Below are 143,606 nucleotides of genomic sequence, written 5' to 3' on the forward strand. Positions count from 1 at the left end.
CCTTCCCTTCCCTTCCCTTCCCTTCCCTTCCCTTCCCTTCCCTTCCCTTCCCTTCCCTTCCCTTCCCTTCCCTTCCCTTCCCTTCCCGAGTCAATTTGCTGTCAGTGCCGGAGATTTTAGCTAAATTGTGAGGTGGGTGCGAGGAGCCGTTTTTAGATGCAAATTTTCAAGGCTGTCGAGCAGAAAAGGATACATTTAGTTATCATCTGCATGAAAATGAAAGCGCTCTCAAACGAATTTCTAGGGAAGAAACACGTTGGCTAAAATAAGAGTGGTCTGGGGGCCATCGCTCCATCCCTCTAGGAGAGGCGAATTTCACAGCGTTTCCAAACGCGGGGGTGAAGTTATTTCAAATCCCCGGCTCCCGGCGATCGCCCACGGAAGAAACTCTCCATATTTCTTTCCCTCCGTGGTCCTTAAGCCTATTCGTAGCGTACCAACTCCTGCGGCAAATATATATACACATATATTTTCCTTAAGAGTTTAATTACTTTTCATACCTTCAGTGTAAACCTGTGCTTATCTCTGAGGGAGCTAATTAATCAGAGACGAGAGACAGTCGCAAGCTGCGAGATGAGTTGGACGGGAAAAATAAAATTAGGAATCCGTGAGGGACAAAATTATTTTTCTATCCTTATATCGGGCACACTGGTTTTGGTTTTTGTTTTGGTGTTGTTTTTTTTTTTAATATTCAGGCGACATAAAACGTGTAACTGTCGCATACTGGAGCGGCACACAGGGTAAGACTAACAAAGTAGTCGCAGGCATGAAAATTGAAGTTGTGTGCCACAAAGGCAGACCCTTTCATGGGGGAAGGGCTGAATGTGGCAAAATCATGTAAAATCTCCGTTCTCAGTAACATCTCGTTATTAGGAATGATGACTAAACCTCCAGGATTATTCTGGACTGTAAGTTATCAAGAGCCCACTAATTTCACATTAAAACCCATTGACTGCAACAGCGTGATTGAAGGGTTTTTAACAATTAACATAATCAGAAAATGAGCGGAGATAATTTTTATTCAACTCATTACTTTTTAATCATGTATTTCTTTTAATTAATATCTGCTCCGTGAAAATAACAAAAAGCCGAGCCCCAGCGCGGCCCTGGGCAGGGGAGGCGACCCCGGGCGGCGGCGGGGCGGGTCGGGCCGGGCCGGGGGCGGCGGGGCTGGGGGGCCGGGGGGCTCGGGGGGGCCGAGGCGGGAGGCCAGCGTCGCTCCCAAAGCCGCGGCCGCTCCTGAAAACAACCCCTCCCCATGAAAAAAAAAAAACCCAAATCAAACCAAAACAACACCCCCCCCGGCTAACCCCGCCCCCCCGGGGCTGGCCCGATGGGACACGGCTTGTCCCCGGCTCTCAGACCCTCGGCCCCCCGCCAGCCCCGTTCCCCAAGGGGCGCAGGACAGGCTGCGTGCAGCCAGGGCCCCCTGCACGGCACCTCCCCAGCCCCTGCCTCCAGTGCGGTGCCCAGGAGAAAGGGGTGGGGGTGTTTTGGGGGTGGGGGCTAGGCAGCCGCCCCCAGCCCCGGAAAGGCTGCCTGTGCAGCAGCCGGTGCCAACAGGTTGCTGCCGCCTTTAATTTCTGGCTCCCCCCGGTGCCAACCTCACCCGTGGCTTCGGCTCCGTCTGCCGGCCGCCCCGAGCTCCCCACCAGTGTGAGTGGGGGTGGGTGGGGTGTACCCGTGTGTGTGTACTGGCTTTCATCGGCTCTTGTCCCTTCCTCTTCTGAGCTGTTTAAGCCTCCCTCTGTGGCACGTTCAAAGCTTCTGGTGGCCGGGGGAACACCTGGCTTGGAACCCTCCCCCCCAAATGCCCCAAATTTGGTCCCCAGGTTTCTGTGCTCCCAGGGAAAAAAAACTCACGGCAGGTCTCCCCAGCACAGTCCTCGTCCAGAGATGCGAGGGAGGGGAAGGGTGCACCTGGTCTGTCTATGCATCTGTCTGTCTGTCTGGGTACTCATCTATCCCCCCCAATCTTGATGCCCCCAGGTGAGCGGGAGGGCTGCAGGTGCGAGCCCCTGTGCTCCCACGGGTGGGGACCTCCACACGTGACCCTGGCGCCCGGCACCTCGCAAATGGGCACTGGGGAGGGAGGTTGGAGGTTGCTTACGATTCGTGTCCGGCTGTCAGATGGAGCACATGGAAAGTGGGGGCTGGCTCCAGTCGGTTCTGGGGACTCACCAGTCCCGTGTGCCCCCCCCCCACTTTCACTGAGAGTGAAGTTGTTGGAAACCCTGTGGGAAATTCCCGGGATCACTCATTCCTTAATTTTTTTTATAATTTGTAGACAAAGGTACACAGGCTCTGAAGATCTGGAAGACGGTGGGACATCAGTTCACGTCAGACAGTCCGAGACATTCACAAACCAGATATGTTGCTGCTGAGAGAGGCTTGCCCAAAGTGCTAAAGAATTTACAGGTCCGTGTTGAGTAACTTCTCTCTTTCAAATACTTCAATTAATACAGTCTGAGAAAAATAGGAAAATCAATTTTTTTTCTTTTCTAGACTCCCACAGCCTGATGTCTCCTCTGCCACTGAAACTTCCCTTCTTGATAAGGTGATTTGCCTCGGGTTGTCCCTCACCCCTGGAAGGAGCCCGTGCGACTGACTGTCCCCTTGAGCATGGAATGGGGCTAAATCCTGCCAGCCAGCGCTTTCAGGGGCATGCTGTGGCCAGGAGGGCCAGGTTGCCTGCGCTGGCTCTGCAGGTAGGCTTGTACAGTTCTTCCCAGCAGAGAAAGATCAAGTACACAGTATTAGATCAGTTTTAAGACCAGGAATGGGTTGTGGGGTTCTTTTTCTGTTGTTGGTTGGGTCTTTTTTGAGGGTGGGTGGAACTAATGTGTTTGGTTTTTTTTAATGAAAACACTCTAAATGGAAAAAAGAATTTAAAAAAGAAGCTATTAAAAATAAGACATCCGTAAATATCACCCCAGCAGTATAAGATGCATTTACTACATGTGATAATTACATCTGAGAGAGTTTGGTTTTTTGTTTTTTTATTAATTCCATGTGAATCCTTGGAAGAGGGGAAGTGACTTTCAGGTCACAGCAGTGGGCCATGGACCGAAACACAGCAATGAACACTGCGAGGTGTGATGGCAACTCTTTACAAAGTTTCATCAAGTCTCCAACTGCCTGTAGCCTTGCCCTGGTTTTGGCTGGGATAGAGTTAATTTTCTTCCAAGAAAGAAGGTACTAGCTGCTATAGTGCTGTGTTTTGGATTTAGGATGAGAATAATGTTGATAACTTACTGATGGTTTCGGTGTTGCCGAGCAGTGCTTTCATGAAGTCAAAGGCTTTTCAGCTTCTCACACTGCTCCACCAGCGAGCAGGCTGGGGGTGCACAAGAAGCTGGGAAGGGACACGGCTGGGACAGCTGACCCCAACTAACGAAAGGGATATCCCACACCATGTGATGTCATGCTCACTATATAAAGCTGGGGGAAGAAGAAGGAAGGGGGGAACCTTTGGATGGATGGTGTTTTTCTTACCAAGTAACTGTTACGCGTGATGGAGCCCTGCTTTCCTGGAGATGGTTGAACACCTGGCTGCCCATGGGAAGGAGTGAATGAATGCCTTGTTTTGCTTTGCTTGCATGTGCAGCTTTTACTTTTCCTATTAAACTCTCTTTATCTCAACCCACGAGTTTCCTCACTTTTACTCTTCCAACTCTCTCCCCCATCTCACCAGGGAGGTGTGAGTGAGTGGCTGTGTGGGGGCTTAGTTGCTGGCTGGGCTTAAACCACAACAAGCCTTTTGGGAGTGCCTGCTTGCTCCTGCTAGCATAAGGAAAGCCATCTGGTATTCAATATTATGTTTATAGCCTCTTGACCAGAGCGTGCTCCCTTTCTTGCATGCACACAACCTCGGTGAACTCCACTGAGCAGACTTGCAAATTTGCAGATGAAAAAGTTTGGCCCTTTGTGAAAACCACAATGGACCAACGCTGAAGACATACCCTGGACAGGAAAAATGCTTGGCTTTTCCCAAGTCCCTCGCAGCTACCAACAGCTCAGAGCCCCCAGCCCATTTTGGGGTGTGGTGGCTGTGTCTGGTCAAGGCTGGGTGGGAAGCAGCTGTGGTGGACTTCACCCACCGTGCCCTGGGCTGCCCCCTCCAACAGTGTGTCTGCCGACTCCTCACCAGCAGGCACGTTGCTGTTATAATAACCTGAAATTGTGCCACAGACTTTTTTTTTCTTCCCCCCCCCCCCCCCGCCCCCGAATCAACATATGTGGGGAGTACTTCAGGTAAGATTGCAACTCTGTAGGATAATCGGTCCTTAAATTTTGACACCTTTACTGAAATAACTGGTCATATTTATGTTATCTTCTGTTATGGCTCATCTTGCTGCGATCCTCTATCCAGAGAGGAAAGGAAAAAAATTTACTAGGGAATTATATTAGTGAATAGATAATTTTCTACTACTAAGGGTAAAAAGGAAGTACCTAGGTACAATGCAAAGAAATATAAAGCAAAGACCTCAACAGGACAGACATCTGAAGTGGAGACATCTGTCAAAATGTTCTCCTTTAGCTCAGGTGATTAGTTCAGATGTTCACATCAGCTCCTGCACTGTCGCTTCAATCCCAGCCACACGTGTGCAGGGGGGAGGGAGTCCTGCTTCTGTGGGACTGCTGGGGGGTGTCCTCCAGTGACCCGTCTGGGGGGGGGCTGCAATACAAGGAGTGAAACCTGATGGGTGCACATGTGGATCCAACATCTGCTGAAGCAAAGCCATTCTCTTCCCTTCTGAGCCATGTTATAGGCCTGTGCTTTGGGAACTTGATGAAATTCAATGGACATATATAAGCAGCAATCTGTGCAAAAAAGAACAGTTCTGGGTTGCTTCCTTCTGAAGAGGAGACTGGGATGATACCACATCGACACTGGGGTAACTAAAAGCAGAATTTGTCTCCCTGGGTATTTCTGAGCACGGACAGTCATCCACACTTCAGTGAGTTATAAAAAGAATATACCTTTCATGCTATTTGTGTTGAACAAGAAGGTATTTGTGGTAATTTCACTATTATGCTGCTTCTAATGTTTCTGCTGTGTTTTAAACATCATTATCTTCAAAAGTCTTTTTCCCTCCCTGCATACATACTTTCATTCTTTTTTTATACATCAGCTATTTCATTGGTATCATCCTGTTTTTGCTGTCATGAAAGATATCCAGTCTAACAACTCTTTTTTTATTTCATAACAAATGGCACAATTAAGACTTAATTAGATGCGTATGAGTAAGGAAATGGCATGCCAGCCAGGACCTTACATGAGATATCATTCAATTGCTCAAGTGCAGCATCCTGAAAAAAAACAAACAAAAAATATATCCCAGAAACTTATTTCAAGCTGGATGTCTGCAGACTGGCATGATTGCCTACTGATAATTAATTGTTTTCTAGTCATGATTCATAAATGATGATGTACTTTTTTTTTCCTTTCCCCAGCAAAAATGCTGACAGGTGCATGGAAGTGACATTTCTCTGCGTATTGGTTTCACAGAGAGTATTATATGCAAACATTTAAGGTCTAAGCAAAGATCATATGGCACTGTCTATGATTTCTCAAGCTATGACACCATTTTACAGAAAATGAAAACCTTCATATGAAGATGGAGGATTTGTTTTCCCTCTTCAGAAGTGTGATGGCGCTAAATAGGGAAGAGGGTTAGCTGATGGATGGCCTGTCTCGGTGTTCTCTGTGTTGGAAATGGAAAAAAATTAATGCTAGCTTTCTGGCTCATCATCTCAGGTCACTTCAGTTCCTTCTGATACTTTAGCCCCAGAGACAAGACAGTGTCCAGGACTCCTCCACCCAGCTTGTTCTGGCTGAGGTGGCCTGAGTACCCATCAGAGGCTACAACAGCCATAGGCATCAGGAGTGGGTGGCTATGAAGAAATGCAGATGAGTCCTGGGCAGGTCTCCATGGACATTGGTCACCAGAAAAGTAACTTCTGATCCCCTGAGGATGTGGGGTGCAGGTTCAGCCTCCCCCCAAGAGAACCAGCTAGCTGTAAGGAGGAGTTGGATGTGCTAGGTGGCATGTGACTGATTAAACCTTACTCTGACATGGGGGAGGTTCATGACTCTCTGAAATGAGAACGTGGTGGTTTGGCTTAGGGTGAGCAAATGGTCTGCCCACAATTGGCCATATAATTGACCAAGACAAATACACTGCAGATCCTGGTCGAGTTGGCTGGTCAGGCTTAGTAAATCTAGTCAACAGCTCTTTGGAAAACTTTTATTTGGTAATTTCAGGGAATAAACCTGGAATTCGCAGAACGTTCCTAAAAAAGCATTCTGTATGAGGCACTGACTCGACACCCATTTTCTGTAAGTCTAAAACTCCTGAAGTTTTAGTTGGTGATAGCAGTTTTTTGTACTCATCCAGAGAATGATGTTCCTGAGTGTGTCTTCACATTTCAAGTGCCTGACCTTCCTTGATTCCCAAGTAGCCAGTGCAGCATTATTGCTCCCAAGTGCTCACGGCTGAAGGACAGGATTTGGCATGCGATTTGCAAAGCCACTGATAAATTTGGGGGTTCTTCTGAATTAAAGACTGAAATGATTGTAAATGAACTGCTTTTTTCCCTGACTTGTTATTTTGCTCATTCTCTGTGGTCTAGTATGGATGTAGCTCTGTCTTCTTGCACTGAGTGAAAAAGCTTTAATATTCTTTGCTATGTGCATAGAAAAATAATGCTCCAATGGGACAATGCTAACAGGCACGGTGGCTCAGGCTGGTCAGAAATAGTACAGCTAGAGAAGTGTTTGTCAATCATTTTTAAACAAAGCTCTCATAATCTTTTTAATATAAAATTGGCTCAGACCATTGTACAGTGTTGCCAGGACGACTTTCACTTGCAACTAACTGAAAATGCTTCAACATGCTGATCGTCTATTTGACATATTTATTTCCTCACAAGTTTATTTTCTCAGGTGTGCTGGGGATGTGTGCATGTCCTTAATTAATTACCTATGTGCAACTCTCTTCTGGGCTGCTTTCTGATGCTCTGTGGGGTCTGCAAAACAGCCATTGTATTGGGTGACCCACTGCTAGGCTTCAGCAACAGCCATGACTAGTGCATGAAGAAGCCAACATTGTCCCTGTGTGAACTAATAGGTACACGCAGGACTGTAATGGACATGGGGAAGAAAAGCTTTCCATAGGCAGGGGATGATTGTGCAAGGAAGACATAATACGCTGATCCTTTGCTCATGTTAAGCTTTGCCATCTTTGCAACGTTAAGATTAAAACAAACAAACAAACAAACAAAAAACAAATAAATAAATAGTTAAGATTAAAAAAAGAAGATTTCCATTTCCACAACCCTGGAGACACATCTCCGTGGACAGCCCTCACACCTTCCTGCTCTTGCTGGCCTGTTTTGGATGATAAGCAGCCTGTCTCCCGGGCAGCAGTTTTGGCTCAGGAGGCACAGTCCCTTCTCCCCTTTCCTCCTGCCTCCCGAGCTGCTGCCTGCCCCAGTCTCCCTTCCTGAGGCCGTCCCACTCCCCAGGCACCCAGCTTCCCAGTCGTCCCTGACTCCTTTCCCTCTGTATACCTTATATTCAGCTATCACTTTAAGACATCACTTAACATTCTGGCACTGCCTTGACATTTATGGTCTGTCCCTCCTTTTCCAGCCCTTTGATTAAAAGGTTTTATCCAAGCCACCATCCTTCTAAGATAACAAGAAAACTTGAAAAAAGGGTTCAGTTCTCAACTCACAGTGGCATAACTCAGGAGAAAGAGCACTGAAGGCAGCAGGGAAACAGAGGGGAGAACCAAGTTCACAGCTTCAAACTGCTCATTTTCCCTGGTTCATACTGCCATCTCCACAGATCCAGCAAGATGGCATAGGAAATCAATATTTATTTGCTGTGTTCTGCTTCTGCACTGTTAAGGTAAGACTATTCCTTCTGCTGAATGATACATACTTTTCCCCGTAGTCAGGACAGCCATTGAAATACTTGGATGTGTTTTCAAGAATAACTGGGACTATATAACCCCACAAGACTTCTTATATTCTTAGAGTTATTTCTGAAATTTCCTGGCCAAGGACAAATCCTGCTTGCTTTAGTTGTGAATATAACCCCTTTGATGAGGTTGAGCAGAAAGGTAACAGCACCACTTGTGTAAGAAAATAACCAAGTTTGCTTCACAGCCGAATTGTTAGTCAGGGTGAATGCCGATTTCTGCCTGGTAACAAATTCACCTACTATCAGAGAAGAGACCCGTGCATTCTCAGGCCCTATTTCTGAACCACAGCTGAAAAAGTTAGTGACTTTCTAATTTCACTTTGTAATGTCATGTTTATCAGTATAAAAATAAGAAGTACATAATGACCAGATGTTTTCCTTACAGGTCTGCAGTAAAGTATTAATTCTAGAAATGTTTATATTCTGGTCATGTCTCAGAGATTTCTTCTGAAGCTCTAAAGAGGTTTTCTTCTTTTTTTCCCCCTCCTTTTTTCCTTTTCCTTTTTTTTTGTCTTTCTTTTGTTTTTTTCTCTGTCCTCTTTTTTCTTTTCCCTTTTTTCTTTTCTTTTTCTTTTCTTTCTTTTTTTCTTTTTTTCCTCTTTCCCCTGAGACCAGTTTTCCACTTGCAGGAAGAACATTCTTTCGAAGGAGAATATTTAACTCCCTCAGGACGTGGGAAAGCGCATCCCTCTTGACCCGCGAAGATGAAGACGCAGCTCTGCGTCCCCCCCGCCGGTCCTCCCCGGTGCCCGTGCCTCCCACGGGAGGGATACCCCCGGTGAGGAGGGCGAGCGGCGGCTCTGGGCCGCCGTCCCACCGCTCCCCGGGGATGAAGATGCTGGCAGGGCGGTGGGGGATACGCCGAGGGCCCTTGGCAGCCCCCCGAGCGCCCCTCGGTGGGGCGATGTGCGGGAGCGCTGCTGCCCTCTCCTGGGGGGATGCGGGCAGGCCGGACTCTGCCCTCCTGCCCTGCCTGCCTGCCTGCCTGCCCTCCCGCCCTGCCTGCCCTATCTGGCCTCCTGCCCTGCCTTCCCACCAGCCCTGCCTGCCTGCCTGCCGGCCCTGCCCACTACCCTGGGCTGCCCGGGGAGGGGCACAGTGCGGGGCCACCCCATCCCCTGCGCTGGGTAAACGACGCTCTACAACCACCGGCTGGGACGAGGGTCACTTGGGGGTGGCAAGCAGCCCCCATCCCCGTCTCAGGGCTGTGGGTACCAGCATGGTGCGGGCAGCACCTCCACTGCAAAGTTTCTCAGGGTTTAGGCTGCACCCATGCTAAGTGAGCTAAAGAAGGGGGGCCATCTTCTCCCCCCGGAGCCACCTGGGCATGGGTGTCTTGCTAAGCATCTCCAGGCTTCCCAGCATGGTGGCCTTGCCAGCTGCGGTCCCCGAACCAGCAGGCGCCGTAGGGGGGGGGAATTGCCTGGCCTCAGCCAGCAACTCGGCGGGGCCTGCAACATTTACTGCAGGACTGGCACAAGTTAGCGCCAGGTGACACTGGCCAAGCTGGGCACTGGTGGGAGCATGGGGAGCCGGTTCAAGCAGCGCCAAACTCCTGGCAGCTGCCACAACCATCACACCACCGTCGTCCAGCGCTGCCTCCCGCCACCGGTGCCGCGTGTATGCTAATTGCATCAGCTGCAAGAAAGGGATGGGGCCATTCCTGCCCCACTCCGTTATTCCCAAAGGCACCATGGTATGGAGTTGCAGGGGTCCGCCCTGCCCCTCCTGTCGCAGAGCACTAGGAAACCCAGGCTCGGTCAAAAGCCTGTTGAGATCCCTGGAAAGGGCTGTTGTCAGATGGGACAGGCGCGGGGTCAATGTCCTGCCAGACAGAGAAGTGAGTAGAGAGCCTGGGGCTACAGCCCCCGTTGAGGGGTTTACCTGCTGCTGTACTCGCTCCCCCCGCTTTGGGATGAGTTTTCCTTTGGTGACTCCAGCTTTATGGAGAAGCAGCCATGGGAAAAGGTTGGGGCCTGGTATCAACAAAGGTGCACGGTCTGAGATAAAACGCAGGAAGCACTTTGACTGCAGAAAGATGTGGTTTATTCCTCTCTCAGCAACTCTTCCTCTGCTCTGGGGACTTGTTTTCCTGACTGTTGCTGTGTTTTCAGCGTACTTTAAGGTTACCTCCCAGACAACAGGTAACTTCTAAATCCCCTTTTCGGGTGAAAAGAGCGTTACCTGGCTGAAAGGTACGGCACGGAGACCGTGCTCCCCGTGCGGCGGGACGCGCTCCCACTCGGGGACACCTCCCACGGACCCGAGGACACCTCCCCATTCGGGAACGCCTCCCCACTCGGGTACATCTCCCACGGACCTGGGACACCCCCCGCCGCCCCCCGGCCCTCCGCTGCCCCGCCCCTTTCCCCGCCCCCTAACCCGCCGCGACCAATGAGCGAGGGCGCCCTGCGGGGGAGGCGGGGCCGTTTGCCGGCTCGGAGGTTCCGCTTCCTTGGTGCGGCCGCCATGGCGCCGCCGTGCTGCCTCGCTCCCCTGCTGCTCGCCGTGGCCCTGGCCCTGGCGGTCCGGGTCCCCGGCCCCGCTGCCGCGGAGGCGCGCCGGGCCCTGGCGCTGGAGGCGCTGGTGGAGGCGGAGGAGCTGGCGGAGGAGCTGTGGGGGGGAGCGGGGCTGCCCGGTGACCTACCCGAGCTGGAGCCGGAGTGCCGCCGCCTCCTCGCCGCCTTCGCGGAGGGCAGCGCGGCGCTGACGGGCTGCCTGGGCCGCCGCGCCCGCCCGGTGCGGCTCTGCCAGGCCTGCCACCGCCACTACCGCCGCCTGCTCGCGCACTACGGAGACATCGCCCGCGCCGTCGGGGTGCGTCCGCCGGGCCGGGGCCGGGCGAGGGGGGGGGCTGCGGGGCTGCCCGGGGCCGCAGGGGGGTTGGGGGTGCGTTGGTTTCTTCACGCCTACCAGTCGGTCAGGTCTGCGTCAGGGCGCAGCGGGCTGCGGCAGGCGGCTGCTTCGCCCTTCCCCGCGGCGGGAGGGCGGCTCGGCCCGCTCCCCCCCCCCCCCCCCCCCCGAGGGCGGGAGGGGGGCGACGGGCCGCGGGCCGGGCCCGGCCGTGGCGGGGGCGTGGGCGGCTCTCCGGCCTCCCGGGATCTGCTCCCACACCTCCGGTCCCCTACGGTGGTTTAATGGAGGCCGGGAGTGTTTGGGAAGCAGCGGCGGCCGCTGGCCGGTGTCGCGGCGCGGTGGGTGCAGCCGGCTCCCGGCATGGTTTGGGGCGAGTAGCTCCACCTGGAGAGAAAAAAAAAAAACCCAACAAAAAAAGGCTTTGCTTCTCCGTGCAAGTGGAAAAACTTGAGTTGTTCTTGCTGATGTAGCGATACCCGAAGCAGGGCTGTGGCTCGCAGGTCGTCGTTGTGCAGCGCTAACCAGGAACGCCGGCAGAGCTCAGTTGCCCGGCACTTCTTGGAAAAGTGGTGGTGTCTGAAGCAGTGGCGAGCGACGTGCGGCGTCTGCGGGGAGCCGTGGCGCGGTGCTCCCGGCTCCAAAGCTGGTGGGAGTGTGTGGCAGCAATCTAGAAGTCCTGAGGGCGGGCTGGGATCTGCAGACCCCACCAGTGGGAAACCTTGATTTGACTAAAGCTGGGTCTTATGTTTACATTCTCCAGACTCTTGATAATTTTTTTTTCCTTTTTCATTTCTTAGTGTTGGAGGTGGTTCATGACTAGTTTTGTGGGTTCTCGTCCCTTTTATCCATTTGTAAAAGTTGGTCCCTGGGATAACGCGAGGATGACAATAGCGGATCAGACCAAAGGACCTTTGCCTGTTCTCTGATGATGGCTAGAAGTGGGTGCCCTGGTAAGAGTACAGGCAGAGAGCAAGTTTATAGCAGTGTGTCCCCTGGATTGTGCTTCCAGTCTTGGGATTTCTGAATCTGCATTTAGAATCGCCACTGACAAGAAAAATCTGTCGCTCTTTAAATCCAGGTAACCCTAGTTACCTGTCATGCGAAGAAGTATCACTTTCTGGTTTTGACGCATTGTATGCCTGCTTCCTCCCACCGACCCACCACTTGTATTGGAAAAGCGCGTGGGCGTTCATTTGATATCGTCCTCTCCAGGGCAAATATCTAGCCAGTGGTCACTTGTTTTGGTTTGCAAACCTGTAGTCTGTTTACTTGTTTCTCATTTGGAAGCTGTTTCATACCAGTGACTAGGTAATGTGAAAGTGAGAAACTGAGCATGTAGTTCCCTTGGGTACTTCCAGCATGATGTTTTGGCTAGGATTAGGTTGCCAAACAAGTCCCAGTACTTACAGTGTATATGAACTCATTGCAGCTGCTGTTCTTGAGTACTGGCAGCCTGAGAGGACTGCTCCACTATGTGGTCTGGAAGGCACATCTGTATTAGAGAGCGTTTGCTGTTTCCTCTGTGCATGGATTAACTAACCAGAAAAATAAAGGAGGTGAGCTCTTGCAACCTCAACCCACGATCACACGTAATCAGATATCTGATGTTTTTATCTTTGCCATCCTACCGCAGTTGTAGTGCAATGTGAAAGAAGCAGACATGTTAAGTTTCAGACATCTCTGAAATGTAAAATCTTCCTTGCTATGCTAATTAAAGAATAAATTAGGCAAGCATGTTTAAGGAATGATATGGCTCTACTTGTTTCAGTTTTGGATTTAAAGTGCTTTTTCCCACTTGTGAGTCCAGCTGGTGAGGAAGTGTCACATTAAAGGCCTTCATGAAGCAACCAGAGAGTTTCCCACATAAACAACTTTGTTGCATATCTGTTTGTAATTTAGTAGAAATGAAAGCGGGTGAACGTGGGAGTTACCAGATGTGGCAATATTCGATTTCAGCAGTTGAGTCTCTAAGGGAAACTTCTTATTTAAAAAATAAACCTGTTTTAACAAAGGAGGAAACTGGATCTCTCATAAAGCTCTTTAAGGAACATGTTTCTTGTTAAAGAGATTATTTTCTCCTATGTCCCACGTCACTTATCAAGGAGGCTTTTGGCAGCTTCAGCAATTTTGAGAAGTGCTTAAGTCAATTTAGCAGCCAGTATCCAGGAGCTAGAGCACAGGAGTCAGCTGACTGGAGACTGTGGTTTCGTACCAGTGATTTGAGGAAGAAAATAAAGCTTTGAAGGAGAAAAACATGGTTCTGAATTCCAGTAGGGATACTTCCTGTTTATTCTGTAACTGCTTTTATAGTCGCTCTGCATTTTTTTTTAAATTAACTTGGTCCAGGGAATAAGTTGCTGGAAGAGTTGTGCCAGTGCCTGCTTTGAGGATGGGGTGCATTGGGTGGCTCGCCAAGACCTGGTGAGCTTGGTACCTATGTCTGGGGAGGATGAGAGCCCAGCCTGGGCATAGGCTTGGGGGAGTGGCTGCAGGCACTGCTTCGTGGAGGTCTGCGTTCCTGCTGTGGCCGCACTAAGCTGGGGGAAGTTTGCTGATATGGTACGTTGGTACAGTGGTTTTGGACGTTTTCTGTTGTTTGAGTTTGTTTTGAAGCCAGTCTGTTGGTTCAGCTCCTTCAACTGTTCCTGCAGTCTAACGTCCTTTTCTCTGGCTGCTCATACCTTGAGCTGGCTCGTGGGGCAGCGGCCCAGAAATGGATGAATATGAGCTACCTGGCAGAGGAGCCCCTGTCTCTCTGCTTTTTTTTTTTCCTCCCCTCTTTTTTGCACTGGTATGTTTTTGACTGACTCGCATATAGTCCTAGTAGGTCTTCAAAGACCATGTGCAGAAAGCTGTGTTGCTCATAGTATAATTTGGAGGATCAAAACATTTTTATTGTGCTGTCAACCTTGCTCTGCCTATTCTAGAAATATCAATATGATGAGATGGTTGTTTAGCTGTGCTTGCCTAAAATACATTTAAAAATTTCCCTTATATTTTTAACACTTGATTGCTTTTTTTATTTCCTTTTTTCTTCTAGAATTCTTCTGAGAGCCACAATTGTGCCAAAAGCATCTTGACCTCAGACAGGCTGCAGATAGTTGTGACCCTTTCGGAGTTCTTTAACGAAACCTGGGAGGCAGCCAACTGTGCAAGTATGTGACTCGTTCTGTAGCTTTCATGCTACTTCTATGACTTAGCTTAACTTTGCCCCTAAAGTTTGCACAGATCAGAATTATAAGTATTTGGTTAATGCAGATAATATATAACGCATGCATCCTAAGCTGGAGCCACTCCAATGAGGGGTACAGGCGCTCTTTATTTTGTAAGATATACTGCCAAAATATGAGGGCACTAGTCTGTTGGAAGAAAATAGTTGTTATATAAATATTTCTTTTAGGCTATTATTTCAACAGGTAGTCATGTTAGTTTTCTTTGTGATCTACAGACCCTGCTGGAGATTTTCCTTAGCTTCATTGCGGTTTCTTCTGTTTTTCCTAGTCTTCCTATTTAAAAAAAACCAAACAACAAAACTGGCATAAGAAACTTTTCCTTGTTTGTTAATAAAGTCGGTAACCTGGAATGCTTACAGGTTGAACAGTGTCTGCCTCCACAGCCGTGCTTTTTGTTTCACTTTATGGGTGGAGGGTGTGAAAGTCTATCCCTGCATCTCACTGTCCTCATGCTGATGGTGCTGTGCTGTGCTAAACTATGGCTTTTTGCCATTCCCCTGGTGTGGGAGGTGGGACCCTATGCGAACTGCTGCACTAGAAAACAGTGGGAGTTGAAAACATCATGGAGTTGAGTGTTAAAGATGCTGGGTTTGCTGCGGAGGCCCTTGAGAGTCCAGAAGAGTTTATTTTCATTTGTGAGTCTGGGCTGTGTGGAGACTGGAAAGGCAGTACAGGAGCAGCTGTGCTGTCTGCGGTGTCCTGCTGTGCTCAGCCTGTGACCAGCCTACCCTACCCAGTGTCCAGCTGAACGCTTGCCCTCAATACTGATGGCGCTTCCTTCTTTCAGTAGAGTTTTCTAGGATGTTGGCTCACTCTCACGGTGCTGCTGTTGAATGTCTGAATTCCCAAACCACTGTTTTTTTTCCAAGGGTCTGTCAGGTTAGAACACCTGAAATGGGGTGGGGTGGATGGAAGCAGTAACATGCTAAGGGTTGAGCCTATGACTGGGAGGAAAGCCCCAGAGTTCCCCTCAAAGCTGGTGAAACAGTCAACTTTTCTTAAACGATAATAACCTGCACTCTGATTTCTACTATTGTGTTCATGGTGTGACTGTTCCCCGGATGCTCTCTGTTTCATCTCCACTGCCGGTGCTTCTGCTTTCATATAATGGCTGTTACTGTTGCTGGGCAAAGCCAGATTTGCGGGCTAGAAAATAAAAGTAATGTCTTGTTTTATCTTAAAGTCCAAAGATAATTCAGACCCCCTCTTCAGAAAGCTCTTGATGATAGTCTTCATCTTTCATTTAATCAAGGCCAATTAATTCTGAAATATGTTCTCGATGAAGAGTTAGGTCAGCAGGTCTGAGACATCAATGGCAGGCAGATAAGGAAACCACAGTGTTGACTAGATCTGTCTTTTATAGTCGAGAGGTCTTTTTGCAGGAGTGGAGTGTCTGGGACTTGTCAGCTATGGAAATGTTAGAATTTAGAATATCCTGATATTTTTCTTTCTCTTTGACAGATTGTTTAAAGAACAACAGTGAGGGGTTATCAAATTCTACCGTAGAATTCCTGGATTTATTCAATAAAACTCTGACATGTTTTGAACATAACCTTCAGGTATTTATGCTGTGTATTTAAGAGAAGCACTAAATGCTCTAATTGGTAGCAAAATCTTATTTATGCTGAATAAACTGTGGATACAGATTAGGCAAATAAACCACTGGTGAGTTTGTGAATTTCAGGCAGATAAAGCAATGATCTGTAAAATGCAGATGTTTACAGATTGAGAGCCTAAAATTAATTCTAATTGATATTCACCTTGACTTCATTTTGAATGTAATTGCAATGCTACTTCACATCGGAATTTCTGAATTCACAATAGTTGATAATTATATAGTAAGAAACAGCACGTCTGCATGCTGTAGGTCTCTCTTTCTATCTCTTTTTGGAATTGTTGTCTTCTGACTTAACAACTCAATCTTTAAATAACCTTTTGATAATATAGACTAGTTCAGAAAGACCAACTACCTTAAATCATTGTAACAATTCTTTTGACGAGTAAAATTATGGGTGAAGTTTGTCCATATTGCAAAGGTGATATAACTTAGTGAAATAGATGTGGCAATCGTCCTCAAAGAAAATGCTCTACATAGCCTAAGAAACTGCGCATATTCCATTTTAGTCAGAAACTGGCCAAGTTCCAGGTTCGTTCAATAGTGAAAATGGGAAATGATGGGCGTGGGACAATCTCTGAGGACACTGTCTGCTTTTTTTATGATTAGTGATTTCTAGGAAATGTGCCTTTTTAGGCCTTGGCCAGAAGCAGTGTGGACTGGCCTATTGATCACTTCAAGAGTCTGAACTAGAACTTAACCCAGTGATTGGTGGGTAGCTGGTACAACCATTACGGGGTTGGAATATCTTCACCCTAGTGAATTAGTTGATCTCTCTTCCTGCTACATTCTCATGTGAGTTGTCTGTCTGAGCTTCTGCTTGATCTGGGATGCTAAAAATCTGGATTTTGGTTCAAACTTGACTCTAGTTTTTAAGTTTTGTTTTGGGTTGGTCTTTTTTTTTATGTAATACCTTCAAACATCATTCAAACAGAGTTTTATAACCCTAGGGGCAAAGCATCTATCTGTCACCAAATAACTACACAGAAGTATGTAAAAACTGCAACAAAACCTACAAAATGTTGAATGACCTGTATAACAACTTGCAAAGGATGAACAGGGAAGGTGGTGAATCAGGGCACTCTGCACACTTGTGTATCGACGTGGAAGATGCAGTAAGTCGTTATTAATACTCAACAGGGAGACCTCGTCATGGAGGTCTTTATTAATCTGAGCCATTTGCCCTTGTCTTGCTAGGGCTTTCCTTTTCCCTTTTGGTGTGGGACAGTACTGGCAGCAGTGCCTTTGTCAGGCTGATGTCCTGTGAGGAAGAGGTTCGCCTGGTGGTGCTGTCTTGCTAGGTCCTGTCCTCGGGTCAGTGCAGCAGGAGCGTGACTGAAGCTCCTGATCACCCAAGTGCATTCCAGTTTAAGTAGCTGCACTTTAATTTCTTGTTACTGTGAAGGGGATGGATTGAAAAAAAAATTGTCTTAATCTTCTGGCTTTTAATGCGAAGCTTTACTGCTATTGTTCTAGCCAGTGCAATAATTGATTCCTTATTACAGCAGCTGTTTCTAGGGGCCCTCAGCACTGGCGACATATGTTTGGAAAAAGCTCTGTTATATTGTGGGGTTTTAAGCAGTTGGGCAGGAGGAGGGCTGTCAAAAGTGTGGGATTAGCCCTGTCCTGGCAGGCTGTCAGTGAGGTCTCTGGGAAACAGGCGTGTGGCAATGCTACAGTGTCTCTGAGTAGAGTCTGGTTTTGAAGATTGCAAAAGTTCTGATGTGAAATTTTGGCTTCATTTACCTCCGTTTCTATGCTTCCTAGGATTGTTTGTTTCCTGGTGGGGTGGGGGGAACCTGTTAAAGTGTTGTTTTCTGACTTCATATTTGAACACTTGAATGTCTTGAGACCTGAGTGTTTGCCGTGCTGCACAGCAAAACTGCACGTGCTCGCTTTCACGGCTTGCTTATGTTCTTCTTTTAGATGAACATCACTCGGAAGCTTTGGAGCAGGGCTTTCAACTGTTCGGTTCCCTGCAGTGATACAGTCCCAGTGATTGCAGTTTCATCCTTTATTCTCTTCCTGCCTATTGTTTTTTATCTCAGTAGCTTCCTTCACTCGAAGCAGAAGAAACGGATACTCATTTTGCGTAAGTGATGGTGCTGGCGTTTCACTATTAGAGTTGGGTGGTGCCAGGGACTCGCTTGGCTCTTGTGGGAGAGGGGGCCCAGCCAGATCTGCCTGCAGCTGTGCTGACGGCGCTAATAGTGACTATTAGTCTGCTGCTGTCCCCTGAAGAAGGGTAGTACAGAGCTTCAGCCATATCTTGTCATTAAAGTTTCTGGACGTGAACAGAAAGCTGTTTGCAAGTCTGTGTCGGATAAATAGAGGGAGTGGAGAGACTAGTTTTGTGGAATTCTTTGTGTTTAATTTTCATATAATTTTTCCCTTTCTAGCCAAGCGCATCCAGTCAAATGCCAGTCTTGTGAACATCCAAGAAAAATACAGCTGAGCTGGAAAACAAAACCTGAGAACTGCTGCTGGTATACAGTGGGTACAATTGTGTTGGAATGAGGCCGGCACAAAAGAGGAGTTAATTATGGTTTAGTGTAATGATACAGAGCAACACAAGTTAAACAAAATGCTGTCTGACTTCTAAGCGAGGATATTAACAAACATGACAAGGCAGGGCTGTGTGATGCTGTATGGACTCTGGTTTTGGAAAATCTGTGCTGGGTTTTTTTTTCAGTCTTGGGCTGAAGCTAGTGTTTTTCTGTTTCTAAGCTTTTGTATTTCTCATCAATAGAATAGTTTCACTTTCCTTGCATGTTTTTTTATCTTTAATTTATCGTGTTTGTTTCACAGAAACCTCAGATTCTGAATCTTTTTGAGGTGATTTTCATAGGCAGGCAAAACTTGAAATAATATTTGATATTTCTACTTGAAACATTATGTTTAATTACACACAACATTCAGTTTTGCCAGACTTGGGATGGACAGGAAGCCTTTAAAAAGTTCCCATCTGTCTGATACCTCTCTCTAAAGTCATGCTGCTGGTCTCTGTTGGAGAAAAGAGAAGAAAAAAAAGGCATGAAATACGCAGAGGAAGTAGTCCGAATGTCCAAATAATGTCCAAAGCCAGCAACAAAAGCAACAGAACTGCCAGTGCTAGACATGAATAATAATCATTGACTACAGTATTCAGCTATCTCTGAAGCAGACAGCATATTTAGTCATTTGCACACTTTAACCACTAAAATAATTGCTTTTCAAATGTTAAATTTTCAGAGGCTTATTTTAGATGTCTACTTGGGTAGCTGAATGCTTCACTGTTTGTCTGTTTATTGTGTTATTTCCTTTCCTTTTTAATTATCAGGGTTTTTGTTGTGTGTTTTTTTTTTTTTTCCTTTGTAAAGAAGTGAGGTAAAGTCAAGTCACTGGAGATGCTGAATTTCCTTGTCTAGAGCTCTCTATGGCTTACCACAGAAGTGTTTACAGGAACTTCGTAGGGAAAAAGTTACCTTTTCTAGATAATATGTATTCTAGTGGTAAATAAACCAGGGGGTTCTCTAACTTAAAAACGGTCCTGAAGGACAGTGAAGATACTGTGTCGGGAGCCGATGACTTCCAAAAAATAGTTTCAGAAATTAGACTTGTAAACAAATTCAAGCTCACAGGATTCCAAAGCTGACGGAGAAATTAGTACAATAACTGTGGGGATGGAGAGTGCTACTGACAGCCTGTGGGTGCAACCCAACGGCTGCAGCAATACCGACGGTTCAGTTTGGTTATGATAGCCCTGATTTGGGAGAGTGGTGGGGTTGAAATTATTTATAGCCATACTTGAGGTTAATGAATGCCAGAGTCTTTGTTCCCATTTTAAAATGTGTTTTCTAACCCTGAGATAAAAGTGAATGGCCGTTAGAGCTAAAAAATTAAATTTCTCTTGGGATCTGCATGTCTGATGTCCATCAATCCCCCTATGAAATAGTCTTACGTCTTTGACTTGCTTTGGAGCCTAGAATGTTAAATTTTTCCTTTGCACTAAGGCTCAAATAAATATATAACAGTGCAACAAAATAGTTCTAAAGCACTTCAAGTCATTGGTTTTCTTGCTTTTCTTGTTATTTTTTGTGGGTTTTTGAGTTAGGACTTACTATCAATTTTAAAGTCGACAGTATTTTTAATATTAAGTAAAATCCTGCATTAGCGATTGGTCCCACCCACATGATTGCCTTTTTGCATTTTATCATTGAGAAGTATTTATCTCCCTTTCTTAAACATGTGAGGTCAACAGTCAGTTTGTTCTAGGTAGTTTACAACAATAACACAAAACTGTTGTTTCTCTTGCTTGTTATATGAAGCTACCTTCTTGCGGCTGGGAGAGGCATGCTGCCTTTAAAAAAAATAAGATTATTTTTTTATATCTCTTATTCTTAAACTTCAACTTTCTGGGACTTATTCAGCTGCCTGCTCTAATAGCATTACATTGATTTGGGACATCATATGATTGAGAGCTGTTCAAAGCAATCTTTCATTCGTGCAGATAAAGCCAGTTTGTATGTGCAGCATTTCAGAATGACAGCTTTTATACTGTAAGCAGTGGCTTTTTGAGCACATTCATGTTAAGTAGGTCTGAAAGTCATTACTTCTGGATATGGTGGTTAAGCACTTTAATAAAAAAAAAAATCAGCTTTCCTTATTTTCCTGGCTGCTAAGCCAAACGGAAATACTCATGTGACTTTTGTTTTTTTTTTTATTTTAAAGCAGCAGTAAAGTTTACACTTGAGATTTTTAATATTACATCTACTGTTTTTTCCTTTTTCTGCCCCCCCCCCCCCCCCCCCCCCAAAAAAAAAAAAAAAATTTGTACTACTAACTTTCTTTACACAGTGTTATATTTTTGGTAGGATATTTCATATATAAATTGATTGAATTCTCTTTATACTCTGTTTCCTAGAGAAATGTGGAAGCACACAGACTGTGTTGAAGGAGAACTAGTGTTCTTTTTGCTGCTAGTCTTTCATCTTTGTTTATTTTTGCCTTCTTGGTATTATAGGTACTAACTAGGATGAACTTTGAAATACTGGTTGTTTGTATCTTTTTGTGCAAATAAAGATTTCTTACTGTGGGGTAGCACTTTCATTTGTATTTATACTTACTCGGAAACCTCTAAACATGGAAAGTCAGCTCTAATAAAGATTGTCAAGAAACAGTGAACAGTGTGGTTACTTAATTGCTTCATTTGTTTTAGTTTTATACTCCTGCTGTTGTGGGTTTGTGTTCAGAAGCACCTGCTTATTATTCCTCATTATGCCTTTTGCAGCAAAACAGCATCAGAAAGACATTTTCAAAGCAGCGCTGTGCTGAAATACAGAGCAAATGAACTGCAACTGCTGAGAAAGGGTGGAGTTTCAGCTCCGTCAAAGCCTACTGAAGTATAAGGAAAGGCTCCTGTTAGTTGCAGCGGAGTTTCTTGGGTGGGTGTGCGTGTGTAAGGCTAGTGGGGATGACTTGCCGTCTTTGGGGGAGGCTTTTAGTTGCCTGCACTGGCCACTCTTTCGGCTTCAGCGGGTACGGTGTTGGATTGCTGTTGAGCTGGAAGATTTCTCTAAAAACGGCAGTGCAGTGCCTCACCATGGAGAGAGCTGGGTGTCTCACCCGATAGTAGTAGCCTTGCGCACTAGTGGTAGGATGTGGATGGCTCAAAGGCAACTTTAAAACTCAGTGTGTTACTTGCAAGGGACTTCCAGAAAGGCTGGGAAAGTTGTAATGGCAGCGTGTGAGGTGCAGCCCTGGCTGAGAAACCAGGAATGGTTGTGGGTGCCTGTGTGCTTGTGGGAGGGAGCTGGGAGGGAGTTCAGCACAGGAGAAAGGCAAGCAGGAAGAGCAGGGGATTTACCCAATGAGTGAAACAGAGGGTTAGAGAGTAACTGTGGGTGGAAACTAGGGTCTGTCAGCATGCTCAGGACAAAGTGTTCAGGAGTGAGGCTGCTGAAGTTCCCAGGTGGTTGAAAGAGTCTGAGGAAAGGCGGTACAAATGGGGCCTTGATTGCAGTTGAGCTGGAAATGAGTGGCTCTGGCTCCTTGGTGAAGGTGAGGTGGGGGGCTGGTAGCAGGGAGATGGAGCAGCTGAGCCCAGGTCCCCCACTGGTCTGTGATGGGATGCACAGGTGGGCTGCCTGTGCAGGTCAGGAATGGGAGCAAGGAGAGGGATGGCAACAGGGAACTGACTTCTGAGTTACTTAAAAGTGACTGTTTTCTTCTGGGAGTCTACCTGAATTGTGTGATGCTGCAGATGGTGTTGAAGTAATGATGTTTCAAAGACTCTTTACAAAGCTCCTGGTTTATTCCAGGCTGAGTGAGAGTTCCTGTTCAGCACTAGACAGGGGGCTTTTTTTCTTTCAAACAAACCAAAAATACTTGGTTTTTTGTGTGATGGCTGCTTTTTCCTACCTTTATTAAATGCCTGCTACAATCACAAAATGTCTTCACTTTCCTCATGTTTTGCTTCTGGTGCTTGCTGTCTAGTTAATCAAGTACCATCAAATCTACTTGCATTTCTGCTAATTTATACGTTAGTTTTCATGCCCTGAATATAGAGTTTCTCTGGAATGATAAGCTGTGTGATCAGCAAAGTCACTGCACTCCTAATCAGAACGTATGGGTAACTTACCAATTTTTGCTCATATTTTAGTGTAAATTTTGCTTCTGGGACTGGTGTAAGCATTTTTAGCCTGATCTTCATTAAGTTTGTGCAGGAAGCTCCTTCTGTGTTTTTGCCAGTGCAAGAAATTACACATTATTGGCTCCGCTCTTCCAAATTCTGCAACTTCTCTGAAGCGTTGCTTCTCCCAGCATTGCAATTAGTGTCTGTTGCTACTTGCCAGAGTCAGCCAGGATGCTTTATGTGCAGCTAGTAGCCTTGTGTTGTGCCGAGAGTTGAAATGCGGTTGCTATCTTGGAGACCCTGGTCTAATCCAAGGCAAAAATAACATGTAAAGGAAGAAACCAGGAGGTGGTGTGACTGATGACTAGAATCGGTTGTGTAATAACCTTTTCCAAGTGCAGGTGTTCAATACAGAGGTACCAGCATCTCTGCTGGCCATTGGGAGGGTTTCTGGCAAGATCCATACCTGGGACTGGGTGTGGGCTTAAGGAGCTGTCTGACCCGCGTCTTCTGCTACAGCACACAGCTTCAAGCCCTTGCAACTGCTCTGCTTGAAAGATGATACTGGTACAAACTGGTTTCCCCCAGCAACTGCTTCAGGGCTTGAGGAGTGCCTGAGGCACTTCTGATTTGTGCTGGCTGGCGTGAGGGTGTCGGAGCACCCACAAGCATGTGCGCTTCTCTGGAGGCACAGTGGGCTAAGATGGACCTTGCACAGATTAGAGGTGAGGGAAGAGGGATGTTTTTGTTTTGCAGGGAGTTTTTGTTACTTTCAGCTTTATGCAGAGAAGAATGCTGCAATTTTCCCCCAGATAAAACAACTTCCCTGCTGAATCCTTGCTTTGATGTGTTTGTGTGTGGTGTACAGTATGGGAGCCTGCTTACTGCAAATGTCATGGGTGTTTTACCGGGGATCTCCACTCTACATGGACATAGATAAATTGCTGAGGGGAGGTTATTCGGCATTGTGGAGCACTTTGCTTTCACCTAAACCATAACTCTGTTTCTTCTCCTCCTGTTGGCCCTACTTTGAGACACCTGGAGGTTACCCAGGCCAAGTCCCTGCTCAGGCAGACCCACCTCCAAAGCTGGATCAAGTTGCTCCTACTCATTTCTCTGAGCTGTGACAAGGCTAGTGCCAGGGCACCGGCACTGTGGGGAAGGAATATGGGAATACTCTGTACTACAGGTTTGAAAGGAGCCTGCTACTTGAAATGTGAGCTGGGTTTGGGCTTTTTTTCTTCTGTGCATGTTCCTTGCAAAAGGGACCGGGCAGAATAGGACCAATGGGGTGGCAGGATGGCAGGGGTGCTGCTGCAGTGTTTCAGAGTCAGAGGTGCAAAATTGTGTCGAGTAAACTCCTAATATATTTTTTTTTTTTAAATAACTTAATGAGTTGTGGTGGAAATAAGTTAAATAGTTGAATGAACTCTGAAATTTTCCCCTACTCTCATCTGAGGTAAAAATATCGGAAAGCTTTTTCAAATATTTAATAAAAGAGTGACGCTCGCTAGTAGCTTGGTTGAAGTTTTAACTTTTAATACTGAAAATTCCCCTCTGGTGCCAGCACAGTAAGTATCATGGATTGCTGCAATTAAACCAGTGCCTTAAGTCGTTCATAATACACTTTCTGGGCAACATTCCCACCTGCTTAATCTGTGCTATACACGCGTTTATTAGAACTGACTGTTGAAAAACGCCAAGCTAAATCGGACACTTTTAAAAAAAAAAAAATCAATATGATGCCCTAAACTGGTTTAATATGTCTTTCCTCTTCAATAATCCTACACGTTACTGATTTATTTGCTGTAATGAACATGCCATTCAACTGAAACAAGATTAGCTGCTTAAACCGCAGCATTAAGCACGGAGCAACTTTAATGCTGCTTTATGTTTCATTGTAATGCTCAGCACTTACAGTGGTGTCTCTTTCTCTCCTCTGCAATAAAGAGTTTGTGTGAGGACCACAAAGGGCTCTGGAGTGGTGTTTTGTTAAAGCATTCGAAGCAGTAAATTTGAGTTGGGGTTGCAATGTGGCACCTCCTTCATCCAAACCTAAGTGGAACCAAACTGGTGAGCAGGATTAATGCGTGAATTTATATTCCCTGCAGGATTTTTCCGGGGTTAACCATGAAGTAAATGGCTTATGTCAAACTGATCTAGGTTAAGACAGTGAGAACAGCCACTGGCAATCAGAGTATTCCTTTGGACTTCATTCAGAATTTTTTTTTCCAAGCTTTTGAAAGAGTAGCAATTTACTGTGCTGCAGGGAGAAGGGACTGCAAGGAGCAGGCGTCTTGGGTTCGCAGGGAAGAGTCCTAAGATAGATGTGGTGAAGACTGAAGATTTTCAAAGGAGTCTGTAGAAGGGGGCAGGGACATATGAGTGATACAGGTATTTTACACCTGTCTGGTATTGTATAACGTATAATAGAAAGTCTGTTCTATTGTACAATACTGGCCAGGCCTGAAAAGTTTAAGGTCTCCAGTTTCCAGGTAAAACTGTGTGGTGTTCTCTTCCTACTACAGGGGCAAGCCTCAGCTGGGAGTCTCCAAAGTCAGTTAGTTTGAGTTACTGCTTTGTTCTTTCCCTCTGCCATGAAAAGACTGCTTTAGAGAACTACCTTCCCTTCCTGTTGATTAAGAAGCAAGTTGTATTTGTTATGGCACCTGTATATTCTCCATAGTTCTAAAAATAGCAATGAATTTTCTGTTTGCAGTATGGTGTTAAATTTCTTTTGCTTTGAAGACTATGATCAGTTGTATATATATTTCAGGAGCTTTTGTGGGTCTTGGAGCGAAACCCAGAATATTAAAGCCAGAGAAATGAGCTTCAAAGTATTGCACAAGCGTGCTAAGTTGAGAGCATTTACTCAAACATGTAGAAATGAGAAAAATGTCAAAAGCGGTGTGTTTGCACTGCGTTGGAGTAGGTTTTCAAATGGAGGTTGTGGTTCTGACTCTGGAAAGTGCATGTTTCTTCTGGTGAACGGTGCTTTTCTCCAGGTGATCAGAACAGAGAATCAAAAGTCATCTGGCAAAGGGAGAGACAAGGGATTGAAGGCAGCTATTTCTGGAGAAGGAAATGTACTCTGCAAGTCTGTTAGGAAGAGCAGCCTTACTTTACATTCCTCCACTGAAAAAAAAAAAAAAGCCTGAAGATGCTTTCAGAACATCTACCTGAAGGGTGAGTGCTGGGGTACAAAGAGAAGGCCAGTGAGTGTTGGCAAAGTTATTAATTTGCCATTGTTTGGACACTTTTTCGTGGAAAAAACAGAATCTCAAGGTGAATGGGATGGAGTGCCCCAAGGGGAGCATGAATGCTTCAAAGGGAAAAGAGTGTCCTCAACAGCTGGTTTAAAATTGGTCAGGGGATGAATAATAACAGTCACGTAATTTCTAGGAAACATGGATGCGGCACATTTTTTCTCAGTTACCAGGAGCCTGCCCAGCACCATTTGCTGGTGTTGTCTGGACTGCACAGGTCTAAGTGATGATTGCATCTAGCCCTGGGGTTTGATTGCTTTGCCTTACAGCAGCTGTGTCCCTAGTGCAGAACATGCTTGGTTTTTTGCATGTTACACAGATAAGCAGCATATAAGGAGCTGCCTTTATTGCAGCTGCTCACGTGAATTACTTTAGGTCCATTCATAAGCTCCCACACTCATGTTTTATTTAAAGACCAAGTGATTTGTGTGATCTCCTAAATCACAGCAATGGAAGCACTTGGACCGACCTGTTTGTCCAAGCAAGCATCAGGAGAAGGTACAGTGAGAAGGAAGGAATGAGGGAGCAACAGCAAAACTGAGCAAGAGAAAGCAGGATTGAATAGTCCTGGGAAAGCCTCTGCCCTGCCTTGGCTTGTATAACGGGGGCTTATACAACGTGTAACCCAATCTGACCCTGACCCTGCCAGTGCTCAGGGACTATATTTTTACTAAGATTAAGCTTTCTTTTCTTTCTTTTTCCTGGAACATTTTCCTTGGCTTTTAGCTTGCCTATTGACTGGCTGGCTGGCATGGCCAAGGTAACCTTGCCTGTTTATTTCTATGATATTTACCTGGCTGCACTCTGAAAAGGCAGCCCGGTGTGTGCCCATCTTCCCCTGTGAAGTCCCACAGCAGCATCTCACCAGGGAAGGCTACTGGCAGGAGGCTCACCACCCACCAGAAATGGTGTCTCTTCTCTGCTGGTAACGGTGCTGTTGGGGAGGGAAAGAAAAATGTGGTAAATATAACACCACCCTTCAGTTTAGCAAAGCAACTGTGAGCTCCCTAAATAAAATGGTTGTCTTGCTGCTTGAAAGCTACAGGACCTGCCAGAGTTTAGTTTCTCCAGGAAGCTCAGGACTTTTTATTCTTGGTAATGTGAGGGACTGGAGCCTCTGGCCTCAGCCTGCTGCCAGCAGCGCTGCTTGGTCTTTGTGCACTGGGCAGTTGCTGGAGCCTGACTCACTGCCGGGCCCTGCCAAAGCCCAGCAGCCTGGTTTTACACTTGCAGATTTAAAGCATCTTTACCTGTGTCAGCTGTCCCACATCTGTGGTATCCACGGGGGAACAGGTAGGACTTCTGAGGGGAAAAAATGATAATTATTTTCCCCATTAGTGACTGAGGGCATCCAAATGCAGCCTTCAGAAGTGTGGTCAAACCCACTGACCCACAGTACAGTGTAGCATCCCAATAGCCAAGCTGCTACGAAAGCAGGACTTGGGCTCCTATAAGACTTATTATTTCTGAATAATATTCCTTCTTTTTCAGCTGTAAGGTATTTTTGAAAATACTTGGTCAAGTTCATAATTCGAATGGTCTTTAGTTCATGTTTGTCAACCTCATTTCAATTGATAATCTCCTGTTTTTTCCCTAGTGGGGTTTGAAGTTGCTTTACCCAACTTGCACTTGGACAACCCCTCAGAGATATGGTGTAAATTTGGGGTTGTCCTGTGCAGGGACAGGAGTTGGACTCGATGGTCCTTGTGGGTCCCTTCCAACTCAGGACATTCTATGATTCTATGTTTCTACCCACAGGTTGCTGTACAGGGTATGTGAACTTGCTTTTCCCAATTACCTCTCGTGGAGCACTTCCGTGCAACGTGTGGCACCCCTGAGGTTGAAAACCACAGCTCCAACTCAACCACAGACTGTTAGGGTCAGTACAAGGGTGAGCATCCAAACTGGTGACAGGGAGACATCCCTGACTGGTGCTCTACACCAGGCCATCCTCAGCTTCTCTGACTATTTCTTCTGGCTTTAAAATCTACAGTCAACACCTTTCAGGTGTTCTGTTCTTCCAGGCCTTGATGTCACATGTCCCACCACTAAAGTCCATAATGTTTGCTGGTTTTTCTGGCTCCATACCGCTCCAACACCATGGAGTAACATTTGCCATCTCAGAATGGTTTCTGCACCCCATGGTTGCTGCTCTGTCTCCAACATCTGCAATCCTGATTCAAGCAGGGTGGGTGCAGCTTCCTGCAGTTTCACCAGATGGGAGCTGCGTTCTCATAATAATGCAAATGACTACGGCAGCTTTCCCCAAGGAAGCATGATTCATCTGGCTGTGAGGGACAGCAGAGATTCATGGTGATGGGTCAAAAAGCAAAGAGAAGTCCATAGCCTGAGAGGGCAAAAGAGACTATTGGAAATGGAAGCAAGTTTATGTAGACTATCTCCCAAAGTGCAGAGCAAAGACAATCTTGCAGTAGAATCACTTTTAACACTTGCTGGTTTGCAGCACAAGCAGATTGTGTTTTTTTTTTTTACTGGGAAGTGCTGTTTATCCCTCACTGCTACCCAAATACTTCAAAAAGAGCTTTACACCTGCACACTGAGATTTTCTTCCCAGTAACACATTCAACAGTAACTCCAAGCTCACAGTGACTGAACTCCACAAATCCTTGAGCGTCACAGAGCGCTGCAGGGTACCGGAGCCCATAGCAAGCAGAGGCTGTTCCCACGCACTCTTGTGGCACAGGGCTGAAAGAAAAGCTGCCGATGAAGCTAGTAAGCAAACTTTAACCTGGTGCTTCCTGAGCAGAGAGCAAGGAGGCTCTTCTCTCCTGCCTGGCATCTGTTTAGAGGTTGAAGCAGTAATGACAGGTTTTGTTTTCTCTGCAGAAGCACCTGGCCATAGGCTCCTTTCCCTATATGGCTGCTGTCAGGGACCCACAGCCTCGCTGCTGTTGGGGCTGCCAGCAATGTTCCTGCTGCCTGTCTGTAAAGGGGGGTCGTGGGGATAAGGCATTTGTTGTGGACTGAGCAGCACATAGTATAACGAGGTTCTGGTATGTACGTAGATGTTCAGGGTGCTAACGGTAACAGTAATAGGCTCTACATCTCCAAGCAGAGGCTTAAAGAGTCCTGAGAAGCAGTGCCATCAGTGTGCACAATATCTGCACCCCCAGCGCCCCATGTGTGCCAGCCTTGCCAGGGAGCGTGCAGCCAACTCACACAACAGCTGGATACTGAGGAACAGCTCCAAATGGAGCCTGTGAAGGGGCTTCCTATGCCCAGTTCCTTTACAACAGCTTCTCCCTTGCTTTCCTTGGTAGATTTTGCACAAAAGCTGACCCCCCAGTGACTGGTAACAGGGGCAGCTTTCTGCTGCTTATGCAGACATCCACCTCAGCTCAAGTAAAATCACCCTGCAATAAGACGTAAGGAGTAAAAGCACAAGTTCATTGCTTTCCACCAGTGATGCAAAGGGACAACAGCTCTGGGAGGGGAACGAGGCTTCTCCCTTGGATGTGGGGTTTGTGCCCAGGTGGGGTGACTGCCCTGCAGTGCACACCTTGCTATACAGCAGCCAATGCTCTCGCATATACATAGGTAACCCCAAGAAAAAAGGAAAGCATACACAGATGTGTTCCACCTCTGCCTGATCTCTCACCTTCTCAAGGTTTTTCTGCTGCCATGTCTAGAAGTCTGTAAGCAAACCGGCTGTGTCACAGGGAAGTTGGACACACGGCCATTATGCATGAGGATGCCAGGATGTGACCCATATGCTCAGTGTTTGAACTAAGTGTTCTGAATCAGCTGTAAGATCTTGAAGACATTTAAGCTGGGCAAAACGGTGTTTACTTCTCTGCTGTGGGTTGTATTTATGAACATTTCAATTCAAGAGCTGCACATTTTTTTTTCCTCCAAAATCTATGTTGACGCAGCTGCATGTGCTGGGTAAAGGAACAGCACCATCCTTTATGTGACTGGGGCAGAAATTAAGCTGTAGGTTATCTTAATGGTCTGACACTATGAAATTCTCATATTTTTACATTGGAAACGCATTCCAAGGGGACAACAAGGACAGGTATAGAAGTGACAGATAAAAAATATCTAAAATAGATTAAAAAAAAAAAAAGTATTTCTTTTTCTGCAAAGTGCATCTTCTTGATTTCAGAGTGCATTACTTCTTAGCTCCTGTGCCATGAGCCAGACGATCTGTGAAATGGGGGTGCACAGGCTGTCTAATGTACTCGCTTCCAGTATCTGAGGGGGCAGATAATAGAAAAAGGAAAAAAAAGTAGTGGTTGTTAGACCTTAGACTAAGAGACGCCATCTTACTCATTGGTAGAAAAAAATGTATATGCTGCTAAAAGGGGATAAAAAGAACATAAATTCCAGTCAGATGTGCCTCTCATGAAAAATGACTAATAAAATGACATTGGTAGCATAAAAATAGATCTTGCTTTAATGGGAAAATATTTTAGAGGTCATTTAAGAAGAAATCAAAAAAACAGGAAAGATGAAGAGAGTATGACTGCCTGCCTGGGTTTTGTTATTTCTTAGAAGTAAATTGCATTTTGGGGCAGCTTTCGAGAACAGCAGTAAAGCCCAGCACATGTACAATAGCTGTGCTCATACAAACAAGCCCTGGCCGGGGCTTGCAAAGGGGCCACAGAGGTCAGAAAACAAGTGCTGAGCAGTGAGTAAATGAATTCAGTCTCCCCCAACCCTCGGGCAAACCCTCCTGTGCCCACCAGTTTCAGAGGGACCCACCCAAGATTTGTTCCCATGGAAGCTGGAGCCTTTCTGCCCTCGCTCCCGCCAGGAGGGATGCTTCGGGAGGAGGCTAGCCGCCATCTCCCTGCACACACCAGAAAACCCACACCTGCCCAAGCCTGGGGTGGTGAGCCCGGGAGCAGCCCGGCAGGGTCCCAGTCGGCAGAGCAGCGCAGCACCGCTCATATGCGAATGAAACAGGGCCGCTTTGACACGTTTCTTGTGTCGTTAAAATGCACGTCCTGGGCATCTGTAGCTTTACAGGTGGTGGCAACTGCATAAGAGCAATGCTGACTGAAGAACATGAAGAGCTATTGTCCAGGAGCTGGCAGGATGGGTAGGACTCATCATTTTTGGTTCATATTTTCCTTCATTTCACAAACCTTTGCCATTTCTCTTCTGCAGTTGCCCCAGTGGCAGTTGCCCCAGATATCTATTTCTCAAACTGTGTGCCTGAACACCTGCAGGATGAGGTTTTTAAAATTTAGTTTATATACTGAAAACATGAAAAGGATTAATGCAAAGGGGAAATGTTTGATCTCTTTCACCAAATAACCACATCAAAAGCTCTTTTCAACGCCTTTTGTTGAAACATATAAAAGTCACGAACTCCTCAGCTGCTAGACAAATACATCAGAGCGTATGGGCCAAACTGTTGCCCAGTGTAAGCTAAGGTCCCTCTACTGATCTCTAGGGATGTGAACTGACTTGCACCATGCCCGGTTTCAGCCTCTGGGGATTAACAAGGTGTTTGTATGACTGGTAGTGCTGTACGTTCTGCAAAGAAAGGGGATAAATGTGTGTGAAAATCCGTGTATGTATTTCAGAAGAAAAGCTTGCTCCTCAAATACAGTAGATATGTCCAAGAGAAAGAGACTGACAGACTGTTTATCTTTGAGATGATTAATAGGGGAAAAGAACCCCACATTTTTTTCTAAAAGAACGGGAAATTTTATTCAAAACCTCACTTTGCTCTGAATACTCCAATTTTGACTTCCTGTTTTTTGCCAGGGAAGGTTGCTCCCCGGTAAAGGAGAAGCTCTCTTCAGGTCTCATTATAATAACAGCAAAGCTTGATTACAGGAAATTCTCCCTCTCCTTACCTGAGCCAATGGTTAAAAGAGAAAGGAAGAAGTTTCTTACTGTAATTTTTCACCCTGTATTTTAATTAGGAGAATTTCCAGCTAATTTGGATGGGTACTGAAAAAGGCAAAGTTAAAACTACCAGGGTGCTTTGCAAGTGCAGTGAGGTTTATTATCAGGCCAGGGACCTCTGGAGGTCATCTGGTCCAACCACCCTGCTCAAGCAGGGCCACCTAGAGGCAATTGCTCCAAGGTGAGTCTACGCTGAACTTCCTAGTAATCTACTTTTGACGAACTGAATTATTCAATTGAATAACAGAATATTCTATTGGCAATATTGCCAAAGAGGGGCACCTCTGAAGGTGAACCTGCTGGTTCCAGGAAGGCGCCGAGGAGGGGCTACTGGGCTGCTGAACTTCTGACCCCAAGCCCAGCTGCCAGCTGGGGCAGGATGGCATCAAACTTCATGCTACAAAATCTCTCCTCAGGCACCCTGCATCCTCTGGGGGCTGTGGCTTCTTCTCCTGATGCCGTGGATGCCCCATGGTGTGTTTATGGTGATACCTGGCCCCAAACGCAGGTGTCTCCAGGAGGGATGTTGTAAGGATTTGGTGTCTAAGCTCCTCCTGTGGTCCCTGGAGGTCAGAGTGGTCTGTGGTGCAGCAGCTGGGAGCCCCACATCTGCACCAGGGTGAGCCAAAAGACTCCTTCAATCTTTGCTGACACCCACCCAGGGTGAACATGGGGGCACCTGCATGGTGGCACTCCTCCATTTTGGCACTAGCCCTAGCCCCAGGGTCTTGACTCAGCTTGCTTTTTAAAATGATATTCATTCCATCAGTGCCTGATTTATCATCCAATAGTAAAAAAGAGATGCAGCAAGTCATTCTCTGCTCGTCTGTACCTCTTCTCTGCCACTGCCCAGCACTTGGCTCTCCATTATCTCGGACTGTGAGTGCTAAATATGCATTTCTCTCCCCACTCCTGCCATCCTCTCTGCCCAGTTCTTTGTAGGTCATTTAACCAGGAGAGAAGGTGCTGTTGCTATTGCTGCGGCTGTGCGACACTCGGTGCCTGTTATAAATGTGGAATGGTTAAAAGTGTGTTCTCGACATGGTGTTTCAACAAAAAAAGCCCTCAACAGATAACAGGGCAAGCACATTTCTGAGCTTGGCTTCCTGGGGAAAGCTGGTTTGTGTGCTCACGGGGTGTGAATGCAGATTACACCCACCCAGCTACTGACTCTTCTGGCAAATCTTAATCAAGCTGGACTCTGGGGAGAAGATGCAAAGAGAAATGGGTTCCTACAAGTTTCACAATAAGGGCAGCTGAAAAGAGGAAAGAAACTGCCTAGAAATTACCCCTCAGAGAAAGGCTGCAGCCTGACCTCACTGTCTGTTAGACATGACAAAATCCCATGTGACAGAGCCTGTACAAGTCCCAGCTGCAGAGAAACCTTAGGTCAGACTTTGCATCTTCCTGGGTACCACAATCAATTGACCACAGGGCACAGAAGTGGCTTCATTAGTTGCAGTCCTCGGGGGTTACCTAAGCCTGCCTGCTGGTTCTGGTTTACCCCCTGGTCTTTCTGTGACACGCTGGCAGCGCTGGGGCCCTCCTGCTCCTGGTGCTGCTGCCAGACTGGTTTGGGGGTGAAATAACGAGCCCAAGGCAGTGATGGAACCACCTGTATTCAGTAGGATCTTGGAAAGGTGTGGTCCATCAGAAACATATGTCCCCACAGTGCTGACTACTGCTGCATTTCTCAAATACAAGGGGCTTTTCTTTCCCCTTGGTTCCAAGGAGTTTTATGCTGCGTTGACTGAATAAGAATGAAATGATTCCAGCAGAATAATTTCTAGAAAAGTCAAATATTTCTTAGGATTTCTATCATGCCTGAAATCTCTTTATCCAGCATATGAATTATTATTTTTTCCTTTTAAACCAACAAAGTTTTAGTTCAGCACTAAAGCTGAACCCAATGCTTTCCCTCCCAGCTATTGCTATTTAGGTGCTCCCCTTTCTACTTAAAAACTTTTAAAACTTTTTTTTTTTAAGGCAAGAGCCTGAGAGAGTTCAGCTGGAGCATAAGTGCTCTGCTTTTCCCTTTCATTAGCACAAGTGATGGCTACCCACAGATTTCAAATTTGTTTCAGCTCTTACTGGGAACTCTTTGCAACCTGAAGCAGGGATTGATTGTCGGTGAAGAGGCTCTGTGATAACAAAGGCAGAAGTCAGGCAGGGAAGGTCTGACATGTGAGCTGTCAGAGGTGGTGTCACCGCCAGCTGACCCATCATAAGACCTCCGGGGAAAGCCAACGGGCGCCCTGCTCGGGAGGTTCTAGTGCCCTGCTCCCTGCTAGTTTGTGCTTGGAAACAGATTGACTAACATAATAGAGTGATTTTGTAATCTGTCATAATACCATAAGCTACAGATCCACAGACTTTGACCCCTCGCAGGTATAATGAGCTCCTTTATTCAGCTGCACATGCTCTCTCGATGGGGGAGTGAGAGGGGTGCTTTTTGTAATTATATATCCAAAGCATATGTTTTGCCCAGAAACAAAGCATTATATTCATTAGTAAAATCCTATAAGCTAGGCTCTTTTTATTAACCAGTTAACTAATTGACAGTTAAGAACATGTATTAATATCATGGTGTAACCATGCAGTCACTTAATCTGACAGCTTTATTAAAATCATAGCATTGCTCCTCTAAGTTGCTACAGTGAAAGGCTGTAGCATTTGCATTAGAAACCCTGCTGTCTGGAAATATATAGCTCAGCCTTGAAAAAAAATCAATATCACATCATACAAAGCCTCAGCGTAGTGGCAGTCTCTGTTAATCCTTTGACAGAGTTGGAGAAGAGTGCTAAAGTTCCTTGCATAGGTCTTTAAAAATCTGCTCAGTTTTAAGTAGGTTTTAGAAGCACACGAAAACATATGTTGGTACATTTTCCTTTTCCCTTACTACTTCAGAAAATGATCTCATTGTAGCAAAATGTGGAGCATTATGCATCTGAAAGAATAACATGAAACACTTGGTGGAGTACGGGCAGGGGGTGTATGCTATGCTGGGGAGAAGGGGGAGCCCAAGTACAACGGCGAATGTGGCACTGAACACAGCCCTTCCATTTGCTACGGTCGTTTAAAAAGGTAAATGACCTGTATATGAAAAAGCTTAGAAAATAAATACTGGTAATGGAATCAATGTCATCACAGTATGATGGCAATGTACAAATCAATCTTACATCCTCACCTCACCTAAGTAATAACTCTTTATAGTAGCCCATGTTTGAAAAGGTTGTGGTCACAGATTTATGTCATGAAGTACTGTGCTTTCATGAGGAATGATAATAAAAGCTCTACAGAATTACATTATTCCCTTCATTATGCTTGAACAGCCTCTGCATTTGGTTTACAGATCTTTATCACCCGCTGCCTGACATGTAAGATGGAGAACACAATACAGCTTTGGGTTTGTCAGCCTGACAGTTAAAGAGGAAAAAAAAAGGCAAACTGGAAATCAGTGAAGGAAAAGTAAACATGAAAACACACAATGGTTCTTACAGATCTTTACTTCATACAGATTGGCAGGCATCAAGGTAAAAAAAAAAAAAAAGCTTTAAAGTACACCTCCCCTGAGCCGCAAAGCTTCCTGTTGTCTGGGCATGCCATCCCCATTGCAGCTGTGAGAGTTGTGTTTGGCTGGGCCGAAGCTATTGTGTATTTGCTGGCCAGACGTGAATCACTAGGTGGTCAGGACCTTCTGGAGTGGTGGCCTGGCCCTACCCACAGCAAAGATGTGCATGTCCCCATCCCCCCTAGGTTAGGCTAAACCCCTCTGATTCAAACATTTGCCTGCAATCCCTGCCTTCTGTGCCTGAATCTCCCATGATCATTATTTTATCTCACTGAGCAGATGATCGGAATCTGGCACCAAAGGCCTTCTTATTCCTGAAGCCCTGGCATACCTAGAGGTGTGCAGCTGTAAGTTGCTGTTGTTCTGTTCTGACATGAGCTGTCCCAGCTCCTCACCAGTAAATCTCACTGCTGCAGCTGCCCCATACTATGAGTGTCACAGGCTGGGCTGCTGCTGTGATGCACCAGGACAGTGTCAGAGCACTCCTGGCTCCACCACTTACAAAACAGGCTTCACCCCCATCTTCATTTATTGCAGACTTCCCATCTCTTACCATGGGCAGCATTGAAGTATGTGTCACGGAGCTGTGTGGCCAGACTGGTCCCACAGGCAATTCCCTTTGCATGGAAGATCTTGTCTGGGATGGTTGAGACACAGAGGAAATCACCCTGGCTGAGGAAGATGGCTTTGGGCTGGACATTTTGTTCCAGAAGCAGAAAAGCCAAAGCGTCTGCAAGACACTGTTGATTACACTGCAGACAAGAAGGCTGTTCATGAAAAAAAAGTAGAGTTTTGAAGCAAAGGAACCTCTCTACCAGAAGAAGTGGGCTGAAGTCTGTGGGTACGCGTGAACGTAAGCACATGTTGCTGCTTTCACTGGGCAGAGGCTAATAGGAGAGAGAACACACAAGCCTAGCCACCTGTAGCCCACTGTCCCCTCCCTCTGCTGTTTCTAGTGCTGCTGTGCTAGGGATGTTCAGGGGTATGGCCTGACCTTTTAGTATCCATCCATGGATCTACTGTCCACCTAACCTCTTTATCGACTTGCTGGTACTGTCTGACTCCCTCAGCCTTGTGTGGCTGCCAGCAACAAAAGTTCACTATCGTCTGTGTAAAGAATGTCTGTTTTAAACCAATCTCCTACTAGTTTCCTCCATGCTGACATTGCAACACCTGCGAGCAGCTCTTCCACTTGGTTGTTTTTGCCAAAGCATTGCAAACCTCCAAAATGTCCTTTCTTGGCCACCTCCTTTGCAGAGTCCCAGCCTGTCATCTTGCTCCCTGTAAGATGATCTTAAGATGAGCTCCTTCATAATTTCTGTTGCCCTTCCCTGTGCCTTCCCTAGCTCTGCTTTCTATATCAAGGGTATATATCAACAAGCATCTGCTTTAGCCACAAACATGAGATGTAGATCAATTTAGCCATATTTTTAAAGTTCCTTTTATTTTTGCCATGACTCCTCTTTGAAATCAATTGCTTTTTAATCTTAATGAAAAACAATTTTTATCCTTTGCCTTCTGACACTTTAATCTAAACCCAAACAGTCTTGCCCCTTAAAAATAAGCAGAGGACAAAGTAAACCAGAGAACTGTAGTTAATTATAAATTGTTAATGAAAGCCGATAGAAACTCTCTAGAAGCTAGCACAAGCCCCTGTGCATAACATTGCATTCATGGCTTTGCAGCTATTTCTTGGGCAAATCTTGCACCGGTAGCAGCCAGGCAGTGGTGTCAATGTGAATTTCACCTGATCAGTGGCAGCATGGTTGAGATTACTGAGGAATAAGTAAAATGTATGGGAAAGTCCCTCTTAAGCATTCAAACAATATTTGTTGACAAAGCCCAGCCATGGTGAACAGACGGCAGCACTATACTGTGCTAAGCTGCTGTATCTTGGAGCAGGCTTGTGGGGTGGACCATAATATCACACTTCCTGAGCATTTTCTGGGCAGCAGAGGAGTAAACAATACCCCTAATGCGAAATCAGAGGTAAAATGAATTAGGTGGTGATAAACCTTTAAAAATAAAAGGTATTTTGTAAGTTTCTGTGCAAAACCCATCTGAGCTTTAAGCTTCATAATCAGCTTGGAAAATAGTTTAACCCGCAGGAATCTTTGTGACTTACTTCTGTCTTCCCCACTTTGCAAGGTCAACTATCAAAACATATTGTTTGAAGAGCTCGGAATGCCAAGTAGTAAGCATAATTTACAAATTAATTTCCATTTCTAAAGGCAGTGCTATTGCATCATTTTTAGGCCATGTTTAAAAATATGGCATAAAATAGTTATTTAAACAAAAATGGGAAACTAGGAGGAGGAAAAAGTGGGGGAGGACTTTTCAGATAATCCACTTACTGCATCTTTGTTGTGCCTATCCTCATAATACCCCTGAGTCCCAGTTGCTGGATTTAACCACAACACTTCTTAATTTCCAGAGAAGCAGCAGCTGTGCTCCAGCTTTCATTGTTAGTATTCCCAACATTAGTGCCCTGTTCTGATGCCAGTGAAGCCCTGGGGCAAAGCCTGCACCTCCTCAAGGGCAAAGCCCTCATGGCTGTTCCCTGAGTGAGGCTGGGGGAAAGGTAGAGAAAAGGAAAGAGAGGAAAGAGAGGAAGGAAAGAGAGGAAGGAAAGAGAGGAAGGAAAGAGAGGAAGGAAGGAAGGAAAGAGAGGAAGGAAGGAAGGAAGGAAGGAAGGAAGGAAGGAAGGAAGGAAGGAAGGAAGGAAGGAAGGAAGGAAGGAAGGAAGGAAGGAAGGAAGGAAGGAAGGAAGGAAGGAAGGAAGGAAGGAAGGAAGGAAGGAAGGAAGGAAGGAAGGAAAGAGAGGAAGGAAGGAAAGAGAGGAAGGAAGGAAAGAGAGGAAGGAAGGAAGGAAGGAAGGAAGGAAGGAAGGAAGGAAGGAAGGAAGGAAGGAAGGAAGGAAGGAAGGAAGGAAGGAAGGAAGGAAGGAAGGAAGGAAGGAAGGAAGGAAGGAAGGAAGGAAGGAAGGAAAGAGAGGAAGGAAGGAAAGAGAGGAAGGAAGGAAGGAAGGAAGGAAGGAAGGAAGGAAGGAAGGAAGGAAGGAAGGAAGGAAGGAAGGAAGGAAGGAAGGAAGGAAGGAAGGAAGGAAGGAAGGAAGGAGAGGAAGGAAAGAGAGGAAGGAAGAGAGGAAGGAAGAAAGGAAGGAAGAAAGGAAGGAAGAAAGGAAGGAAGAAAGGAAGGAAGAAAGGAAGGAAGAAAGAAAGGAAGAAAGGAAGGAAGAAAGAAAGAAAGAAAGAAAGAAAGAAAGAAAGAAAGAAAGAAAGAAAGAAAGAAAGAAAGAAAGAAAGAAAGAAAGAAAGAAAGAAAGAAAGAAAGAAAGAAAGAAAGAAAGAAAGAAAGAAAGAAAGAAAGAAAGAAAGAAAGAAAGAAAGAAAGAAAGAAAGAAAGAAAGAAAGAAAGAAAGAAAGAAAGAAAGAAAGAAAGAAAGAAAGAAAGAAAGAAAGAAAGAAAGAAAGAAAGAAAGAAAGAAAGAAAGAAAGAAAGAAAGAAAGAAAGAAAGAAAGAAAGAAAGAAAGAAAGAAAGAAAGAAAGAAAGAAAAGAAAGAAAGAAAGAAAGAAAGAAAGAAAGAAAGAAAGAAAGAAAGAAAGAAAGAAAGAGGAGAAAGCTCAGCATTTTGGACCTAGGTCAGTGGAAACCCTCAACTCCCACAGCACTGCTTAGCTTCAGTATTGCAGCCCCACAATTACTGTCTCATACCCAACAGGAAAGAAGAAAGTAGACGAAAATGCCAACCAAAATGATTCCAGATGCAATAATTGGATTTTCTGCCAAGGGTAGATTCCAGGGAATCACAGCCCAAACATCACAGATGAGCTTATGAGGTGCATAAACTAATGCCTTCCCACTCTCCTGGCTCTCCTGGCACCACACTTTCTTCAGGAGCATTGTGGGGGTTTGGGCTGCCGTTAACCTCTACACAACTGAGATACAAGCTGCCAGCAACTGGCTCTAGTACCATTTTCTGGAATTTGTCACCCTCTCAGCAGGAAAACCCCTCAATTTCCTGTCATCTGTAACTACCCACTGCATGAAGTTCAGCAGCACTCACTGCTCAGGAAAGCTCTGTTTCCGCATCCTACAGATGTCCCCACCACTGCCCATCAGCACTTCCCCCCTTCCACCCCCATCCCATTGCTATCGGTCTGGCCCAATCCTTGTGCCTAGTCAGGAGTGGATCTACGGATGTTTTTTGTGGAATTCACACCAAAACATTACGAAGCACGCCAAGGAGAATATGATACGTATCTTTTCTCACCCCCGTTTGGAAGGAAATCTGACTTTGGGGGACACAAGAATGTGGTAATTCCAACTAGAGGGAGTTACACTCTTGCGGGCACCCCGAGCATAGGTTAAAACACGACACCTTTCTTCCTTGTACGATAATGTTAGATGTGTTGTACAGCTCAACTCCTCTATGGTCCTGGGCAACTGCTAGTTTTATTCCCATCAAAACCAACATGCAAATCCAAAGAAGACAGGTCGACTGTGGTCCCAGGGTGGATCACTGGGCCATCAATTTGAATCTGGCTTCTCTGCCAGAAATAAATAAAATAGCAGCAATAAAAAGTGCCAGTGAGAAAGGCAGTGGTGGTTGCAGGGAAGCGGGTGCAGGCACTCACCTGCCCTAGTGGAACTAGCTGCAGGCATCTCCCTTCCTATAGTATATTTCTCTTAATAAGAGCTCTTGGTTCATGGTTCTTCAGGTTGGTCACACTCAACTTTTGCTGACTGGATCTAATTGAACGGACCATCTTGTGTTATAAGACACACACAGAGGAAGAACATTTCTAAAATAGCTGAGCGAAACACAAAGACTCCTTTGTGACACTGCCCGCAGAGTGGACCAGGAGCAGAACGATGGCAGGGATCAGCCTGGCCACACCACACCACCGGGCAGCCTGAGGTGGAGCCCAGCTACATGTGCCGTGCAGATCCTGCTGCCTTTCTCATGCCTGCAGCTTTTCCATGCTACAGGTGCTTCTGAAGCTCTTACAAAAAGCTATTTTGTTGGCAATGCCCATTTCAATGAAATATGCCACGCAAACCTGGTATCTTCTCTCTTTCCCACCTACACACACTAAAAGCCTTCTTCCTTTGTTGGTTTAATGACCCAGATAGGATAGGCTTATATAACATCACACTGCATTTTGCTGGAAAGTAATATACCTATAAAACTGGCAAATCATCGGAAATCCATTACCTTCTTATCAGACTCGTTTGGCAATGGTGTGAGCTGGAGAACTTCCCAGGACTGTGTTGGATTGCCACTGTTGTAGAAAAAGTTAGTAGAAATTTAGTGCTAGCAGCTGAAACATTAATAGCTAGAGTAGGCGAAGCCGATAGATAGTGGTATATGGTCTGTAACAACCATATGACAACAGGCTGAACAGCTAACTACAGAATTGGCTGAAACTGACCTAGGAAGATGTGAAACAGGACACAGAACGACTGGATATTTTATAAGAAGATCACAGAATATAATCCTAGAATCATAGAATGCTTTGGGTGGAAGAGACCTTTAGAGGACATCTAGTCCAACCCCCCTGCAGTGAGTAGGGACATCTTTAACTAGATGAGGTTGCTCAGAGCCCCTTCCAACCTGACCTTCAATGTTTCTAGGGACGGGGCACCTACCACCTCTCTGGGCAACCAAGATGACCACTTAGCAACAGCTTAGTACCAAAACGGCAAGCAAATGAAACCAATAAAAAGCAAGAAGACCCCAGGCCTTAATATTACTGTTGGTCCGAACTGTTGCCTGAGGGGTGGGGAACTTAAGATTGCAAGGGTACACTTGCCCAGGGATTTCTTTGTTTGGGGTCCCTCTTTGGAGGCACCCAGCTCGAGCTGTAGTGCTCTTAATAAGAAGGACTTTATAGAAGAATCTCTTTTTGGCTTATTGTTTCAGCGGAAACATAGAGTTGAACCCTGTTACGGTGGCTGGCATGCGTAATTTCCCTAACAGTTTGGCAACCCAGATGGGACTTCAGGCAACCACCCCTGGACATCGGACCCTCTTGTCTCCAAACGTCCAGCTGCTGGCATCAGGTGAGTTCACCTGGGCACTTTGGGCATGGGAGGTGCTGACTGGTGAGCGTTAAAATTCTGCTACTAAATTCTGGATATTCTGGGTTTGAGTGTGTTCAAGTCCCAGCCTGGAAGCATGCTAGGAGAGGTGTGCATGGCCTGATTAGTGTAAAGCGCACAAATTTGGCATACAGATATAGGGAAAGTACCTGGCCTAGAGAAGGGGATGCCCTTAGCTGAGGTACTAGGAAATCGGAGGAAAATAGATGGCACTGCAACTCTATCAAAAAACCAAGCAATAGCATTGTGCCAGGAGGAATGGCTGGTGACAACTGGATAGGGAGGGTGGCTCCATGAAGGATCCTTGACCAAAAGAAATTAACTTTATTACGATACATTCTGGAAGATGAAAAGCCTTATCAAACGGATTTTTGGTATGTATGGGACAACTGGGTGTATGGCTGCCATAAAGAAGGTGGTCGGAAAAGTTCACAGGGAACCCAGGTTATGACTCTAGCTGCAGCACTTGTAAGTAATCCAATAAATATTCTTGTGGAATTTGCTCCACCATACGCAGCCCCCTCTCCGCTTTCTTCTAACCCATCTTTTGCTACTGCTTCTGTCCTTCCTCTAGCTACTGCTTCTGCTAATGTTCTTCCAAATCCAGCTGTGATGCAGCCTGTAGCAGGGGGGACCTAACTCTCCTCCTCCAGTATTGCAGGTATTTGCTAATCAGCCCGGGAATCCAGAAGATTTAGCTGTGTGGGAGTCAAATGCCTAGATGGAGGGAAGATGTGGATTGGTGTGCCCAGTTATTTTCAAACATTTGTACTGGATATAATCCATCATGGGGGGGAATACTTAGTTATTATTGAAGGAGTTATTTCAATATGATGAAAGGGGTAAAATAACTGGAAAGGTTGCAGAACTGGTGTGACAGGCTGGGGGAAACAGGAATCCTTGGCCAGCAAATGATCCAAATTGGGATCACTACATAATAGTGCCAGGGAAGACCCAACTGTCAGACAGCAATTCAGAATTTAGTGGAAGATATTAGAGCTTGTGGAGTATTGGGAGTGAACTGGACAAACATACAGGAATGCAGGCAGAGGCTAGGTGAACACCCTAGTGGCTATTGGGGAGGATTACTGCGATGTTTATTAAAATATGGAGGATGACCATGTAGAACTTTAACAATGAGCTAGTGGCAAGCATATGTGTTGATCAAGCTGCCCCAGATATACAGAAATATTTTAAAGAACATATGCCTGGGTGGCAGGGGGAGAGATTACAAAATATCCCAAGTGTGGCCGTGCTTACGCTTGAGGGACAGGAGGAAAAACATAGAGCTGAACTTGCAAAGGAAAAGAAGCAGGAAAAGCAAAAAGACGCTAGTCTTTTAGCAGCAGCACTGGCACAGAGTTTACAACTAAAAGGCTGAGGGAGGGATTTTCCTCCTCGAAGAGAACAAAACAGAGGAAGAGGCAGGTCAGACCTGAGATTTGAAAGAGGAATGAGAAGACTTGGAAATAACTGGGAGGAAAAGTGTCATTACTGTGGAAAACCTGGTCACTAGCAAAGAGAATGCCCGCTTCGTCTGAGGGGGCCTCAAAGGGAACCGGGCATGGGAGGTATAAGGCAGGAATCAAGAAATAATCCGCAGTGACTGGAGGCAGGGGACTCAGAAGATTCTGTGGAAATTGGAGTCTATGGGATGTGGCAAGCTCAGCTGAATTGTAAGGGACGTATAATTGGGAAAGCAGAAGGAAAGGAAGTTGAATTTTTAGTCAATATGGAAGCAACATTATCACTTTTAGATTTTGTACCAAAGGGATCCATATCACAGGACAAGGTATTAATTCAAGGGATAATGGGAAAAAGAACAACAGGAAAGAAAGGAGTGGGGGGAAGATTTGCGACAGCAGAAGAGACCCCAGCTGGTTTTTTAGGAAGAGCTCTCCGCCAAACCTTGGATGAACAATTACATCTATCACCCAGGGGAACTGATTTGATAACCGCGGGGGTATGCGTAACGTCCGACCTCCGGGATCCCGGCCTAGAGGTACCAAACACCCTGGCGGCGCCCCCCGGGGGGCCGCGGAGCAGCACGTCGGGCACTGACGTGGCGCCGCGGCGGCGGGAGACGCCGGAGACGTCAGAACAAGGGGAGGGGCGCCCCCTGCTGCTCCAAGGCGCGGCCCTGGCCCGGGGAGCGGGGAGGAGGGTCCAAACCCGGACAGCGCAGCACCTTGCCCAAGGAACCCGGGGAGGGCGGGAATCCCCATACCGGGGAGTCATGTATTCCTATATAATTAATATACAACACCAATGTTATATATTGGCATATTAAAAAAATATATAATGCATATGTAATTCACATATAACACCCCAACGTTACCAGTAAGAAAAAACAGACTGGATAACGATGGGGATCCTGTTTCGATTTGTTCAAGATGCGAGAGCAATTAACCGGCACGTTGGTGTCGCACACCCCGCAGTGCCAGACCCCTGCTGTGCGCTTGCAAATACCGCACTGGGCTGCGTGTTTTGCTGTGACTGATTTGACTGCAGCATTTGACTGCAGCATTCCCATAGACGACGGAAGCCAACCCTTGTTTGCTTTTACTTGGAGGGGGCAACGGTTGACGTGGACTCACCTCCCACGGATTCTTCTGCCATATTTTCTCAGATATCAAAAGAAGATTTACAGGATATTGAGTTACCTGGTGGATCAGTTTCAGTGCAATATGTAGATTATTTCCTAATACCTGGTAGAAATTGTAATGACTGTTTAAAAGATACTAGACATTTATGTACTGCTTGAGCAACCAAAGGACATTGTGCATCTCTATCCAAGCGACAGCTGTTTCAAAAGGAAGTAAAATACCTCGGATTCATTTTAAAGGAAGGACAGCAGGTAATATACCAAAAAAGAGAAAAAGCTATAGTTGAAATTCCTTGGCCAGTTGTGAAAAAAGAGCTATGAGGGTTTTTAGGTGCAGTTGGGTTTAGCCAGCATTGTGTACCAGGATTAGGGGAACTAACCAATCCTCTGCCAGAGGCAACAAGAAATATGAAGCAATAGAACCCATTACATGGGGGCCAGAACGGGGAAAAGCCTTTAGAGGTATAAGAGGGGTCGTGGGTTCAGCTCCAGCTTTAGGACTTCCAGACTACACAAAACTTTCTGATCTGCATATACATGAACAAAAAAGGGTGGCTAGTGGAGTGTTAATGCAGAAATTAGGAACTCAGCAAAGACCTGTGGCATATTACCCTGTTCAGTTGAATCAGGTGGCAGCTGGAGCTCCGACAGGCATCAGGTCAGTGGCAGCAGCTGCTATAGTAGTGGGGAAAAAGTTAATATTTAGTATTAGGGCACCCAATTACGATCTATATACCACATGAATTTGAATCACTTCTCAAGCAATATGCGACACAAGCCTTGTCTCCCCAATGTGCACATAGATACAAACTAACTCATTTAAACGCAGGTAACATGACTCTAAAGAAGTGTAATACATTGAACCCGGCAACACTACTACCAATGCGTGGAGAAAGGGAAGAGCATCACCAAAGTGACATGGTAATCCACACTGTTAGCAAGCCACGAGCAGATCTCACAGACCTCCCCTTACAAAACCCAGAACTTGTTTTATTCACAGATGGATTGTCCTACTATTTACATGGGCAATGAAAGACTAGCTATGCAATTGTGGACCAATGGCAGGTTGTAGACACCAGACCCCTTCCAGCAATGGTTATTGCTCAAAGGGCAGAGTTAATTGCGTTAGCCCAAGCAGCTCACCTGGGAAGCGGAAAGCAAGTAACTGCCTCTACAGATTCAAGGTATGCTTTAGGTGTATACCATGCAATAGGCATACTGTGGAAAGAACAGGGGGTTCCCACCTCCTCAGGAAAAGCTGTGGCTAACAGCACAGAAATTTGGGACTTGGATGCAATTCAGCTTCCCAAAGAGACTGCTGTGTTCTCTGTCCAGCACGTACAAGGGGCACTACTGTAACCAGCAAAGGGAATGCCTTAGCTGATGCAGCAGCAAAAGACATGGCTTGTCAGCCTGCAGTGAAGATTATGGTGGTTACTTCGGATAAGAGCTCATGGCCCAGTGTTGACCATCCAAAAGAATTATACCAGTCAGGTGTGACAAGTGAAGAAAAGGAACAGTGGAAAAAAATGGGAAGCATTGAAAGATGAAGATGGAATATGGCCAACAGGGGGAAAACATGTCTTACCAGAGAACTACCTGATGACTGTAATTAGATAGTTCCATGATAAAACTCATAGTGGAATGGAAGCAGTGGCTAATCAAGTACAGCAAGTACAGGTGGCCCCAGCTGCCTGTGCAGCTGCTAAAAGAATTGTTAATACCTGTTCTTCCTGTCAAAAATTCTCAAATATAAAACCTGCGCATGAATTGGGAAATTGACCATGGGCATTTTTCCCATTCCAAAGATTGCAAATAGATTATGCTGATATGCTCGCAGTGAGTGGATATAAACATTTGCTAGTGATAGCAGACCAATTATCAAGATGGGCAGAGGCTTTCCCAACAAGAAAAGCAGACACTGGAGGAATAATAAAAATTATTCTCAAAGAAATTATTCCTAGGTATGGAGTACCAGGATCTATTGAATCAGTCAGAGGGTTGCATTTCACTGCAGAAATAATCGACTGACTTTATAAGAGTTTAGAGGTACAAAAAAGATTGCATGCTCCTCATCACCCTCAAGTATCTGGGCAAGTAGAAAGAATGAATGAAACTACTACAGAGAGAATAGCTAAAATTTGCCCACATACAGGGTTAAAATGTCCAGAAGCATTAAATTTAGCCTTATGGGACATTTGGAATGCCTCAAGGCAACCCTTAGGACTATCGCCCACTGAAGGTCTTTTTGGGAGACATTTAGCTATACTGGGAACTTAAATCCCAGCCAAAACCAGCCTCTTGACTGGAGATGAGCATTTAACATACGATGTTCTAAATTTAGAAGAAAGTTTCAAAATTAAAAGGAAGCATGCTCAGTGGTACTGACCCACCCCTCCAGAGATACAGGTACACAATTTCCAGCCTGGGGATAAAGCTTTAGTAAAAGTATTTCCCTGTAAACCTAAACTGGAACCCAGGTGGGAGGGGCCATACACTGTCTTGTTAAGTTCTTACTTTGCTGTAAACGTTACAGGGAAAGAACACTGGATCCACCACTCACATGTTAAATGGCTACCTGAGGATCATTTAGTAGATAAACAAAAACTGTCAGCAGAGGGATCTAACACAATTGCGGCTTTGGAGACTGAAACAATTTGAATTTCTGAAGGATGAAGGAGTTTGGACTTTCTGTCACTTTTGTTCCTTTTCCAGAGATACTTGGATGCAGGACTCCGGAATTTGTGTCACTTTTGTTCCTTTTCCAGAGCTACTTGGATGCAGGACTCCCCAGACACCTGGTTAAGTGGACTATCTGAGACTGTTAATAAGGCGTTTTACCCCTCTTGGTATATATATCACCCTTATAGCAGAGATTATGGAGATTGTATGGGTAAAGTTACTAACATTTGCTGTGCTTATTACACAGGTAAAGGGAATATCTAAGTCTGTACAGCCCCATCATGAGTGGAGAGAAAACTTCTATTTTAACTTGTCACAAACCATACTCCAAATTACTAAGAAAACTGTCAGATATGTACTTACCTCCCAAGTCACTCAGCTTCAAGCATTCCTGTTAGGGATCCCTATACCAAATAATTACTTTCCATCGAGACCACATTGATTCACAACAATGGAAGGTGCTAATCCCAGGAGCAAAGAGCAAATATGCATCATGTGTAAAATGTCAGGCCCTCCCCCGTCAACTTAAGCTCCTACACGATGGTACTGCCCTTGTGGGCAACTTTAACGATTGTAACCAAACAACAAAAATAGGAAGAGTGGGAACACTTGGGGGCTTTTCCAATGCACCTTGGCCTGTACCTGAGGGAAAAGGGTGTTTTTGGATATGTGATAAGCGAGCTGGCAAAGCATTACCAGGAGATTGGTCGGGAACTTGTACCTTAGGAACCGTTACTCTTAATATTTCTGTGTTCTCAAGTTTGACTACAGAATCAGGATCATGGTTACGAACATTTGTTCATAGGGTGTCGTGGTTTAGCCCCAGCCAGCAACCAAGCACCACGCAGCCGCTCACTCACTCCCCCCGGGTGGGCCGGGGGAGAGAATTGGAAGAGTAAAAGTGAGGTAACTCATGGTTTGAGATAAAGACAGCTTAATAAGTAAAGCAAAAGATGCGCACAGAAGCAAAGCAAAAAAAGGAATTCATTCACTCCTTCCCATGGGCAGGCAGGTGTTCAACCATCTCCAGGAAAGCAGGGCTCCATCACCTGTAACGGTTACTTGGGAAGACAAACGCTGTTACTCCAAACATTTCCCCTCCTTCCTTCTTCTTCTTCCTCCAGCTTTATAGACTGAGCATGACATCATATGGTATGGAATATCCCATTGGCCAGTTTGGGTCAGCTGTCCTGGCTGTGCCCCCTCCCAGCTTCTTGTGCACCCGGCAGAGCACGGGGAGTTGAAAAAGTCCTTGATCAGTGTAAGCACTACTTAGTAACGACTAAATCATCTCCACATTACCACCGCTGTTTCCAGCAAAAATCCAAAATATAGCCCCATACTAGCTACTACAAAGAAATTTAATTCTGTCCCAGCTGAAACCGGGTCAGTATCCACCCCTTATTCCATACCATTTACATCATGCTCAGGTTCCACACTACCCAATACAACCTCATTAACCTCCACCCACCTTCCCTTCCTTTGATAAAATACACAGATAGTCCATGGCTTTGGTCTCCATCTGTTCTTGTGGTCTTGCAGGACAGGAGAGGTGGTGTGTTGCATGTAGTTACTGGGCACCAAAACCAGGTCAGGTCACTGCTGCGCTTGCACTGCTCCTTGAAAGGCTTGTCCTCCACTTGTTCGGGTGGTTCCTGCTGCAGTAATTCCTGTAAGATGCAACTCAAATCACAGGTTACAACAATTTAAAGGTATATCCATTATAATCTCCACCCCTGGCCCCTTTGGGCCATGTTATAGGTTATAACATTGCAATGAACTCCTCCCCTTGCTCCCAGCCTGGCTAGCAACAAGGGGTTTCTGTGATATAATTTCCATAATATGTAACTCAAATCCCGTCTTAGAACAATTTAAAGGTATTTCCATTAGAATCTCCACCCCTGGTCCATCTGAATCAGACCATCAGGTTTAAGATTGTAATGAACTCCTCCCCTTGCCCCTGCTCTGGTTTGGACTTATCCACAGACTGTAGTCCTTTAGGGTTGTACCTGCTCCGAGTGGAGCCTTACCCAGGAGCCACGGTCTCTCCAGGGGTACACCTGCTGCAGCATAGACTTATCCAGAGCCACAGTTGCTTTGAGGTGCGCCTGTTCCAGCGTGGCCTTCTGCATGGGCCTCAGTGCTTTCAGAGCTATACCTGCTCCAGCATGGCCTTACCCACAGCTGCAATCCCTCCAGAAGTAAACCTGCTCCAACACAGCCTTGCCCATGGCTGCAGTCCCTCCAGAAGTAAGCCTGCTCTGTTGTGGGCTTATCCATGGCCACGCACTTTGAGGTGCTCTGGCATGACCCCATGCACAGCCACTGATGCTTCAAGCTGTACCTGCTGCAGCATGGACTTATCTACAGCCACAGACACTTTGAGGTGTACCTTCCCCAAGATGGATTTATCCTTGGGCCACAATTGCCTCGGAGGTATACCTGCTGTGGCACAGGCATAACCAAGGCCATAGACACTTTGAGATATACCTGCTCTGGCACGGGCTTATACACAGCCACAGATGCTTTGGGGTGTCCTGCTCCCACATGGACTCATCCACAGGTCACAGTCCCTTTGACTCAAGTTCATGCTGGAGTTCCAGCCTGTCAAGAGCAGCAGCACAGAAACAGCAGCTTGCCATATGCAAGCCCGGGCACATGGCCATGGCTGTTATCAGAATGTTCCCAGGCAATGCAGGGTAAGGTGATAAGCAGTGCAGCAGTACAGCAAGCAGCGAAAGCAAAAAGCACCACTAATGAGCACTAGATTTTAAGGCATACAGTAAGTCAGACAAGCCCCATAGCAAGCACAGAAGCCTGCCAATCAACAGCTAAACAGCAATAACTGCTATAAATTCCATCTAGCACATTCCAATCAAATCTGTCATTCTCTCAAACCTTTCATGCCCCACTTTGGGCGCCAAAATGGACTGTCATGGTTTAGCCCCAGCCAGCAACCAAACACCATGCAGCCGCTCCCCCGGGTGGGCCGGGGGAGAGAATTGGAAGAGTAAAAGTGAGATAACTCATGGTTTGAGATAAAGACAGTTTAATAGGTAAAGCAAAAGCTGCGCACAGAAGCAAAGCAAAAAAAGGAATTCATTCGCTCCTTCCCATGGGCAGGCAGGTGTTCAACCATCTCCAGGAAAGCAGGGCTCCATCACCTGTAACGGTTACTTGGGAAGACAAACGCTGTTAGTCCAAACATTTCCCCTCCTTCCTTCTTCTTCTTCCTCCAGCTTTATAGACTGAGCATGACATCATATGGTATGGAATATCCCATTGGCCAGTTTGGGTCAGCTGTCCTGGCTGTGCCCCCTCCCAGCTTCTTGTGCACCCGGCAGAGCACGGGGAGTTGAAAAAGTCCTTGATCAGTGTAAGCACTACTTAGTAACGACTAAATCATCTCCACATTACCACCGCTGTTTCCAGCAAAAATCCAAAATATAGCCCCATACTAGCTACTACAAAGAAATTTAATTCTGTCCCAGCTGAAACCGGGTCAGTATCCACCCCTTATTCCATACCATTTACATCATGCTCAGGTTCCACACTACCCAATACAACCTCATTAACCTCCACCCACCTTCCCTTCCTTTGATAAAATACACAGATAGTCCATGGCTTTGGTCTCCATCTGTTCTTGTGGTCTTGCAGGACAGGAGAGGTGGTGTGTTGCATGTAGTTACTGGGCACCAAAACCAGGTCAGGTCACTGCTGCGCTTGCACTGCTCCTTGAAAGGCTTGTCCTCCACTTGTTCGGGTGGTTCCTGCTGCAGTAATTCCTGTAAGATGCAACTCAAATCACAGGTTACAACAATTTAAAGGTATATCCATTATAATCTCCACCCCTGGCCCCTTTGGGCCATGTTATAGGTTATAACATTGCAATGAACTCCTCCCCTTGCTCCCAGCCTGGCTAGCAACAAGGGGTTTCTGTGATATAATTTCCATAATATGTAACTCAAATCCCGTCTTAGAACAATTTAAAGGTATTTCCATTAGAATCTCCACCCCTGGTCCATCTGAATCAGACCATCAGGTTTAAGATTGTAATGAACTCCTCCCCTTGCCCCTGCTCTGGTTTGGACTTATCCACAGACTGTAGTCCTTTAGGGTTGTACCTGCTCCGAGTGGAGCCTTACCCAGGAGCCACGGTCTCTCCAGGGGTACACCTGCTGCAGCATAGACTTATCCAGAGCCACAGTTGCTTTGAGGTGCGCCTGTTCCAGCGTGGCCTTCTGCATGGGCCTCAGTGCTTTCAGAGCTATACCTGCTCCAGCATGGCCTTACCCACAGCTGCAATCCCTCCAGAAGTAAACCTGCTCCAACACAGCCTTGCCCATGGCTGCAGTCCCTCCAGAAGTAAGCCTGCTCTGTTGTGGGCTTATCCATGGCCACGCACTTTGAGGTGCTCTGGCATGACCCCATGCACAGCCACTGATGCTTCAAGCTGTACCTGCTGCAGCATGGACTTATCTACAGCCACAGACACTTTGAGGTGTACCTTCCCCAAGATGGATTTATCCTTGGGCCACAATTGCCTCGGAGGTATACCTGCTGTGGCACAGGCATAACCAAGGCCATAGACACTTTGAGATATACCTGCTCTGGCACGGGCTTATACACAGCCACAGATGCTTTGGGGTGTCCTGCTCCCACATGGACTCATCCACAGGTCACAGTCCCTTTGACTCAAGTTCATGCTGGAGTTCCAGCCTGTCAAGAGCAGCAGCACAGAAACAGCAGCTTGCCATATGCAAGCCCGGGCACATGGCCATGGCTGTTATCAGAATGTTCCCAGGCAATGCAGGGTAAGGTGATAAGCAGTGCAGCAGTACAGCAAGCAGCGAAAGCAAAAAGCACCACTAATGAGCACTAGATTTTAAGGCATACAGTAAGTCAGACAAGCCCCATAGCAAGCACAGAAGCCTGCCAATCAACAGCTAAACAGCAATAACTGCTATAAATTCCATCTAGCACATTCCAATCAAATCTGTCATTCTCTCAAACCTTTCATGCCCCACTTTGGGCGCCAAAATGGACTGTCATGGTTTAGCCCCAGCCAGCAACCAAACACCATGCAGCCGCTCCCCCGGGTGGGCCGGGGGAGAGAATTGGAAGAGTAAAAGTGAGATAACTCATGGTTTGAGATAAAGACAGTTTAATAGGTAAAGCAAAAGCTGCGCACAGAAGCAAAGCAAAAAAAGGAATTCATTCGCTCCTTCCCATGGGCAGGCAGGTGTTCAACCATCTCCAGGAAAGCAGGGCTCCATCACCTGTAACGGTTACTTGGGAAGACAAACGCTGTTAGTCCAAACATTTCCCCTCCTTCCTTCTTCTTCTTCCTCCAGCTTTATAGACTGAGCATGACATCATATGGTATGGAATATCCCATTGGTCAGTTGGGGCCAGCTGTCCTGGCTGTGCCCCCTCCCAGCTTCTTGTGCACCCGGCAGAGCACGGGGAGTTGAAAAAGTCCTTGATCAGTGTAACTGCCATTTAGCAACGACTAAAACATTTCCACATTACCACCGCTGTTTCCAGCAAAAATCCAAAATATAGCCCTATACTAGCTACTACAAAGAAATCTAACTCTGTCCCAGCTGAAACCAGGACATAGGGCCAAACATAGTAATCCACTAGTAGAAAGGCTGACTGCATTCCACTCCTTTGCTAGATGGTTTCTTCCTTGGTTGGGAGTGAGCAGATTAGAAAAGGCCTTCGTTAACATCTCAGCAGCAATAGAAATTCCTGGCAATAATACTGCTGATGCAATTACAGCATTACAAGAAAAGGTTTTGCAACTCTCCAAAATTACACTGCAAAATAGAGCGGCATTATATACATTGTTAGCTTCACAAGGAGGGGTATGTACAATTATTACCAGCTGTTGCATGTACGTTGACCAGAGTGGGAGGATTTCAGCCGATGTCTGGAGGTTGTGGAAACAAGTAAAATTAATGCATAAAGTACAACTGGGCAATACTTCAGCAGAATTCCAAGAAGTATAGTCTTGGCTCACCTCCTGGGTGCCAGATTTAGGAGCTTGGGCAAAACGAATTCTTTATGGGTTATTAATTTTTTATAAGGATCTTTGTAATGTTTGTTTGTATTCAATGTTTTAACATTTGCTATACTCTACTGGACTCACACCTCAGAGGCTACAAATATTCTGCTCCCAAATAACAGGAATGTTAATAAAAAAAGAGGAGGACTGTTGTAGAAAAAGTTAGTAGAAATTTAGTGCTAGCAGCTGAAACATTAATAGCTAGAGTAGACAAAGCCTAAAGATAGTGGTATATGAACTGTAACAATCGTATTACAACAGGCCAAACAGCTAACTACAGAACTGGCTGAAACTGACCTAGGAGGATGTGAAACATGACACAGAACGACTGGATATTTTATAAGAAGATCACAGAATATAATCCTAGAATCATAGAATGCTTTGGGTGGAAGAGACCTTTAGAGGACATCTAGTCCAACCCCCCTGCAGTGAGTAGGGACATCTTTAACTAGATGAGGTTGCTCAGAGCCCCCTCCAACCTGACCTTCAATGTTTCTAGGGACGGGGCACCTACCACCTCTCTGGGCAACCAAGATGACCACTTAGCAACAGCTTAGTACCAAAACGGCAAGCAAATGAAACCAATAAAAAGCAAGAAGACCCCAGGCCTTAATATTACTGTTGGTCCGAACTGTTGCATGAGGGGTGGGGAACTTAAGATTGCAAGGGTACACTTGCCCAGGGATTTCTTTGTTTGGGGTCCCTCTTTGGAGGCACCCAGCTCGAGCTGTAGTGCTCTTAATAAGAAGGACTTTATAGAAGAATCTCTTTTTGGCTTATTGTTTCAGCGGAAACATAGAGTTGAACCCTGTTACGGTGGCTGGCATGCGTAATTTCCCTAGCACCGTCTTGCTGACCAGTCCCTACATCTGGAAATGACGGCTCTCCAGACTCCATCAGCTGTGGGAAGGCCGTCCACCACCTCACAGAGCAGGACGTTCATGACATCTGGGATACAAGTTCCCACAGCTGTAGGTGTATCTCCTAGATTGTAATTTCTATATCACAGTCATAAAATCTTCCATTCTCTTTGGACACTACACATCTGTTACATCTGAAATGTTCTAATTTTCACCATTCCTACCCCCTAAATCAGTATGACTGCCATCTTTGAGTACCTTACCTGGTTTGTTGTTTCTTTTCTTCCACAGAGATAATGAGATCTTGTCAAAGCAGTCTTTCTCCTGCCAGTAATTTGGGACTCTGGCTTGTGTGGTTAGGAATTAAGGTAGGATTGAACTCAGTAGGCTGCATTTTTGTAACATTCCCTTGATAAAAGCCTGAAGGTGTACGCTTGGTAGAGGTGAGCAGCCGACAGTCTCCCATGAGATTGGAAACACCAGCAGTGGATGTGCAAGAGATGCTGGTGACTGTGAAACCACTGCGTGAATGACTGTGCACGTAATACTGAGCAGTCTGAGTCTGGTGCAGGGTGCTGAAGGGAAGCCAGGCAGACCACAGGACTATGCTGTGAGATGTCACGGGCAGCCCCCATGGCCGCAGTAACCCATTTGCACACACCCTGCCCACATGGAAGGCCCTGCTACGACTGCTCGTAGCATGACAGTTCTGTGTTGCGAAAAAGGGTGCTTTTCTGGGTTGACACAATGGGTGCTTGAAGAGTTCTGAGAGCATTTTGGGAAGACCACATTCCTCTAGTTAGAAATAATTATCTACTGGGGAGTTCCCATAATGCTGTCTTCACTTCCAGTGGACCCAGCTGGCCCTGAAATCTAAGAAGGTGTGGTTGTTTTTACCCAGATGACCTTCCAGGCAGGCCGTGAGTGGAAAAAAAGCAACATTGCTTCTCCCTTTCCCCTGGGAAACAAGGGATCACTTGTTTATGGTGAAACTGTGTACAAAAGGAAAGGCACTCAGTTGGGGTTTATGCTGGAATGGCCTCTGCTTACTGCTGTTGAATTATTGGGCAACCCCCCTCCTGACCGGGGAGCCCTGCACTACCACAGCTGGATGGCAGGAATTATTTTTCTCAGGCCCTGCTTTCCAGTGGCTCCTGGATAACAGCAGCAGCAGGCTGGCAGGGGGAAGCAGAGGAGGGATGAGGCTGAGAGCAGCCCCCTAGGATTCCCTCACTAGGTCAGTTAAAACACCACAGGCAACCCCCTCACATGCCAACAACTGACAGAAAATCCATAGCCGGGCTCCAAAAGAATGGCATCAAGAAGGAGCCTCATGATCTGCAACATGAGCAATGCCTGCTTTTCTCCTCATTTGGCTCCTGTGATGGCTTGAACTTGTTGACAAGAGATTTTCTACAGGGCACTTACCCACACTGTCTCCCGTGTAGGTTTTACAGTGTCTATAGTGTAAAATCTTAGCTCAACCACTGCTGGGCCTTCAAGCCGGGGCACCCACAAGCCTTCTGCATCTAACAGGTTGCTTTCACAACACCTGTAGGAACTTACTCATCTTTGGAGCTCTGTCCCTTTATCTGACTGAAGTAACTGACTCAACAACCGAACTCGGTTGCAGAAAGAGCATTTCCTCTGCTTACAAAACGCAGCTAAGTACATGTCCATGTTTTTACCTGTCTTGCATCTTTTTTACTGCACAGAAACTTGTCACTGCCTCACTGTGAAACATTAAGGACTAGAAACCCACAGAGGGAGGTGAGCTTCATGCATACCCGTATCTCCCAAAACAGCACCGCAAGAGTTGACGTCACTGCAGGGGGTGTACAACACTCAAAGGCAGTGTATATATCAAAAGACATAGAAGGAAATATCTTAAACTTTGCGTATGAACTCTACAAGGATCAACGAAAAAATAAAAACTTTTTTAAAAAAACCTTTTTAATTCACACAAAGTCCTTTCCCAGGAAAATTAAAGAGATTTCTTCCATCTATGGGTTACTATACCATGGCAACACGACATTTGGTGCCACTCATTGGTTGTGGTGTTATTACCTTTCTCTCCACTTCCCACATCAGTCTTCCTTACCGTTGGCACAGCACTTCTTTCCCACTAAGGTATGCTGAACGCCTCCCTTGCATGTGACGTCGTCACAACTTCTGTGTCGTTTTCCCATACTCTAAACTGACAAGTACCGAAACTGTGAGATATCGATGAGATCACATTTATGACTGGCTGCACACTGGACTGTGAAGCTGTAGAGATGGGCATACTCTCATGAATGGGCCTGATTAGCTGCCTTTTCTACTTCAGAGGTAACTTCCCATTAATGGCGTGATAAACGCCAACAGAGTATCTGCCTTTTGATTTCACACCTTTAGTGTCACATCCTCTGCAGAGTATGATCACTCCGGCAACGAAATTCAGAATTAGTCACATTTCAAATGTTTGCCCTCACATGGCTGCTGAGGGTCCGCCCTCAAAATTCTGCGCACTTTGTATGTCTGAACTACTTTCCTTATCCAACTTCTTACGCATCTTAAGAATACTGCGCCTTCTGGTCCCTCATCTACCCCCTGAACGCTGCTTCCCGGCTTCTACGCTCATCGCCTTCCTCCCTTCTCTAGCCCCGCTCCCGTCCCCTGGCTGACCTCACTGCCCCACGCAAGCCCCCGCCGCTCCAGCAAAGCAGCCCAGCTTAGCTCCCACTCGGGATAAAACCAGCACTGCCCCCCACAAGCTCCTCTGCACGCCGCGGAGCGCCAGTCGAGACCCTCCCCGGCCTCAGAGCCCCAGCAGTTCCCGAGGACGCCTATTCTGCGTGGGGACGAGGGCAGGGGACCGCAGGAGGTGCCGGGGCGCTATTCCGGGGCAGGGGCGCCATCTTGCGGGAAGAGGCGGCGGGGGCAAGGCGGGGGTCAGCACCCCACTGCCCGCGGGACATCGCTTTCGGCCACCCGCCCCCGGGAGCCGGGCGGGGTCACCCTCCCCCCTCGGCTCCCCTCACACGCCTCTCGCGGCGCGGCAGAAAGCGAGGGGCGCGGCTTCCCGCGAGCCAATCAGCGGCCGGGCGGGGGTGTGGGTGGGTGGTGCGCGCGCGCGGGCTGCCCGTGACGCCACAATGCCTATGGTGGCTGCGTAGTGACACGTCTCATTCCGCGGTGGTCCTCGGGAGGGGGGACGGGGGAGTGCTCGTTCTCGCGGGATCCCAGAGCGGCTGGCTCGGCCCCGCGCGAGCCGGGACGGGGAGGACCGACCGGGCCGCCGGCGGGGAAGGCAGCGGCGGCGGCGGCGGGCTGCGGGGGCGGGCGGCGGGGGCGGGCGGCCGGCGCGGCGCTGAGCGGCCATGGCGGGGCAGCAGTTCCAGTACGACGACAGCGGCAACACGTTCTTCTACTTCCTCACCAGCTTCGTGGGGCTCATCGTCATCCCCGCCACCTACTACCTGTGGCCGCGGGACCAGCACGCCGGTGAGCGGCCCTGTCCCGGGCCGGGCCTGAGCCTCCGCCTGCTACCGCGGCCGTACCTCCCCTCACCCCCCCCCCCCCCCCCGCCGCCCCGTCCCCGGTCCCCGCCGGCGCGCCCCCCCCCGCGCCCCCGCGCCGCGGCGGAGCCGTGCCGTGCCGGGCCCGCAGCAGCTCCGCCCCGCCCCCCCGGGACGCCCGGCCGGCCCTGCGGGGAGTCCGGCGGAGCGGGACCCGACCCCGGGGGCTGCCGCGCCTGGGGGGGCGCCGGGCCCGCGGCGCGGTCGCTGTCGGCCATTTAGCGGCGCCCCGGGGGCAGGCGGCAAGCGGGAGGGTTTCGGCCCGCCTCCCCGAAAGCCGGCTCCGCTCCGCGCCGCGGCTCCTGCAGAGTCATTGCTGCTCGGGGGTCTAAGTGCTTTGTTTTGGGTTTTGGGGTTCGTTTGGGGTTCCCGGCCCCCTTCTTCTTCCCGGGGTGTTTCAGGGCCGATGACCTAAATTTTCATTGTGGGAAAAGAATAAACTATTGAACGTCGTTTTGGAGTTGAGGCCAAAGAAGAAAAGTTACCAGGCTCTGCTTTATACACTGTAAGGTCACAGCGAGCGTGAAAATGGGGCTTTAATTTTTTCCAATGCAAGTCACGGTTAAACGTCCCAAGTGCTGGATTTCTGTTCCGCCCTTTGGGATGGTGTTGTGTGGCCTGAGCGATGTCAGAAAGTTTCTCTGAGTACTTCTAAATTTCATTTCCAGAGCCATTTCCCTCTTTGCATTTTCTGCCTCCATCTGCTCTTGGAGAGAGAAGGCATTTTGGTATATGGGCTGCCAAGAACACCTTTTTAACGACAGTTTTGAGAGGAAAAAGGCTGTAGAAATTGTGTTCGAAAGCAGGATGGTAAATGCTCAGTAGGCCAGGGATGCTAGATGCTGATTCCCATTGCTGAAACTACTGACCTTTTAAGAACACTTGGGCTTTGCCATCTGAGGAAAAATGCCCTTCGTTCCCTTTTTTACATTCAATATCTGGTGGTTATTTAGTGTTTTTGTATGCGATTTGAAATGGCTTGTGTCATTCTGTTTAACTTACGTAAAATAAATACTCAACAATGAAATCTTACTCTTATGCCCTCTAGTAAGGAGTGAGTAGAAAAAATGCTGGTTTGGTGCTAAATCATGGTTGTTTACAGTCTTGGTTGCTGACAAATGTGCCTGGGGCTTCTGACGGGGCATTGGCTAGAGAACCTTTTTGGAGGATTGATCTCTGCCCTCCAGTTAACTGCTACCTGTGGTACAGCTGGGGAGTTCTTTCTGTTGTAACAAAAGGTTTCTCTGCCTTGTCTTGCAGAGTCCTGACTGTTGCAAGAGACGTGTTACTGTTGTTGAAGACACTTTGTAATCTTTAGGTTGTTTTTAAGGAGTTGGGAAGGAGATGAGAGGGAGAAGATAACTCCACTTCTGCAATCTTTCCCAAAAACTCATGATTTTTGTCTTATCTTTGTTGTGGAGAAGAGCGGGAGGCAAGAGGGGAGAAAATTGTTTTTTTTATTGAATAATGTTTTGCTTCTTCCATAGTTCTTAGCAACTGCTTCTTGGGAAACCTGATGTGACTTAGTTGAGATGCCGTGCAGAATGCTTTGGCCGGCAGTGACACTCAGTGCTGCTAACTTCAGTTTCAAGTGGCTGACAGAAGCAGGAAAAAACATAGAGATGCTGTCAAACCTGGAAACACTTTACTAGCGTTATATTTGATCTTCAGATATCCTTACAGAAGGGAAGAAAATGAAAACCTAACTTTGGAATATGGTTATATGGATTGTACCCGATTTCCAAATAGGCCTGCCATTGAACATTACTCATCTCTTTCCCTCTAGCTGGTGTTCTTGAGTGTGGGGATGGCTTGCTGCATGTCGTTCTGCAATTAGTGCTAGGTTCTTTTAATGCCGTATCAAACCATACTTTACAAAATGCAAGGTAAATTTTATTATGCTGTTGGTACAAAAATGAGTCAACTAAGTGAAAATCACCAGGCATGGCCGTGAATGGAAATGAAAGAATGATTTCTGCCTCATAATTGTCTTGATGGATTTCAAAATGTGAGTATAGTCCAGTTTTTAGCATACAGTTTCATAGTGTGCTTACTGTCCCCTGGTTGAGTTCTGTTCTGCAGGTTCTTTTCAAGCAAAGAGTTGAGGCATTGTGCAGACCACATTCAGGACTACTGGAGAGTTCTCTTACTTCATTGTGGTGTTCTTGTTGTTGAAGTGGATGGCTCTTGTGTGACTCGTTCCTAGCAAAATCCTCTGAACAGCCTTCACACAACTTCGTATGTATTCAACCATACCTGTTGCAGCATTTGAACCGAATTTCAGGAATAAATTAAAGCCTTCTGCTGATGCAAAATGCTGATTGTTTGGCCATGACTTCTTGTTATCAGAAAAGATGACTGAAAAAAACCAGGTGAACCAAAGCACATGTATAATTTTGGAAGCTAAGAGAGGACCTATGTCTTCAGAAGATAAATTTTCCAGTTTCTGATTCCTGTAATGAGCGGGAATATCTAGACTTTGATAAGAGATGGGGTTTTTTTTTATACTAATTTAGAGCAGGTCTTCCAAACAGTTGAGGCACGGTACAGGGCCACACTGAATAAGCTCTGTCAAGACCTCTGCGCTTTCTGTGTAGGACCGACGTTTTTGTTCTGGAATCGTGTTCTGTCCTTCTGTGGTAGAGTCCAGTGTAGAGATGCCTTTGTGGCCCTGGGCAGAGTTCGTGAGGCCCAGGTGGACTAGCTAGCTCTTTCAGCTCCAGCTGCAGCAGAGCCCGCCAGGAGCGAGAAGACTGAATCTGAGTGAACTTCTGTGAAGCAAATTACATACCTGTCTTCCTCCCTTCAAGACCCTCTTGCAGTGCAAACCAGAGTACCTGAAAGACACTGAGCAGATTAATTTTTTTTGGTAAAAACTAGATGTGCTTCAGCCACATCGATTTGTGAGAGCAGACTGGAGCTAGTCTGAAGCAAGAGTGAAACACTTACAGCATTGAGGTCGAGCCTTCAGTGCTCACTGTTTCCTTCTAGAAATGCACTAGCAGGGATTACTGGTACTTGACACCACAGAGAGAGCCAGCAGAGGGGAGGAACGAGAGTGCAAAACGTTTCACAGCTCTCTTCAGGTGAGGTTTAGTACCAGAAATCTGGGGATTGCTGATGGTCCGTAATGTTTTAGGATCTGTTCTGTGCTGTAGTTTTGTAGTAAATGTAGTAAAGGGAAAAAAAAGGTGTTGTTTTTGCTGTAGTGAAGATTGGAAGATAAGAATATATCTACACTGCTTTACTACTTTGAGAAAACTCAGAATGTGTTACCTAATGTCATATTTTTAGCAGGATAGTTTTTTGGCAGACCATTAAGATTTTGGTCTTAGTTCTTTTTGAAGTAAACTTTTGGAAGGCCTTTTCAATACTACTGTCTTGAAGAACAGCATGATTTAACTTGTCTCTCTCTAGTCCTGAGTAAAATTTCAGCTGCTTTTATTTCTTGGATGTCTGAACCTGCTTTCTCAAGGCATTCTGAGAGAGTTCATGTGAGGTGTTGCTGCAGCCTCTAGTAGGGGTCAATATTTATATTTGGGAGGGTTTTGCTGTAGTGTGGTAGTCACCCTGTGAACTGTCCTATAATTTCATTACCTCTGCTTTGATAAACCAAACAAGCAGGCAATTGACTTTGGAAAACAGATTTGTCCCAGTTATTTCCTCGGTGTTCATTGTAGACCTAATAAGGCTCTTGTAAAAGGTTAATTGTTCAGCTTTGTGTCTTGGGCTGCAGTTTCATAACTGCTTCAAGGTAGCAGGGCTCTAACAAAGCAAGTCTTGTATTTCTCCCCCTCCCTTGTGCCAAACAGCACCTGGGCAGTGTGAGGGATTAGAAGAAACTCACTTGAGCTAAAACAAGTTTTGGCTTTTTTTTTTCTGTCTTACTGTTAACGTGTATTGACGTTGGGGTAGGACTCACTTTGTGGATGTCTGGGATGTGACTGTGAGCTGGGAGGGGAGAAGACTGATTCCTTCAGTGGTGGTGATGGTTGTTTATCCTTGACTTGTATGTTTAAAATATGTGTGTTTTGTTTTGTTTTTTGTTTTTTTTTTTAAATAAAAGAAAAAAGCAGTTCATACTTTTTGTGGATTACCTCTGTTTTGGGTAAATATTGGTATAACTTTAGCATAATCACTGTGAGGAAAACTATTGCAAGGACTGTTCTTCTCTTGGGACAAAAAATACAGTTGCTAAAAAGTTATTCTGGTGTAGATTTACTTCTTAACTAAAGTATTTTCTGAAATGGGAATTTAAGTTGTTTTTTTAAAAATCAGTTATAAGAGTTGTAGAAAAGATGTTTTTCTCAGCAATTAGGGATGGATAAAGGCCCATCAAACTATCTTCATGTTGTTGGACTTGGCTTTGAACCAGGTTCACTGTAGGCTTCTGTGGATTAAACCACATCCAGAAAGGAAATGGAGAGGAAGAGCTGAATGAATTTAGTTGGATAACGTGCCAGTTATTGCACGATGCTGACATGTCTGCTGAACTTTGTGGGCTTTTTGACTTACACCTGTGCTGCTGAATTGAGACTCATAACTACAAAGCTATGCTGAAACAGGTGGTCATAAGTTGTGATGTACTTCATAGTTAAGTACATGTATCTGTGAAAGCTTGTTCTATCCAATTTTTCTAGTTGATCTAGGTCTGTGTTAAATAATTATCCTGTTTTAGGGCACTGGGTATTCATAATGTGTTACAAAGCTGTTGGAAAGAATAAAAGGCTCAGAAGCCTTTTACAGTAACTTGAACAAAACAAGGTGTTGAAAACAATTCAGAAACCCCAAAGAATAACAGTGAATTCAGGGATAACATTAATGGAAGTTTTCTCTTGCAGTCTATTCTCTGAGAGAAAAGAGGCTGTAGGAGCTATTCTGCTTGGAATGTAGATCTTCCTTCTTGAAATGTAAGAACAGAAAAACTTACTGTAGGAATGGAAAGAAAAAAGGTGACCTGCTACATTTTCATATCCAGGAAAAAAATATTGGTATGAAATGGATAAAAGCTGTATAGTTTACTGTCATTGTGATAGAAATAAAATGTTTGTTTTCTTTTTTACGGTTCCCCCGCAGCTGTGTGTTGTCCTGGTGCTCACTAACCTTTTTCTCCTGCACCCTGCCTTCTCAAATGTTTCTGTTTCTGAGATGTAGCTAAACTTTTCTTGAAGAATACTGGGCTAATACAATGAAACTTTAAAAAAATCTGGTTAAATGAGGCTGTTCCCTGCTAATCTTTGAAGACATCATGCCTCTAGGTAGTAGCATAAGCAGTGTGAGAAACCATGTTCTAGTCCAGCCTTTTTGCTTTGAGGCTGGGTAAAGTACAGAAATACTTAAAAAAAGATAACTTATTAGATGTCTATCAAAAGGGAGAATAGACTATAATGGTGATACTTAATATTATTTTGTTAATTTTTTGCTGTATTGCTATTTTAAAGCAGTAGGGGGTTTTGCCTACTACTGTAGATAGGTAGCACTTGGTATCCATGTTCAAAACCTTGAATAGAACTCCTGAGAAAGTCCTACTGTAAAGGTTTACTGTATTAGGAACCATACTTCTCTGTATATCTGCCCCACTATACTGGATGTCTCTATGTAATATCATAAATATGAAGGTTTCTCTGTAATTTTTTGGTGCATTTTTCATCTGTAGATCTCCAGGCTGTCTTCAGAGATTCATTTTAATCCCCTGCTTTAAGATGGAAGTAGAGGAACTGAGGCTGTAAAGTTTATTCAGCTCTTTAAGGACAAACAGTGAGTCTGCAGCTTGGGTATGACTCAAGCCAATGTAGAGAATGCAGGCAGCATTTTTTCTCTTTTATTTGTAATGGAGTAATGAGCATTGTACCTTACAGCAGCTGGGGGAGAGGAAGGACATTCCAGTACTAATACTGCTGCTCCTACTCTGGCGTAAAATTCTTCTGTGCTGCTTCTAATCCTCTGATGAGATAAGATGGGTTGGAGTGGGTTGACTGTGACCCTGGTCCTTGCTCACAGCTCATTGAATTCTCATCAGCCTTACCTCAGAAGTATTCCACAGCATTTTGGTATTTGGTAGTATGGGATAAAAGTGCAGGATGCTGGTAAGGGACAGGGTAAAAGGACAGGATGCCATCCTCATTGCTAATACTTATGTGGCGGATGGGCATGGATGTGAAAACTTGATGTCTGTGAATATAACCATTTTGTGCCGTATGTGCCTGTGCTTATCCTTTCCTGTTAATATAACCATTGAGCACAGTGTTGGGAAGCAGGAAGAGAGTCAGGGAAACTCAATTTGACATTTAAGAACTCTTATTAGATGTAAATTGATTTTTTATTAAGATATTGAGAGATTGAGTGTACTATTTCAAGGTCAGAAAAACCCCAATGTATTAGGTGACTATTAAAAGGGGGAGTAGAATATAATGGTGATACTTAATACTATTTTGTTAATTTTTTACTATATTTCTATTTTGAAGCAGTAGGGTTTTTTCAGAAACATTTGAAGAAAGGGCAAATGTCATGAGATGTCATTAGTAATGCCTAGCAATTACCTCTAAAATACTTTTCAAAACAAAGCATTTGGACAGTTATCTAAACTGCTCTGTTACTTGGAAAAAAGGCATGCATTTTCACAGAATTTTTCTAAAGTATTGTGGTATTATACGCGTTGTAGCCTCTAGCAGTAAAATAAAATTAATAACCCTGTATTAGAGATTAGTTGTGTAGCTTCAAGACTGTCCAGAACACTTAATGCTGAAAAGCTTTTTGTTGCAAGATAAGCATCAAGCTATTACAAGAACTTTATCTCTCATTACATGTACATGAAAATAAAGCGGTTTCTATTTTTCTTTAAATTTAACCTTTGTTATTGAAGCTTATGAAAACAGCATTGTAAAAGTTCTATTGTGTATCTTGTTCATTTTCTACTTGCTGCAGGGATATCTTGACTGCTTATGTAGGTGATGCTGAACTACCAGGGTGTTCAGGCTACAAGTTAGAGAATTCAAGTTAGTGCTATTTAACTTGATATATTCAAAGGAAAACTATGGTGATTCAGTTATGGCTTTATGAGCAGTTAAACCATTCTTGCAGTAGGAGCAGGAATTTGAGAGAGCAGCAAGGTAAATGATGAGGAATGGGATCAATTCCAAAGTGAGGCTTTTGGGTTTGGTGTGTGTCTGTGTTTGTTTTTTTTTTTTTTTTTTTCCTTCAAATTCATGCTTGTGAAAGAGGGGTGTAGATCTGCAGCAATTTGAACAAGTCTAGACTTGGGCTGCTGTGTCCTTTGATCCCGTGGTGCTGCCTTCCCCTGCTGAGGGAGTTGCAGTCCTTTTCCCTCAGTTGTTAGCTGGGACCTGACACACATGTGCCTCCATATCACGGTGAGGGAGGTCATGCTGGCTGGACAACACAAAGAGTAGGGAGAAGCCTAAACCAGGTACTTCATTCCTTTCCTCAGCAAAAAGATTTGTGTCTGCACAAGTCTTTTAAAAAGTGTGCAGCTGAGAAGATTGAAGAGGTGTTTTCAGATTTTCACTTAATATTCCTGTTGTACAGAAAATTACTTACAAGCATTCTAAATATATATATCTGTTGGAGATGATGCATTTTAGATTCAAAAGATGCTTTTATTTTGGTTGAACTATTTGAAACCAGGGTATATGCTAGCATTATGACTTCTACAAAGGCTTACCAATACTGGGTCAGGTCAGATGTTGTCTTTACACGATATTATAAAAGTGTATTCCTCAAGGAGGGGGTAACAGGACAAGCATAAATGCTGCTTCCTTTGCATACTCTTCCAGTTTTCAACAGCGACTCTCTTTTAGCATTGCATCTGTACCATCCAGTGGCAAGAAGTTTACCAGCTCTACGACCCACACTGCAAACTATCACCCTTGTTTTGCATTGGCTTCTGATTTTATTTGACGATCCTTATTTGCTCTACTGGAAGAGGCAGTAAACATTCAATCCTGACTGTCCTGGCTGTCATTTGTTTTTTACAGCCCTCTGTTACCTCTCCTTGCACTTTCCTCTCTCCCAGCCAAAAGATTTGTAGCTTATATTTTGGACATAAATCTTCTCATGCATTCAATGGCCCTTGTTCACTTTAAGTGACTGTTTTCTAGTTGCCTCTCTTTGAGAGATGGGGACTAGGACTGTGCATCATACTCAAGGTTGTACATACCTTAAGCTTATGTGGTGGAATAATATTCTCTTTTCCTCACAGAAATGCTCTAAACATTTGCTTTGGTCTTTATAACTAAAAATTATTCAGCTGAGGTTTTCATAGAACAGTTTCTCACAACATCAAGATTGCATTCCTGAGAGGTAATGATCAGCCCCAAGCTTATCCATATGTATATGTCTAATATGTTTTCTACATTCTATGTAGAGATATAGATTTTCTATATAGAATCATATAATCATTAATGTTGGAAAAGACCTCTAGGATCATCAGTCCAACTGTCAACCCAACACTACCAGATCTATCTATATCTATATACCATATCCATATGTCTATAATGATAGTTCCTGCTGCTCTTTACATTTTCATAACCTGAATTCCATGTGCCATTCTGTAGTGTGCTTGCTTGGTCTTTACACTTCTTCAGGATACCCTTGCCCTTGTTACCTGGAATAAGTTAATGTTGTCCAGAAGCTTTATTTTACTGCTCATCCCTTTACTCAGGTTACTTATTAGTGACATGTGAGTATCATAGTTCCAACACAGGTTCCTGCAGAACTCCTGACGATTTCTTTCTGCTGTGGGAATTGGCCATTTACTCTTGTCTGCTAGTCACATATTTATTTTTCCAGTAGTTAGATGGTTGTCCTCTTTCAAGACTTTGAGGGAACCTTTAAAAAGCCTTTTGGAAACCACAGACTGTATCAGCAGGATCTCTTCATGCGTAAGAGGACTCAAGTTTGTAAAACTCTTTCCTTTTACAAAAGCCCCACTGATGATAAATAGAAGTATGATACTTATCCCTGCATATACTAATTCTGTCCCTTATAGTTTCTTCAAGGTGTGCATCAGAACAATGCTGAATACAGGCATTTTTAGTGATGGATGGTATGCTAAGTGACTTGTCTAGATTTGTTTTGGATTGAATGTGTTCTGGTTTCGTCCCCACACCAAACCGATAAAATACAGCTAATAATTAAGAATGTGTAAGTCTTGGAGCCCAGCGTTGTTTTGATTTAATCTGAAGTTGTTAACCTTGACTCGTGTGGGTGTTGTTCCATCTTAAACCAGCCATGATTCTGATTCCTCTCAGATTCCATTAAAGTTTTGCTGATGCACCTGTAGGTCCAGCCCTACTATAAATTTGACAATTTAGGTCATGTATCTTAAAAGTTGCACAAATGAGGCAGTATACTTAATAGGAAGAAGGCTTGAAAATGGCTTGATTAGATGTAATGTAATGTAGAACTGTGCCCTGAGACCAGCAAGGCTGTAACCTGAAGTCCAAGCAAGTAAACTCTGAAAAGAATGTAACTTTCAAAATGTGGAGTCATCTTGTGTTACTATTTATTGAAGTCATTAGTAACAAATGCTCTCTTTTGGTCAGAAAATGTGTGTGGAACAGTGTGTGAATGAAAAGTTACTTTTTGTCCCTTTTACGCTTAGTTTAGTTGCTGCAAAACATACTCTAGAAAAGAAGCCTTGCTTATATTGAGGTCTTCCACAGGACCTTCTGTAGTTTATGAATTGCTTGGAGTCTTAATAGTTAACAACAACATGTTACCCAAAACAGGTTACATTTTTTGGTTATTTATATGAGTATTTACTAGACAAAAAATATTGTTGAAAACAACTAGGGAGAGATTATTCAGCTATAAATGTTTTAGTGGAGGCTAACTTGGGCGCGACCTCTTTATAGATCAAGTTGGGGTAATGAGGCAGATTCTTACAATAATATACCTCAAAATTAGAAAGCATGTATTCAGATAATTTAATTCTTCACTGATGTGGTCAGTTCAAAGTCCTGAAACATGCTTTTCTCTTTTTTTAAAAAAAAATAATCTTAACTGAAATGCTAGTGGTGACTTAAAGGCTTTTGGATTTAAGGAACTGTGTTTTTAGAACACTTTTAAATCAATTTAATTTACTTAATGCCTCATAATATGGGGTTTTACACTAGAAGTCAATCCTATTATACTAAGGTTTGAAATTATTTAGTACTTCGAGGAGCTGCTGACTTTGAGTTACTGGGAGTTCGAATCCTGCCTGTTTGTTGCCAGGGAAGATGGGTTGCTGCTTTAAAACATGATTATCAGTGTTTGTCAGTGACTTTCTTTGAGAGTAAGTGTAGGTTTTTTTCCTAATCCTGTGATTTTTATATTATTCCTGGGTACTGTGCTATATCCATGTGGATTCTATTTTACAATAATTGAGGAAAATGTCAATAGTTAAGCAAAATGGCCTAGTAAGGCAGTAGGGTAGCGTTTTCATACTTGTATTCATCACCTGTTTTCTGAGAAGTGGTTCTGTGATTAAAAGAGAGAGCGCTTCTCAGTTCAAGACATCAGAAATAAATTGTCCATACCATTGTTTAATCTCTGTGATTGTTGAAGTAGAAAAAAGTCCAAGACTTCAGCTCGTGTGTGTGTATACATTGTGTACATGTACAGATGCGTATATATATAGCTGTTGAAAGGAAACAGGAACCTATTTAGTGCACACTTTAGAGGATTAAAACTGTAGAACTCTGGATAAAAAACCCTATCAAAATCAGAAACTCTCAAGAGCAGTGTTTCAGATGAGCCTCTTTCCCTCAGTTTTAACAGAACAGGCTTAATGCTTAGAGCCGAGGTACCGTTGGATCATAACCTTTACTCAAGATTTGCATGCTATATGTATTACTTGCATCTCTTGATGCATTCCACAGGTACTAGTTTCCAAGACAGAGGTAGAGAGAGGGTGACATGCTGCAAATAAGTTTTGTAAAAGTCTGTCTTTCAAGTGATCTTGGAATTTCCCAGGCTGTGGAACTCTGTCACTCCGTGTTCTGTGCTGAAAGAAGTCCTCTTCTTTTGAAACCAGGCAGCATTCTCCTTACGGTGAATTGTCTGCATCTGGTGGGCAGAATGTTCCATATGCACCTCCTCATACTTCTTTTTCTGACAAGAGTCCACTGGGGCTGTATTTTAGACTTGCTGCCTTTGCTTTTCTTAGCAGCCTGAAGGCAGAAAGGACACAGGAGGCTAGGAAATACTTCTTTCCTACTGTTTGAGGTAGAATGATGGAAAACTGGTGGCTTCCATTTATTCTTGATATTAGGTTTTTTGTTAGTTTTTGGTTGTCCTAAAAATTTACAGTATCATCTTTTTAAACTTTTATATGCTTTAGAAACAAGTACTGATGCTAATAGTCTTGTTTTGTGGCATTTCTTCCTAGAACTGACCTGCGTGTATTGCAGCTGAAACAAGATTCTGGTGATTAAAGCTTCTGTATAATTCCAGGTGTACCTCTTTCCCTCTCTTCCGGAGTTGCCTATCTCCAATAAATGTGTAATCTTGTCTCTTTTCTCAGGAGGATGTAATAAATGAAGAAGAATCTCTATTAGGTTTTCTTTTGGAGCACTTGTTGGAGCCTCTAGAAATTTAAACAGGTTAGGTCTAGGTAGGGATTGTCTGTCAGGCATTTGTAAGGATAAAATGGATCCTCCTGTTTCTTCAGAAGGAAATCTATGAGACTTCTCAAGCCCTTTCAATAGTAGAACAGTGAAGACCACTTCTGCTTTACTGTCAGGAAGGAGTCAAGTAATTTCTGAAGTAACGGGTTACTAAAAATAAAACAAAACTTGTGAGGTGCTTCTGAATTTGTATTGCTTTATGGTGTTTGCCCAAGATGACTTGTATCCCAGATCTTTCTTTTGATGTCTTGGCATAGCCCAGTTATCTGGTGCCCTGGTCATTGCCCACATAAGTGGTTCGTTCTTGCTGTGGTACTGTTTTTAACATGTTTTGTGAAGTCATACCAGCACGTGTTTCACAGATTCTTCTGGCAACACAAGTGCTTGTGTTCCTGAGCTGCCTGGCAGTGCCCGTGTTGCCAACATACTTTGTGTTTCTCATGTGCTGATAGAAGCATGTCTACTTTGCTAGTCACCAGTACTACTGCCAAAGGTGGTGATCAGATTGTGGTAAAGCAATATGCAGTTACTGTGTTTTTATAAAGGCCTTGGTTTTTGAAGACAATATTTGTATGAGAAGCAAAAGACTTTGTATTCTTACGATGAGGGGGCAGGTGAGAAGTGCAGAAAGGCAGTGTCTGTCTGTGTGCCAGTAAGGTATGGGTATGGGTGAACGTCGAAACCAAACTTAAGTCAGGCATGGCTGAGTTGTAGGCCACCGGTTGTATGTAATCTATGGAAAGAGTGAATCCAACCTGTGATCAGCTTCCTTCTGTGTTTGTGCCCTGTGTTCTTCACCCATTGTGTGATGGGTGAGCAAGCAGATGTTGAGACAGACATGATATTTTTTGTTCTGTGAGGGTTTTGAAACACTAGAACAGGTTGCTCAGAGAGACTGTGGGGTCTCTGTCCCTGAAGGTATTCAAAGGCCTACAGCCAGAGCCCTGGGCAACCTGCTGCTTTGACCCTCCTCTGAGCAGCAGGGTTGGATCAGATGATCTCCAGAGGTCTCTTCCAACCTCAAACGTTCAGTTGTTCTGGGATACCCAAGGTCTGAGTTACCAACCCAGAAAAAGCAGACACCTGTGGATTATTCCTCCTAAAATCTCTCTCTCTGAAAACTTGGATATTCAAGAGGCATAAGTAAACTCTGACAAAAGAGAGTAAATTGTTTACTTAAGCATTCTCTACTGATACCTGCATTGTTGCCTGGAATACAAAAGAACTTTTAGTCGCACAGTAAGAGAATTAAAGACCAAAGACTGGGTTTTTTTCTCCTTTTTAAATCATTGCTTTGAGCTTGTTATTCAGGTGTTGCATACCTCTTTGGATTCAACATAAATTTGTTTATATCTTAAATTTACAACTCAGTGATCTTTAGTCACTCTTTAGTTAGGTATGTAACAAAATGGACAGCTACCTTTAAGGAAGCAAAAGTCTAAAATACTTGTTAATTACTTTATTTTCATATAGAAGTAGTAAGCGCATTAGCATCCAAATGAACTTTTTCCCCGTTTAGTTACTAGTAGTCTTGCTGTGCTAGAGTCTTGATTTTTATTTTCATTTGTCTAAAAGCTTTAGACAATGTTGGATTAAAATACCTACTAGTGTCACTGGAGCACCTGACTAGCTCTTTCTGAATAATTGAAAGAGATAGCACTCAGGTTTCATTTTTTACCAGTAATTGTTTTATTTCTTGAGAGCTTGAAGAGTGTATTAAGATGGAGTTTTGGCTGGATATTCACAAACATTTGTTAAGATATAATAGGCATTTGTGAGAACCCTCTGAAAGTAAGAGAGTTGTACTGATGAAAAATTGCTTATGAATCTCAGGGATTTTGGATGCATCCATAACAATGGGATGCTTCCCCAGATTATTTATAGAAATGAACTGGCACTCTACATCCTAATCTGATGGGGGTTCTTTAACAGTACCTTGATGCATGGTCTATTGTTAGTGAGATTAATTCAAGAGCCCATGGATGCATTATGTGTTTGCTTTTCAAGGCTGTTTAATACCTATTTTAAAAACTGTAGGAAAGATTCACTACTGTTAAGGGTTTTAACCCTTCAAATAAGAAGTCATTTTTAACTAGAAGGAAAACATTTTTCCCCCACACTTGTCTCCATGTAATCCCATATCAAAGGACAGTGTTCTTATGCTTTAATGGGGAGTCACGATCTGGAGCAAGAAGAAGCAGAGAACTCTCCTCTGCTTTTCAGACTCTGAACCTCTTTCTTTCCCTGACAGAGCAAGGATTCCAGAGCTAAAATGCAAAGAAGGTACAGTTCCTATTTCACTGCAAAGCTTTACCCTGAGCAGCATGTAATGTATTTACTCCAGCATGACTGGGGTCTGCAGGATATTGCAGAGACAGTGTGCCAGTTCTGTGGCATGGCAAATCCACTTGTGTGAAGGAAAGCTCCTTGGGAGAGGAAGGGAAATAAGAAAGGACCTGATTTATCCACAACTTGCTCATTAGGAATACATTGCTGCTTTTGTTAAGCAATTATCTGGTATTCTGGCTCTTGCTAGCCTTTTTTTTTTTTTTGTTACTTTTTCTTCTTCCGCCCATCCCCAGAACCAATTTCTTCCTAACAAGGTAAGTATTTTCGCTGCTGCAATCACATATGTTGTCTGTAAATAAACAGGAAGCCTGTTTTTCCTGGATACAGCAGGAATATAGATTTCTTACTCAGGGTGATGTTTTGCCAGTGGCTTTCTGCCTAAGCTGGGAGTGATGCTGCCTGTATTCCTCCTTTCTCCCAAGTAGCTGCCTGTTTTTGAATTCCACAAGTGAATATGTGTTAATGATGACATGTGACAGAGGAACTGCCTCAGGATAGCTCTGAACAATTTGAATAGTCTGGACTTTAGCCTCAATTTGGGAAGAATTTGATTCTCTTTTTATGTTCAGAACAGATAACTATAAACAATCATTCATTTTTTTGGTGCCTGTTTCCTTTTGAGGTTGTTAATCAAATGAGACCATTGCCATACCAAGATTGGAAAGAAATTAATGAGGTGCTTTTTCTTTGATATGGTTTAGTCAACTATAATTATATTTGATCCAGAGCTGTTCAGATGTGTGTGTATGGGGGTGTGGGGGGGAAGCGATGGCTGCTTAGCATCATGTCTTAATTCAGTATTTGTCTGAAGAGGTTCCCCTGTGCAGCATAGCTGTTCCAGGACATCATTGCTGGGAACTCTAACTGTCTAGGTGTGTACTGTATACCTATGCAAAGGGCTTAATTTTTGCTCACACTGCTTGCCTCTTTTTTCTTTCTTTTTTTTTTGTTGTTGTGGTGTTATTGTCGGACTGTTCAAAAAATGTGACTCCTGCAGCTGTTACTGGAAGGCTGTTCCAAAACCTCTGTTCTCTAGTTATTACAAAACACCTTTAGTTTCTAGCCTCATTTTCCCTGTGGTCAGTTTTTATTTCACCGTATCCCCACTCTTGAGTTTACCTTGCACAACTCTTTCTGTTGTCCACGATGCCTTCCCTGATGGGCCTTCTGGAAGCATTTTGGCATGGTAAGGTGAAGGGTATTGGCTGTTCTTCCAGGGAGGATGCAAAGGGAGGGAAAGAGAGTCACTGGGCACTTGTAGGCTTGGACAGTAGGCAGGTTTGAGAACCGGGGCATGGTGGCACAGATTTTTAAAGCTATGGGACAGCAGCTTGTTAAAAGCATCATAGCAAAACATTAAAAGGAGTCATATCCTGTTAGGTTTAGTTTTACAAGATTGAGTAAACAAAGTTCTCCAAGTGCAGTGGTAATCCATTTTCATGCTAGTTTTAGGTACTTCTGCAAGCAGTGTAGTCAGTTGATAGAGTTACCAAACAGCGCTGCCCCTTGGACGTGCTGCAGAAATTTGTGTGGGGATGTGATACAGATTGGATCAGGTAGCTGATCTGGGTCCGTGTGGTTGAACTGAACCGTTGGTTTCATCTTGCTTCAGCACTGCACAACTGAATTTATCAACAATGTTTGAAATAAGCAATTCATGCTTAATGTGAGCATGTGTGTCTTCTATGAGGCTTGTGATGCCTGATTTGTTCAAATAGCACTGGTGACTTCTTTTTGTAAAAGTGTCACTCTGGCTTATAGTTGTCCAGTGACCATTTAAAACACCCTGAACATTTTCCTCCCTGTTTCTGTAACAGAGCTGTTTAGTCCTCATAACTTAATCATCTGTCTAGTCCTTAATACCATCAGCTTTTTTTGAAATGCCAGGTCTACATGCTGATGATGTCTCTTATTTTTGCATTTAAAAATGTAGTTTAATATTAAAGTAACAGTTAGCTCACTTCTAGTTGTGGTGGATCCAGTTCTGAACCAATAGAGATATCCCACAATTTTTGTCCTTAAACAAAAAGTTGCAAAGAGAAAATGCCAAATTATTTTGCATTGTACCAGTAGGGAGTCAGTGCTGCATTTTAACAGTTTTCATTGTCTTCTGATATTTTTTACTTTACAGTGCTTTCTAAAGCATTACACAAGTGAAACTAAGTGCACAGTTGCTTAATCAAATATTAGTAATATCCTCTCTGTTTAGCAAGTTTTCATGTTTAGTACCTGTTTTAAGTATGTGAACAATCTTTGCAGATCAAGAGAATTGCAAAATACTTGTATAGTTTATCTGTTGAACAAAATTGTAAGACAAGTTTCAAAGCTTGTTTTGACGTCCTGCAAGAGTTGGATCAGATGCAAGGGATTGAACTACCCTCCTTATCTCCATCACTCTCCCTCTTTGGGAATGACGGGACTACTAATCTTCTCAAGGAACCCCATCAAACTGTTTAATGCTATACTGAGTTTTAGCAAAGATATAGTTTATAGAATTAAATTATTCAGAATAATCTGATAGACTTTTTCTGGTTCCGGTACCTCATCTCTGCAAGCTTTAGTATTTGACTGCTTTACTAGTTTGTGGGCGGCCAGGTATCATCTGTGTTCCCACTCTCTATTTCTGCTAAATCAGACAGAGTTTGAAATACCATCTTGTGCTCACATCTGATCCAGGTTAAATCTGAACTCATGGTTCATCTGGTGCACAATGTTGGCATTTATGGTCATATTTGTATGGCCTTAGATAGTTTGGTGACTGCAAATTGAAATTCTAGATGTCTAATCTGAATTGCATGCTTGCTTAGAAATTCCAGTAGATGACTGAGTACTATATCCCACCCCCTAGTATCTTCAGAATAACTGAAGAGGTCATCACTGTCTTCCACGACCACCTTTTAGAAATTTGCCAGAGAAAAGTGTTTCCATGTATCATACCTGCTGTATTAGTTAAGATGAGGGCATCACCTTGTTAGAAGTGCAATGTTGAGATTTAGGACTTTTTGGGATGTGACTGATGTGTGCTTTGGATCAAAGTTATTAATAGAATTTCTGCTTTTAGGTCGTTCACAAACTTCTTTTAAATTGGCAAATTTAGTCACTTTCTTCACCAGCAATATCTAAATGTATTGAGACAGGATGATTTTTTTCCCTCTTAATTCTTTCTCCTTTAGTCTGAAAACAGCCAAGCGGTCATTGTGTTTTGCAGATGAGGTAATTAAAGTGAATTCCTCACTTGAGAAGTGTTGCAGGTCAGACTGCATAGTCTATGGATAGATAAGATACCTAAAAGACAAAAAGGATTGAAGTCACTTTATAACATAATTTCAGTGCTTACAGAAATTATGTATAAGCTATTTGCTTTCCACCATACTTTTCTTGGTCAAAGAAGTCTTTTATGCTAAGACTAAGTTGGTCTTGAATAACTCTGAAATACTACTAAAACTCTTAACAGCGAGAGCTTCCATGCCTTGTCATGGTGATGTTGATAGGATAAATACAATTTCCTTCCAGTCCCATCCTGTCCTGAAAGGACATGGGAGGAAATCTTGTTGGCTAGTTTGTCATTAACGCATATACTGTCTTGCCAAGGGCCACTGAGCTACTACATGGCTTGCAAATAGCTATTATCTTAATCTTCCTTCTTCTACCCATTCAACAGGAAAAACCTAAATGAAGGCAACTTATAAAAAGCAGATGTTACAAGGAGGAGGAAAATGCATCATGTTTTGAATTGAGGAAGTAGCTGTTGCTCTAGCTGCACTCTTTAGTTGTATACAAACAGTTTTGCATGTGGGTTAGGTTTTTTGGGGTTTTGTTTGTTTTTCCTGCACACAACTGACTTACTAAAATGGGAGACTTGTTGAAGTTGAGTATAAAATGGCAGAAGTAAAATTTTCAGGTGCACATTAGCCAGGCAAAGGCTGGGTTCACACGTGAGGGTTGCTGTGTGTTGTGTGGAAAACACAATGGGTTCTTTTTAGGTAGTGCAGAATAGTCTGACTGACTTCTTATGTGTATGGATGTGCAGTGTCCCTTAAATGGATAAACATTCTTTCCTCCAATATTGCTGGACCTTTTGTTAGGGAGTACGAGGTCAGTTGGAAGACTATTTCAACATGAAGTGAGCATGTTTGTTGTTCTGCTTTTTGTCGGATTGGTTAATGACAATCTTTCCCTTTATTTTTATAGAGCAAATTCGATTAAAGAATATAAGGAATGTATATGGAAGATGCTTGTGGTATCGTTTGCGACTGTTAAAACCACAACAGAACATAATTCCTACAGTAAAGTAAGTTATGTTTCATTTGTATGACTTTCCATTAAAGTGATTCCTACATTTTTCTTTGTGTGTGTATATATCCAGTAATCAAAGCAGCTGGAATTATATAATAATGACTTTGTGTCACAGCAGAGACATCTGCAATCTGCTATATTTGAATAATTAATAGTTAATAATTATTATCTAGTAGGGCTTGAAATCAAGATGGATGCTGTTTGTCCTTTATAAAATATCTGCTAAATTAAACCAGTGAACCTCAGCACTAATAAATAAGTAAAAAATTCATTTACTTTTCCACAAAAATAATCCTTCACTGAAATTAGTGGTGATAGTGATGTCTTTATGTTTACATATTAAATATTCAAAACAATATTCAAATATAAATCAATAATAATTTGTGTGTTCCAAGTTGATGGTCTGTTATGCATCTGTTTCAGCTTTTTGTTTTTTTAACATTGACTTTGTCTAGGATCGGGTTAAAGTCATCCTTTAAAAATAGGAAATATTATTATATACCTGCTGAGGACAGACAGTTAAAGAATGGAAAGTGTCTTTGATAGTGACTTGCCTTTATTAAAAAAAAGTGAGAAAACAAGTTAATTAGAAGTCAAAGCAGCTCGTCTCATCTGTGTCAAAGGTGGTGTTATAACTGAAATACTCATACCCGCTTTAAAATGGCTTTAATGATTCTTCCTATTTTAATGTTGTTTCTCAAAGAGTGGTATAAAATATTATGCTACATCTAGTGGGTTTGTACATTTAAAAAAGTCTTTCTTCCAAACAGGAAGATAGTCCTCCTTGCTGGCTGGGCGTTATTTTTGTTTCTTGCATATAAAGTTTCCAAAACGGACCGAGAGTATCAAGAATACAACCCTTACGAGGTTTTACATTTGGATCCTGTAAGTAATAGCATCATTTACTAGTCTGTACTACTGTAACTGTGTATTTTATGATTAGATGTCAAATTTAAGACTTGTTTTTTTTAACTTTAGTGAATGTATTCTGTTTATCTAGTGGGTTGGTTCTATTTTGGCATCTGAAAGTTGCTGCTGCATATTGTAAAGTCAGACATTAGATGTTATTTGCCTGTATCTGTACTAATTTATAACTTTCATACCTAAATCCTTCAATATTCTAATGACTTTCTTAGTATTGTGAGGTGGGTTTTTTAATCTATTTTGAATCTTACTCTGTTTTCCTCGCTTGGTGTAGTAAAACAAAAAGTCATTCTGCTTTGTATGCCCTGTGAAAATTCTCTCAATAGCTGTTTTTAGGGATGCTGCTGAATAAGCTGCATAAACAAGTATGTGGATTCATTTGATTTACAGTTGTACTGTAATATTGCAATATTTCTCTTGTAAACAAAAGGTTTCACTAAAGGGTTTTGGTGATGCACGTTTTGATGTAGAAAGGTTACCCTGCATCTCAGTTGCATCTGTGAATGCAAACAACAAATTCTAAATAGTGATACCAGCCAATTGGTTTGTTCAACTGTGGAAAAAAAGGTGTAGGTTTATCTAGAAAACAGACATGTAGCTTTATTTATATTGAAGGTCTGGTTCAAAATGGGTATAAGAAGTTACATATCCGCAGGAGACAAATAGACCTTCTGGACATCTCTTACACTCTTACTTAATCTTGTCAAACTCTTCTCTTCATCTTAACCACAATACCTCAAGCAAATTCTCTGTTTATGGTAATTATTTCTTGATACAAAGCTCCTCTTTTGTGTAGCAGTAGACTCATCTTTTCACCTCTGAAGTCTAAGGTATGTTTTAGTCTCCTGTCTAAGGAAATAAACTGTGGATACATCTCAGCACAAGAATGTGGAAGAACTTTGAGCATACCTGTTTAATTAAACTTGATGTATATTGTTAGTATGGGAGAACTGTGAACTTTGTTCATATGTATGTGAGGGAATGAACATCAAAAAATAAATCTCTTGCCACTAGTGATGTGCCTTGTCAGCATAAGGGTAGGCATCACTGGTACTGATTTTTTTTTTTTTTTTTTTTTTTGGGCTAAGAAAGCCATTATAGCTGATAAGTAGACTCTAGCCTGTCACGTGTGGAGGCAAGTTATTTAAATTCAGCCTCTGCTCAGTTCCTCTGTGAATGACTGATTGCTGACTTGTGTTCTTTCGCTGACGCACGGGAGTATTATCTGTTGGAACTGTTCACGTATCTGGGTTAACTTTGGTTAAACAAACCAGGCTAGAGATTAGGTCATCAGAGGATTTTCTTTTGTTATCTTTGGCAAATTTCTACAAGTAACAACCCTGAGGGGAAAAATGTATGTATGTAGTGATAGAGGGATGGAGTATATTGCCATAAGGACAAGTTGAATTAAAGCCAGAGAAGTTACAACAGAGTTGAAGAGGTGGGTGTGAAGATAGAGCAGTTGAAGTAGGGTTCAGAATAGAGTCCACGATTCCAGAGCATGTTTGTTTTTTGTATTTCTGTGCTATCAGACAATGTCTATTAAATCCCCTTGAAAAACTTCTGGTTCGGAGTACATGAAAGTTAACAGCTTTCTTCAGTTACCATTCAAGTGGAACCTTCAGAGCTGTTGCCAGCACTGCTGATGTTGAAGTGATACAGATGTCAATGTAGATGTTGAAGTATTGTTAGACAATGGAAGTTGCTTTTAAAACCAACAAAAAAATCCCGAACTAAAAAAAAAAAAAAGTTGCAGACAAGAACTTGAAAGTTTTGGTACACAATGATTCTTTTCTTTACATTTGACCTGTGGCCAAGATATTTTAAATTTTTTTTTTATTATTATTTTTTTAACCTTATCTTAGCATATCAGATTATAAAAGGGTGCTCTTTTCCCAGAGGAGAGGCAGAACATGGATAAAGTCAGATAACATACATGCACCTTATTTTATATAAAGTATCAGCACTTTGTTTTGAACATAGAATAGCTTTTTTTTTTGGAGCGTGTCACTTAAATTCACTAATGCTTAAGGCACTCAGATAGTATTACTGATTTTTTGAATAAGTATCCTTACTGCCATTTTACAGGTTGGATCCAAGGCTGAAAGATGAAGCTCAAAACTCATTATAATTTTGGATTCTTTAAGTAAGACAATTGGGGTCTTAATATTTTTGCAAGCAGTTAATATAGGGAAGCTCTGTGTTCCAAGCAGAGTGCTCACTGACACCAACTCTCCTAAGCTGCTAAGCATTGCTGAAAGTCAGGCCTAACCTCTGTAGCCTAGCTTTTGAAAAGGAGGAGTAAGCAATTAATGATAGACGGAAAGTTTGTCATCAGCTTATCAGGGATCACATGCAATCTCTGTGGCAGAGAGGGAAAAAAGTCAGGATTTCTTTTTTTTAATGGGCATCATTCATGTGGGCTGTGAAAACCCTGCTGTTCTCCAGCGACTTGATTTTTTTTTCTCCTCCAACTTCCAGCTTCTGCTACTAATCTGGCACTCTTCATCTAGTCTTGAAATTGCTGTTTTTGCTTGAAGTCTAACTTACTATGGAGTAAATTAATCCTGTGCATTAAATGAGGGAGGCACACTGTTGAAAAATAGTGCTAGAATCACAGAATGGCAGGGGTTTGAAGGGACCTCTGGAGGTAATCTTGTCCAACAACCCTGCTTGAGCAGGTACACCTAGGGCAGGGAAAGTGATAGACACATTGTATAAAGAGAGGTAAAGTAACAGCAACTGAAGCCTCAGGGTACTTTAATTTCTGATTTAAATTTATTAAAACAGTATCATCTTCTTTAATAACTTCCTGTGTGTTTATTATGCAGCTAAGGTCAGCATCCTAGACGCCTCTACTACAAAATGTTGAAGGGTCCTATGGTAATGGTGCTGTGAAACGTAGCAGGTAGCTTAGTGCAGTTCACAGTCCAATCTGAAAGCTGGGGTTGTGTTGGTGGCATTTAACAATGTGCTGTAGTAGAATAAAAACCAGTCTCCTTCTCAGGTATAGGTGGTGTATCCCCTTGGTTCAAGAAGTTTGAAATTATTTATGGGTGGGATGATTCTAGTCAAAGGCATTCTTAAGTGGCAGGGCAATCCACTGTTCCTGGTGACTGACAGATTTATTTCTGCCAAACCATGAAGTGAACCATCACACTTGATCTATCAACTCTTTGCTTAAACAGAAGAATATTGTAAGTGAGAATTCTTCATATTCACGAATATGTTTAGGGAAAGATAAGATTTGTCAAACAGATAAAGCAGCCTTACTTTTTTTTTCTATGGATGAATAAGGAAGTCCAAAAAAAAAAAAAAAAAGAGAAAAAGCCATCTAAATGTATTTTTGTTAGACTACGACTTCTAACTTGTTTTAAAAATGCAATGGTTATAAAATTGTTACTAGAAAAATAATCATGTTTCTATGAAATGCATATGTAGTTTCATGATATCTTATATTAGAACATAATTCTTTAGTTCAATGAATGGTTCAGAGAAATATTGCACAATGTGCTTTAGAATATAGATATAGAAGAATGGGTTTAATTTAAGGAATTTTTATTAATAACTCAAAACTTTCCTTTTTAAGGGAGCAAGTGTATCAGAAATTAAGAAACAGTACCGTGCACTATCGCTAAAATACCATCCAGATAAAGGAGGAGATGAAGTTATGTTCATGAGGATTGCTAAGGCCTATGCAGCGTAAGTTTCTTTTTTACCTACAAAAAATGGGAACTTGATATTATGGGAAGGGAAACCTGAGGTAATAGCAGGGATGACCTAAGCAGCCAGGGAAAATGTATTTGGATATGTAACAAGTCAAAACGTGTCCAAAACAGTTCAATGCATACTTGCTATGTACAAGGTAGGATATCTTCGTTGTTTAGGCACTGTCAGAATACTGTCAGGTGTTAGGTCTTTGTATTAAAGTTCCATGGCAGCTAGGAAAAGTGTTTCCAATGCGATACATATTAAATCTTAAAGATGACAAAGAACAAAATGGGTCTTGCAGTTTTTAATCAACCAGCCTTGTCGCAGCAATTCTGAAGGGTTGCTTAAAAAATAAATACACTGTTCTTTTCACCTGATTATAAAGCCAACGGGTAAGAGACAGTATCTTAACTCTGTTACCATCTAGTGACAAAGATATTTAATTCTGGTTCTGACTCAGTTTTCTCTCAGCTCCCCCACGTCCCTTTTCATTTGCACTTGCTTTGCAGTCCTGATTTTTCACGCAGTGACTGTTTCATTTTAGCTATGTAGTTCTTAAAACCTGAGTCCTCTTTTCCTCCAGAGTATTTTTTTGCCTTACCTCTGCTGATAGCTTTTTTTATTGATCTGAGAGGTGATGTGTAATATTAGAATTCGGTGTAAAGGAAATCCCTTTTTATTGAATTTTGCCTTAATCAAGATGTGGGTTTAGGTTTTGTAATGCTGTTCATACATGGAACGTTAATACAGCTTTATATTCTTTTGTAATCAAGTGATCATCTGTCAGAGTCCAATACTCTCTGACCAGGTTCTTCTAGATATTCTACATGTGGAGCATGTAATTTTTAATATCAAACTCGTTTATCTGAAGACTGTTGACGCTACATGGGATTTCTTGTTTAGTGGAATGATACATTTGTATTGTGTTTTTAGTATATTTTGTAGTTTGACTTAGCAAAAGTTATTTCAATACACAGTTCAATCAATACCAGCGTGATTCCCATTAGCGATCTATTTAATAAGCTCATTGTCATGATGCTGGTCATCCTTAGGTGCTGGGAAGGCACGTGTGGGTTGAAGGCAGCTCGAGGCCCATGTTCTCTTCAAAATTCTATTGCTAGTTGTCTGTTTTTACACTCTGGGCTGAGCCAGGTATGTACTCCCCTCATGCTGGTTTCACAAACTTGAGGGGACGTTCATACTTTTTAAATGAACTTGAGGAGAAACATCTACACTACCAGTTGATCTGTTCAGCTGTTGATAGGTATTTATCTGAAAAGGCCACGCTCATGTCCCCTTTGTGTCAAGACAGCTTCTTTGTGGGTGGGTCACTGTGGTCAGTCTGAGCTTCATGGCACATCACCCTTGCCCGTCCCCTCTGAGCCTTCTTCCATTGTAGGGATTTATTGGGTCAGTCACATCATCAGAAAACCTAGCAAGTTGGTGATTTCTGCTTTTAAGTCAGTTGTCTGTGTGGTTGACCTTACTGACTGAGAGCCCTGTTTGGGGTGAGGTAAGGAGAACCAAAATAATGCTTGCTTGAGCAGTTTTGAAATCATACTTTCTGCTTAAACACATCTGCATCACTATGAAAGTCTCTTCAATAGGGTATTCTGGTATTGCATTCTGAACTCCTGAAACATCTCACCTCTTTGCTTTGCAAGCTAGCACTCAAATGCTTGGTTGATACAGTTTGATACTTCAAACACTAAGTGCAGGGGCTGTGGCAGAGGCATATCTTGAAGTAAATGACAGAGAAGATCCTTAGCCATACTGTCTTGAAAGAATAGAAAAGCTACTCATTCTGTGAGCCTGCTTGTTAACAAATGTGAGACTTGGAAATGATTAGGAGATGTCTGACTCATTGACTGGGTTTCTTCCGTGAGACAAAATCTTCTGCATACTGAACGTGTGGTGTTCTGTTTCCTAAAGCAATATTCTTCCTTCTGGTAGCAGGGATCCTGTTTGAGGTGGTATATTATTGCCAAATAAACTGTCATTACAGAACAGGCATACAAACGGTAAGATTTAGGAGGTAGTGTCTTCGTTTATTTCTCTCTTCTTAAATATGAAACTAGGGAGTTCCAGGAAAAACAGCCAACGCGCACATGCCATCAAAGGCTGAAAGTCTAGAATAAGACAATTAAAAGCCCATATGGACGACTTCTGCTGTATCAACTCATCTTGCATATGCACCTTTCTTCCAAAAAAAGATAGTGTTCTCAACCTTCGTTCTCTTTCACAATTTGCTGTACTGTCATCTGGCATTAAAAAGTGCTCTTTGCTGATAGGTACACAGTCACTCTCATGAAAGGGAGATGTGGTTGTTCCCTGTCCTGTATGAGGGGGTATCTTCTGAGTCAGATTTCTTTGGATATCAGAGAATAGCAAAAAGAACTGCTAAAAGAATTTGTCTATGTGTCATGAAGGAATACAGCAGTATCATTTCATACCAGATTTCATACAAACAAAAGCAGAAAATGTTTAGCTTGCCAAACCATCTCAGAAGGACAGTAGAAATGCCACATTTTAAAGTTTCTGTATGTTAATGATTTAAAGAAATAAGAAATTTATTTACTTCTGTATTAACCTAATATCTCTTCTTGAAACTAGCTTAACTGATGAAGAGTCACGAAAAAATTGGGAAGAATTTGGTAATCCAGATGGACCACAAGGTAACAATTATGAATGACAGAAGTCCTGTAATTTCTGTGCATTGAGCTGTGTAATACCTGGTCATTTGAGAAGCACTCGGATCTTAATGTCTTAGAATAACTTTTTCCTATGATTTGAAGCAATGCATCCGATCAATTCTTTGCTTGTGAAACTGGCTCTGGAGTGGTGATTGGAGGAAAAGGCAGGAGCTTGCTTTCGCATTTCTCAAACTTATTAGGGGGGGGGAAAAAAGAGGTGGGTTTTTTTAATTAGTCAGCTTCAGTAAGTATGTAGAGAGACTTGCCAATATTAAAAGGAGGTATAAGTGAAAAATAGAATAATACTAATCAGAAATTTGTCAATTTTAAACATTTCTTAGTACTTGTGACCAGATACTATAAATGCATATTGAAAAATTAACAACTAGCCATAATGCAATAAACACACTTAAAAGGGATGTGTGTGAGGATACATATGTATTTAAATAAATACTGTATATGCATCTGCCTCCCATTTACTGGAAGCAGTACTGTTTGAGTGTAGCTCTGTGCCACCTTCATCTGTAGGAGTCCTGGTGATTATTCCTATGCTGGTAGATTGTTCTTGCGCAGGTAGCTACAAGGAAACAATCCTGATAATAGTGTATTAAAGTTTTACAGTAGATGATCCAAACTAAAACCATTTAAGGCTGAAAGTTAATAGATTTCCACCCCCTCCCCTTTGCAGTTGCATGAGTTACTTGTATAACATCTTTGTGACTGTTGTTTAAGTTGACTAGTTGTGAGGAAGAATATTGTAGATTTCCAGCTGCTTCTGTTACTTGTTACAAGCAAAAAGGAAACCTGCCATCTGTTAGGACAGGCCTCTGTAGATTTCCTCCTTGTTGATGCCCTGCAGTTTGCAGGACTAAGTTCTACTACATACCTATGTGGAATGAGTCAAGGCCAGCTTGGAAGTAATAATTGGAATTTCTAATTTAATTGTGAAGTTACAGGATGATGTGAGGGAATTCTGTGCTGGAAATTCTTCTGAATTATATCCATCCAACATGGGAAATTAACTTTAAAGGGGGTGGGAACGAACCCCCAGCTTGTGAACCAGTGTTTCAAAGAAACAATCTTCCCTCTCCCTTCAAAAAAACAACTGTGCCAGCTAAATCAGTCGGACAAAGGCATTTCTGATGGATTAAGGTAGTGGTTCACTTTAACTGCTGTGTTTCATAGCATAGCAAATTTCTTACGGCTCCTAACTTCTCTCTGTTTCCCAGCCAGGCAAGTAAGAGGACTCTGTCCCTTTTGCTGCAAAATACAAATAAGATCTTGCTTCAGAAATGCTGTCACAATATCAGCAAAATGGTACTGTAAATTTTAGTCTGGTATATGCACAAATAGCTTTACTAGGACCTTTTCTGATGCTAAACTGTTTTTTGCATCCATAAGCTACTGACTTAGTGTTGCCAAGGCATAGGATTTCAAGTTAGGCAGTATGTCAGTGTCCTTGAACAGACCTGAAGCTGTAACTTCAAAAGATAACTCAGCCAAAAGCGGAGAATTTAAAGGCATGAAGATCCTACTGCAGTTGGCTCATAGATTGCTTTCACAAACTCAAGGGACTCTGGATTCCTGAAGGGTGAAATAAAATGATGCTTTGGTAGGGCGTCAGTTGTACTGTGAGTGTGAAACCTCCTACTCTTCTGAAACCTTAACTCGGACTACAGTGGAATTGGAGTTTTCGGCTTTGCTTCTAGGTCCCTCATCGTTGCTTCATCTGAAGGGTGGGAAGAAGCCTGCAATTTTCTCTTCCATCCTCTACTCTGTAACCTTGTTCATCATTGAAGTGTGAGGAGCGTTCTAATTTAGTGAATTTCATCTTCTCTTAATTTATGCACCTGTAGCATAAAAACCTGTATCCAAGCTATGTACTCCTAGTTTTTTAGTTCTGTGTAGTCAAAGAATGGAGGCAGTCCCTTATAGAGGTATATTCTGGGATGAGATGAAGCAAATCTGTTGTTAGACAGGTCTAACCAAGTTAGACGAGGTACATCCCACCCTCTGTGCCCAGCACAAAGGAACAGCAAGCGGTATTCCTCTCTAGCCAACTGAAGCAGCATGGAGGTTAGAGGCGGACGAACAAGACCTTCTTGTCTTTGGCATGACTTGCTCCTTTACTAAAAGTAAAATACTGAATGTGCAAAATAATTTGAAGCGTTTAAAAGCGGGTTGAGAGGACCTGGAGAGTAAAAAGATATGCTTTTAATAATGTAAGGCAGTTTTGTAGACTCTTTTCCCTTGGGATTTGCTAGTGCTTCAGCTCAGCAAGCATGGGTTGGGGGCAAGGAGACTCAGACCAGAAGAGAGCGAGCTTTGTACTGAGCTACTTCTGTTCCTAGAACAGTTCAAAACTACAATCCTGAAGGTCCAAAATATTGTGGGAAACTGAAATTTATACCACCAGTAAAAGACACATTACATTTTTAGTAGATTCTTCTAAAAATCTGTAACCATTAACAGATGAGGAAGTGTCTCCAGACTCTTCTCCAGAGCAGGGCATTTCCTGTAACTTAATGTGGTAAATCAACTGCGTGGTATTCTGCTGAACTCAACCATGCTTGAGGTGTGGTCAAGTTGGTCAGATGTTTAAGTCTCAAGAAATAGTAGTTTCCAACTTACTACATAGAAGTCACGTTAGGCTTGTGCATAACAACTGGTTGTCTGGATTCATGGCTGTGACAATTTGTTGGAGACAGTATCAGAATAGTATCCACATACATAGGGGATCCTCGTCTGTCCTTATTTAAGGCAATACTCCTCATTGATACCTGCTAGTACTGAGGAAAGCATTTTTTTTTAAGCAGGACCTAGAAATTTGTAGTGTCTTTTTTCCTTCTTGGTTTCCTAGAACTTCTAGTTTTGGGATAGGTAGCATTTGCGAAGTTCAATTTATTGCCACTGAAGTGTCTGAAGACAAGCTATTTTATGCTATTCTGTATTCAGATCTGTGTTCTGTAAATGTTACTGTTAGAGAATCATGTCTTCTATTTTCTGCAGCCTAACTCCTTTTGAATTGAAAAGTGTTCCTTTCTCTTTCTTACTAATCACACAGAAGTTTGAACTGGCAGAGGAGGTTTTTTTTTTACCATTTACAGCTTAGAACACTTTCCTGAAGTTACAAACTAATAAAAACTTCTTCCATAGAATTTATTTGCTCCAACAGTTTTCTTGCAGTTCACGTATTTACTGAACTATATGTATTTAAACTGCTGAAAACTCTGCAAGGCAAAGCTCATAAATCTTTCCACCTGTGAAATCTTTCCTTTTTTTAACATATTAATAAATCTTGCGTATCTATTTCACTGCAGTATGTTAAACTAAAATCTTTGGTATTTCAGATGTTGCATTTAAGTCTTGTTATTTTATTACATACTGGGGTGTATTTCTGATTTTTTTATTTTTGCTAAATTTGTTAGAATTTTGCTTATTGAAGTGGTAAAGATGAGGATTTTTTAATGGGTTAGTGGTTTTGTTGTTTGTTAGACTTAAGGTGACTTTAAAACAATTCCTTAATGTTTTATAGTGAACTTCTTTTATTCCATCCTACAGCTACAAGCTTCGGTATAGCATTGCCAGCTTGGATTGTGGATCAGAAAAATTCAATTTTGGTGAGTCAGCTTCCTTAGCTCAAGATTTCAAGGTCCACTTTCAAGTGTTCACCTTAAAATGTTGGTGCTTAATACTGTGCATTTTAGTCAAAACACGTAGTTAATAATACTTTGGTCCAAATGCACGTCTTCGAAGCAAATTTCAGGAGTCAAAAGTGTTAGAGTAGCTCAGATCTAATCTTTGAGGGGAAAGTATTAACATGCTTGGAAGGATCTCAGCTCTGTTGATAATGAGGTGGTGCTGTGCTCACCCCTGCTGCAAAGTGTGTGTTTGCTGTTGCAAGGAAACACATACAGAACTGCGCTGAATTTCTGTAGTTCCATTTGGTTTGCTAGTGATGATGTAATCATACGGTGTCTAAATATTCTTCCTGTTGCATTTGTTGCTGCAAGGTATTTGGCTTACCCACTGGATTTCTTTTAATGTGGCAATCGTCTCTGTCCACTGCCTCACAGTTTAGCTGCCAAGTCTTTAATTATTAAAGAAACCCACCTGAGACAATGTGGGGATGACTTAAAAGATTACTTACACTAAACTGATACTCCTTATTTAAACCCTACCCAACTGATTATATTACTTTTAAGTTGTTCTTCAGAAATAATGACAGGTATTATGCAATAAGCTTTCGTTAATTTGTAGTAGGCTTGTGGTAATACTACTTGACTGTAGTTTAGAAAAAAGATTAAACAAGAGTGGTATTAAGTAACTGAAGTGTCTAATGCACTGTTTCATATTTTTTCTCTAGGTTTTGCTTGTATATGGATTAGCTTTTATGGTTATTCTTCCAGTCGTTGTGGTAAGTATTACCTGATTAATATTCTACCCTCTGTAACCAGGCTGTAAACAAAGCTGCCTTAGACAAAAGTCAAGTTGCTCACTCTTGCCTTTCATGGAGGGGGGCGAGGAGAGAGAGACTGCAAATAAGCTTTTATTTTATGTGGGTGTTTTCTTTTATTGTGGAAAAAGTGTAGTTTCCACAAAAACGAATGCAGTGCCATGATGGAGAGAGGGCTGTAGGGAAAATACTAGCTATCACAAGGATTAGAGACTGAGTTATGTAATTTGTCCTGTACCTTCTGTCATTCATCACATGAAAATTAATATGATGTGATGAACTCAAGAGTATGTTCAGTGGTGTTACTGTAGAGCCAAGACTGAGATGTCTGTAGCTGGTGGTACTAGAATGATTACTGCATGTGGAATAGGTTGTTTCTGTGGTTTCTCCTGGCTGCCTTTGTTTTCATAATTTCAATTTTTATTCATCTTATGTACACCATGAGATGTCTGCCCTTGAGATTTCTGTGTGTGAGGAATCAATTGCTAGGTGAGTGGTATTTCAGGGCTCGGATTTATCCTACACTATTGCTTTTGAGCAATGTCCCTTACCATAAATCCACAATCACTGGGTATGGCATGAAGAAAGACTCAGAAAATTGACACGCAGAAACCTTTATGCTCTTGGTAAGATTCTCATTTGAGAAAGTGTCCTGGGGTCTTGGCAGCTGCTTGCATCTCTGTGTGCAGAGGCTCAGCCAGGCATTATCCCTTCTCTTTGAGAGTCTTTCTGCATAATTGAAGATTCAGTGCAGAAAATTAGATGTGGCGATTTCACCAAGTCGTTGAATAAGAAGTCTAAAATCCAGGGTACAATGGATACAATGTCTACCTATTTTTTCCTGTCTTTCCTTTTAGGTTTCAGTTGGTGTCTGTTGATGCTTTCCTGTATACATGTACTTTGAGTGATTTATACCAGGTTTATCATAGCTCAAGTGAAAGTAAACATCCTTTCTGTTGTTAAGAAATGTCCTGAGCAGAGAAAAAAATAATCTGCCTCTTCATGCCCCTATACCAGATGTAGACTTCTGCATTCAGACTTGTCACTGTAAATTTCTTTTATAGTCAGTGAAGAGGAATAGTAATTTTTATGGAGCAAGTTATTTTATCATTTCATTCTAAAGGAGACATACAAGATGATTCATGCCTTTAATGGGCCTGTTTCTCTTTTATGAATCAATAAAGAAGCTGAAGTTAACTACAGTGTAGTCACCCTATATCTGAGACAGGCATCTAAAAGTAAGGCTAGTTCCACCCTTTGAATCCAGATCAACAAAAAAGAAAAATACTGATATGTAGTTCTTCCTAGACCACCACTGACCTAAACAATGTTCTGTACGTGAGGTGAGAGGGACAAGCTCTATCTGCAAGAGTTAAGGGAAGCCTCTTTTATGTATATTTGGGTTGGCTGTAGTTATATCTTTTTCCAGTACGTAATACGCAAAAATTTGACAGGTAGGGGATTATAACTTATTTTTTTTCTTCAGAAAAACTGTTTTAAAGTTGCGTGCTATTTTGTGTCAGGGTTCATCTATTCATGGAAGAATCAAACCTAATTTATTAACAAAAAAGTCTTTGTGGGGAGCCAGTCATAGAGCATTTCCCAAATAAATAAATAAATTGCAGACTTCTTGCTGTGGTAGGGGAATTTACACTATTGCCTATTAAATTAATAGTAGTAAGCATCACTTACTGTTTTACTGCTTGTTACTTTTCACTTGTGATAAACTTTACAATAGATTGAGATGTACCTTGGATGTTTTCTCTCATGCTAGTGAGCTTTGCTTACAAGGAGTAGTTTAATGAACAGACTGTAGTTTATAACCCAGCACACCACTTTTCTCAAAATATATTATAGAGTGTAATCACTGTACAGTGAATTCTATAATTTGAAGTCACTGGTGTAGCGCTAGTGAGGGAATTATTGGAGTGTTTCTGAAGTTTTGGATAACTTTTTTTGTCAAACTGAAGGTGTGTGGCTTAACTCTGAAAATCTGTAGCAAGGGCACTGGGCCACATCCAGATTTCCCTTCTGAAATGCATTCTGTCATTAGGTGACTTAAATGATTTTTTTTGCAATGAAAGACACATCTTGCTTTGTTCTTGGTTTGGCCTTGGTCTGCCTAAACTGAGTTTGACTGGAATGCTGTGTTGCACAGTAAGGAGTTACCATATTTACAGAAAGTGGTAAATGGAGTAGATTTACTCTTTAGTGGGTTCAGTAAAACAGCACCAGAAAAACCCTAAGCAGTGCATATGTGTGTGTGCTGTGTTGGGGGAAAATTCTCTAGGCTAGACATAATCTAAAATTTTTAGCATTAGATTCTCTCAGATGAATATATTGCTGTGCTTTTAAAATTTGCATTGGCAAAGATTTGTTTCCTTCGTCTTTCTGAAAACCAGTTGACTTTTAACGTAGGTAAAATCAGTTGGGCTGAGTTAGCAGGTTGTGAACAGATATGAGGTGATCCAGCATAGCTCTTCTGATGCTTCATTGCAGCTGACATAATTTTGTTCATGTTAAATATCTCAGGGTTCCTGGTGGTACCGATCAATACGATATAGTGGAGACCAGATTCTCATTCGGACAACTCAAATATATACATATTTTGTCTATAAAACACGGAACATGGACATGAAACGTAAGTAAAAGGCATCTTGAAATGTTGATGTGTTCATCTGAAATGTCAATCTGCTGATATTAAAATACTTCTGCCTTATAAGCCTTCCTTAGGTTAAAATAATGTTTCTGGTTCTTTGAGAATTCTTTTAAAACTTCATTTTGTTGCAGGTGAAGACTACTCTGTAAGGAGATTTAACTCTTTGGGGGAGGGAGTCATATAGATCTATATCTACATCTGTCTTTAAAAAAAAAAAAAAGGTATTGTAAGCTGGGAAAACCAGATGCCTGTAGTCCTGAGTTACTGCGAGGCTACTAGGAGTGCAGCCTGTCTCTGTGTGTGTTCTTCTGCTAGTGTAACAAAACTGGTTTGGGGAATTTTCTAGGAAGAGGCTGTCATACATATATATCTTTTTCTTTTAGGTCACGGAAGAATGAAATAGCATTATTGGTACTCTATTCTTACTTGTTATGTTATATAGCTAAATTTCTGTTTTAAAATATTGCTCCCTATCAATTTCATGTTACTTCGTTACTTGTTTCTAGGTTTTGATAACACTTATCTTGCTTGTCTGCTCACTTTTAAAGAAATAATAAAAAAAATCTGGGGAAATCTGTAGATGCATTATGTTGGACTTTATCTTGGTCTACAGTATCCTCAGGTGCGGATTGGATCCTTCAGTTTGGAGGCTGGCATGGGCCTGAAGAATTAGCATGGTACTAATGAGTTCTACATTGGATTTTACTAGACTATATGCTCAGAGCAGGTGAAAAGCAGGATAAAACAATAAAAAAAAAAGCCCCCTCAAAAAAGGTCATAAGTATATTCTTGTACTCCTTTGAATTGCACTGTTTAGCTTTAGATTTGCTGGAGGATTGCTGGAAGCATCCACTCTTAATACATCCCTTTCCTGCTGAACAGAAATGCTTCACAGATAATCCGAGAGGTCTAGGAGATAAGAATATAGAAGTAAGTTAGCTTTCCAGTCGCAGCACAAATGGATTTGTGTGTGGGGCTACTTTAGACAAGTTTGTGCTCTCCACCTTGTCATAATTTATGCCTTTTCCCCTCTCCAAACAGCTAGGTGTGAAAGGAGGAACAGGAGAGTAGGTGAGAGACATTTAGAAGTTTAGGGAGATCACTGCAAACCTGTTCTCTTCTTTCTCCAAACTTGTTGGCAACAGTAGATTATTTCTTGTTGAACCTTGCTCAGAACCATAGCTTAGGGGTTTGCCCTGTCTCACCTACAGATTGGTTAAGAAGTTAACCGTAAGTTTAAGTGGCCTTCTTTAAGGACTTAACATTTTCAGGGAGTCCTGGGATCAGAGGCAGATCAGTTATTTCCACTGTGGTCTGTTGTGCAGTCTGGTTGAAAAATGAGGTGCAGCTGAGGTGGCTTAGACAAATCACACAGTATTCATGTAAGGCTTTTGCTTGGTTGTGAATTCCACAGTGGTGTAAGGTACTAGTGCCAAAACTCAAGGCTTAAGCTTGGGCAGATGTAGTCAAACCAGGCTAGGGAAACAGTGAGACAAATCTGCGTGGCTTGCCTTGTGTTACATAATTTTTTAGCTTTCAATATGAATGAGTTTTAAGAAACTTCCTTTCATAAGGATCCATAGTTGTGGATCTTAAATAATAGGAAAGTATTTACAATTGTCTGAAACCCTTCGTTATACTCTGCTTGGAAAGTAAATAGACAATCGAGAACTGAAACAAAAATTGATGCTCAGGGAACTTGGCTAGTTCTTAGTAGGTGGAATTCACTGAGCACTGCAAGTACGTAAAAATAACTTTGACTTAGTCAGAAAAGAACTTGCTCAAAATTTAAGAATTAAGCTTGTGTAACTGTTGTGGAAAAAGTTGTTTTAACTGGAGCAAATTATGGTATGAGCTTTCTCTCATTGTCTATAGCTGAGGCATCTGATATGTTCATGACCAGAAAGCTCATAATGGGGTTAAAATACTGTTGTATAGGTCTTTCATCTTAATTACACAACAGAATATTTTGAGGTAGTATGGATTTTCCTAATCGAATTAGAAGAGCAGACCATCATCTTTGTGAGATTTGTTTGCAGGGGTATTTATTGAACTGCTTTTCTAATAATGAAAAGAAAAATTTTCAGTGAATTTTTGATGCTGACTGAACAGAAAATTGAGTTGAAATGTTATCCTTCTTGCCTCCTCATCCAGTGCACAGATTGTGGTGCAGCCGCAGGCACGTGAATTGCTGAGAGGAACGGTTCTGTGAGCATGCAGATGTAGTCACTGCTGTGCAGTAATGTCTGCCAGTCCTAAAGAAGTTGAACTATGTTTTTGTGAAGACATTTAGAATCAAATGCTGGACTTGATGCGATGCAAAATGGAGCCTTGAGTGATGTCATTTGTCTTGTGCAAGGCAAAGGAGGCAAGAACCAATGCCCTGTGACAGTACTAACTGATGCACTAAACAGAACATGGATATTTGTGGTTGTTGGGGGAAAAGTGGGAATAAGTTTCATGCATGAGGATTCTGAAGAAATCACTCAGTGGCATAGGATGTTGCTGACATTTTCTCTGTCTCCAATTATCTTTGCAGGGCTTATTATGGTTTTAGCAGGGGCATCTGAATTTGATCCTCAGTACAATAAAGATGCTACGAGCAGACCGGCAGACAACATTCAGATACCACAGGTTAGTTAAATCACGATGTGTTTTATAAATAACTGTCCCTTCAAAGGAAGAGGGAGATGGCGCTTCTAGGTGACCAGATGACAGAATTCAAGTTCTCAAGGCATTAATTTTGTTGAGATGCAACTGGGTCTCTTCAGAAATAGAAATTAGAAGCTAGACTTGACTTAATTTTTTTTTTAAAGATTAATTGGTGATAATGCTTAGCTTAAATAGAGTCAGTTTAGTATATAAGCTGCTGGGTTGGGTTTTTTGGGAAGGGATGATTGTCAGTCCTTACAAATTTTGAACGTTGATATAAGGAGGTGATCACAGTTTGAAGAACTTCTTTTAAGTCATTAAGACAGATCTGGTTAAATATGTTAATACTGAAATAAAATTATCTAATGTCTGAGTTAATAATCTATTTAAATATTGTAAAGGTTCCTCCCTGAATGTCAGTTCCCCTTCAGTTGCCTTTTATTTTCATTTCTACTCGATCTTCCTAACAGAGATGCCATAATGCATTATGTAGCAAATAATTATTGCTAGTAGAGTTTTATGAATTCTTATTTATCAGAAACTAACACTTTGGTTTTAAGAAGTTTAAAGCACAGTATACAAAATGCTCCAATTAAAATGTTTTGAGTTTGCAAAATGAGGTGGTGTAGTCTCACAGATTTAACCTTTGCATGCACATGATTTTCAAGTCGTAAACATACTTTCATGTCTTATACATAAAGAAAATAGACTGAGATACCTCTACTTAATTTTGTCTTTGTCTCTTTTACAAATTCTTTGTCGTCTTGTGGACTTCAAGAGGAGGAGCTGGAGTAGTAGTTAGGTGAGGTTTTTCAGCAGACATTGTGCTTGAGAGCATGACTGGGAAAGGTCGCCTTGACCATCAGTTCTTCTGCTGTGCTGTTGCAAGCACTGGCATCGTGCAAGGGCTTCACATTTAATCATTCTTTATTTAAAAGCCAGTCAAGTCTCCTGTAACCTTATCCCACTGAGAAGCTGTTCCAGAACTTGCTGTTCTAGTGGTTAGTCTTGTTTGTGACCAATTTATCTGGTTTTTTGTCATCAGTATTCTTAATTCTAAATGATTCTTACTGTGTGTATCCTGAATGCATTTATAGACAGAAGCAATGGCTTCTTGTCTTTTTGCTTTCATTTTGCTAAACTAGAAAAGCTGCTGTCTTTTAATTCCCTCTTTCCCAAAAGGCTCTTCTTTTCCCTCATCCTGCCACATGCTGAATAGGGTGCTGTCCCCAGTTGATGTATTTCTAAATTTTACATTTTTTCTTTTGTCTGCTCAGAATTGTGCACAGTATTTCATGCTAAGTCTTAGTAGTGCCTTAGTTGGTGGCACTGCTAATCTTGTATTTCTGCAGGGAATAACCTTCAGCATACTGTTTTCCACAGCTGTTTCGTATGGTGGTTTAATACAACTCATGCAGGATTGCCGTTTTCCAGATTTCTATTGTTTTATATACCTCTGTTTTCCAGCTAACAAGCTCACATCTTCAAGCTGCAGGTCTTGTTAGGAGGCAAGTGCATGACCTTGCATTTTATACTATTGGATTTTGTTCCATTCCTAAAGCTGCAGTCATCAGTGTCATCTGTGTTCTTTACTTGTAGTAAGAACTTTTGTTCTTTACTGGCAGCACGAGTCTCCAAAGCATCAATACAGAAGGGTATTGCTAATAATTTTTTTTTTCAGTGTGTCCTGCTTTTTGGGCAATGATAATTGTTTGTGTTTTTATTTCTGTTCTATCATAAACCCAGTATTGATACTTTTATAAAAGTTTCCTTATCAAAGTTTCAGTCACCTTAGTCTGGTGTTTTACCAGGATGTGCTTATAAGGAACGTCTTTTTAGAAGATCTTTTTTCAAGTGTAGAGAAAGACTGGTCAAAAGTCAGTGTAGCCTGGCTGTTGATATCCTAACTTCCCTTTGTGCCTGGAGACTTTGGAACCTCAGTCTCTTCTCAGGTGACTTGTTGACCTAAAAAGTGAAGCTTCTGGGCCATGTATTGATTCTTATAAACTATGAGCTTCTGTTACTCAGCTTTGCAGCCTCTCCCTCCAGGGCCTTCAACAAACGCAGGTGAGAGACACCTGTTTGAACTGTGTGTTTTAGTCTAGTCAGGATCAAGATAGGTCATCCAGAATAAAGGATACCATGCTTTTTTCAAGTTGGTGCTGTTTATAAACAAGTTAAAATACTGATCTTCAGCCTACTAGGGAGTTGAGGCTTATAAGCCTCCTTCCTGTGATACTTAACACTAGATCTGAGGAAGCTGGCTAGGTCTTAGATGGGTGTAAGGTCTTATGTTGATGCTGTTGCTAGTGCATATTGAGTTTAATATAAATACCATAGAAATATGGTTGAATCTAGTAAACCTTGGCAATAAAATAAGATTTAAAAAATATTTATGTATCAGCACAAATTTACCCAATACTATTCAAGGCAAGCTTTCTGTGTGCAAATCTTTACTTCCTTCCTCACCCCCACATTGAAACAAGACATTTAAAGGTACTTTTTGGGTTTTTGGAGCTGGGTTATGAATACAGATGGCTAATGTTCATCTCTACAGAACTTTCCTGGGGAAAGTTGCTTAAAGGCTTGCTTTTGTGAATGTAACTTTTTTCCTTGTAAACTGTTTTCTTGTATTTGTTGTTCTTCAGCACTAAAATACTATTTGTATTTTCTATTATATTTTAGCTAATCAGAGAAATTGGTGGCATAAATGTAAAGAAGAATGAGCCTCCACTCACCTACCCTTACAGCCTGAAAGCCAGAGTCCTGCTGTTGACTCATCTTGCCAGGATGAAAGTTCCTGAGGTCCTTGAAGAAGGTAACAGCTTTTCCACTAACTGCATATTGTTGGAAACAGGGCAACACGTTGCATGCTACAGTACTCATAAACATACTTTTTTGAAGATTGCATGCATGTCTACTCAGAAATCTCTATGCAGTGTACTTAATTTTTCAACTTCAATGAATTTCTAAAACATTTACTTAGCAGTTTCCCATTCTCTTGATAGACCTGTAATACTAATATCCTAGTTTTTAATGCTTTTTGGCTGCAAATGTGACTTTGATAAATTTTTTTCTTTGTAATAGAATAAAAAGTTAAACGTCAGGTATATTTGCTTTTCAGAGTAAAGAAATCCAAGATAAGCATAATATTGCTCTGTAACATTTTGATTCATGGTTATTTTTTTGTTTTTTTCCCCCCACTATGTAAAGCAAGGGTGGCAAGATTAGAACTTTAAAATATCATTTACATGTGAGCTTCAGTTTTGTGTTTTCTAACTTTTCATGCTTGTAAATATACAAAGTGAAATGTTTCTAAATGTGGTTCTTAAGTTTCAACCATGAAACTCATGGTTTCTTAGGCTGACCAGCAAACTTGAGATGTTCTATATTTTAATGCAAATGAAAAAAAGCTCAAACCAAAAAAACAGTAAAGATGCTTTGGTTCAAATTTTTCAGTCTCTTTCAAAAGAAAAATGATCAGTTTTAAATAGCCACTGAAAATACCTCCTTTTCCTTGCCACTTAGTTACTGTTTGTACTTAGAACTTCACAGATCTGTATTCAAAAGTAATTAGTACTTGGCAAATAATGTTTTTCCCTGAAATCGGTGTTTCACTTAAAATTAAAAATCCTTTTTTAAACCTGTGATTACGTGAAGAATTAATGCTATTTTAATAATACTGGTTAATCATCTGTGCCATCCTGGTTTTTTTTAGATGGATCTAGCAAGTACTATTTCATTTGGTGTTGAAGCTGCTTGTCTGGTACACAGAATTTGTGTTGCCTCTTAGCACTTGCTCTTTCATGTATTGTTAGGGAATGTTACAGATGGATGTGTCAATGTGAATAAAGTGCTATTTTCAATAATACAAGAATGGATAGAAATGAAGAATAGAATGAACTGTTAAACGTCCAGTTCATGTAAACTGTCACCTATAGAAGTGCAGCATAATTGCAGCCAGTTATGTCTTTGCAGATCAGCAGTTTATCCTGAAAAAGAGTCCTGCACTACTTCAAGAAATGATAAATGTGATCTGCCAGCTAATAATAATGGCTCGAAGCCGGGAAGGTAAGGAAAGAAACTGTGTAATTAAAACTAGTAAACATTATTCTTCACTGCAATATTTCATAAAGTCCGGTTCTGGTGGGAAACTTAATCTGTGATATTTAGAAATGCCTAAATGCACTTTTGCTTTTTTCGCTGTAGCGAGAGAGCTCTCAGTTTTGAAGATTGAAATGGTGCTGCTGCTGCTGCCAAGGCCTACTCTGAAATCTTGAATTCACCTTGTAATTTTTGCAATTAAAAGTTTCTCCTTAAATGCAATTGAAAACCTTTTCTTTCTGGTCCATTTTGGTGGCAAAGCACTTAGTATCTAAGACCTGTTGAACCTTGTATTCACCTGTCTTTTAATTTGCACTTTCACAGTTCTTCCTGTTCTGAGATGAGTGTCACTTGTGTTTTGGCTCATTTCTTTGCTGTCATTTCTTTGTGTGTTGGTCATATATCTCCCTTTCTGGTTCCTGTGCTGTTGAGCTGGCTATGTAGATTTCCCCCCTCCCCCCCAACACATAGTGGCAGGTGCTTTGCCATAATTGCCCTAGAATTCACAAATTAATTGAAATGTAATAGGTTTTTTTATTGTTTAGCTTTTTTATTTTTACTGTAAAAAGGCAATTATGCTGAAGATGGTTGCTTGTAGTGTAAAGAAACAAACACTTTGATCTCATTCCGCTAGTGCAACAAACATAGGCAAGGCATTTTTTTAATGTCAAACTGGGGACCATTTTGCTTGCCATCAAATAATACTCATCACTTGATCTTTACTAGACCAAGACCCCTTTAACAAGCATTGGTAGCCTCCTAATAAGAATGGTTTTGGGGAAGATCTTTCCCAGGGCTATTGCAAGTGGTGCCAGAAATTGTGCTCCATAACCAAAATAAGGAGAGGACATGTGAGCAGATAAGGCTGTTGCATGCTGGCTTACATGTCCTATTTTAGAAAGAAGAATTTCTATTTCTCTCTTAAACCCTGTCTTTACTAGTCTGTGATACTGCCTGGGAGAAAGCTTGAAATCTGGAAGGAAACAGTAGCCATATTTTTCATTGCAGAAGTAATCTTCACCTAACATTAGATTATCTTTATTAATGAGTATCATATTAAGAGCTCAGTTGTGGATGGATATTGGATGTGTTTTTAAGAATATTCTCCAGACTCATACTGTAACTAAATTGCAGAGGTATCTCCAGTACAGATTTAAGATGAGGAAACTAATGCTGTGAAACTTATGAAATGAATTATTAAACTATTAAAATAATAAAAGGCTAAGTAGCTGTTTTAGGTGGTGGGTGTGTTTTCTGTTTTGTTTGGTGGTTGTTATTTTTAAGCTTTGCTAGCTCAGTGGGCCAAGTGCACATATTATAGCAAATTATGAAAAGCACTTGAGTGAAGACATCTTTTACTTGTTTCTAAGCCCTTCCGTATGCCAAATACAGTTGCGTCTGTCTTTTTTTTTAGTCTGGATATTTTAAAATAAAAATACTTCACGCCTCTAGAAGATGTCTTTTAAGATGTATATATATTAGTCAACTAACAAATACTTGTTTTCACTTGTGCAAAATGAAACCAAAATACTACATCCAGAAACTTTTTTTAATGCAACAGAACTGGAAGGCTTTGAAAAACGAAACACATCTATACCTCTTCTTGTAAAAGCTGAAATAAAATACTTAATATAAGATATACTTTACAACTTCAGAACAGCTACTTTGAGGTTGTTCTCCTCTTGTTCTGTGTGTACATGGAGATACCTTTTTAATTTGACCGTAAAATGATTGCTTACAGGTGCAGTGTATTTAATAAACTGCTTTGAAGTTCCAGAAAATTTAGGTTTTAGCTTCAATTAAAATAAAAAAATGAAACAATATTTTGGAAGGCAATAGTGTAAACTAATTTTCCATTTGCATGTGAAATGGAAGTGATGGTTATTGAAGAAACAAACTTAAACAGCCTCTATGAGTAACAATTTCTGGGGATTTTCGTGATCCCTGCCAACCTCAATTAGTCTGTGAAAGTGGATGAGGAAGTATAGTTGTCATCCTGTATGTAGAAGTTACTTCCATAGATTAGGAAAAACTCAAAACAGAAGTGTACCATAGGCACAGCTGAGAATTCGTGTGGTATGTCTTCAGCAGGTTTTCTCAAAATTATTTCCAAAGTTTTAAAATGGCAACATTCAGAAACTTGTACCAAACATTTCCTCTGAGTTCCATGCCAGTGCTCCCAGCACAAGGCATTAAAGGGAAGGTGATACTGTACAGTTGCCCGTCAGGCCAACAGTAATGAATTTGAGGACTTGAAAGTAAACCGTTTCAGAATTTTGGTCTTTGATCTGAAGGAGCATCACCATTTTTGCTACTTATCACCTAGCAAATTCAAAATGTTGACCCTATGTTTGATGACCGTACATGTAGAGATAATTTTGCCCCCCTGCTGACTGTTGCTGGGAAACAACTGGAAATTGAAAAGGTGTCATTGTTTGGCCTTTTTTGAAGATATGAGTAAAAGTGAAGTTAGGCATTGAAATTTTTGAGAGGCTGTTTTGTTTAAGTTTGTGTATTTGTCATCTTAACATAATTTTAAGTAGCTTAAAACTTAACTACAGGTGTTTCTGGGTTTAGTTCTAATTTCCATTTAAAGCAGCCTTGACAAGGTTCATAAAATTATCACATGCTATAATTAGCCACAGATGTTCAGGAGTCCTGATCTGTGAAATTACAAAGATGATGGTGTGTGTTAATATTAATTGAAGAAGTATTTTGGGGACAAATCTTATTTTGTGAAACCTAAATTGATGGTCTCATCCTCTCAAATTGAGGAGTCTCATTTTGTGCTGCATTCGCCTTTCAAATATCCTGAATAATACGTTTTTTTTTTTAAAAATACCTGTAAGCATTTATGCATACTTCATAATCAAGTCTTTTGAGGAAAAGCACTGTGGATGAATCTTTAGAATCTTGGTACTTTGTTTTCCTAGTCAATTTAAAAAATGTGCATATAGCATTCAACTACTGGTCCAGTATCAGCTGTTCTTGAAGGAGATGTGAGAAATGCTAAGAACAGCACATCACAGAATGAGGTTTATGAAGTTCTGCTGTCTGAGCCCTTCACAGGGAAAAGCATCGTGCCTCCCCAGGTAGCAAAAAGGGGTACCTCGGGCTACTTATGCATTCTCATAAACGCCATGGACAGTGCCTTTCTTATCAAGCCCCATTAGAAACAACCTGTCATGAAAGAATGTAGGTTTGGCATAAAAGTCGTTTAATTGTGGTTAGTTCTTAATTTTTAACAGAGCTGTCATTCTTTGCAGATGAGTTTGGATTCGTTATTATCTGGATTTGCTGTTTCCAAGAAACAGTTTTAATTTGCTTTCATAAAAGCAAAATTGATACGGTTTTCATTTCAGCCCAGTCAGTTTTTATTTACCACTAAGCTTTTTCCAGCCTGGTGGAAAATGTGGCAATTGTGAGCTACCTTTGGATAAAATATCTTTCACGCTCTTGCCTGATTTTCACATAGTCTGAGAGACTTTCTTTTTATGTGCAGCTCCCTGAAAATATGCTTTGCTCTGTAGCATCCCTTGCATCCACTGTTTTGTGATGATAAACTGGTAGTTGGTAATCAGCAGGTCTAAATTATCTTGATGGTTTTTTTGAGATCATCCTTAAGTACCATAAGTTGAGAGCTGCCCTGCCAAGTGAGGTGTTTGCTGCCAAAAACATGGAACGTGCTTTAGTTTGACTGGACAGCTGACTTGATGCCTAAGTGCATTTCTTAATTCAAGTTGGAAGCTGCAGTGTAATGTAGAGGTTGTGGTTTGACCCAGGTGTATACCATTCCATCTCAAGCAACTATGGTTTGCATTTAAATTTGTGATTGACTACTTCAATGTCATATGTTTTGGATGACTTTATGACCTTACATTAAAGGTCATCTTGTCTTGTGCACTTTGACAAGCAAAAGCTGTCAAAATACGTGCAGTAACGGCATTCATTTTATGGCGGGAGCAGTTGGGTGTTGTTAAAAGCTATACTCTCCTCAAATCCACTCTCAGGGAATATAAACTCCTGTGTTATTTTTGGGAAACCAAAATAATATTTTCCAACTTTGTTGAAATGTTTTTCTACTGTCATTTGGATGATGAGTCAATGGTTTAAGAAAGAGAAGGATTTCTACTGACTGTAGTGCTCTGTGGTCTCAAAGCTCCAGGTGAATTTCCTGCAAAAGGCAGTTTGTCAGAGAATGTTTAGGATTCTTTTATTAACTTGGTTTGCAGTGTGGGATTTTTTAATTTAAAAATTCCCGTGACTCTCCTTAGCAGCAGCCAAAGAAATTACAGGGGAGGTGGAAGATAGGTAAGATGTGAAGTAAACTGTGTGCTATTTAGTTGAGAAATTAGTTTTTCCATTACTTTTTTTTTCTTTTTGAAAGGTAGAAGTTACATCTTTATTACTTATCAGTATGTCTAGCTGGATAGTTCCATTCAATTCCATTCTTGTGTTATTTTTCTCTTTGCATTGCATATAATCTTCACAGTATTATTAATACACTGGGTTAAAAAAAAGTCCTGCCATGTAATTTGATATGGTAGGTGATTATATTTATAACTTTGCATAATTAATGAAGAAACAGGCCATTGGAAGGGAGAGGGGCAGGTGGAACAGAGGTGGTAGAGTGATCTTTCATGTGCATTTAACATCCTCTAGTAGCTGCTTATAAGTTTGCAGCAGGGTAGTGGTGTAAAGGAAGGAGAAACCATACTGAAGACGACAAATTTGTTTTTTTTTTTTGGTCAGATTTATTACCTTTTCATATTTTGTCTGTAGAATGGTTTAAAATTCAAATTTGCTTTTGATCAAAATACATGGCCGTTGGCACTTAAACTTTCAGCAATTTTGGCTTTGGTACCCTTTTGGTCAGGCGCAGGTTACAGCCTGTCTGCCTTCTCACCCGGGTGTAAGTCAACCTGCTTTTATCCACATCTCTAATGGCCTTGATGGTGTGGTAAGCTCAATCACACGGCCCCAGCAGAGTGGGCATATTCCTTCTGACCGTCTGTCTTATCAATCTATTGAAAGATGCCTCTTCGCTGCACTGTAGTGTCCCAATATAGCAGCCAAATATGTCCACACCAAACATACATATTCGTATACTTACATGAGTATATTTGTGTAGGTACACAGATACTTGTATTCATACTTTTTTTTTATATGTTTATATGCAGAATACACCTGTAACAGTCAAGGTAATCAAAGGTTGATTGTTTCTCAGAAAAGGTTTTAAAGTACAGGAAAATACATGGAGTCTTAAATAAAATGCCAGGCATTGTAAAATACAGATGCTTTCTGTAACACATGTTTAAAATTGTCTTCAGTTCTTTCGTATGCCAGATATGAGTTCAGAAAAAGATTTAAGTAGCTTGAATTCCTCTTGGCTTTCTGAAGGGGATCTAACTTATTTTTCTATTTCATGGGAAAGTATATATAGGGTGACCTGAACATTGCCAGTTCCAGACTTGCAGCAGCTCTTGAGCTGCGGGGGAATTCTGAAACGAGTTTTCTAAACAGGGTTTTGAGAAGTCTTATTTATGAATGGATGGTTTATCGAACAAAGTTAAATAGCAGTTTGTGGAAATCAGTCTGCTTTGCTTTTTCATTTCTCTGCAGACATGATGAAAGTATTACTGTTTTTTTAATCTGTTCTTGTTAAGACTTTCTCGTCTCTTATAATGATTTCAATTACATAGAGCGTATACCTTTTTGTACTTTAAAATATTAAAGGAATTGTCTATAATTCCTACAAGAAAAGTCAAATAGATGTTTGCTCAGATACCCCTTTTAACCTTTAGGTGTACTTACACAGCGATGCCTTTGATATTTTTACAGCTATTCTTACTGCCTTCTGCCATAATACTGTATGGCCTGCTTAGCTTCAGTTATACCTACAGTTTTTTTCTTGCATGTAATAGGCTGCTGCCTTTGTGTTCATATCAAGATGAAAATCTTAATGTATTGTGTTGAAGTTTAATGCTTAATGATAAACTATATTTAATGATATGCATATAAAGTAGAGCTAAACATGTTATACACACACATATATAAAATATACAAATTTAAACCAAGTTGGTTTTAATGCTGCTTTTTTTTTTTAAACTTAAGTGATGGAGTTTTTATACAATTCTTACAGACATACTGTGCTGTTGTTCCCTGAGTCAATGTTAGATGGAAGTCTTTCCCTTTCTTAGTATTCAGCTTTGATAGCCTAAATAGGGGGAAGAAAATGTCTGCTGAGCTATGTGACGGCAGTGAGAGTAAAAAGGCTGCCTGGTTAATTTGTTTTAAATGTTTTAAGATGCTTCTTTCTTTTGCTTGGGTGGCTGAAAACAAGCTTTTCTGTACTCTGTAATACAAGTATACATGGTAAAAGTGTAAGAAGAAAAAAAAATTTAAAATGTTGTTGTCTGTTTCATTCTCCCCAAGAAAGGGAGTTCCGTGCTCCATCTTTGGTATCTCTGGAAAATTGCATGAAGCTTTCTCAGATGATTGTCCAGGGACTTCAGCAGTTCAAGTCTCCTCTTCTGCAGTTGCCTCACATTGAAGAGGACAATCTTAGGCGGGTCTCCAATCATAAAAAGGTATAAAACTACAGATGATACTTGGTAACACCTTCGAACACTTTCTGTTACTTTTACCTATGTGCCTATAAGGAAGCAAGGTTGTGAATTGACTAAGAGAAGAAAAATATATTTTTCAGGAATTCAGTGCAATAGCTGCTAGATGATCTGTGTGCTTTTTGTTTCTTTAAAGTCCATCTCAGTTAGGAGGTGGGACTTAAGATCATAGATCTGATACGTATAAAAGATCAGTCTACGTTGACCTCACAAACAGAAGAAACAGTTTCTTTCTTATTACAGAGTACTGTCTATTTGATGTTGTTCTAGAACGTGGCTGGAATATGGGATTTGGTGGGTTTTTTTTGGCTTGTTTGGCTTTACATCATTCTTAATCTAGTTTGACAGAAAATACATCTGGAAGGTAGCACAGGGGAGCTCCTGAAAGGGAAAAAAATATCAGTTACTGTGAGAAGTATTTCAGGTTTTGTGATCTTTTATGTGTGAAAGAGGATGCTTTATAAAGCTTTTGCTGTGTAGTTGTAGTTGGGCAACTGTTGGTATTTGTAGAATTTAAGGACAAAAAAGAATAGTCTTGTCTGAATACCTGCATATGTTTCTTCACTCTGTTTTACTGACTATCTCCATATTCAAACCTGCTTGTTTGTTTGACTGTAGTATATCTTCTAGGAATGCCTAGTTAGATACAAGCAGTTATCTTACAGTAGAAGCGGTCGACTTTTTTCATGGCCTTATTACAATGGTTAATTTGGATCGATCTTAAAAATATTCTTTTTATCTAACAGAAGTGTTTTTTCTTTAGCTTTAACTGCAGCCTTAGGTGGTGTTTAAATGCTTCTGTGTTAGTGTGAAGATAAAGAATTCTTAAGTACCGCATTTTTAATCACGTTTTGGAGATGCTTGTTCATCAAATAGTCAAGTAGTCTTTTCCTTTGGCTGAAGTAAAAGAATCATTCTCCTATAGGTATCATCAAACACTTACTTTTCTTAATCCAGCCCTAAAATATAGGAAGCATAGAAAAAAGTGTGCAGTTTTAGATGTATTTTTGACATGTGCAGTGTAGCTAAGTAAAAAAAATAAAGAATTTGCCTATCTCATAAACCCACCCGTCATTACCCTGAAAGAGGGAAGAGACCAATTGATTAGGCTTGTCTGTATGTGATTCCCATGGATTGAGCTCTTCAAAAATACAGTCCCCTAGATTGGAGGTATGATCAGCCTATCTGGATGCATGAAGTTATTTTTAATAAAATAGGTACATTTCTAATGGTGAGGTAATCAAGTGTTCAGGCAAACATGTTTGTTTTATTCTTTTAGCTCTGCTCTGCAAATCTTTAAAGGAATGGTTTTAGATTTGTTTGCTGTTCAGTACGGAAAAAAAAAAGTAACTTGTACTTAATTGTTCCTGCTAATGTAAATCTCAAAGCACTGAAGTACTCTATCTAAATAAAGAACCCGATTAGTAAGGTTTCTTGGCTCAGCTTTCTGAAAAAGCTGTATGAAATGATAGTTTTATAAGAAATGTATCCAGTTTCCTAGGGGTGACGTACTAAGGAACACACTGATGGTGAAAGCAGTGCTATTTAGTAGGTTTGAATGCAATCTTTTTGTTTTAATGTTTCTCAAAATGTATGCTCGCTGGTTTCCTTAAAATATGGGGTTTTTTTATAAGAACAAATCAAATGGTGTGTATGTATTAGTGACATGGGAACACAAGCGATGTATTATCAAGAGTTTATTTGTGGACTGTGTAATCTGCAACCATGTGACTTCCTTCTGTGTTTTTTTTTAATTCAGTATAAAATCAAAAGTATTCAGGATTTGGTGAGTTTGAAGGGTTCTGATCGTCGCAATTTACTGCATTTCCTAGAAGATAAGAAATATGATGAAGTTATGGCTGTCCTTGGCAGCTTTCCATATGTCACTATGGACATAAAACCACAGGGTGAGTGGGAGGTCCTTTTGTTCTGTATATGTCGCTCTTCTGACACTTTGATGGCCTCTTGGCAGTAAGCTTTTGGAGGATGCTGAAACACAACTCACTGTTATTTATGTGGTCTGGAAATGACGTACTTTTTTTGAGTGGCGGCCTCTTGTACATGAGATTTATCGTCTGAGGAGATAAAGTACATTGAAACATTTCACAGATTCCCAAGCCAGCAGTAGTTTCTCCTGCAGGAGCTTATGATATTTCATCTGTTGATTTAATTTTTCATGAGCAATGTGGAATTCTGGTTGAAATACCACTTTTATTAGCTATCTTAAAAAGTTGTGCATATTCCAGAATTTATGCTCAGCTTACCCCAGCATGGAGAGTCCTTTGTGAGATTTTGAGTTGGAGACCCTGATGACTAAATATTCATGGGTTTCTTTGTGATAGTCCTTGTATAGTTTTTATACCTGGCAGAATTTGTCCATGCTAGGCTTAGCTGCCTTTTGTGTGCACTGTTTCAATGAATATATAATGCTCTTCCTCTCTGAAGACTACGTATATTGTTAAGCAGTTCCTGTTAGACACCATTTCAGTGGAAAGTGAATTGGTTCTGTGGTCCCCTTTCCTTTGTAGAAGATCAGTGCTAGTGAGTGTGGGATATTTGAAAGGTTGTTCTAATACTTGTTTCTAATGCACGTTGCTACTGTGGTTACAATGATCAAATTCAAAACGTGAAATGCCTGATTTCTAACTTGTCTTACGTGCGGTCCTCTGTGAGAAGCAAACGTTAATGCAAATATCGACTAAGGAAGCAAATGTCTGTTAATCTTGGTATTCCTAAATGTTGTTTGTGTGGTTTTTTTTAAAAACAAACAAAAGACTTTATCTTATTGTAGCACAGGATTGTACACAGTCCTGGTAATCTACTTAAAATTCAGTCTTGGAATACCTTCCCATATTTTGGCAAGCAACCCTTTTCTGCCTGTAGTCCTCATTTGTCACACAACTGTACTCAGACATGGTGTGGAGGATAAAACAATGCAAGTGCCTCCCTATTTAGCTCAGTATTACCATTATGTAAAATATATCTGTAAAACTGGTGAATAATAAAACTGCCTTCTCAGAGCAGGAATAAATAAAATTTCTACACTGGGATATAATTCTGTTCCTTCCCAACCTGGGACATTCTTCAGTTCATAGATTGGATATATAAACTCCTCAGTGGCTTTCCTGTGGTTTTTATGTTTGATGTTTTAGTTAAAATAATCATTGCTGTTCTTTTATTTTCCTTTACCTTCTATTTTAAAAAAAATTAAATGCATGATTGTTAACATGGAATTGAAATTGAGTTGTTAATCATATGAAAGTCAGGAGAATCAAAGTTATGATTCCCAGAACAAATATAACAGGGTCCCTTTGGTCATGTGTGGTATTTCATGTTTCTGAAGTTTTATGCTTTAATATATAGTGCACGATATTACAGAGTTATGGTTCCCACAGCAGCTATAACTTTGAATTTTTTAACTTTCATGCAATTAAAATTTCAAACTCGGTGTTGCTGTTTTATAGTTTGCTGAATTACCAGCCCTTATCCTGGCAGTATATTTGAGGTTATAAAAGACTTTATTTAATAATACTTTGAAATTACTTTTTGTTAAAAATTCTGGAACTTTTATGCTTTTATTTAGACGTAGCAGAAACAATGTGTCGTGGAGAAAAAAGGCTTTAAAGAAGTTAATAAATGTGTTGCTTTTCTTTTACACTAGTTTTGGATGATGAAGACAGCAACAATATTACAGTAGGTTCTCTTGTCACTGTTCTGGTCACACTGACAAGACAGACCATGGCAGTAAGTATTCTTAATACTTGTTCTTTCAGAGTAACTGCAAGTTTATGCTAATAAACGGGCATTTTTTCTTTGCAAGCTAACATAGTGTTTTGTAAATATAACTGTAAAATTAAGATTTGAAATTGAGAACTCGTGCTCTTAATCCTCCCTTATGTTTTTGTTTCTGAATGAGAAAATTTTCCTGGAATCAAACCAAAGTTCAGCCTGACCCACTGCAGTTGTCTAGGGAACAGTAAAAGAATATGGCAAGTGATACTGCCCTGAGGTTTGTAAATAACAGGAAAAGAGACATTCAGAAACTTAGTTCTTGAACTAGAATAAAGTATTCACTCAAGTCCTTAGGACAGTGTTTGATTTCACTTTATGTGGGCTCATAATGTTTCAGATCTCTTGGGTGTTTTAGACAGTTTTTTATGAAAGAAACTCAGTCCAACAGAACGCAGGAAGTACATAATTTAACATCAAGGAGGTACACCAGTGCCACATGGAGGAAGTGGACTGCTGAATGGGTATCAGTGTGGCATAACCAAAATATTACTACACCCTAGTAGTTAAACTTCTGGCTTGTGCTTATTTTTTAGCTTAAAATGTAGTAATGACCTTTGAACAAAAAACTTAATGCACAGAAAGCAAACAAACTTTTACGTAACAAAGCCTACAGTGTCAGTTTTTGCATCTGTACTATTCAGATAATTGTCTTGGTAAACAAAGTCTGAATTAGCCTCTAAGGTAAGGCATACAAGCGTGAGTGTTACAGTTAAGGATCAGACTAGCCATTGAAGCCAGTTCAGCAGGAAGCAGTCTGTATGTCCAAGTATCATGTTAGCGCTATGGAATTTCAGAATGCATCACCTCGATAACTGAGGATGCAATAGGTAGAAAGTAAAAGCACTGTATCACTATGCTGGATCTTAAAAATGAAGGAAGCTGAAAATTGTGAGCATGTTGAACTATACTTAGGAATTAATTAAAATGTCTGACAGCATATAGAAAACTCACTTAAGATGTTTTCTATGTGAACTCCACTAGGCAGTCTGGCATTGAGATACGTTACCTAAAAACTAGAGCTAGCCTTTTATACATGATGCTGGTTTTTTTGTGGTGGTATCTCATATTTGCCATCTTTATACAGGACAGCTCCCTATGACTGAATTTTTTTAAAAAATGGTATATAGTGTGTTTTGAAGAAAGAAATGCATGAGAAAATTCCATTTGCATAGAGATGTTCTAGTCTACATAATACTAACATTGTGTTTTGTCCTAACGTTTCATATTTCTGGTTTGATTTGTTGTCCTGTGTCCCTGAGTAGCAGTGCAGCTGTTGAAGTTTTTAATGCTCTGGCAACCGGAGCAGAATTTGCATTTTACTACAGCTTGCTTTTCTGATACAGGATTTCTATGCTTTATAAAACAAGTAGAGTCTTTGGACCAAGATGACATGTTGTTAGTAAATTTCTTTCTAATGCTAGTGATGGAAAAATCCTAGACCAAATGTTCAAAATAGTGTTTAATTTTGATCTGTTACTCCCCTGTTGTGTTTGTTACTGATAAAAGAATTTGCCATAATGAGTAAAACCTTAAGACCTGATTAAGATTATTTAGTTTAAGTTCAAATAAAAAATAATAAATTGCTTTTTGGTACAGAGAGGCATTAATAGTTTTCACATCTTTCTCTAACTAGGAAGTGTTTGAAAAGGAACAGTCTATATGTGCAGCAGAAGAGCAACCAACAGAAGATGGGGTAAGTGAATAATGAATGTTCCTCTTGGTGGCTAAAGAGAACTTCCTTTCAGATCTTGAGTTGCTTCTCAAGCATTGCCACCCTGCCCTGAGAAATGCCTACTGAAGTGTCTCTTGAGCTATGCTTTCTAACTTTGGTTCTCAGCTTAAAATGCTCGAGGAACAGTGAATGCCTCAAATTCAATAAACAGAATATTTTAAATATTGCTTTCTTACAGCAAGGAGATGTCAACAAAGTTAAGAGCAAAGGATGGCAGCAAAAGAATAAAGGAACCAAGAAAGCTTCAAAATCAAAGAAAAAGAAGCCATTGAAAAAGAAACCTGTACCACCTTCATTGCAGCCACCGAAACAGCAGAAGCAAAAACAAGCTAATGGGGTAGCTCATAGATTCACTGATATTTTAATATTTTGTTCAGCTTATCACTACTAATCTGATGGGTTTTTTGGTATCTGTTACATTTCATTCTATGCTTCTTGTAAAGTGTATCTCCTAAAGTAGCATTTTTTATTTTGCATTTAAAAATTACTGGTAAAATAATCAGGGAATGACCACATTAATGTTTCCAGTGGCCTGCTTAAACTTGTGCCCTACTACTTTAGAAGTCTGGCTTCATAGTCCCTTCTTACAAATTCTTGTTATGCTGCCTTCTGGGAGGTGAATTGTTCTGTACCTTCTACTTCTCCTTTAAAGGAAAAAACTGAAATGAGACCTTCTGGTAAATTAAGTAGCTTCATTACCTTTATGCTCCCACTGCATGGTGTTTTCTCCACCTCATGAGCTATGTTGTAGGTACTTTCTTATGTTCTCTCTAATTTTCTTACGACTTTTTGAAATGTGACCCCAGAATTGAATACTCTTTTCTCCTATTTGTGCTGCGGGTGACATATAGAGAAGGAAAATTGCTCCCCCTGTTCCTCTTAGCACATGATCAGGTGAAAAGGATTAATCTTTGCTGTAGACATACTCTGTGACACAAGAAGAGCGTAGATCAAAACAGGAAATAAGGGCTATGACCTTAAAACTGGTGCCGTGAATGCTGCACGCTACAATAATGCAGACAAACTAAGAGGTGTTTGGTGGTTGTTTTTTTTTCTTTCCCATTAGGAAGTAGTTGCGAAGGAAGAGGAGGAGGAGGTCTCTGATAAAGGAAGTGAATCTGAAGAAGAAGAAACAAACAGGGACTCTCAAAGTGAAAAAGATGATGGAAGTGACAGAGACTCTGACAGAGAACAAGATGAGAAGCAAAACAAAGATGATGAAGCTGTAAGCCTTACTTTTTTCTTGAAGGGTAATGTTGCCTCTGGGGTTGAGAGAAAATGCATTTTAATCCTCTAGCATCCCCTCAGGCTAGGCAACACTAGCATGGAGGAGTAATACCAATTTTCCGGAGGTTTTCAGCCCTCATTCCTGCGTAAGAGCTTTGTCATTGCAAGTCTGTTTCAGAGCAGTGAAGAGTCTTTGCAGCATAGGCAGAAAACGTAAAACTGACATGAGAAAAATAGCTGAACTTCAGGGAGAGATGGTAATGTTTCTTTCAGCTTAATTTGATTAGTAGCTCCTGCAGGTTTCATGAGATAAACTCTGCTTTGAACTTTGTTCTTTACATGCAGTGGCTGTTGCATATTGCACAATGCATGCTATAAGCGTGCAGTAGTTGAATGAACTTGTACATGTGCTTACTAAACTCCAGTAACTTAATCATTAAGTTAGTAATTTGAAATTGTAGTTGAGAATAAGGCATTGTGGTGGTAGATGATTTCTGCACCACAGGTCTTACAGTGGAAAAATGGAGAGTGACAGCTGGAAGTCACGTACAGGCTAAGAATAAGCTTCTAACGGGAAAAGAATTATCAAGCTTGTAATGAGGACTCTTACGGCTCAGGTAGTGAGCGTTTAGAGGCAGTGCTGTGAAGGTGATTTTTGAAGAATGTGTGTAAGCCCTGCAGAACTGTATTTTGGGTTTTTGATGTTTTTAAATTTACATGAATGGTCTCTTTAGTTTTACTGTTGCTTGATTTTTTTTTTTTCCTTTTAATCATACTGTGTAACTTAATCTCTGCATGCCTTTCACTTTTATGTGTAGTGTAGCACAAGAACTTGTCACATGTATTACTTCCATGGGCTAAAATTTCTTTTTTTAAATGCAAAAGATGCCCAGTGCACAGTAACTCTTTAAACTTGTCTTTGACAGGAGTGGCAAGAATTACAGCAAAGTATACAGAGAAAGGAACGAGCCCTTCTTGAAACGAAGTCAAAGATAACGCATCCTGTTTACAGTCTTTTTTTTCCTGAGGTCAGTAACAGAAAACATTAGTTGTGAAACATGAGAATGAATATAATACTAATTAATTGCTCTTCTAAGATTTTTACTGTAAAGACTGGGCTTTTGAGTCTAATACTTGAAGATTGCTAATCTTAATTTAAAGAAAAGTCTTAATTTATAAAATCCTCTTAAACTCCTTCAGATATTTTTCTAAAAACTTGTAATGTATTATTATTTCTATCCAGTTCCCAGAGACTTGCTAACTTGTTTAGAATTTAAGGTTCCTTTTTGATGGCAATAACGGTAAAGGTTTTTTTCTGCTCATCTGCTGCATATAGATAAGGCTTCATTCTGAATCTTTCAGGTATATAAGGATCTAGTTGTGGTCCTTTTCCTTTTTTTGCTATGAATCGTGCAAGCACAGCAGTGGCTCTAATACAGAGTTGAGGGTAGAGTACTACTTGGTCTTTATCTAACTGCAAGCGCCTGTGAGCAGGGAAGGTCCTGACCCCTCCTGTGTTAACAGTAAAGACAGGAGAGTTTGGGGGTCATTTGGATCAGCAGATTGTTTTGGCGTGCTACTTGACTTCAAGTCTCAATGCAACAGCATGGTGGCGACGCAGCGTGCAGCTGTGGAGGATGGAGGGGGTTGGCAAAGCTGTCTTTCTACCACAGCGTAGTCTGGAAGTGGCGGAAGCCAATTGTGGCACAATCTTTCCTACAGAGTTTGAAAATACAAGATCAGGTGTGGATGGGTATCAGAGAAACGGATATATTTGAGAGCACTGACGCAGTATAGTAGATAGGCTGAAGTGTCTACTGCAGCCTTTGGTGGTGAAAGTATGCTCTGATACACCAGTTGTTATTACACAAGCGGCTAAGCACTCAATAGGTGTCTGAAAACTCATTACAGCAATGAAACCTTGGAAAAGACAGGATTTTTCAAAGCATGGGGTTTCTGTTCTGAGCAAGTAAGTTAGGTCTTTGGGAGGCAACCAGATTGCAACCAGGAGGAAGGAGTATTTGGCCACACTTTATTTCCAAGCCAGTGGTTCAGAGGGTTTTATTTGCTTCCCTGCTGTCTGACTAGGGAATTAATCCAGGATCTCTTCTCTCTCATCACACGCTATCTCCATTAATGGAGAGGCAAGATGCAAGACTTACGCTTCCTCCTGTGGTTTAAAGGAGACAAGTGAGACAGGAGAACAGGAAAACATGAGAAAAAAGGAAGATACTGTGTATATTTGCACTCTTTTCAGTTCCCAAGGCTCTTTATGTCTACAAGCTGTATGGCTTGTTGCATGTGCAACACATAACTCTGTTGTCCCCATGCTTGTGATCATACCGTTCCCGCTGTTTTTACGCGGTTCTGCCATCATTAGAAAGCAAAATGTGGGAAGCAAGACCTGTTGCTAAGGAGCCAGACAAGATACACAAATAAACCAAAGAAATTGTTTTCCTGAAGGCCTTAGCCGAGAGTTGTGTGGCCTCATGACATCTAGCTTTGTAATGGCTGATCTTAATGCTGTATTTTCCGGAGATCTTTGGTACCCTTCCAACTCTCAATACAGCTTCCAGCAGTACACCAGCATAACAGAAAAAGGTGTACTGGCATTCTGCTCCTCTGGCTGCCTTAGATCATGTCAAATATGCAGCAGACTCTTAATATCTTCTTGCTGCGAAGACAGCTGGCTTTGGTCATCAGTCTAAGCTCAAACAGTGAGTGTGTGCTATGCCCAGTGCCACGGGGATGCTAACAACTCGTATTTCTTTTTTACTGCACTTGAGGGCTCCATCGGAGACTTCGCTTATACTTTGTACAAAGCTTCTTAAGCTTCAACTGTGTGTAACCAAGCTGCTAATGGGTTTTGTGATAAAACCTAAATACAGTACTATGCTAAAAAAAAAAAAATAAACAAGGGCTGAACTGAATACTTGAACTTGAAAGATATACACGTATTATCTCAAGGTACTGCAGTTGTAAATTTTCCAGCCTCTCTTCACTGATTTCCTGAAAGTTGAATGCAGCTGTACTTAGTGCTGTAGCTGCAGTTGGACCATGTTCAGATAGTTGATTTGCAACGTCTGAAGAACAAAATCCATTGTACTCTGAGTGTTGTGTTTGTTTTTTTTTTTATCGGTGTAGAGTTTGTGTATTGTGGTCATGGCCAGTTCAGAGACGCAGAGTTAAGGATGAAATGCTGTAGTTGTGTGAATCTCTATTTACAGAATTTACAGATGTTTAAGTGTAACTGGGCCTAATATTGTTCTCACGAGGTAGCCTTAACACTGTTTATTGTAAGTTTTAGGGCAGTTGATTACTCTGCCAAAGATGCATCTTTAATCTGTGCAGGTTCCCGAATAATTATCTTCTGCATCCATGGATCCTGAAACTGCACAGATTGTAGTTTTGACATTTTTAGGTAGAAACTGGCCCTGGTGTTCCAATTTCATGAACATACTGGTTCTCTGGCATGCCAAACCTTGCACCCATCTGTTAAAGGGCATTTTGCCCGCTTGCCTGTTAGCTTGCCAGATTCTCACAGGCATAAACTTTAAATTCCACTCAATAAGAGAGAGGAAAACGACACTCCTGCACAGTTGTCCTTTCTATAAAAAAAAAAAAAAAAAGCAGTGGCCCTTTGGGGTCAGGAGCTTTACTTCCAAAGAGTTTATAGATTCCTTTGAGCGTTAGATCAGTGAATGTTTTTTGTTCTGGTATGTATTTTTCTCCCTTGGCTGTTCTTTTTACCAGTTTTTGTGAAAATCCAGTTGACAGTTTTGATCTTTGTTCTAAAAAAAATAATATTCCTTGCCATTGAGAGTGATGGAAACATACACAATGTATAGTAAGTCAGCACAGTGTTCTGGTAATATCAAAAATAACATATTGATACAAGTGCAGATGCTTTTTATTATGGTCAGAGTCCTTACAGGCCCAAAATGGTGAGTAGCCATTTCTGTAATGGATCTAGCTTCTATAGTTCTTGTTCATCTGTCCTATTTATACTGTTTATCCTTCTATTCCTAGAGGCCCCTTGGCTAGGAAATAAACACTTCATAAGACTGCGTAAGATGATTCTTTGCTACAGCTGTCAAGCAGATTGACAATATATTTATTGTTGAAACTTACAAATAAAATAACTTATGCCTCGTAATCACACGGGACAGTTTTTCGTAAAGAAAATCCCTTGGAAAAAAGGACGACTTATAGTTCTACAAATTGTGGTTTTAAATAGTATATGAATAGGTTTTTGTCCTATTCTCAGTGCTTGTTGTTCTAAATATGTGAAGGAATGCTGTTGCTTTACTGCGGTGCAGTTGCTTTTACTTTTATACGCTGTAAAATGGGCATTAACATATTGAGTTAATTTTACACTCCTCTGCCCTGGGACTCAACATGCTAATCAGGGTGTTTTGGTTGCTGGCGTGAGCGCCTTGCTGTTGTAAATCTATAGTTTGCTAGTTGAATATTTCAGTGAGACGGTGATAATTATTACTAGCATTAACAATTAGTCACTTCAAAAGAGAAAAGGAGTTTATTTAGCTTTTTTCAACCTGCATTATTTAAGTTTCAGATCACCAGGCACTGGCTTCTGAAGTGTTAAAAAGTCACACCAAAACTACTGAACTTTTGACTCTTTCAGTAGAGACAAATTCCTCAAATTCTACATATTGCCAGCATTTGCTTCCCACCTGTGGAATTTGGAGGGGTCTCAGTGGTGGTGTTGAAGTCCACTGTATAGTTTCATTCAGTCCTTCTAAAGCTGTTAAATTTAAAATGAAATCAAATAAAACAACTGCTTTCATGTGACACTGAAGCAACTACCTGATCATTGTTGGTGTAAATACATAAAAATTGGCCTCCTGGTTTGGAGCTTGACTTGTGACTGTCATAAAATGGCAGGGTTCCAGTCTGTTATAAACATGATCAGTTACCAGACTGTCAGGGGTGGGTACAAATTGTTTTGAAGCATAGTTCAACAGTCTAAGATTGGGGTTGTCTAAAAGGTGTGGCTTTCCCCCCCTTTTTTTTCCCCTATGGGTAAGATTATGCTGTTATGACTATTACCTATAAATATGAAGTAGTCTTTCCCCCCCTCACTTTCTTAAAGAAAAGACTTAAGGAAATGAAGGAACAGAAACTGTTTGCAGTACTAAACTAACTTCTTTGCAATACAAAGGTTTCAGCTTCTGTTAAAACGAAGTGGATTTTCCCTAAAATGTGTGTCAGAGGGTTAACCAAAAAGGAATAGTGGTTAAATGAAGAACAGTTGATGCTGAAGGTCTGTAGTCTTTTGAGTTTGAGAATGATTGTGTCTGTGCTGCTGAACTGCACCACAGTCTTAAAAATCTGACTCCAGTTGAGGGATAAACTATTTTTGTATGGTGTTGCTGTCTTTTATGAAGGACTGCACTCATTTGGTTTGGGAATTCTGCTTTAATGCCTGCAGCGGCAAGACCTTTGAGACCCATAGCTATTTTGAAAGCTGTGTGTGATAGACAGCAGTTGTTGGGTATCCTTTACAAATATCAACATTGCCTGCAGTTCACGCTTCCTCGAAGTGGAATCTCGGTATATCCAAATGCCAACTTTCAGCAGATTCCCACTTTTTGGAGGGGGCGAGAAGTGAGGCAAAGCATACTTTCCTGAAAAAGGTTGTTTACTGGGAAGAGTACTTTATCTGTCTTTGGCATACCTTGCTTTATGTGCTGACCTTTTTATCCAGGCTGGATTTCTGTTAAAGGACCTACGGTAGAATTATATTGTATGAAGTTGCTTGCTCAACCTCAGTAGACACAATTCTTCAGAACAGTTCCATGTCGCACATGGTACCTTAGGCTGAATATACAGAATGAAGCCTTTGGAGACCAAGAGATACTTTTGTGATAACCTGTTTGCTTTCAGTGTGCAGCATATACTATATATATATTCATACGCACCCAAGAGTTTTAAAAAAACCCCACCAAACACAAACCACCTACTTTCTATCTGCATAATAAGGAGCAGTGAATCATAATTACCTCTTATAAACTGTAGGGGCATCATTTTACGTGACTTCAATAATGCTTTGGGTTTGTTGTGTTTGTTTTTTTTTTATGAAAAGGAAAAACAAGAATGGTGGTGGCTATATATTGCAGACCGGAAGGACCAGAACCTAATATGTATGCCATATCATGTTTGTACACTAAAAGATAAAGAAGAGGTAAAGTATTTGAAGAATTTTCTTTTGGGGTATTACAAAACTTTACTGGAGTGTCTTATGGTATGCAAATAAATTTAGATTTTAAATTTTTCATGCTTATCTCTTAAGATGGAAAAAATGTTACTCTGATAAAAGTAAAGAGCCTTTTAAGTGTGAGAACTGGTAATGGAAAAAGAAAAAGTAATTTAACAAGACTTTAAAGTTTCTTTGCAGAATGGTTTTGTTTTTCCCTGATATCAAAAGCTGATGAAACCCAGTATTTGTACACAATGATCATTCTTAAAGTTAATCAAATGTGTGAGAAATACTAAGCATTCTTTTTCTGTAAAGCAGAGGCTGTGACAAATTAATTAGCCTCGGCTGATATGAACCTTTCTGAGACTGTAACCTTTGTGTTCTTTGCTTTTCTGAAAAATAGAGATTTGATGTATTTTGGTGTTTCAAACTAGATTTTATATTCAATTTCAAATAACAGTAGAGTTAAACTAATACTTTCATCAGATGAAATATTTTAACCTGTTTGGGTTTTTGAGATTTAGGAAGCATACAACAAGGTGAAATTTTGTACTTAATGTAAATTTACTTGGTCTAATTCAGAAAAAATGTGGCTTGATGGTTATTCAACTTTGATGGAAGGTACTGTGCTTGGGTATTCTGCCTCTTTTCTGCGGCTATCTTATTATTATGTAGAGGCTTTCAGAGAAGTGTCACTTGTAAGAAACTAAAGCTTTTTTAAAAAAAGTGTTATTCTGTAGTAGTATTTATTGCTCATTAGAGTGCTCAGGTACTTGTTCTAACGTGTCACTTCAAAGCACTGAGAACTTACGGCGTGAATTCTGTTTTGTAGGTAGAGCTGAAGTTCCCAGCACCAGGCAAGCCTGGTAATTATCAGTACACAGTTTATTTAAGATCGGATTCGTATATGGGATTGGACCAGACGAAACCATTGAAGGTGATGTTTAATTGTTACATATTTACGTTATGTTGCAAGCTGCTTCATATGGCAATTAAACCCCTCCCAAATCCTGTTACCTTTAAGAATTCAAGCTGTCCTAATTTTCACACAGTGTCAAGGAGGGACTGATAAGCGGTTTCTGCCTGATGCCAGTAGTGGCAATTTTATGATGGATTAAATGGGACTAAAGTTGGTGATGCTTTCCAGTGCCTGCATATTTCAATACACATTTTCTCACATACGTTCAGTTTCTGCAGTATGGTTGGCTCTGGCTTTATACCTTGAGGTCTGCCATGCCATTTCCCTGCGCTTAGTCCTAGATACATCCAGTTAATGAGAAAAATCTGGCATGCCTTATTTCTGGAAGCAGTTGTTGGTTTTGGTTTGGGTTTTGTTTTTTGGGTGTGGTTTTTTTTTTAAACTGTCAATTTAGTGGTGGTTTTCAGATTTGGGGTTTCTTCCCCCACACTGATGTGTATTGACTATAACCCTTTTTTCATGCCTTTCTTTTTTTCTTTTTCTTTGTCCAATTACAGCTGGAAGTTCATGAAGCAAAACCAGTGCCAGAAAATCATCCACAATGGGATACAGCAATAGAAGGTGATGAGGACCAGGAGGACAGCGAGGGCTTTGAAGACAGTTTTGAGGAGGAAGAGGAAGAGGATGATGATGATGATTAAACAATACTATTGATTGACTACAATATCTGCACACACTGCAAACTCTTGGTCTGACTGTGGAACTGTAAAATAACCAAGAAACACAGTACAGAAGCTTTGAGAAGGCTGAATTTAATTTTTCTTTACCAATTAAGAGTGCATTATGTAACTTCTCAGTGGAGGTAAAACAAATCTGTTGCCATTGATACACCTTGGGATATGCTTATGGCTCATTATAGCCTTCAAGTGCAGGATGGTGCATTTGTTTCAATTGAAAATAAAAGCTTTTTTATTATAAATGTCCGAAAGTGTGGGCTATGTATTGTCTGATCAGTTTAGGGTCCAATTTAAATAAAAGGTACTATTAGCTAGGAGCAAACTTTAAATCAATTTTTCTGCATTAGGAATTTATTTTAGAAAATGTTTTGGTATATTTGACATTACAGATCTCTGTTGATTGAAACAACATCTGCTCAACTTTCAAACTTGATTGGTTCTGTGGTATTCATTAAATATTTTGCTGTGATACTGCTCACATCATTCATAGCTTTAAAAATCTGTTGAATTTGGTCATTATAAATTGGCATCATACCCATTGCCGCATTCCATATATTTTGGAGGGCTGCTTTTTTAGGACTGTTGCCTTTTTATGCCCAAGATTATAATGGAAATCATAAACTTTCTTGACTCTGCCATAGCATACTTATTAATGGCTTAAAACATTTTTAAGCCTTTATTTCATCAGATCACCAGAAGATCTGAGTCTTTTGATAAACAAAATGTCTGAAAGCAATTTTGGGACCACGTGTTGAGTAGGTTGGTGGCTTTTGTGTCCTACCTTTATAAAAGGTACATGCTGAAAGCCGAAGTATATTCTCGGAATCTACCGATGCTGTTGGAAACATTTTAAGGGTAAAATACAACATGCAAAGAGGGCATGTTTTGTATCAGTTTTCAATTCCCATCAATAAACTGGACAATTTGATGGCTGTTTGCATTTGTAATAGTGTGCATCTCTTTGAGTTTTTTTTTACCTCAGTCTCCTGCAGAGCTGTAAACAAGACAGTGATTATCCCTACTCCTGTTTTAAAAAACCAAACAAGTCTAATCAGAGGAATATATTCAGGGAGGAGAGGATCAGGGTTGTTAGAATATTGTATGACTTGACGAAAGCCATGGATGGATTCTTCCTTTTCTTCCTCTCAATAAAACAAATGAAAGTGATTAATTAAGAGTTGTATTTCTGTATTTCAGAAATACATATGAGTGTTCTGCAAGTAGGAACAGATGTATTTCAGTTCCTATGTATTGAACTATGAAAATGCAATGGTGTAAAATGTGACAAATTGTCGTGCAGGAAAATTTCCATCCTATGAAAATTGCCCAGAGCCAGAATAGGTGCACACTAATTTGTTGTGACCTTGTTTATTAGAAAGGGTTGTCACTTTAAATGCAAATTTACATTGTTATATTCTTTGTAATTGCAATAGTTGCAAATAAAACTTGAAAATGTGCTAAATGAGATTATGGTATGTTTCAAAGTACTTCTGAAGTGCATCTCGTGCAGGAAAAACTCTTGTAAAGCATAACCAGTGTCAGGTGTTCAAACTCAAGAATGAAGACTAGGTTTAAATTAAATGGCTTGTACACTTGATGCCTTTTAACTCCAGTTTCTATTTGCAAAATACAGTAGAGGAATAACAATTTAAAAGCACTAGTTGCATCCCATAGACTTTCAAGCCAGTTATTGCACTGGTGAGAGAAGTGCTTGAGGAAGAGTCACCAGATGCCTTATCAACTAGGCAAAATGAGTACTAAACTTATAATGTTCTGCCAAAACAATTCATAGTGAACTTCTGAGGTTGTTAAAAGCTGGGAAATTACTGTAGTTGGGAGACATGAGTGATAAGTGCGTGGGGTGGTGGTCAGGGAGTGCTCTGACTACTGACCCCTAAATTTGGCTATTAAAAGTCAAGGTATGTACTTGCAAGGTATCAACGCATTGAAGTGATTTTTAAAAAAGAGGAATCATGTCCCTGGCCTGAATGCTGAAGTATTTTTCTTCTTAAAGATTGAAGCTGACAGCTGGGATTACACTGAAAGTTTGCAAACCAAGGATAATTCTATTGAGCTAACAAAGGCTAAATCTAATGCTGCTTCAAATGTGGGTCTCCTGAATAGCCAAGGTAACTTAATAGAAGATGTGAGGAAAAGAATTGCAGCGGTGTTGGGAATCTTTGTAATGTGAAGAAGGGATGTTGATGTATTCTCTTCTAAAACTATCAGCTATATAGTTGAGCATCATTTTACAATGCCTTCCAAGACAGGTGCAAAAATGGGGCTAAGGAGGTATTCAGGAGCTTCACACAATTAAAAACACCAACTGCAGATGCACAGCTCTTACGAGTCTTCCTGCGTTGGATTTTTGGTTGGTCTGTTTGTGTGGTGTGTCCATTAACCTGTTTTTATTAACAATTTGAATGGCAGTTCAAAGGCTGACTAGCACTCTCTTGAGTAACAGTTACCAGGATGAGTAAAACTTTACAGGAAGAAGTAGCCTTTTACACTCACTGCTCTATATGCCTTGTTTTTTGATAGGGTTTAGGAATGAATTCAGCGAATTTTACACCAAATGGTTTTGAATCTCTGGACTAGTAACTGAAAAGTAAAAAAGTTCTAGAAATGACATCTGCTTTTCTGCTGCACCGCCTGTGCAACAGTGGCCCAAGCATGATTTGGAAGCCATCTAGTATCGTTTCAGTGTGAATAGACTTATATTTAGCCTTCTGCTGTCACACTCCTTTTTGTAGCCTCTCGTTCTAGATCAGAGTAGGCACGTGCACAGCTGGACCATCCACTCAAGCAGAGGTGCTGCAAATACCTTCAGGGCTTGCCGAAGCTACTTCCAAGGGGAAAAAATTGGACTTTGCTTGAACAGGCAGGAGGGTGAAGCAGCGCAACTGGCCCTGCTCCTGGCCCAGCTTGTGTATTGATAGGGGGTGCGGTAACGTGCAGTTGGTAGATGCCAGTACCAGGAATTAGATTCAGGGTAGATAAACACCGCTTGTTAAAAATACAGGATAAATTTGAAGTAGAAAGATGTAGGTAAAAGGAACAAGTTATAAAAGTGGGTTTTTTTTGTTTGGTTGTTCTTTTGTTTAAAAACTGTTTCACCCTTCTGCCCCCCAAAAATGTTGACAGTGGTTGTTCAACATTAAAGGAAAAGTCACTTTTTTCTAGTCTGATGCTGGGTGACTAGAAAGTTACACTTGAGTGAAAAAAACTGATAAACCCTCTCTAAACTGCAACTGTCTTGTGAGTGGGAAAACCCTGAAGCTTTCGAGGAGGAGAAGGTGCCTTTTCAAAGGGCCGGCTGTAGTTCCAGCCCGCGCTCCAGCAGGGGGAGGCAGGGGCATGGATTTCTTCAGGAAACCGTGGGATTCTTCCAGGGGATACCTAGCGCGTTTCGAGCTGTAGGTTTGGTTTTGTTTTCCCCCTTTCTGGAGAACGAAGGCATAGATGGAGGTTTCTTTCCTCTCTTTCTTTTCTTTTAAACAAAGTCTACTGTTATATGTGCATTCTCCCTATTTTTATATCTGTTTATATGTGGGGTTCCTCCCGCCCCCCCGCCCTTGCTGAGTCTTAGTTTAAAAACTGGTGAAGGAAACCCTTTTAAGATTAGAATTATTTAAATTATTATTATTTAAAAAAAAAAAACAAACACCTGGCAGAGAAAGAAAGGCTTCCTTTTTTAGCAGGAATTGGGGTGTTAATGAGTCCATTTTGAGCCTTACATGTTGTTTTGTGTTAGTGTTTGCAGAATTATTTTCATAAGGTGGACATCCTGAAGGTATCTCCAATTCAGCTGTATTTTAAGCTCTGCAAAGGGAGATATGTTAGGCGGTTCTACTGTGAGGATGTCTGTGCCTCGAAGAGCTGGTTTATGGGGTACCTGGGGTGCCCTGTGGGCAGCTGCCTGCACCTGCGGTGTGCTGTGGTCACTCGATTTTTACAGTCCCTGCAGAGACACATTTAAAAATGTCGCTGGTGGTATCATCTTTAAAATCTGTCAGGGTGATGGTGATCTCTTTTCTTAGGATTTGTTGAAGACTTGGTAGAGAACCCAAGTGCTGGATTAGAGGTTGAGCATGTGCTTAAACTCATGTCTGCTCCTGTAGGGTAAGCAGGTGCTTTGTTGGCTGTGCTAGTCGGGGAACAAATAGAAGAGAGAACTTTGGGTGACTCGTGTTCAATATTGAACTCCAGATGGGATATCAGATTTGTACACGCTGTACCTCTGGGTGATGTTCATGGCTTGCACTTCATTTCTTTCGTGTCAATGTTTTGTTTTAAGATGCAATCTGAGCCCACACAAACGCTATTTAGTTGGTAGAAATAGTTTTCTGTTGCAATAGTTTATCACTCAGTTAAATAACAGAACTGTTCTGGCAATGAAACCTATTCATAAATTAATTAACACAATAGATTGTAAAGCTAATAATAACATTCTTAAGCCAAACTGTGTACACTCTACCTAGAATTTAATTTCAAACGTGTGCTCAGTCAGGAAACATTTTCAACCTTTCACTGTGTATAAGCATTCCGCATATATGCTGTAATAGTTAAATAGGGGAGACGTTACAGTTGCATTGCACGTGTGGAATTTAATAGCACAAGGGAGACTGCATGGACTACCTTGAGCAATTGTTTTTCGTTCATCCACCTTTACTTTAAAATTAGGTGTGAGTGCTTTCCTTTTTAAGCAGGCAACATAGCTAGATGTTGCACTGCACAAAGCCGGAGGCATTCTGGGGATAAACCCTAGAAACCTGGACACCCTGTGTGTATCTCCTGCAGGGCAGTCCCCGAGCCGGGAGAGCCCTGATGCCCCCGGGGTATTCCTGGTCCCACATGGGTCAGTGATGATTACCCAGGCATTGCTTTTGGCTTTGCTTGAGCATGGTTTTTAAATGCTCCCAAAGCCAAGCTGGTATGAGGCCGCTTCTAACTTAAGGTGGCTGAAAATAAAATGCTGTTCTTGCTGTGAAAGGTTGTCCTGGCTTTTAGGTATGGTTTTGCGTTACCAGAGTTGTTCACATGTATGCCACAGATACAGCATCTTTATATTCCATACCATTATACCCAATCAACCCACCCTGCTCTCTCCAGTAGATACACACCCCAAATATATATAGGGATCAGAATGAGGCCATACTCACTAATACACCAGATTGATGTTTCCTGCAGCTGGGAAATGGGATAGCAGCGACAGTGGGGACTTTACTTTCATACCTCCAAGCATCCACACTGAGATGCCTGGGTTTATTTGACCGCCATCCTCCCATCAAGGAGACCCTTCAGGAGAGTGGGAGCTGTAGAAGGCCAGTGGTGTATTGTTTATTGGGTGTTTTGTTTTTTTTTTCTTTCCTGGCACACAACCTTTTCACCATGCCCAGATCACTGCTATGGAATTTGTCCTTTCTAATGTATGCATGTGCAGTAAATTAAACTCAAATTGAATGACCAATTTCCTTACAGCTGAAGCTCCATTAATTACTATGTGTAAATCACATTAGCTGAGATTAGGTTATAATGGCTGTAAAATATACACAGTCCATGACAGGGTGGTGAGATTTGGAGGCCCAGGTGACAATCACTTTGGTCGCTTGAAATGAACAGATGAAACGCGGTAGTTCTTGCTTCATTTTGCACTGGGCATATGGTCTGTCTGAGCTGCCCAGCTGTGCAGGTCCCTCCAAATCAATTCAGATGCAGGAGAGCCTGTTGCTCTCTTGGTCCTGTGTACAGCACATGGGTGGCAGCTCCCCATCGTGAGATAATTTGGGCAACCTCTCTTAAGTCATTAGCTTCTCTTAAAAGTCATGGCAGAAGGCACTGCTGCCTACAGGTACTTCTTAAGTGATGAGGATTTACTCTTTGCAGTTAACTTCTCACATAAGGTTTTATCTTGGTTGTATCTTTTTATGGTTCCCTCCTGATGTAGATTTGTTAGGTGTATTTTATTCTTTTTTTTTTCCCCTCCTTCATTGCAGTCGGGGCTGAGTAGTTCATTCAGATGACTAAAAGCTGCCCCATTATGTTTTACATTCAAATTCTCATTTTATATATAGTATGTACGCTAAAAGTTACTGGTGATTTAAAACATGGAGACTTCTATACACAGGCTCTTCATCTGTTGGCAAAAACTGTCTTTAAAACATCTGGCCCATCTCTCGGCAAGCTTATAAGACTCAGGGGCAATCAGGCAGGGTAGCTGGGGCTGGACCTCACAGTGAGGTGCAAGTGGCTCACGTCACCTGCTTGTCCTGCCAGAGACCCTCTGCCCCTGGGTCCTGGTGTCAGGGGTCAGACTGTTTTGGGCGAGTGAAGAACCTCTTCTACCATCGGTGTTTTTGCCTGGTGTCTGTGGAAGTCAGGATGATGGGCACCCACCACCTGAAGGGCTGTCACTTTTGGAAAGAGGGTGTTGGTGGAGGATGGCTGGGTGCTGCTGCTCCTCGTGCGTTGACTTTGTCCCCCCTGTGGTGACACCAGAGCTGGCTCTGCCAGGCACACAGCAGCAGGCAGGTTGCTGCATCGAGCACTCTGGCAGCAATGAGACAAGCCAAAGCACTTAAAGCAAGTTGGGTGGCGAGGCCAGGGAGACCATCTGCATGACAAGCTCAACAGAAGCAGAGGGCTTAAAAGAGAAATAATCGGGATGAAAGCAACTTAGTTTGTCCAGTCCATTGCCTCCTTGCAGCATCAATGCTGAAGCCAGCCCTGCCTGGCGTGTCTCTAATCTTTTCCTCCAAAAGGCTGTTGATGGAGATGCCCGTGAGATGTCACTGGGCTATTGGTGCCAGGCAGCAGCCGCAGGTCAGTGTGAGCTGCCCACACGCTGCCTGGCCAGCCCTGCCCAGCTCCGCATCTTCCACACATGCTGCTAAAAGCCAATTTAGACAAAAACCAGAGCAATATTGTTCAAACCCCAGCATCTCTTAAAAGGGAAGCATGGCCCTCTCGGTCAAATGTGAGACGGGGAGACTCACAGGAATGACAGCAATTAATCACCACACTTCTTTGAATCTTTATATAAGTGCTCAGTGTTAAATATTACAATGGCACCAACGCGGAGGCTGACACCAGCCTTTGTAATCCAGGTCTCTGTAGATGCGAGGTTGTAGGCAAGGCAATGATAAAATATTTCAGCTTGTTAGACACAGGCAAGGATTTTGGTATGCTCATCATGCCAGCCTCAAAAATGATGGAAGTGACAAAATAGCAGAGGAACGAAAATATAAGGAAAACCCTAAAATCAAGCCTATTATTTCAAAAATATCACTACTAAAATTAGATCAGTTATATTATAACCACAATATGATTTCTGAAGATTAGCATGTGAGCAATTAATCAGCTAGGTCAGATAACTACTGGGAAGCATGTTTTGAATCTGTTGCTGGTTTTTTTCCCCTTTCTTTCTGTTGACAGCTATTCCACCACTGGAAAGAAAATTTGTCCTATTTCTGGCATAGAGCAGAGGCCACTTTTAAAGATTAAACCTCATTTCTAGGTCAACTAATTGCTCGCCTGCGACAGGGCTTGACAAGTCATTGCAGAGTTACATGAGGATGAAGGACAACAGAGCCTGTCCTGGAATTCTAGATTTCTCTAGGGCTAAACTAAAGTACTTCCACCAACACCAGTCAAATAAAATCCAGAAACAGATCATCCTCAGAATCTAAATGAATGATGAAACTTTGCTATATTTCTGATCTCTGCTAGTATCTTTTTTTTAAAGAAAAGTGGTTTACAGCCAAGAGGTGTAGCTGGTGTGTGTTTGTTAGAAAGGCAGACATGCTCGTAGGTGCCACAGCTACCTGTGTGGCTGCACAGCTGCACGTCACTCCAGCAGCAGGACAGCACTGCTCCAGGGCTCTACTCACAGGTATCGCACCCGTTGGCAGCACGCCGGGAGCTCCCTGTGTCTCTCGCAGCCATCACCAATCTCTGACATGTCTACGGAGAGGTGTCTGTGTATTGGCTCCAGCCTGGGGATATGCATGGTGTGCTCTGGGAAGAAACTGGCCTCTGCAACCAGTGTTGGGCATGGCATTTTTGATATGCTGAGAGAGGCGGGGCGCCTGTCCCATGTGCCCATCTGTCAGGTTTTTGAGAAGTGGAGTGCTGCATTTCTGTTTCTAAATCCATGCTTGTCACTGAAATACCATCTTTCACACAAGCCCCCCTTCCCTCCTCCAAGTTAAGAGCCGTGGCATTTGAGCCCTTGGATCACGATTACCATTCAACAGGTTCTAAACTGTGCCCAGGTTTGGCTGCCAGGGAGGGTCTGCCCCCTCCATGGTACAAGCAGATGCTGTGTGGGGAAGTTCCTTGACTGAGTTTGTATGCAAACAACATACAGCTCCTGACTGCTGATGGCTATCCAACTCCTCAGCTAATTAAAATCTATAAACTACACTGGCATATGTAATTTAAAAAATAGCTATGCTATAGTATGACTATGCATGTGTAGTGACTAAAAATAGCCCTTGCCAAGAGAAAGAAGAGATAATTACAGTGAATTTGGATAGCGACTGATTTTATTTTTTCTATTGAATTAAGGAAAAGGAGTATGCAAACACGGCTTGTATAGAGACATATCTTTACTGCTCTTTTAGATACTGAGAAAAATGAAATCTACAGGTCCCGGACATTTGTATAACATTCTATTGTATGAAATTGCTATTAAAGGCTTTCTCTCTGAGGAGTTTTGCTTGGGGGTGGCAGCTGAGCCCACCCTGGCTAGAGAGATGCAGTGCTCCTCTCACAGGAGTCGGGAGATGGCACCATCGCACTTTGTCTTCTCTCTCTTTCTGGTGTGCGAGCAAGTGTGCAGTCTGGGGAGGAGAGGCTTTCTGTGTGACATGGCTGTGCAGTGGCTGCTGGGGCGGACCTGCCGTGGAGGCGTAGTTTTCTCCCTGCTGCAGTCATTAATGTTTGGAGACCAAAATTTTGGGACTGTACTCTTGGCTGGGCGTGGCTTTCTTGGCCTTCATCCCCTTCAGGTGTGACGTGCATTTGCCATTATGACCACCCTGCCTAGTACCTGCAGTGCTATTTCCCCCATGATTTCTGTACTAACATGCTCTCAGGAGTGCTGTATTTTTCAGGATGGAAATAACATCCGCTTTCCTAGTGCCATAGCAGTTTTCCAAGCCAAAGGGAGGAGAGGGGGAAGCCAGGGAGGGTGCAATCCTGCCCTGGTCCAAGGAGGAAGGGCCCACACAAGGGCATGGTATGCACCATGGTGGATGCGGGGCGGGAGAAGACCCCTATTTGATAACTCCCTCTGCCAAAAAACGGCTTGCTGTTGCTTCTCTTTTAATCGCGTCCATGCAGCAAGCCCAGCAGCTCAGGCTTTGTGTCTGTAAGGCAGGGCCAGGCACGCAGGGAAGCAGAGCATGGGCATCTGCTGAACAGGAGCCAATTAACAAAATCCGGTGGTACCTTGCACAGGAACGGGGTTTGCTGGCTGGGGTCTCCCGCTGCTGAGCAGGGAGCTGCCGGCAGCTGCTGGGCTGTAGGTGTTTAATTGGTTAGGCGCCTGGGGGGACCCTGGGATGGAAATGACTGTAAAAAAGCAGAGTAATCCAAGGAACAAAATCCCTCATCTGGAGGATTTTTTTTTGACTACTGCCCAGACCCAGTTATCTCTACTGCAGAAAGTTAGGCTATTTGAGCCAAGTTATTTGAGAAAGACGCTTGAAATAGGAAATGTTCAGATTGCTGGTTCTGTTTTCATTTCATTGACCTATTAATTGAATTTATTATTGTACTATGATATTATTCTTGTTAAAATAGATTCCTTTTATTTGTCAGATGATAACACTCTCCAGCTCATAATCCCTCACTATACAAAAGCCAAAACTTAGAGCTAAGATGCTGGTTAATCAACTCCTGGAAATTTCCTAGAATCAGAGAAAAACCCACTTAGGAAAGATACTCTTTTAGGATAAACCCTAACACTGATTAAACCATTTTGGTTTCCACAATGATAAAAGGATGCTTGAATTTTCCCTGTAAAAGCAGTATGCAAGTCTTTGGGGTTCTGCAAGGTATGAGCTGCTGTAAAACACACACCCAAATTGCACCCAAGCTCCCTGCTCCATCCTGCGAGCATTGCTGCGAGGACAAGTACCTTTCATGCCATGCCCTGGGCTCTGGGCATGGGAGGGAAATGGGCTGCATCTGCCGCAAGGTCACCCCTGGGTCTGCCCCATCTGGCCTGAGGGGAGCGTGGAGCTGGTTATGCCTGGTGGCAGTTACAGTAGCTGTGGGGTGGGGGTGGGAAACATACTGGCTGCATGAAAACCCTCTGTCTGTGTATTACTGTGATTCTTAGAAGAAAAAGCTAATGTTTCAGTGTGTTGCCTCACAAATAACAGTTCTGGTGTGTACTCAGCGAAGAGTTTCTAATTCAGCCTTTCATTGCCTTAACCCTTGTCAGGCACTTCTTATGTAATTAGCAGCAGAAAGTCATGCAAAAAACTAATCCTGACTCTTCCTTTGTCCTTCTGAGGAATGAGATGCAGTAATCGCCACCCATCTCAGCATTCCTGGAGCAAGCCCCTCTGCTCAGTGTCTGCTGAGTTAGTGCTGAATGAAGATGCTGGGCCGTGCCGTGCCATAGCAGTGTGTCTGTTCTCCTGGGAAAAGCCGTCAGAGATACCGATTCAGGAGCCAGCAGGTCATCTGTCAGCTGTACAGCAATGCTTGCCAATACAGAGGCCAAGGCTGGCACCACGTCCCCATGGGGCTGTCCCTCTGCTGCTTCTGCCCCTTCCACAGGAGGGTTTGCCAGGTTGCTGATGCCATGGGTGAAGCCTCCAGCTGCACCCAGGTGCTGAATGGTGAGGCTGTTATGCCACGGGGTGACATACACGAGATTGGAAGTGGGACCAGGGGCTGGAGGGGAGAGCAGGGCTCCTTCCCTGCACCCCACAGCTTTTCCCTCTGCCAGCACCAGAGTCACCTCTCTGAGGGATGCGGATGCTGCACCAGGGCAGCACCATGCGTCAGGAGCAGGCACTGGCTATGCCTGGGCTGGCAGCCCAGCCGCTGCGGCTCTGCCCCAGCAGATCACTCTATGCTGGCTCTCAAGGGAGCCTCATTAGAAAATATTTGCAGACAAGCAAGTTAGTGTGTTACACCTCAGCTGGCATCGACGTGACCTCCTTGCACTGGGCCTGGAGGTACATCACTGTTTTAGCATCACTGCTGATGCTGGACAGACAGAGATGTTCCATGGCCAGTCACCTCAGTCATGTAAAGAAACACATTAAAAAATGACCATGGGTGTCAAGCACCTTAACCTAGGAGGGTGAATAAGGTTTCTTTGTTTCTTAGCTGCAGCAATTTGCTTTGGTGCTCCAGAGTTTTGGCTACAGCTTAATAAATCTTATTCTACCTGCCCACTTTGGGTGCAGGGCATTTTGCCCAGGCACTCAGCCTTTGGACTGTAGTCACTCTTGGTTTTTTGCTTGAAAGAAGCTCAGAGGGGAAGGGAGAAGGCACGATTTCAGCAGCTCAAAGGATTATTTCTTTTATCACTAAGGATGCCATGTGACTTTATTGCCTTCCCAAGCTCTTTAACACAGCAATAAACGAGCCGTTAAAATATTTTAAAATCAATAAATGTAATAAAGAACCAAGCAAATTACAAAGCCGCTCCTGATGTTTAGTGATTTGGGAAATAATCATGTCCTCAAGCGAGCAGTGAGTCAGGGTGGGGAGGTGTCTGGGTGACCTTGCAGGAGCTGCTGTGCTGGGGGACGGAGGAGGCAGAGCCGGTCTGGAGCCCATCCGGGGGGCAAAGGGGGCTGTGGGGCGGCCAGTGGGCAAGGGCTGGGCTGGCTGGGGGTCTGGGCAGGATGGGAGCCCAGCCCTGCCACCCCTTGCCCGTCCAGGCTTTTATTTGGGAGTTTCCCTCTGCCTCGGGCATGGCCTTAATTTTCAGCTCAGCCTCCTGAGCAAATCGCTGGCATGCATCAGTAAGCCTCCATGGCTTTACTCAAATTTAGCAATGTGCCTAAACGAAAGGTGACCTCCAGGGCTGGGCTGGGCATGATTGGCAGGTGGCGTGGGGCCCCAGCAGCCTGGAGATTTCTTGCTTACCCAAGCGCTGCCATCCCACCTCGCCTCCTCTGCTGGGCAAGTGAGAAGGAGCCCGGGTGTGAGCGGGGAGCGGTGGCAGCTAGGGCTGGAGTCACAGCCCCTCTCACCACTGTTTTCAAAGGCTCATGCGTCTAAATGACTTCTCAGCAGCTGTCCTCCCTGGAGACCTGCTTGCTTGAAAGATGATACTGCTCCTGTAATTAAGGTAATTGTTTAAATTAATTCCCTTAGACCGGACCCCATCATAACTTAACCAACTGCATCTGAGCAAGCATGGGGGGGTTGAAGAGGATCGGGGCAAGTGTCAGGAGATTAATTCAGCATTCTGAAAGATTTATAGGTAAAAATCTTGTTAAACTGAAATGCCTAATAAAGAAAGATGCAGGAAAAAAATCACATACAGAACCTGGGCAGGCGGCTGCCCTGAAAGTCCTGCTGCTGCCGCTGCTGCCTTTTGTGTCACCCCTGCAGCCAGGTGTTTGCTAGTGGCAGAGCGAAGTTCCCCAAGCCCCCCCTCCCTGCCCTGCTCATCTTCTTCCCAAATAGCAGGTAGGGCTGAACACGCTTGGGCTGTTCCGGGATACTTAATTTTCTTTCTCACTTACCCTGAATGCTTTCTGATTTCATGGAAATATGAAGGTAATTGAATGTAATTGTTTAAAGAATTGAATTATTTAAATTATAGGGTAATGCTTGAAATAAAATGACAATCTGTGGGAGTTTATTAATGTTGGTGGTGGATGGAGAGCAGTGGAGTGCTGTGTGCCATCCTGCCTGGTGTGGGCTGCAGGGCTGGGCGTGCCAGGGAGCAAGCGGCTGGGACGGACAATGGTGCAAGGTCAGGATCTGGCATGCTCCTGCATGGGTGGCAACCTCTGGGATGCTTGTCCCTTGCCAGGAGAGCCCGGGCCATGGCCAGGTTTGTCCTCGGTCCAGAATCGCCTGGGCAGTTCAGCAAGAGCTGGTGGGCCAGTCCCTCTTTAAGGGTGTTTCAGGGCATCTGTGGTGGGTGACAGAGATTACCCTGGGGATCAATGCTCTTCCCATACCCCTTTCCTGTATCCACGCAGATGGCGATGTCATCTGTGACCCCAACAAGTGTTGCTAGCAAAAGAGCAGCAGACAGCAGGGCAGGGCTTTGGTGTGGCTGCTGGTATTTCAGATGCGACTTCAGGTGGCCAAGGGTAAAATTAGGGTAAAATTTGTATCCATGGCACAGAAATACCTGGCTAGTCTGGAGGCAGGCAAGCAAAGCCCTTCCACCCAGGAGACTGGGTGAACTAGGGGCTAATTCAGCAACGAGAAACTCATGTCTGAACCCTGGGCACCGGGCTGCCTCCCAGCTGGTCATTAAACCATGGCCCTGCGTCCCTTGCCATGCCACCACCCGCCCCAAAAGCTTCACCCCCACATCTGGATTCTGTTCCTGTTCAGAGGAGGACAAGCAGCAGAGGGAATGGTTGAAATATAATTGATAGAAGACAGGTGAAAGACAAATATCAGGTCACTGATGAAAAGAGCATGGAGGGGGATGGAGCACACAGTGAAAAAGATTTGTATTAAAAAAAAAATTTTGCAGATTGACCGTAGTCCGTGGTGCTAATAGTTGTTGAAGCAGTGACAAAGGGCAGGAGACTTGCTCTGCTATTGCTTGCCTCTCCGTGCAGGGATCCTTAATATTTATCTGCAGTATTGTCTTCACTTGCAAACCCTATGCCTACAGAGGAAGATGTTTTAGCATCTTTGAGGCTAGCTGACATCCAGGGCCTCAGGTAAACAAGACTAATTTTTTCCCCTACTTTGTCACCTTTTTCATTTCTATTTGGAAAAGAAGAGAGTGATTACTTTGCTCAACCGTGCTTCTATTATTTGGTAGGCAGATTTACTTGGACAATGATTTAAAGCTCCCCCACGTCCTCCGCCTCCCTGCCCCGCCCCACAGCCAGACACACCTCTCTGCACGTGGGAGAGCGGCGTGGGAAGCCTCAGGCCAGCCTTGGGTTGAAGCACAACCACGTGTGACCACGGTTGCTCATGTGGCACCCGACGCTCGTGTGAACGTGCTGCGAGCACGCAAAGAGACCGTTCCCCTGAACCATCCTGGGCAAAACCTTCCCCTCAACCCCACCTCTAGCTCAGCTCCCTTTGCCCCTTGCCCCTCTCTTGTGGCACTCAAGATCTGGAAAGGAGCCTTGCATTTGACTTCATAGCAGATGTAAATGCTTTGAACTGTTCCTCTGACGTTATCTGATCCAGCCTTGCTTTTGGCCATAAGCTAAGCTGCCCTCCAGACCGGCTGTATGTGAAAACCAAAATTCAAGACTCTTTAAATTAAGCTTTAAATTCAAGGCTGTCAAATAAGTGCTGCAACAAGCACAGTCCAAAGAACTCTGCAATCCTTAACTGAGCAAACTTGCTCCCAAAGCAGTGGGGATTTGGCTGGTTTGAGGCCTGTAAAATTACGCTTGGCATTAACAACAACAGTGTTGAAAAAGAAAAATTTCCAGTCCCCTCCCCAACACTTTGCTATTGTCTTGCATTGTATTAATATCACATTTTTTGTGAGAGGCCGCAGCTGATGCCTCCGCGCTGTGCTGTTGTGCCTGCCTGCCCGTGCTAGATGACATCAGTAACGTGGTGTGACACAACCAACAGGACCGGGTGTGACAAGCCACTGCAGCAATGCATCTGCTGAGGCGATGTGAAATGACAGGGATGGCTAAGACTCATGCTCAAAATTTTAAACAAAAGAGAAGAGAGGCTTTTAAAAAGATTCTGTCATGATTTTTCTTAATCACTGATACTTTTCCCCATTTATCCTATAAGGGAACTTAAAACTGGAATTTGCATGGTGCTCCAGTTCTCTCCATTTACTCTGGTACGGGAATCCATGAATGCAGGCCCACTGACCTTGATTTTTTTCAACAACAAAAAAAAAGAGAAGAGGGAAAAAGCAGGGTTACAGGACTTTGCCAGGATGGAGGTTGGGCTGAGGAGCACTTGGGTACTTCCTTACCCAGCGTGTTTGTGAGTACCACGGGTTTCATACACCAGTAGTAGAAGACAGAAACCAGTTGGTCCAATTCTGTGCTGATAATACACTTTTTTACGCCTACAATGTCTGTCAAATTTATAAAAATGCAAGCAAAAAAAAAAAAAGAAAAACTGCAGCTTTTTTCTCCTGGATCTACCAAACTTAATTTTTTTTTTTAAAACGTACAAAGTTTTTCTCTAGCCATGATTTCAAGAAAGAAATAAACACCCCAGCCATCCTCCTGACCTTATGGTGCTTGCAAGGGACCGGTGATGTGAGCTTGAGCATCTCACCTTACTCACAGTCGCTGGTGGGCATGTGCTTGCCCTCCTCCCCATCGCCGGGGAAGGGGCCCAGCATGGCCCCAGCTCTTATTGGTATGAACGGTCCAGGGTCTGGGGTTTCTTGCTTTTCCTCTTCTTCCTCGCTAAATATAACAGGCTTAATGTTCATTTCATCTTCTCTGGTGACAAGTCAAAAGTAAAGTAACACCCGTAAAGCCAGGCTAGCACAAAACCGCATGTAGGGACCACGAAACCAGCAGAACTGGTGACCACGGCTGCAAGCCCGTCTGATGCACCATTCACAGGAGTGGAAGCAAAGAAAGGTGAGGAGCACATTTTGGCTTACAATAAATACCGAGTAACAATATATGTGAGCGTATGAAGCGGGCAGCGGGGAGCTGTGCAACACTTGCAAACAACTGCGACAAACCCCTTTGCTGGGATAATTTAATCTAGCACAGTCAATGGAGCATGGCAAGATTATTATGATTGTTATTTATTGTATGTATTACAGACTATTTTTTTTGGTGGTAAGAGCTGCTAGTGCTCTGCTAAATAAGGGAAGACCTGGTGCCTTCTGCAATGACTGACTGGAAATGCAGTGAAAAGCTGCTCCTACATCCTACCCAACTGCCATGGCATGGCTGCGATAACTGATATTTCTACATATGATGGATATCATTGCCTGACCATACCTGTAAAATTATCCACACAGCCAACTCTGTGTGTTTGCATACAGTGCGTGTGTTTATGCATGAGCAACACTGTACATGCACACACAGTGCCACCGGCAAAAAGATCCCAAGTGCTATTCCCCCGATTTCCGTGTAAATTATCCAAAACGAAGTGACTGGTCCTTCCCAGCCGTGGCATCACGTAAGCTCAGCATCGGGCCAGGCTGCTGCAGGAGCGGGACAAAGGGCTGATGCTACAGTCCGGTTTCCATGGCAACAGAGGAGGGGTAGTGAAACCAGAAATGTTGCAAACACCCCTTCTGCTCATCGCAGCCCAATGCATGTTATTGCAAAAGATACTGCGGGGGGGGGAGGTGGGGGGAGCCCAAATGCCTTTACCTTTCAGCTTGCGGAGTTTCCGAAATAAAAAGAAACGGCATTTTTTTCTCGGTGTAGCTGTGAAGAGAAAGGAAACCCGGCGCGCAGGCCTCGTTTTCTGCGTGTAAAATGTGTGTGTTCTTTAAAAGGCAGTGGTTGGCTGCTTTTCCGGACATGATGTGGTTGAAGCTGTCATCGTAATGGAAATTCATTGCTGTAGCTATGGTAAATCGAGTTTTCTGCCTGTGCTGAATGCATTAGTCTAATGAGATGTTTGCAGCTGGAGAGCTGAGCTGCTGGAGACTTGCACTGTGCTAAAGGACAGGGAGAAGATGGCTTTTGCCCGGGTCTGTGAGACTGTGCTGAAAGTCCTCTGCCCTTTGGGTCCCAATGCCCAGGCTCTCTAAAGACACTGCTCAGTGTTTTAACGTAAGCAATAGGTAAGGGGAAAGCATGCTTCTTCTTCTCTGCCTGATGTTTGTCGTTGAGCCTTGTTGGAGCAGTTCTCGTTCTGCTTGTCTGTATGGTAACTTTACAGCTCCTCAGTTGGAGACTCTCTTCACCAAAGCACACCCTTACTTAGCCCTGGGAACAGTCTGCGTGAGGAGAGGGGCAGCAGATCAGTGTGCCGCTGACTCGTGCTGTGCGGCAGCAGGAGTGTGTGTGTGTGTGTGTGTGTGTGTGTGTGTGTGCACTAGTTGACGAAGACTTCTGACTACAGAGCACTCTGCATGCAGAGCGGCTTCGGGCTTTTCCAAACCTGAATCCAAGTGGTTTGGTGGGGTTTTTTTTGTTTTTGTTTTTTTTCTGCCAGGTAAATGCAACTTATTTTGCAGTATACATAGCAGGCAGTATTTATGCCAGTATAGTTCATAGAGCAATTAGTTTAATTATAATCTCCTCATATCTTCGAACCAGATGCTAAGTTGGATTTTTATCCTTAACTGAAAACTGAAGGGAGTGATACGCTGGGCTTTTCCTGCAAGCGTAACGGGCATTTAGCTTGTGAGAGATGCCAAGGAGCATACTTTAGCAGAGTTGTTTATGTTTGTCTTTTCAGGTGTTTTAAAGGTAACTTTGACAGAGGACAGAGCACAGAGATGAAATGCGTGCACACACTGGGCTAGCTCTGCCGGTCCCTCCCTAACTCCCCAAGCCTCCGCCGCCGCCCCAGCCTGCAGCCCACCGCTCAGTGACAGAGGGTGAAGCCCGGCGTGGTTCAGTGAGTAATTCAGCCTTTGAGATCCAGGCTCTGTTTCCCTTCCCATAGCTGGTGAATGGCTCTGAGCATTGGTTTCTTTGCCTCGGGTTCATCTAATGGCAGCGGTCTGGCCGTAAGAAGTTGCTTTTGGTTTTGGTGCATGCGAGGCTTATGGCAGGAGTATGAAGTTAATCAGGCAAGCTGCAGAAGGAAAGTTGTTTGAATTCTCTGCCTGGAGTGGGATTTCTGTTTAATCCTGGGTTTATTTCAAGCAGCTTCTGAAGAGACTTTGCTCAAGGATAGACCAAGGGCTTTTTGAATTGAATAAAGGCACAATGGGAAATGTGAAGCACATAAAGGGGGGTTAAGTAGCAAATACTTGGAAAGCAAGGGGATGTTGTTATTTGTGGGAGCAGGGCTGGAGTCTAAAAAGTGTCTTTGTGCCACAGGAGTACTTAGAGCATCCTCCGCCACACTGTGCTGCCATTCCCCAGTCCAGCTGAGCACACCGGGCTCGGTCAGCTGGAGGTGTACATCAGCACAGCTTCCTTGTATCCAGTCTCATCTGACACTAGCTGAGGATATGGCTTGGAGATTTGTAAGTTCAGGTTTTGTGGTCTTATTTAGATGAGGTGTGTTCCAGTCCTCTCCAGCTGCAGGTGACTTTTAATTTTAATTCAGATGTCACACTGATTTTCCCAATAACGCAGAGCCCCTCCACCCCATCATAAAAGTTATTTAGCCAATGCACGTGTTCTTCAGATTAGAAATGCTGGCAGGGACACAATCTTTTTAATGATGGAGTGGGGAAGAGGGACAGAAAAAAAATCTACCAACAGAAAAATTACATGTGCTGAATTAGATCACAAATTCTGCAGAGGGTATACCTTGATAAATGCTTTGTTGATGTAGCACAATAACGCTGATATTTCTGTTATTTTGTTTATTGGAAATGTTTAACTCAATTTCTTCCCCATATTTGGTGGAAAAGAGTGGGTAGAAACAGGCAATTTTCTTTCCTGGGCCATCAGTGCCTTGTCCTGGGGTTTCTTACCTGCTGGGAACACAGGTGCTTGATGGTGGCTATGGTACCTACAACGAAGAAATTGCAGTAGGATACTTTTCCCTCAGTTCATTCCCTTAGTTCTTTGCTTGTCAAAAAATTGGTTTTTTGATACATACTAAAAAAAAATTTCAAACAGAAACACTGTAGAGCACCCATCATGGTATGTGGGCGACACCCCAAGCTTCAGGAGGCTGAGGTGTGACCTTACACAGATGTGTCTCTGATACCTTCCCTTCCTCGAATTTAAGGTAATAAAAAAAAAAAAACAAAAACCAAAACCGAAAGGAAAAAAGCAAGAGAGAGCACAGGTTGTAAGGTGAAGCAAGGAAGCGGGGTGTGGGACAGCTGGCCATTCACAGCCTGAGAACAGGAGACAGGCAAGCCCCTCCAGCTGGGCTCCTGCCGCTCGCTCACCCAGCCCCGCTGGGATGCTGCAGGCAAGCGGGCTGCCTTCGTCGGGGACATGTCCATCCTCCTCATCCCTGGCCATGGTGGGACCTGTTGGCACCCTCGCAGGCTCCCCCAGTGCCCAGCTCTGGTGGGAGCTCGCCCAACCCCCGCAGTAGAAAAGGGGATGATTTAGCCAATTTCCCGGCATCACCACTTCTCACTGGGGTCTGAAGAGAGGTACCCAGGGGCTCCTTTCCTGCTGCGGACTGAACTCATGTCACTAAGGCTAGCCAATATTCCTAGCATTAGTTTGAAAACATCCAGGGTACTTTAAACTAGAGACCAAGGCAAACTCCCCTCCTGCAAACAACAAGGAACCCATGCAAGGCTGGCAAATAAACACAAGGCATAAAAGCATGGTTCAGCCATGGAAAGCCTTCAGGAAATAATTGGTGAGAGTAAGGCAGCAATGATTTCTTTTAAAAAGTGAATGAAGCAAAATGTTTTTATTTGATAATACTGAAGTCAGCAAAGCCCTGTTATCTTCAGGGGGATATAGTTCACTTCCGTAAAGTATACTTAATAGCATCATGATGTTTTTTAAAGTAAGAACATAACAATGAAAAGAAATACTGCAATTCCCTAAAATCCTGCCCTACTTGTCTCCCTACAGCTTTAAAATGGTGCAAAGGAGGAGTCAGCTTTATTTACATAAAACACTCCCAGCTGAGTTCTCCAGCTGACCATTAAGAGCAGCTACACTATTTAACAGGTGATGGTCACCACCAGGCTTCCTGCAGTGAGAATGCACAAATAATTGGTTTACTTATGCAAAGAAAAATATTCCATGCTCACCTTAAAGGGAAAAAAGAATTACATGTATTAATTCTGTTGTAACAAGTTGCCTTGTGAGGAATTGGTTTCCTGTGCAAAGGAAATAAAATTTTGTCTTTATTTTGCTGTGTCTTAGAAAAACCTCATTCCAAATAGTGTGTCAGGGGATTACACACTGCTCTGCCAAACAGAATCACGGTATATGAATGCTTTAAAGATACTTGCTCCATTTGCTATTGACTAATAAAATTGAAAATAATTTACAATCTAAGCTAGCATCTTTGCACCAAGTTTTCCTATTGATGAGAATGAAGGAATTGACAAAAGAAAGGGTGATAAGCAGTGAAGGTGGGGTTAAAACTTACTAATTAAAGATCTAAACTTCTGATATCCTTTTTTTTTAATAAAGCCTTACAAAGATGATGAAACTGTAAGTTGTTCATTAAGATTGACTGCTCCCTTTAGGAACTAGTGTAAATTTGGCCTGAATAAAGAATTGCCTAGAGGCAGTCTGGATGTGTAATTATGTTCTGCTGAAGGATGAATAATTCCTCTTGAACCGAACCGTTTGCTGTTGCCCTGCAGTTTATCCTGACCCCATCTTTAAAGGTGATTCTCATCATACAGGAGAAATGGTGCTATAAATGCCAGCCTTTTGCTCTCCGCCTGTTTGAGTTTGTTGCTCTGCTCAGTTTGGGTGTGGGACGCAAAGGACAGGGTTTCTTTTCCATCCCTGGTCAGCAATGGGGCCAAGGAACATGCCCCTGGTTTGCTGCTCCTCTTACCTGGCCTGTGCATGGATGTCAGTGTGCTCTCAACATTCAAAATGTCAGACCAACAAAAGCATCCACAGCTGTTGCTCTTGTTGCTTCAAATATTTCTATACATGGGGCTCCCAGGAGGATTCCCTGGCATTTTCTTGATTTACAACAGGTGTGACTAAAACTCAGCATTTGGGGTTGTGCCCTAAATTGCTCTCAGTGCTTTTGTTGCCATACTTATAGAATTATAGATGCACTACTTCTCGCAGTGGGTCATGGCACACATGGACCTTGGACACCCACACAGCTCTGCTGCATCTTGGGGCAGGAGGTGAAGGGGGCTGCACTTGGCACAGGCAGGGGGAAGCCGAAAGGCTCACTCCTCCATGAACCTTTCCCTGGCGTGTGGGCACTATGCACCTTCTTGCTGCTATGCTGCAGCTGTCAGGTCCCAGCTCAGGAGATGGGCAGCTGGCTAAGGCCACCCTCAGCTCTACCTCAAATGTATGCCAGTAAAGACATGTTTTTCTCCACATCTGGAACCGGCGCTGCACCTGGAGCGGTGCCCAGCTCCGTATGCTGGCTCCCACCTTGGCACAGGGTGCTGGGGAGCTGCAGCAGTTCAGTGGCTGGGGCTCGGCGTGCCTCGCTTTCCCAGGGAGAGGCACAAAGGGTTATTCCAGCAGCATGTGCAGTGATAGGTGATACCAGCATGACCCTATGTGACTCGGTGTTAGCAACACATTCTGTGATCTCAAACAGCATAAGTAATTTGTAAAAAATCAGCCATATTTCTCTTTGACCTGCTCCTTGGCTATGAGCAACACATGTGCCTGAGCCTTTTGCCAAGGGTCCAAACTGCAAGAGCTGCCCTCCCTCTCTGTTGTATAAATACCTTTTCCTGATGCTTGCCTCCATCTCTCCACTCTTCTGCTTGTGTGTCAACAGGGTGAAGGAAGTACCACAAAATGTGGTATGTTTTACTTGGTGGGAGGAGAAGGGAAGGTGCAAGATGCTTTCACCCCATCCACCTTCAGGTGTCATACACCTGAGGTTTCAGTGCAGAAGCTAATTGTGAGTAAGTGCTTTTGCTTTCAAAACTGGTTTAGATTTAATTGCAGGTGAAGACGTGCTATCCCCAAACTCCAAGCCTTGCAGGGTAGACTCCTGAAAGCCAGTTTCCCCACAGTTAACAGGGCTGTCTGTGGGCTGCAGTGAGCCTTTCCTACAAGGCAAGTTCTCCCAAAACACGTCCCTGGAGGAAGATGCTACTCTGACATCTTGGAGCTGATCAGGCTGGCTTGCATGCAGCTGTCTGTGCGAGGGGCTCTCGGTGGCGATGTGCATTAGCCCCCTCCTGCTAGCAGGAGGAAGCTGCCATGTCCCCGTAATGCAGACGTCCTTGATGACCTGAAAGCCTCTAAGCAGCATTTGCCCCCAATGATTTCTTCCTGCCCACCTGCCAGGGAGGACACCACAGAGAGGTAAGTTTTTAACCCAAGAACTTGTCTTGTGACACAGGCAGATTTTTTTGAGAATTACAGTCATTGTCATGCTGAGAGGCTCCAGCAAATGTTTAGACACTCTATAAACTCATGGTCGGAGGGAACACGTCACTCAAACACTGTGTCTATCAAGGCAGAAGAGAGGAAAGGTGGGAGCAAGGGACCACCACTAGTCCCGTTTGCTGAGTGTCTTGTTGCCACCTCTTGTCCCCTTGCCACAAAGTCAGTCTCTCAGGTGCCCTCCTGCTCCCTGAGCGTCTCCCGCTGCTCCCTGGCCCCACAGCAGGGCCCAAATTTGGGGCAAAACAGGCACACCTGAGCCATGAGGCCAGCACTGCACCCTGCAAGGGGTCGTGGAGGAGGCGGAGGGCACAGCAATGCCAGGATGGGCATAAGCAGGTTTGGGGTGGGGGCTCTGTTTTATAGAGTTGGTGTGTAAAATGATCCGGTTTCCAAAGTGTACATCAGAGCTTTGTGGCCATCTGCACCTGCAGGCACTGTGGGGTGAGAAATGTGCCTCAGGGGAGAGAGCAAAGATTTGGGAGGGGGGTTTCAGACCTGGCCAGAGACAGTACTCAGAAGAGATTTTAAAAGGAGAGGTAGTCACTGAACAGGGGGAAAGGGGAGCTCTGGGGTCTTAGCTAAGGACAAACCCAAAAGGCAATGTTACAAGAAGGGATTTCCCATTAAGGACAGAGATTGCTTGGTATTTTTTTCCCTCTGCTATCATTTTTGTTTGGGGCTGAGCTGCTGCTGCACCTGGTCGTCCTGGTCTGTCCTGCCAGGCAGCCAGGCAAGCATGGTGGTGGTGCTGGCTGCTCCATCTCAGCTCACATCTGGCTCTGCACACCCTCACCACTAAGCCCTTGAGCTTGGACTGACACACCAGCTCAGAGCAAACACGGGGATGCTGGAGAGGTCCCAGGGGTTTGTCGGTGACTCCTATGGAAAAGCCTCACAGCATTCAATAGGGGTGCAGTCCAGCAGAGTGCTGTGGAGTTTAATGGTAGATAAATCCTTCCAATATATGTATCTGCATATATCCATGAGCATGCATGTGCATAGGAAGCATCCTATTGAGTGATGCAATAGAGAGAGGATTTTTCCTTGTTTTCCATCTGAAAGAGTAAACAAGTGAATCAGTGTTACTTCATTTATTACCACTAGGAAGAAATGTCTTGTGGAGGACGTGTCTTGTGGTGGACACACTCATTGGGCACGGCATCCTAAAAATCTTACACAGGGAACTGAAGGAGGACTTCAGAAATACCATATCTGATGTATTTTAAAGACCTATTTACCATAGAAAATGTCTTTCCTCTGCCTCAGAAAAGCGCAGACCTGGTGAGGGCTCTCATCTTGCAAATGTCAAGTGAAGCTTCTCAAGAGAGCATCCACAAGAACAAATGGCGCAAAAGGTCTCCCTCCTCTTTTCTGCGCCAGGTGCCACTAGAGGAAGGGCTCACATTTTGGTGCCAGGAAAAGAGAGTTGCAGTCCGTGGCCTGTCATTTCAAGGCGATCATGTTCCCTTCCTGCAGCTGGGCAGCTGCTGAGGAGGTGGTGAGCAAACGAGCTGGGACGGTGCTGGGCTCTGCTCTGTCCCCAGGGGGATGGGAGGGACTCCAATGCCACAGCAGGGAAGAGCAATGCAACAAATAAAGCTTCAGTACAGATGTGTAGTAAACACATACACGGAGTAAAAATAAATAGAAGAGAGGATGTCTTCAAGAAACTGTTTATGATCATTATTTATGTATATGTGGAGACTCAGTACCCTTTCCCCTGTTGCCTTAAAAAAATATTTATAGCATTTATCTCCCGATTTCATCTGGCAGCCTCCATCTATTTTCCTATAAACGATGAATGAGAGATGTGCCTAGTAACTGTCTCTTATGGCTCAGTAAATACTTGAATTTATTTGCATATTAAGTTGGCCACGTTTATATTGCGCTCGCTAAATGCAGCAACACGAAATACTACACAGAGGAGGCTAGTCGGCCATTAATGCGCTGAGGATTTATGTGAATTACTCCCTTTAACATTAATGGAAGTTATCTACACAAATCGCCTTCCAATGGGGAAATAGACCATAATGTATGTAAATACATATTACTCACTGCCGTTTAGTCATTCAAGAGGATGCTTTAGCAATCTAAAACACCGCTCTGGTGCTGATACTCAATCAGTTTTCCTTAAAATGCGGGAAGGGAGGGTGCTGCTTGTGTAGGTTGTTGTGTCACGTCTGATCTGGCACATACTTGGAGGTGGCTGCAGTCCCTCAGGCTTTGGTGGGACATGGGGGAGAAAAGTTTTGCAGGCTTGAGTCCTTGCTGAACCAGTGTCCTGTGTGGGAGCGGGGGCAGCTTTGCTGGGTGGGATACAAGAACTGGGAGAAGCTGGATTCCTCTGTGCCTCGTAAGCTCCTGGTGCAGCTAGGTAAGGCGTTCCCTGTTTCCCACCCAAAGGCTCTGCTGCATGCCCTTGATGCCACTACCTTTCAGGAGGGGTTGCAGTCACCCCTCTGATTTTGTCAGGCCTGGCTCTCCTACCATTTACTCTCTCACCCAGGAGGCCACATTTATGGAGGCCAGTGAGCAGCATGGCTGGGCTCTACCCATGCAGGCAGTGTATTCCATCTGCCTTCCCCAAAAAAAGATGTCCCCCCTGCAACAATGGGAGCTTTGCTGCTGGCTGCCTGGAGGGGGCTGCTGGACTGGCCCTCACTGTGGAGGCTGCAGACATGGGCAAGGTGTGCCCTGGGGAGAAACCAGCTTTGCTCGCCCTCTGCATGTCTCTTTTTTGCCTTTCCTATCTGGGTGAAAGACAGCGGTGTGCCTTGGGTGTGCATGTCCTGCTCCTGCTGTTCCCTCAGCTCAAAAGCTGGGCGCCCTCAGCCTGTCTTGGGGTGAGAGCCTTTTTTTACCAACCTGCTGCTCAGCCCTGCCTGTTCCCCAGGGTGTCTGAGTTGACTGGAGCAGCTATTTGCTTTACTGATTTGCAATCACATGTCTGATTTTGGGCTGGGAACCAGGTCTTCTCTCTGGCTTCCCAGCAATGCCAAGGTGAAGTGCAGTGGCTTTACCGAGTTTCCCAGTGACTATTAGAGGGAGTCCACTGTGCTGAAACTGAAAATCCACAAGTCCTGCTGAGGTGGGGCCGTGCTGTTTCTCAGAGGCATGTTTTAATCTGAATTTGCCCTTTCTACAGCTCCCTGGGCCTACCGTGGAGCTCTGCTTTGTTATCACAGGTGCATATATTGCCCCAGGGCCAGGGAAGGCCAGCTCTTGGCTTGCTGGCAAGGGCTGGGACTGAGACTGGGACCGGGCGGCCAAACCTCAGCTGCAGCTGCTGTCCCCTTGGCTGTCTTGGCTGCAGGAGAGCAGTGAGCTGAAAAAGATGCTCCCAGATTTCTGGCCATGCTGTTCTCCTTGCTGGCCCTCCCGCTCAGCCACAAAGCCCTGTGCATTGCTGAACATCTTTTTCCTATCAGCAAGAGGAGGCAGAAGCCAGGCAGGTAAACATCGAAAAGCTTGTGGTAAGAGGACAAGCTCCAGGGGCATCTTGACCCTCACATGTGTGCACGTGGCACTGCTGCCCTGCTGCTCAGGAGGCACCCTACAGCTCTAGTCCAGGGGTATTTATCACTTGTTGCTTTTTCCTTGATTGCATTTACTGGACACACATTAATGTGTTTTGTTCCTCATGGGATTGCTGTAGTTGT

The 143,606-nt window shown here is 42.8% G+C and overlaps 2 protein-coding genes and 1 long non-coding RNA gene across 4 annotated transcripts; 2 read left to right on the top strand and 1 right to left on the bottom strand.

Moving 5' to 3' along the window:
* Positions 1-10,424: 10,424 nt before the first annotated feature.
* On the top strand, positions 10,425-20,860 carry OSTM1 (osteoclastogenesis associated transmembrane protein 1). Its single transcript, XM_064447506.1, has 6 exons — positions 10,425-10,810; positions 13,890-14,004; positions 15,544-15,641; positions 16,648-16,812; positions 17,624-17,789; positions 18,097-20,860. The coding sequence occupies exons 1-6, from the start codon at positions 10,463-10,465 to the stop codon at positions 18,150-18,152; spliced, it is 948 nt and encodes a 315-aa protein (XP_064303576.1). The 5' UTR covers positions 10,425-10,462; the 3' UTR covers positions 18,153-20,860.
* Positions 20,861-49,455: 28,595 nt separating this feature from the next.
* LOC135312624 (uncharacterized) lies at positions 49,456-51,510 on the bottom strand. 2 transcript variants are annotated; one of them, XR_010372253.1, is made up of 2 exons: positions 50,010-51,510; positions 49,456-49,587 (listed from the first exon to the last, which is right to left on the bottom strand). It is a non-coding gene; the product is annotated as an uncharacterized LOC135312624 (long non-coding RNA). The 2 variants fall into 2 exon arrangements; XR_010372252.1 differs by having other exon boundaries at positions 49,456-49,599.
* Positions 51,511-56,500: 4,990 nt separating this feature from the next.
* SEC63 (SEC63 homolog, protein translocation regulator) lies at positions 56,501-117,879 on the top strand. The gene is made up of 21 exons (XM_064447507.1): positions 56,501-56,836; positions 75,081-75,180; positions 75,956-76,070; positions 79,699-79,811; positions 82,434-82,495; positions 86,075-86,133; positions 86,880-86,930; positions 89,502-89,610; positions 92,168-92,262; positions 94,966-95,098; positions 96,259-96,351; positions 102,820-102,974; positions 104,770-104,917; positions 106,672-106,754; positions 108,436-108,495; positions 108,713-108,871; positions 109,601-109,759; positions 110,688-110,789; positions 115,868-115,966; positions 116,814-116,918; positions 117,458-117,879. Exons 1-21 carry the CDS (start codon positions 56,713-56,715, stop codon positions 117,599-117,601), a joined length of 2,268 nt encoding a protein of 755 aa, XP_064303577.1. The 5' UTR covers positions 56,501-56,712; the 3' UTR covers positions 117,602-117,879.
* Positions 117,880-143,606: the final 25,727 nt, after the last annotated feature.

This window comes from Phalacrocorax carbo, chromosome 3 (genome assembly GCF_963921805.1).
Source record: "Phalacrocorax carbo chromosome 3, bPhaCar2.1, whole genome shotgun sequence".
Taxonomy (NCBI): domain Eukaryota; kingdom Metazoa; phylum Chordata; class Aves; order Suliformes; family Phalacrocoracidae; genus Phalacrocorax; species Phalacrocorax carbo.

Bases quoted from the DNA above. Each gene is read 5' to 3' on its own strand.
- OSTM1 (XM_064447506.1), top strand. From the start codon at position 10,463: ATGGCGCCGCCGTGCTGCCTCGCTCCCCTGCTGCTCGCCGTGGCCCTG. The intron at 14,005-15,543 runs GTATGTGACTCG...TCTCTTTGACAG, and splicing joins GGAGGCAGCCAACTGTGCAA to ATTGTTTAAAGAACAACAGT. The intron at 17,790-18,096 runs GTAAGTGATGGT...TTCCCTTTCTAG, and splicing joins GAAACGGATACTCATTTTGC to CCAAGCGCATCCAGTCAAAT.
- SEC63 (XM_064447507.1), top strand. From the start codon at position 56,713: ATGGCGGGGCAGCAGTTCCAGTACGACGACAGCGGCAACACGTTCTTC. The intron at 102,975-104,769 runs GTATAAAACTAC...TTTTTAATTCAG, and splicing joins GGGTCTCCAATCATAAAAAG to TATAAAATCAAAAGTATTCA. The intron at 110,790-115,867 runs GTCAGTAACAGA...TTTTATGAAAAG, and splicing joins ACAGTCTTTTTTTTCCTGAG to GAAAAACAAGAATGGTGGTG.